This window comes from Cupressus sempervirens, chromosome 7 (assembly GCF_028749045.1).
Source record: "Cupressus sempervirens isolate cs-2001-9-10 chromosome 7, ASM2874904v1, whole genome shotgun sequence".
Lineage (NCBI taxonomy): Eukaryota > Viridiplantae > Streptophyta > Pinopsida > Cupressales > Cupressaceae > Cupressus > Cupressus sempervirens.
This window is the reverse complement of record NC_143124.1, coordinates 916,475,208-916,619,386: the sequence shown is the minus strand read 5'-3', so window position 1 is coordinate 916,619,386 and position 144,179 is coordinate 916,475,208. Positions and strand designations below refer to the sequence as shown.

The window sequence follows — 144,179 nt, the reverse complement described above, 5'->3', positions numbered from 1 at the left end:
TTCCTCACTGATAAGATAGGGAAGAAGTTTTATGATCTAATTGGCCAATATTTTGGATAATAGTTTATAAAGAGTATTAAATAGTGCAATTAGCTGATAGCCATTTAAGCTTTGCATAGACTAATGTTTAGGAATGAGTGCTAGAAAAGTGTGGTTAAATTCTTTGAGTAGACCACTAGAGTTTCAAAAACCCTCCAAGGCATTTGTAATTTCATCACCCAAAAAATACCAACACTTTTGAAAAAAAAAAGGTTGGTAAGCCTTCAGGCTATGGGGATTTATAAAGTGCATTTGAAAGAGAGGATTTCTGACCTCTTCCTTAGAAGTTTTGTCTAATAAGACTTGGTTATGCTCTTTTGTAACCAATTTTGAAATATTATTAAGGAAGAAATTTTGAAAAGCCAAAGAAGACCCTTCCAAATTGTTCAACATGTTTTCAAAGAAAGATACTACCTCAGAGGCAATTTTAGAGGGCTTATCTAATATGATATTTTACTTATTTTTTATCTTTGCAATTTTATTACTAGCTCTTTTCTGTTTGGTACTATTATGGAAAAATATGGTATTCCTATCCCCTTCCTTTAACCAGGTCTCCCTAGATTTCTACTTCCAAAAGATTTCCTCTTTGGCTAGGATATCTTCCAATTTCAATCTTAGGTCTTTTTCCTTGAGAGGCTTTCATCCATTCCTTTCTTGATGACGTCTGAGTTAACATTGGCTAAGTTAGACTTAATCTGAGCCTTGAGCTTGAATAGATTTCCAAATTTAGTTTTATTCTAGTAAATAAGATTTTGTTTGATAATTTTAAGTTTTTATACTACCTTATAAATTTTGGAGCCTAAAATTTTTGAGCTTACCCATCATTCTTCAAGTAATTTGAGAAATGACTCATCTTTGAACCACATTGATTCTAATTAATATGAGTTTCTAGCCAGGGTTCCTCCTAAGTCAATTGCTAGAAGAACTGGATAATGATCAGACCTAGTGAAGGGTGGAATTTTAGATACCAGATGAGTTACCTCATTGGGGATGTTTCCAGATATGAAAAATCTATCCAATTTCTCTTTTATTTGGCTAAAGCCTTGCCTTCTATTGTTCCACATAAAATAATTATCCTTAGATTTAATTTCTAAGAGAGAAGATCGAGAAATCCAATTATTACAATCCATTGACACTTGTGATTATTTTGCCAGACCTCATTTCTTTTCTGGAGAGGTTTATATTGAATTGAAATCCCCTCCCAATACATAGATGGTTTGGAGTGATTGCATATAATAATCTATTTCTAGCCATGGGCTTCTTTTATCTACTGTGGGATTGGGACCATAAATGTTAATCAGAGTATATTGTAGATTGGAGTTAAGACTCCTTATTTGAGCAGATATCCAACATCCCTTACTTCTTAGGGGGTGATACTGATCAAATGGGGGTTCCAAATGATTTCTAGACCCCCAAAAGCCTCTATTGTCAAGCTTCCAAAGATTTCTCTAAATCCTAATTTTTCCTAAATGCATTTAACTCTTCCTTATTCATTTTAGATTTTTGAACAATAATAATGTTTGGTTTATACTAAATTAGACATCACTTCAACAAGCATTTTATGTTAAGGGCATTAAGGCCCCTAACATTCCATGTAATGACCTTCATTTCTCCATGGGAAGGAACTTCCCCTTCCCTACATCAAAAAGACTAGTTAAATTGGCTTGGTCCTCTTCCTTTGCATCTTGAGTTCTAAGCTCATTTAAAGATTGTCTTCCCTTTTTAAGGAATCTAATTCAAGTTTGGAGAAGCCAGAGGTTCCTGAGATTGTTCCAATCCTCTTAGATTTTCAGAATCCTCCATTCTTATCAAATCATTTCTCAATTCCTCATGGATGTATCCTTCCAGCCCAAGAACCAATAATTTTAAAAATATTTGTTCTTTCTCAATAGCGAGGCCTTCTTTAACAAAATCCTTTGCGAATGTATTTATTAAATCTTCTGTGAGTTTCACACATAAGGCTTCTTTATCTTCCATACTCAACCTATGATTGGAGGATCTATTACTAGTTAGGGATAGAATTCCCCCTTATATGGGAGGTGATTGAGGGGGTATTTTATGGGGAGTAGGGGGTTCCACTATGGAGAGGATTTGAGAAGGAGAAGGGATATCATGAATATCCCTTTCATATCCTTCATTGTTATCTAGAACATCTTCTAAAATAGAATGCAAGATGTTCACTGCCATTGATGACCCTTGATCTACACAACTCGTAAATGGTGAGGTTGAGGGAGCCACTTCATCTAACCCCAGCTCCTCAACAATTTCCCCTTCCTCTAAAATGAGTTCTAGAGGGAAGCCCTCAATACCTCTTGTAGGAGGGGATACCCTATTTGAAATAATAAATCCCCACCCTCAAGATTAAAGGAAATATTGAGATTAGGGTTGGAAACGGATGCCCTCGAAGTGTCCAATTTTTAAAAATCTTTTGGTTTATTACATTTCTTACATGGGGGAGACTGTTATTTGATGTTATCAGAGATCTTACCATTAAAAATCTCTAGTTCCAGATAGTAATAAGAATTGTTTGTTAGTATCCTTGTTTGTTTAAAATTGACTTTTGAAAATTCCATTCGATCAATAGTTTAACATTGTTAGAGGAAACAAAATAACCCTCTAATCCTTTAGAAAATCCCAAAGAGTTTCCAATGTGACTAAGAATGTCAATTTGCAAAAGTTCTATGGGGATATCTTTAAACATAATCCATTTCATAACTTTAACATTGTTAAAAGAATTTAGATCAAAATTAGGTTCCATTTTATGAATTTTAGATGACAACCTTTAAAGAAAATCGAGTGTCCATACAATAATTTTTTCCTTAGTTCAATTGTAGAGCAATCTAGGAAATTAACAATATTTTTAAGAGCAGAGATTCTTAACTGATTCTTGAAGGTGGCTTCAAGTTGATCCCGAGATAGGGTTTTAGAGGGATCCACATCACACCATTTGGCGAAAAGGCCATTTTTTTGGCAGTAATCCCAAAGCCCATTAGTATAGATGTTATTAATGATTAAGGTTTGGGGTTCATTTGCAGGTAAATTTCTTGAAACCCTAGGGGGATTAACTAAAATACCTGCCTCTTCCACTGGGGCTTGAACCATTTTAACTAGGTCCTTTTGTGGAATAGGAAGAGCCAAGGGAGAGCCCTTCTATCACCTGGAAGGGCCTAAAGATACAACATTTTCCTCCGATGCTATACTAGAAGAAATTATGGGAAGAACCCAAATTTGATTTTTTTGAAAGACCATTAGGGTTTTTGGATTTACCATAATGGGCATCATCCCTTTCTGATGTAGAGGGTCTAGGGTTCAATCTAAATAGACACTCTTAATAAGATTTTAACCTTGAATCATCCAATGATTCTTGTTTCTTGTCTTACCACCAATCCAAGTCTCCAAGACTTCTCTTCCAACTTGCCTCCTAGGCATAGTTGGTCTCATGTAGACTTAAACTCCTTTCTAATGCACTAGTCATACTATTCCTTCTTTTCCCTTAGAACCCTAACCCTCTCTTAGGATCTTTTGTTTCCACTACCTTTGGTTCTACTGGTAATTTAGATACCCTCCATGACTTTCTTGACCACATTTAACACTTTTGGTCCCAACAAAACCCAAAGAAAACTCAACCTCTTCCCATAGGCTAATTAGAACTAATGACTTCTAGGCCTAGTAACCTTATTTTGATCCCATTCTCCAATTTCTTCCAAAAAACCTCAAAAAAAACTTACAAATCTGGTAGATATCTCCTAGCACACCAAGGTTCCAAATTTTCAGACCTCTAAGACACCCACAACCCTATTTAGTACTAAGGCCTAGTTTCTAGCCTTTATTTTAGGCCTCTAATCTAGTCAACAAACAAAAATATCTCAAGTTCTTCAAAATTCATGCAAAGCCTCCATTCTACTTGCACATTCAAATTGACATTCTAGGCTTTCTAGGAACTACATTAGTTAGATCTAGCATGATCATGGGTGTGCTCTGCAATATCCTTTGTGAAGCTGTCCAAGGTCACATACTCCTAGTAGTCAGCCTAGGGCATCACTTTTTGGCTTAAACCATCAAAAAATTACAAAAAAAAAACAAAATGCTATGTACAATTTCTAAACTATCTCCCCACTTGGTTTTATGCATTTTTTGTTGTGGGAGATTAGGTTAGAGTCATTTTTGTGCAAACAAACCTGTGAAGGTAAAGTTTAGGCCAGTCAACAAGAAAATGTTGAAACTTGGAAACCTTACAACTTCAACACAAACTTGAATATGGAAAAGAACCAAGAGATATTAAAATAAACAAAACATGAACTTGATCTCCTATACCAATCTATATACAACTGTACAACACCTTAAAATAATGGAAACCCCTAGAAATCGTCTGACAAAAACTCCACATGTGCATATAATTGATGGTAAACGTTCCAACCTTAAAAAAATGATCATCTATGCTCATATACACCAACATGGTTAGTTACAACCTCCACAATTTCCATTTTGTGTAAACTTGCAAAAATTACAAATGTTGTTTAAGCAACCTTTGAGCAATTTTTGCTCCTTAGGGCTTTTTAGCCAAATGGATTCACCTAGAACCTTCTAGGGACCCTAGATAAGATACCTAGGACCTATTTAGACACAAAAAGAGATTAGTTTCCCACTCCTACTATAACTTTACCTATTGAGAAATTTTGGCTCAATGAGTAACTTTTGAGTAATTAAGACCTAATGAGTATCTTAGCTCTTACAATCGGATTAGTTGCATTCCAAGGACACTTGGAACTTATTAAACACACTCACACACCTTAATAACCACTAATCACTCCAAAATTAAAAATTAGGGAGGTTCCTTGCACCATACTCCCTTGGGACAAAGAACTCAAGTCCCTTGAGTTAGGAGGTCTTGAATGGTGACCCCATGCTTTAGTATGTCTTCTTTAGTCATCCAAGTGGCCTCACCATCTTCTAGTCACTTCCATTTTACCAAGTAGTTCTTGTAGGTGCCCTTCCTAGTCTTCTTGATCACCTTAGAATCCAAAATTCAATCTAGTTGTAAAGGTTGGGGTGTTGGTAAGTCTTTTACCCAGTCAACCCCTTTCAAATCTATAAGAGTACGGTGATCAACATCAAGATTAGTTCCCTTGTAGGGAAATAAGTCACACACATTGAAAATAAGTGATATGCCTAAGGAGGAAGATCAACTTCATAGGAATTATTACCATATTTGTATATGATTTTTAGAGGTCCTATCTTCTTCATCAACAACTTGGTCGGATGTCCTTTTGGTAGCCTCTCCTTCCTGAGGTAGGCAAGTACTAGATCTCCCACCTTGAACTGCAAGTCTATCCCTATCTTATCTACCCTAGTCTTATAAGTTTCCACTTGGCTTTGTAATATCTTCCTAACTTGCTGATGGAGCTCTTTCATCTATTCAACAAATTACTCCCTTGTGCACTCCTTTTATCATGTAGGTTGAGATACCTCAAGTCCAAGGTTCCCCTAGGGTGAGTCCCATACACAAATTCAAATGGGCTCTTTCAAGTGCTCCTATGGATGGAGTCATTATAAGCAAACTTTTCCTGCCCTATAATATGATCCCATGATTGACCATACTATTTGGTCAAACACCTCAATAAGTTTCCCAAATATTTGTTTACCACCTCTATTTATCCATCAGACTGAGGATGGTAGGCTAAAGAAAAGGACAAATTGGTTCCCAACATCTTCCATAGGGTCCTCCAAAAGTGTCCTATAAATTTAATATCCCTATCACTCACAATGTTAAGTGGAAAACCATGGATCCTCACTATATCCTTGAAGAACATACCTACTATATATGAAGCATCATTTGTTTTTTTGCATTGAATGAAGTGTGTCATCTTGCTGAAACGGTCTACAATCACAAACACACTGTCATTGCCCTCTAGGTGTTTTAGGGAGTCCCAAAAAAAAGTCCATACTCAAGCACTCCCATGGCCTTTGTGGTAGGGTGAGAGGTTGGCATAATCCCACATTGCTACTATGTCCTTTATCCCTCTAACACACATGTCATTTCTCCACAAGCTTCTTAACATTAGTCTACAGTCTAGGCCAATAGTAGTACCTAGAAACTTGCTTAAGTGTTTTGTTTGTCCCAAAATGTCCTCCCAACCTGCCTTGATACTTTTCCTTGATGATGTTATCCCTCATGGAACTTTTGGGAATGCACAATAGATGTCCCTTAAAAAAAAAAACCCTCCTGCAACATATACTCAATATAATCAGTTTTAAAACCTTGGTGAAATTTCACGCATACCTCATAGGCTTCTTTAAAGTCTTTTTCCTCCTTGAAGAGGTCTCTTAGATCCTTCATTCCTACACATTGCAATTGAATCTCTTGGATGGATATGACTCTTCTACTAAGAGCATCATCAACCTTGTTTTTTACACCTTTCTTGTGTTTGATCACAAAGGTGAATACTTGCAAATATTGCACCCACTTGAGGTGTCTTTGATTTAGTTTCTCCTACCCATTCATAATACTAAGGGCATGGTTGTCTATATAAACCACAAATTATTTTGGAAAGAGATAATGCCTCCATTTCTTCAAGGCTTGCACCATTGCATACAACTCCAAATCTTAGGTTGAGTAATTTTGTTTGGCCTCATTTAACTTCTCTGAAAACAATGCCACAGGATGTTCTTCTTGGCTTAGTACTACTCCAATAGCTAGCTTACTAGCATCACACTCCACCAAAAATAACTAATTAAAATCAAGAAATCTAAGGGTAGGCAATTCTTCTATCCTCTTCTTCAACATTTCAAATCCCCTATCTTTTGTATCTATCCATTTGAACTGACATTTCACTCCTCCCTTGATGGTGTTCAGTATACGTGCACATATATTACTAAAACCTCTTAAAAATTTCCTATAATAGGATGCCAACCCATGAAAACTCCTAACATCCCCTATACATTTGGGAGTTGGCCATTCTAATATGGATTTGACCTTATCAGGACCCATCTTGATAGATCCATTGGCAACAACAAAACCAAGGTACACTAGTTCAGTTTTTAGGAACTCGCATTTTTCTTGATTAATCAACAACTTCTCCTAGTGTAGCCTCCTCAATAGCATCTCCAAGTACTTTGTATCGTCCTCTTTGGACCTACTAAAGATTAACATGTCATCTAAGTACACAATAAAAAACTTACCTATGAAATATGCTACCACCTCATTCATTAGTCTCATGAAGGTACTTGGAGAATTTGTTAAGCCAAAGGGCTTTACTAGCCATTCATACAACCCTTCATTTGTCTTGAAGGTTTTCTTCAATTCATCACTAGGCCTCACTCTAATATGATGATACCCTGACTTTAGATCCACCTTGGAGAAATAGCAAAAGCCTCCCAAATTATCTAGTAAATCTTGAATCCTTGGCATTGGGAATTTGTATCTGATGGTGATCTTATTGATTGCCCTAGAGTTCATACACATCATCCATTTTCCATCTTTCTTAGGTGCAAGGACTGTTGGGACTGCATAAGGATTCAAAATTTTCCTTATGAGCCCTTTCTCCAACAAATCTTGAATCTGCCTTGTTATCTCTACATTTTGGCTTGGTGTCATCTTGTAGGCTACCTTATTAGGTAGGTTTGCCCTTGGTATTAGGTCCATTTGATGACTTAGTTCCCTCATAGGAGGTAGTGCACTAGGCAACCCACACAATAACAAACTTACCTATGAAATATGCTACCACCTCATTCATTAGTCTCATGAAGGTACTTGGAGAATTTGTTAAGCCAAAGGGCTTTACTAGCCATTCATACAACCCTTCATTTGTCTTGAAGGTTTTCTTCAATTCATCGCTAGGCCTCACTCTAATATGATGATACCCTAACTTTAGATCCACCTTGGAGAAATAGCAAAAGCCTCCCAAATTATCTAGTAAATCTTGAATCCTTGGCATTGGGAATTTGTATCTGATGGTGATCTTATTGATTGCCCTAGAGTTCATACACATCATCCATTTTCCATCTTTCTTAGGTGCAAGGATTGTTGGGACTGCATAAGTATTCAAAATTTTCCCTATGAGCATTTCTCCAACAAATCTTGAATCTGACTTGTTATCTCTACATTTTGGCTTGGTGTCATCTTGTAGGCTACCTTATTAGGTAGGTTTGCCCTTGGTATTAGGTCCATTTGATGACTTAGTTCCCTCATAGGAGGTAGTACACTAGGCAACCCACTATCCACTATTTCATGGTATCTCTCCAATAATTGTTGCACTTCTTGTGGCATTTGAATCTTCTCTTTGGTCTCTTCTCTTGGCCTCACAACTACTGCATAACATACCCCTTTCTCCTTCTTCATGACCTTTAAGAATTATTTTCCACTCAATAGCATAACACTATTTCCTACTTGCTTCTCTCCACTAGGTTCTACCAAAGGGTCCATTTGATACTTCTTATCTTGTTTGATTATCACATAGTTTTTCTACTCTTCATCATGTATGGCTTTTACATCATATTTCCATGGATGTCTCAACAAGAGATGGCATTATTCCATAGGCATTATGTCACATAGGACCTTGTCCTTGTATTCCCCAATCTCAAACTCCACTAGAGCTTGTTCATCCACCAAGACCTGTTGATCCTTGCTCAACCATGCCGCCTTGTATGGTGTGGTGTGGGGTATTCTCCTAAGTTTCAACTTGTCTACCATTTCACTTGACACTATGTTTTCAGTGGAACTAGAATCCACTATCACCTTGCAAATCTTGCCATGTGACCTGCAAGTAGTCCTAAATAAACTTTTCCTCTGTGGTGGTTCAACCACATTAGGTACCTTCAACAAGGTCCTCCTTAGCATCAAAGTTTCACCATCTACTACTAGTCTCACCTTAGGAATGGGTGATGTGACACTTTGGGTGTCATCGTCTTGCACTAATTGGTTTCTCCTTTCTCCCATAGATGAAGAGGAAGCCTTCTTAGGATATATGCCCATGGTATGGCCCACTTGGTTACAATTGTAACATTTTCTAGTAAAAGCAATACTACCCCTGCCTTGTGACTAGAATCTACCTCTAGGTGGTCCCCTTCCTTTGAATCCTCCTCTTTGAGTTGACCCCCTATATTGATTGTTTCCACTACTCTCAACAAACTGAGATTCATCAGGTCTATTAGGACTATGTACTCTTCCAAAGTTGCCGCTACCTCTGAATCCTATATTATTGCCTCTTCCTCGTTGGTATGACTCATTCTTCCTTTTAGCTTTATCATCTGCTCTCAATGCCATTTGAAAGCATTTGTGCATACTATTAGGGGCCACCATAGTGATCTCATATGGATCTCTTGTCTTAGCCCATTAAGGTACCTGGCTACCTTCTCCATCTCTTCTTCCCACCTTTTAGCTTTGAGGCTCAACCTATTAAACTCTTTAGTATAAGCACTGACTGTCAGGTCTCTTTGTCTCAGGTTCTGCACCCTTTGATACAAATGGATCTCATAATCAGTGGGAAGGAAATGTACCTTAATTTTGATCTTCATCCTCTCCCATGACACTATCTTCTTCTTTCATGCTGCTACCCTATCATCTTGCATCATGTTCCACCACACTAGTTATGATACCTTGAGCCTAGCTTTAACATAGTTGACTCTCTTCTCCTCTTGTACCTCCTTGTAATCAAACTGTTATCAATGGCTTCCAACCAATCTAGCAATTCCTCCCCATTCAAAATACCATTGTAGTAAGGGATATGCTCCATGTTGTTTTTGTTAAGAGACTTGAAGGCATACAAATACACCTTCTTATCCTGATCCACCTTAGGATCCTTACTTTTAGATGTCTCCCTTGTGAGACTTTCATCTTCCTCATTACTCTCATCTCCCTACTCTGTGACCTTCTTCTTACTCTTAGTGTTTGCCTGATTGGCTTTGGCCAGTAGGTCCTTGACCAAATCCACTATATCACCCTTGCTCTTGCCTTGGGTGGTATAGAGTCAACTTCTTGGCTTCCTTTCTCATTTGACATAAACTAAATTGAAAGTAGGCTCTAATACCACTTTGATGCAGTGGGTCTAGGTTTCAATCCAAATACACACTCCTAATAAGGTTTAACCTTAAATCATCCAATGATTCATGTTTCTTGTATTACCACCAATCCAAGCCTCCAAGACTTCTCTTCCAACTTGCCTCCTAGGTGTAGTTGGTTTGGTGTAGACTTAAACTCCCTTCTAAGGCACTAGTCCTACTAGTCCTTCTTTCCCCTTAGAACCCTAACCCTCTCTTAGGATCTTGTGTTTACACTACCTTGGAGTCTACTAGTAATGTAGATACCCTCCATGACTTTCTTGACCACATTCAACACTTCTAGTCCCAAAGAAACCCAAAGAAAACTCAACCTCTTCACATAGCTAATTAGACCTAATGACTTCTAGGCCTAGTAACCTTGTTTTGGTCTCTGTTAGTGAACAAATTGTCCTCCGAAAAAAATGTGTGCAAATTTGACCCTGAATGCCCAAGTGAGAGGACAAACTAACACCAACAGTTGGATAGGTTACCATGGATTGATAACCTTCCTCTGAATTATTATTGGGTACAACTCCCTATACAAGATGTTCAATGAATTAAATGTGGGTGCTTTTACTAGAAAGCACAAAAGGATATCAAATATCTACCCATAAATACAGCGTAGATATGAAAACCTATACTACTGCATAGAAAGAAAGCATAGAACAACAAGTGACACAAAGTTCATTTGCTGAACACTGCATTGTGTAATGAAATAAAATATATCTCCCATTCTCTTGAGAGAAATAAAACTCAGAGCCTTTAAAGATGTTTGAACTGATGATGTAACAAGAAAACAATAGTATTGAAATGTAATTCAGAGAAAATTGAGGATGATGCAAAGTTCATGGTCGGTGGAAGGAAAATACACCATAGTCAAAGTTCTGATATAATTAACCTTCAGCCTCCCTTCCCTCACTGTAAAAGATCATGAAATATCTTCTACACATTACAATCAAAACACTATTTCAAGAAAGACAGAAACTCCTTTCACAATATTACATCAACTATCAAAATCCTATTTCTAACTCAGGCACATAGTTCTGAAAAAGAAAAGAAGGAAAAAGCCCATGCTCTACCTCTCACAACCTCTCAAGAAAAATAGAACAGTTTTGTAAGATCTCCTCCTTGCCTGAAGCTCAAAGTCTGCAGTCCGAAAGAAGCTAGAATGGAACCAGAAAAAGAATGGGACCTCCTGTAGCACAAAGTCTCAGAGAAATCCAATCTTCCCTCCTATCACTGTATTCATAGCCTCTGTTCTGCTGTAGCCCACAGTCTTCCAGCCAAAATTCCGAAAACTGGAACCCTTTCCTTCACTTTTTGTTGCTTATTTATTCTTTCTCTGTCAGTTGTGAAAGTTGTTTCGTTCCCCCTCTTCTGTTATGAAAACTCATTCTTTTATTTACCATTCTTTCCTCATAAATTCCTTAGGAAATAAGCAAATGTAACTGATAACACTCGCCACATGGCAATTCTTTACGACTTCTTGCAGATATACGTTGTCTTTATTTCCCCATATTACATGCATGACATATTACATTATGAGCCCAGGTATCCTTATGACATGCTGCAGACATGTGGCATCTAACTGTCATGTTTGCAAGGTTCTCATAACTGATATTGAGTATCAATATCCATTAATCTTATATATGTTTAAGATACTCAAATTTTGGCCTAAGAGAAAGCAATGGAGGTTCCACACTATAGCATGCCTCTATCTTTCTCGGATAATCAACATTGTTGATTACAGATGTCACAGTCAATAACTTGATGCGGTTTAAAGCAGAGTCTCCATTTCGTCATGTTCAAAACCGCCGATCATGATTCAATACATTTTTCGTGTGGAGGATCAAATATATCATTTGAAGCAATTCAGAAGATGAGGGACCGAAGGCCTGCACAAGGGTAGGAATATGTCAATGGATTGCCTATCTCACAGCCATTTGGTGCATGTTCGTATATAATAAAAATCAAATGAAGAAATCCATGCTTCTTTGAATCAAGTAGAAGAGTATAGCAGCAGGCAACATTGTGCTTTTGCCATAGATACTGTAGATGTTTGTCAAGAAACCTGTTGGGAATCATTTTCGGCATGGCCTTCTACACTAAACCTTTATACTTTTGTTATGAGAGAGGGAGTGTGGGTTTCATGATCAGAACACATTTGAGACCATGTCAGTATCTTTTAATCAGCCTTTTGGGTTATCTATCACGGGTTCAATACATATTTCCACGTTGATTTCCCTCATATGAATTGCTACGATAACTATCTTTAGTAGTTGAGCATAAACTTGGCTTATTCGAAATCAAATGTTATTTTCTTTTCTTTCCCTCCTTTTCTGATAATAGCTTCTATATAAAGCACCAATCCATTTAGTGGAACTTTGTTATAAAGCTTAGCCTTTGTTGAGCAGAAGTTAGTGCTCCTAAAATTGATTGCCAATCAATCCTTCTCTCAATGTTTGATGCAGTTCCAAACTCATCACCAAGCATTTTCATGACATGAGAAATCTGATCCCGTGGAGGAACCTGTAGCTTCCAACCTCACTGTCACTTTTCAATTTGGTGACAGTTACGGGATTTGCGGGTTTGCGATTTTCTTCACCTTCCTTTTGGGTGTTGGATTCTTTAAATCCACATTTGCATCTTAAAATGTGCATTTTCATTTAAGTTGCTGAATCTGACAGGTAATGTGGATTTGGCAGTGATCTATTGCCACGACATGTGCAGTTTTTCATATTCATCTTTTTGCTACAACTCACGCCACTCTTTCTATCATGGTCCTTCGGATATGTTCGATAAAGAAATATGTATATGAGACAGGGAAAATCCATTGGAATAGCGATAGAAGTATAGACTACCTCTGCCAGTGAAGTTGTATTCTCCCTATCTGTTTCTATCTCAGCAGCTTTACTAGAACCTTGAGGGACAGGTCTGTAGCAATAAACATGTTGAGCACGAATGCAAACAATTGGTGGTACAAATGAAGCTAATACTGATTCAAAAGATCGATCCAAGGCATAGATACTTGTTCTGGACTTCTGAACTTATCTAAGAAAGGGTTATCCCGCCCGCATTTGGAAGATATCTAGAAAGAATGTCACCCAACAACAATAGAATTATATTACAATTCTTTCTCTCGGTGACGTTGAACGTTATCAAACTCAAAATCTACATATAAGAATTGCGGGTCTATCTTCGTATTCATCCTCAAATACTTCACATGTGTTGAAACTGTATTCTTCTCATTCTGCGATAAATCTATCATTTGCATCCTTCCTCCATGACATGGCTTCTCCCACCTCCCTGGATGAGCAGCTATAGTCTTCTTCTTGGGCAAAGTCTTGTGATGCATCTCTTTCATCAAATCTTACCCTACCATCGATAGAAGATAACTGCCATAGGAGACCACAGTGGAGTCAGAATGCCTAACCACAACATGGATTTCCTTAATCTTATAGTTGACGTGAAAGAAGACACCGGGATACCATATGAAGTCCACATTGAATTTGCTGGAGGGGGGGGAAGCCCGCGGCTTTTAATACCTTTGTCGCTCTTCATATTTTGAATACACTATCTATCGAAACTATTCATGTCGTGTACTCAAGCCATTATCTTAATAATATTGATTGATGAACATCTTCACCTCCGCACTTTCTTGAAGTCATGGAACTAACAAAGGTTTATGGAACTAACAAAGTAAACCTGGTGAATGCATTGGGACAAAATTCTAAACTTTCTAACCAATCTACATTCTAAACTCATTTGAACTGCTTTGAAGCACTTTGAACTACTTCGAACTTCTGAACCTAATCTTCATCTTAATCTGCATTTCATATCTTCTGAAACTGTTGGGCTAACTAAAAATGAATCACAAACAAAGACTAAGTTCTGAACCTTTCTGAACTAACCAATTTGCATCTCGAACCACTTTGAACTGCTTTGAACTGAATTCGAAGTACTTCAGAGAGGTTAAAAACCTGAAACTGAAAGTTTTAAAACCATGTCCACATTGGGTATTAACAATCTCATTCTCCAATTTCTTCCAAACAACCCCTAAAAAAACCTTAGGAATCTGATAGCTATCTCCTAGCACACCAAGGTTCCAAATTTTCAAAGCTCTAAGACACCCACAACCCAATTTAGTACTAAGCCCTAGTGTCCAACCTTTATTTTAGGTCTCCAATCCAATCAACAATAAAAAATCCCTTGAGCTCTTCAAACTTCATGCAAAGCCTCCATTCCACTTGTACATTCAAACTGACATCCTAGGGCTTCTAAGAACTACATTAGTTAGACCCAACATGATCGTGGGTGTGCTCTACAACATCCTTTGTGAAATTGTCCATGCTCACATACTCCTAGTAGTCAGCTTGGGGAATCACTTTTTGACTTGGAAACCCACCACAAAATTGCAAAACAAAAACAAAATTCTATGTACACTATCTAACCTATTTGCCCACTTAGTTTCATGCATTTTCCATTGTGGGAAATTAGGTTAGAATCATTTTTGTAGAAACAAGTTCCTTGTGAAGGTAAAGTTCAGTCCAGTCAACAAGAAAATGTTGTAACTTGGAAACCTTACAACTTCAAACAAAATTGAATATTGAAAATAAACAAGAGAGATTAAACAAAACAAAACATGAACTTGATCTCCTGTACCAATCCATACACAATTGTATAATAGCTTAAAACAATAGAAAACCCTGCAAACTATCTGTACAAAAACTCCACACATGCATAGAATTGATGGTAAACATTTCAACCTTCAAAATATGATCATCCATGCTCATATACTTGAGCATGGGTAGTTACAACCTCGACAACTGCCCTGTTGTAGAAACTTGCAAAAATTGCAAAAGTTACTCAAGCAACTTTTGAGCAATTTTTCCTCCTTAGGGATTTTTGGCCAAATGGGTTCACATAGAACCTTCTTAGAACCCTAGATAAATACCTAGGACCCATTTAGACAAAAAAAGAGATTATTTTCCCACTCTTACTCAAATTTGACCTATTGAGGAATTTTGGCTCAATGAGCAACTTTTGAGCAACTAAGACCTAATGAGCATCTTAGCTCTTACAATTGGATTAGTTGCATTCCAAGGACACTTGGAACTTATTAAACACACTCACACACCTTAGTAACCTCTAATAACACCAAAAATAAAAATAAGGGAGGTGCCCTACACCATTTTTTACCCTTCTTTTAGCACCGAAATTCATTGGATCTATGATTAGAGTTTCATAAATATGGCGTAGGGCAGCGTTCCTTTTTGTTGAAGCTAGGCAATCATCCATCAATGCAAAGAAATAATTTCTCGCCATTATTTGAGCCAAAAGGTTTATTATACAAAGTACTTGACTAGAAAGATGTACTGTAACCGCTGAAGGAGCCAAAGAGGCACTGTAATGCTCATCGATATTGCAAGCGATAAAGAGCCATTCATGTTGAACAACATATACTTTAGAAAGAGAACATTGAATAAAAACTCTAAGAAAAGTATTGCCACAATTATGTTCATTAATTATATTATAGTAAAATTTTGTAATTTATTTATTTAAAAAAAATTGTTAATTAAAAAATGATTATTTCTTATTGTCATTTCTACTATACCTAAAGAGGCAAGTATTTGACCATTCTATGGCACTTGTTTATGATATTATATTATAAAATATAGAAAGTATGATTACATATTATTTTGAATATTTTCCTTTATTGGCATTTAATAGCTAAAAGCTAATATTAGATTTTCTTTGGAAATAAGAAAAATAACAATTTCTACATCTTAATTTTTATAAACAAAATTGCCAATTTGCTGTCGTCATAGACATTGGCCTCTACGCTTGTAGAAGACGAAAAGTAGTACTAGTCAGGCTTGGAATTTGATGGTTGCCCTACATGTCATATGAATTTTTAATGATGGTTAAAATAAAATTATACCTTTCACTTTACGTTTATGAACAAAAATGATTGTCAATTATTTAGTTTTAAAATAATATAACTAATTGTTTAAAATGTAAATATTTTAGAAATTAGAACATAATAAATATAGTAAATAATAAATATTAATTAGTAAAATATACAAAAAGCCTTTATGAATAACTTATAATTATAAATTGCTAGAAAATTACTAAAAATAAGTTTTTAAAACTCTTAATATTCTATTAAACCAAGATTCTAAATTATTATATGCAATCATAGAAAAAAAATATAATCATAATATAAAACAAGAGCTTAGTGGGAGCTAGAGTCCCTGCCTATTGCGATAAGAAGAAGAAAGAGATAAATTATTAGATTTAGTCAGTATAAATGATTTAGTTTTGTGTATTTATAGATATGTTTATAGATTCACATATGTGCTTCAGCTTCTTGGTTTCAGTAATTGCTAGAACAACAGAAAATAAAAGATTTCCAGTCAAATTGTAGCTGTGTATTTTGAGCCTTGCAATCCAAATTGATTGAAAATGTTCTTGTCTCATGAACAGCTTCTTTTGACTTCTTTTTTTTTTTTTTGTGTGTAATAAGGTACCAAGAGCAGTTCCAAGTTGCATGACAAAATCACTGTTTAGTGCATATACTATAGAATGTGATAAGTCATTAAGGTCAAATGGAGGTTTAATTTCTTGTTTTCCTGTGTTTACATTGTTATTTTGCCTCCTTTTCTCAATTTGAAGGTGTATTTCTTGTTTAGTTTCAGTTTCACTGCTTGTTTGTTTAAATGAACCATTTCATATCAAATTTGATGTCTACGCCTACTTCCAACTAAGTCCTATATTGAAGCAGGACGTAATTATATTTTCAATGCTTTATCTTGAAAGAACTATGAAATACAAGTCATTGAAGACCATAGCATTATGATTACATATGAAGAATTTTATAGGAAGTTGATAAACAAATGTCTTTGCTTATTCTCAGTTACTTGCAAGGAAATATTTTTTACATACCAAGATCTATGATTGATTTCAGCTTTGCAACAAGATTGACTGGCCTTAACATGGCCGAAAACCCTTATATATCTTATTATGTAGTTAATTTACATGAAATTTATTGCACTCTTTGATATTGGTAGGTAGACTGGTAGTATACTATGTAAAGAAAGGAAATCAAGAGTGAATATCTGAGCATGTTACAGTACAGCTACTGATAATATTACAACTAGAAGGTGGTGACTTTAATTGCTTCCAAATTAAGTTCCTTTTTGGGATAACTCAACCAAATGATAGAGTTACTATGTATAGGTCAAAATGTGTTTCAAGCCACTTAGGGCATGGATACACGTGACATTAAGTCAAGATACATTTGCATACAAGTTTCAAACAAGACACATGCTATGGGCTAGGTATGTGTAATGCTTGATCCATATGACAGAAACAGAGTATGTATTCAAGCAGGACACGAAAAATCAAAGAACCAGGGTTGTTCATTAAATGATACTACTAGAATGGTGGAAGGATTAAACTCAATATTATTATACATTTAACAAGTTTGAGATTTGATTTTATTTGTCAAACACATAAGACATTTAACTGAAGAACATGATTACTATGACAATTCTTCATATTTCCTCATTAACATACCTCATTAACATATGAAAAATACTAGATTAGTTTATGAGAATATTTTGATGAGAGTTTCCCCATGAAAAATCAACAACGAACACTAATATGAGAAAAATATCTACAAGTGTCAAAAACAACTTCGTTATTCATGACTTCAGCAAGTAAAGAAAAAACACTTATAAGATAATACTAAACAAGGACACAATACCCAATCAGATGAGTACATTAAAACTAAACATAAAATCTGGTTAGCCCTTTCTAAAATATTCAAATTAAAACTTCAGGCCCCAATACCTGATCAGATATGCTGTAGATGGACATTTCTAATGATCACTATTTTTGTCTTGATCAACCTTAAATATAGACACTTCAAGAATATGTAGTAGAATAAAATGGTAAAATCACTTACTGATGGGTAAATCCAAGAAATTTTAAAAGTAGAATGCTGCATAGCTATAAACTAAACTCGAGAATATAAGAATTATTTTACCAGTGATCTTATAATTTAAATTGTTGACAAACTGAAACTGAATAGCTAAGATATTCCAAACCACAAAAAAGTGATTAGAAGTCGTGTCCCAAATCTATTATGTAATCATAGGCATTGTTATGAAAGTAAACTATTTGATTGGCTGTAATCTATAAGGCCTCGTTTGGCTACAAGAAGAAGCGGGGCAGAATAGGGTTTCGAGGGCCAACATTTGGTTATGGAGGAAAAAAGGGGCATTTGGATCATCAAACACAGAACTTGGTTTCTGCTTTCTTCTACCAATTTTGCTCCAAAAATGGAAGAAACATCTTCCAACAAATAGGTGGAAGTTGAAATGAAAACCCAAATTTGGGTTTTTATGAATGGGTTTGAATAAATTGTCAGGTCCGTGGAATCTGCCTTAGGTTTTTGGAAGAGCAAAAGTGCATTGTTGTTTTGTTGCCATTGTTTTGTTGTTGTGCTGTGGAAGATGAGGTTTTTTGCGACTGTTGTGGTGTTTGCTGTGGCATTTGCTATGGTTGTGGCATTTTTTGGGTTGTGGTTTTTGTCATGGTTGTGGTTGGGTTTGGGGTTTCTCTGCTTTGGATGGTGACAACGATGGCTTTGAACATAGCTCATTTGTCGTGGCTATGGTTGTGGCGAGGGTTTTTTCTGCTTTGAACGACGACAACAACTTTGAACATAGCTCTCTTCTCGCATGCACGGTTCTCTTCTCCCACCCACATTTGCATTTTGGGTTTTTTTTTTGTTCATTCAAATGGTAACCGTTTGTTGTAGGTCTACTTAGAAAAATAGTTAATATATGCTCAGGAATGAGTTCTAGTATGTGCTCACGCCATTACCTCTAATTAATTGTAAATATCATAGTTAAAGCTCTGATTTTCTGTACCCATAGAAATGAAATTTATAAGTATATCAATAGCTTTTATCTATACATAGTTGACATGTACATAGTTTATCATGGTTCTCTTTCTATTTGCTATCTGCTTAGCAATTTAGTCAATATATGTTGTAACTGTTTGTTTCAAATCTATTTAGCAAAATAGTCAATATGTGCTTACTAATGAATTCCAGTATAATGCTGTGAGAGATCAATACCAGTGAAATGAACAACTAAACTTTGTAATAGTTTCTTGCCAATAATGAGTTCTAGTATAGTGCTGTGAGAGATGAATGCAATACCATTAAATAGAGCCAAGTCCTAAACTCTGTATGGATCAGCTATGTATAGATCAATGGCAATCAAGGCTTTTATCTATACATAGTTCATGCACACACAGTTTATGAGGTGATAAACTATGTATAGATCATTGCAATTCCATTAAACACAACCAAATCATAAACTATGTAAAGATCATTGCAAATCCATTAAACACAACCTAGTCATAAACTATGTATGGATGTACATAACTATAAGCGTTTATGCCTGTGACCCTATTCACATGTTTCAATTTTGCATTGGGAAAGGGTGGATACTAAATCCATCCTATATTTATGTAGTATACTATATACATGGTAGATCAATGACAATCATAGCTTTTATCGATACATAGTTGACCTATACATAGTTTCTGTTTGTATCTGCTATCTACTTAGCAAAACAATCAATATATGTTGTAACAGTTTGTTTCGAATCTTCTTAGGAAAACAGTAAATATGTGCTCAGTAATGAGATCAATGCAAATCATGCCAATGAAATGAGCAACTAAACTATGTATACATCAACTATACATAGTTTATGAGGTCATAAACTATGTATAGATCAATGCAGAAAGAAACCCTATTCCCATTGCCAACAATGCTCCTTTTCATCTTCTAAAAGATGAGCCTCAGTTTCAACGAACTCGACGGTTTATTAAAACACATTCATAAAAACCCAAATTCAGGTTACAATTTGTACATATGTATGTGTACATACATACATATGTGTATGTACCTTTATACATGTGTCTACTTGCATACATACATACATACATACATGTGTGTGTACGTACATACATACATGTGTGTGTACGTACATACATACATATATGTGTGTATATACATACATACATACATACATGCATACATGTGTGTGTACATACATACATGCATACATGTGTGTGTACATACATACATGCATACATGTGTGTGTGTACATACATGCATACATACATGTGTGTGCACATACATATACACATACATGTGTGTATACATATAGACAAATGGAATCAATATTATGCTTTCATTGGTACAGATAGATTACATGGAGTAGAATGACACATTATTGTAATTTGTTCATTATGGGCTTATGATCCTCAGTAGTTGGTACTCCTTGTTGTATTTGAATAAATAATAGACTTCTTAATGCAATGAGGCTAGCAAATAATCATGTTGTATCTCGATAGGTGATAGTTGATATCTCATAACTGATAGTGTTTAAATTGTCCATGTTTCAAGCCACTGATGGATCCTATGGAGACTATTGAGGTTCAAGGAATCATAGTTAGGAAGACCACATACACCCGCATTCTCACAATTCTTTTTTCTTTTATTGGCATAGCCAAAGTACTGGTAGTTTGAGAAGGCAATCAAATGGGTAAACAAATAAGAAAAGGAAATTCCTTTTGTAGAGACATTATTCATTCGAATGAGGTGGATTGTCATGATTAGATTTGGATAAGTAGGGAAGCCTTCTTTTCTCTAGCTTGTATTCTCAGGCTGAAAGGAAGCTTGAGAGATACGATCCACTTGAAGTTAGAGGAACAACTAGTGATGTTCCTCCACACCCTTGGGCACAATCTAAGGAACCGCAAGATTGCCCATAACCTTGAGCACTCAGGAGAGATAGTTAGTTGGTACTTCCACAAGGTTTTGACAACTATCTTAGCCCTTCACAGAGATTACTTCATACCACCTGGTCCAGGAACTCCTCCCGAAATTAGTAGGAGGGATCATTTTGAACCATTCTTCAAGGTAAATCACACATTGTTACAAGTTTATTGTCTAGATTGTTGTCCTTATCTTATTATTACTTGAGCATACACTTGATCAGTGTATCATATCCCATAGGATTGCATTGGAGCCATCGACGAAACCAATATTCCAGTGTGAGTCGATGTCGACATACAGGGTAAATATCGTGATAGAAAAGGGAACCTATCACAAAATGTTATGGGTGTCTGCTCCTTTGATTGTAAGTTTCAGTACTGCCTTGCTGGTTGGGAAGGCTTTGTTGTAGATAGTCGTGTTCTAGCCTTGGCTCTATCCAGATCAGATCCACTTGTAGTTCCCCCTAGTAAGCTAAATCACATTTTAATATACTCAATGTTATCCTAAATGGTTCAAGTATTGACAATATACTTTCTTTATCTAGGAAAATATTATCTAGTGGATGTTGGATATCCAAATGCACCTGGATTTCTCGCTCTTTATTGGTGTACATGCTGCCACTTGAAAGAGTGGTCAAGAGAGAACCCAATAAACTCTGCACATGAGTTGTTCAAACATTGACACTCCTCTCTTAAAATTGTAATAGAACGTACATTTGGTATTCTGAAGCAGCATTTTCCAATCTTAAGACATGCAATGTCTTATGATATCATGACACAATCTTATATTGTTTTAGCATGTTGCATACTTCACAATTTCATTATGATAGAGGATGGCCTTCCATTGGGAGTAGCTATTGAAGAGGAAGATGATTGTGATGGGATAGAGATACCACTGCTTGAGACATATGGGTTGTCTCAGGAGGATAGAAACAAGTGGGCCCAATTTCAAGAAGATATAGCAAGTAGGATGTGAGAAGATTATAGATCTTGAGAATAAATGATTTATTAGAAGGTAATGTGCTTTATATGATTAAATTGATGTATGCATATACAATGATGGTGTGTGATTTCATTATTCTGATATTAGTCCTAGCTACATTCTAATTAAATAAAAAGAGCATTAACTTTCAATTTCACACCTACTTTATGTACAAAAATTGTTGATCATATTTGCAATACACAATCCAATTTGAAATGTAGACTACATTGTTTTAAATGTAAGAAAGCACAATTATTATACATCTTTGCGTTGAGAAAGTACAATAAAATGCTTCATAATGGGGCTCACGACTATTTACCTGCCATTGATATCACCATTTTGTCTTGCTGGTAGTTTTGTTGATGCTGATGTGTTATCATCAATTATTGCTTAAATGTCTATCATCTGATAGGAGTAGCTTAAATGTCTCCCAACTATTCCTCCTATCAACTACCTCAAAACCACTCAAACTATTACATGTTGTAGTTGAATAATATTTATCATCTTCTGTTAAACGCTTTCAAGTTTATTAAATGTTAGCCTCATTGCATTAGGATGTATTAAAAAATGATATTTAAAGTTTATTGTCTTCAATTTTAAATGAAATACAACAAGGAGTACCAAATGATGAAGATCATAAGCCCACTAGTAACAAGAGAACAACGAATTCGCTGAAAATCCTATTTTTTTGATGTTACTCCTTGTTGCATTCCATTTAAATTTAAAGAGCAGTAACTTTCAATTTCAATCGTATGATTACTTTAAATCATAATACGTTTACCTATTCAATATGTTAGCCTCGTTCCATTATGATGTATTACAAGTTGATATTTAAAATTTATCACCTTCAAATTTAAATGAAATACAGGAAGGAGTACACAATGGCATATACTGAGCTCATGATGAGCATGGACGGATCTGATCGTGTGAACCAGATGTGTTCTCCCATTACTTTGAGTGATATAGATGGATCCCTCATTGCGAGCAACAAATCTTCTTCTTCAAAGAATAAAATGTGGACAAAATCGATGGAACACAAGTTTCTAGACTTGCTCCTCGAACAAGTTCATCTCAAACGAAAAGGTGAAGGTGGTTTTAAAAATGAAGTGTGGTCTATGATAGAGAGGACATTCAATGCAAGGATGAAGTTGAATCTATCACGAGATCATTTTAAGAATAAGCTAAAAAAAATGGAAAGTAGGATATAGAGTAATGAAGGACTTGAAAAATACAAGTGGGTTAGCTTGGAATGAAGAAACTCAAACTATGGATGCTGAGGATTCAGTGTGGGATGAGCTTTTGAAGGTAGGATGATCTTTTTACTCTTTTCATTGAAGAAATTTTCCCTTCTTATTCTAATAATGAAAAACTTACAATCTAATCCATCTATTAATGCTTACATGTAGAGGAGAGAATTCAAAAATGCAAAAATGTATAAGAGGTCACCTTTCCAATATTTCAATGAGTTGGCTGTAATTGTTGGCAATGACATTGCTGAAGGGTTCGTAGCTACAACACCCCTTGATGTTGAAGAAGGGCACCCTATGAATGATGCATTTCACGTGCTTGATGAGGACAATACCAATTGTGGTACACCTCTTGATAGCTAACCAGATTTTGATGAAGAGTTATATCATTCCAATCAGTTGAGTGCAAGTGCTAGAGGGACTCCTCCACCATCATCATCAAGGAGGGGAAAGAGGAAGAAGGCATCTTTATCTACATCATTGGATGTGATATGCGAAACTATGAAGGAACTGAAAGATGGCCTTGGTAAGCCTCATATTGTAAAAGTGGATAAATCTGAAGAGGATAATATTTTGAGTGCATCATATACTGCTCTCAAAGCTGTCCCTGAACTGAGTCGAGCAGTTTTCATGAAAGCACATGATACCTTCGTGCTTCAACGTGAAAGAGCCAAAGGGTTCTTGATGATGGATGAGGCAGAGAGAGTGGATTGGATTGCAATGACATTTGGTATGATTTAGCTATTTTAGCTACTGACTGGATTGCAATGACATATGTTGCATGATTACTCTGTTCAATGGTTTTGCATTAATCTCTAATAGCACTAAACTGAAACTATATTGATCTCACATCACTATATTGGAACTCATTATTGAGCACATTTTGACTATTTAATTGGCATTTGAAGTAATTCCCGTTTATGAGTTGCCTTTGTTTAATTATTTTGCATGGATCAGTTTATGAGTTGCCTTTGTTTAATGTTGGCATTGATTAATACATAGTTTAGTTGTTCATTTAATTAGCGTGATTGGCATTGATCACTACATAGTTTTGTTGTTCATTTCATTGCCATGATTCGCTTTGATTAATGGTATTGCATTAATCTCTCACAACACAATACTGGAACTCATTAGTGAGCACATATTGACTATTTTGCTAGATAGATTCCAAACAAACTGTTACAACATATATTGGACTATTTTGCTAAACAGATTTGAAACAAATAGTTACAACATATATTGACTGTTTTGCTAAGCAGATAGCATATAGAAATAGAACCACGATAAACTATGTATAGGTCAACTATGTATAGATAAAAGCCATGATTGCCATTGATCTGCCATGTATACTACATAAATATAGGACGGACATCCATACATAGTTTATGAGTTGGCTGCATTTAATGGTATTGCATTGATCTCTACATAGTTTATGACCTCATAAGTATGTTGAATGGTTTTGCATGGATCTATACATACTTGATATATCCATAGTTTAGTTGTTCATTTCATTGGCATGATTCAATTTGATTAATGGTATTGCATTGATCTCTCACAACACTATACTGAAACTCATTAGTGAGCATATATTGACTATTTTGTTAAACAGATTCTAAACAAACTATTACAACATATATTGGACTATTTTGCTAAACAAATTTGAACCATGATAAACTATGTATAGGTCAACTATGTATAGACAAAAGCCATAATTGCCATTGATCTTCCATGTATACTACATAAATATAGGACGAACATCCATACATAGTTTATGAGTTGGTTGCGTTTAATGGTATTGCATTGATCTCTATATTGGAATGTTTTGCTAAACAAATTTGAACCATGATAAACTAAGTATAGGTCAACTATGTATAGATAAAAGCCATGATTTCCATTGATCTTCCATGTATACTACATAAATATAAGATGGACATCCATACATAGTTTATGAGTTGGCTGCGTTTAATGGTATTGCATTGATCTCTATATTGGACTGTTTTGCTAAACAGATTTGAACCATGATAAACTATGTATAGGTCAACTATGTATAGATAAAAGCCATGATTGCCATTGATCTTCCATGTATACTACATAAATATAGGATAGATATCCATACATAGTTTATGAGTTGGTTGCATTTAATGGTATTGCATTGATCTCTACATAGTTTATGACCTCATAAGTATGTTGAATGATTTTGCATGGATCAATACATACTTGATATATCCATAGTTTAGTTGTTCATTTCATTGGCATGATTCACTTTGATTTATGGTATTGCATTGATCTTTCACAACACTATACTGGAACTCATTAGTCAGCACATATTGACTATTTTGATAAATAGATTCTAAACAAATTGTTAGAACATATATTGACTATTTTGCTAAATAGATTTGAAACAAATAGTTACAGCATATATAGACTGTTTTGCTAAGTAGATAGTAGATAGAAATAGAACCGTGATATGGCTATTATGATTGGCACTATGATATATATAAGTAATCACATGAGCACATATTGGAATTCATTATTGAGCACATATTGATTATGTATAGATAAAAGCCATGATTGCCATTGATCTATACATAGTTGATCCATACATAGTTTATGACTTGGCTCTATTTAATGGTATTGCATTCATCTCTCATAGCACTATACTAGAACTCATTACTGGCAAGAAACTAGTACAAAGTTTAGTTGTTCATTTCATTGGTATTGATCTCTCATAGCACTATATTGGAATTCATTAGTGAGCACATATTGACTATTTTGCTAAACAGATTTGAAACAAACAATATGTATGTATGAATGAATGTATGTATGTATGTGCGTATGTATGTACACACATGTATGCACGTACGTATGTATGTGCGTATGTATGTACACACATGTATGTACATATGTACATATGTATGTATGTATGTATGTATGTACACACATGTATGCACATATGTATATATACTTGATCTATGCATAGTTTAGTCATCCATTTCAATTGATGATTGGCATTGGTCAATACGCAGTTTAGTTGTTCATTTCATTGGCATTCACACGATTGGCATGTGAAGGAATTCCAGATGGTTAGTTGGCTTTGTTTAATGGTATTGCATTGATCTCTCACAACACTATACTGGAACTCATTACTGAGCATATTTTTACTATTTTGCTAAGCATACTTATGTGTACATACCTGATCTATACGTAGTTTATGATCTCATAAAAGTTTGGTATAGTTGTTCATTGGATTGTTAATTAGAGTTATATTTGAACCATACATACGTGGAATGCATGAGGAGTGGCAAATGATGAATGCTCAATTGTAGAATTTGAGAGCATATGCTAATAGAAATGTGATTTGGTAGATGATTGTACAATTCATGATTCTGTCCTATGTTATATCTATAGTCCTAATTTTCTTGCATATGTTTTTATTTCTTGTCTTTTGTCCCTATTTAATTTCCTATGTATGTTCTCGCTGACAAGATTATCAAAAGTATTTGGTTTTCTAGTAGATGATTGTACAATTCATGATTCTATCCCATGTTATATGTATATCTAATTTCCTTGGATATTTTTAAAATTTCTTGTCTTTTTTCCACAATTTGGTTTCCTATGTATGTGCTTCCTGACAAGATTGTCAACGGTATTGACAAAGTGTCTTTCTTTTGTATTTTTTTATTGCTCCTGATTTGTTGATATTGCAAGACCACACATGTTGATAAAAAATGAGCTATATGATGACTGTTTACTGTGCATGTTTGTAAATGGTCAATATTTTTGATGTCACTCCTTGGTGTATTCCTTTAAAAAAAAATCAAGTTTTAATTTTTCAAGCATTTTTAGTTCATAAATGCAGGATTGACCATCTAACAATACAGACAATAATGGGAAGATTGAGTAGCATGAGAGGGTTGCTTGCCGAATGTGGGGCATAAGGGCATACATCATGGATTTCCTAGTGTTTTCATATTTAACGTTGTGTTTTTACACCACCATTCAGATAATGGATATTGTTCTTTCTCATCAGTTCATGGATATTATTTTTCTATCTTCTATCTTATGCTACATATGTAACATTGAATTATTGATCACATACCTAATTTAAACATATTTGGATCACATTCATAATTTGAACATATTTTGATGACATTGTTATTTGAATGTTGGTATCTGTTTGATCTATACATAGTTATGCTAAAGGCATTTCCTATATGAAGTGTGAGTGTTGATTATGATGATCAATGATTTAGAATGTCTGGAAGGGCTTAGATGACCATTACTGAAAAGGATTATTTATTAATTATTTTCAAATTTATTAATCTTGTTTAAATGATGGGTAAAATTTTCTAATGGTTGTATAATGTGATCTAGTTAGCAAGTTTTCATATTGTAGCAATTATGTGAAATTCATTATCAGAATTTCATGATGTTAAAATATGATTTATATGATCATAGAGGGAAGTTTATTTTTCTTTTCATAATATTGTATGTCAATTTGTATAATAATAAAAATTTATTAGTACACGATCTTTGAAAGAACCTAAGTGTCTATTTATTCTCAAAGTTGCTTGAGGTCACTTGTACAGATGTGTGTAAATTTGGTCATGGATTTCATATGTATTTTAACACCTGAGACAAAAGTCTATGGACACTAACGGAGAGAGTGTTTCCATGGGGTTGGTGCAACAACCTATAGAAAGTGATTAATCAATTGAAAAATTAATGAATAAATTATGGATAACACTAATAAAGATAAAATGTGCCTCACCCTTGTCTTGCATGCTAATTTAGGCTCATAAAGGGAGTGAGAGAAGATGCTTTCAGTGTAATGCATAACTAAGCATCTTCGTCAACATGAGGATGTGGCTTGAATCCACATCGATTGTTCCTCCTTGGGGGTTTGTGCCCTAAGTGGCTAAACTTGGGTAATGTAATGATAGAACCACATGATGAGACTCTTCCCTTGTGAGTCCTAGTGTCAAACTCCTTATTGGTAATGATGTGATTTGAAATGCCAAATATGACCCTAAAATTGAAAGGCATGCATCACCAATAGTTTTAATTACATAAACTAACTCTTAGCAATGTGAACCAAGTAGAACTAGAAGCATACCCTATGTTTAGTATATCTAAATGCACACTATACTCTTTTACAAAGACAAAGGGGATGAGAAGTATTTCCTATATTATGGCTATACAATAAAGCACACCTTTGAGTCCAATTGTGAGGGATGATAGTGTTCTTATAGTTGGCTCACTCAAAAACTTCACAACCATTGTAAATTTTGTAATTGAGTTTTCACAAGCTATAATTTTGAGTTCTAGAGCCATGAAAAACCCTGTGCAACAATGAAACCACCTTTTCATCATATTTAATCAAGAAAGATTACATGAACAAAATATTTGTAGATAGATAATGTGTGTCTAAGCTTAATGGAATGATCATGTTTACCTAAACCAAACATGGCTATGTCAAGACCCAAATTAGATGAAATTATTTTAGATGGTTTGAAGATGGATATAGTGTGCATCATCATGGATTAACTCAAGTCAAACACATATCCTTGCCCTGATTCATAGAAACATGTCAAATAGTGTAAAAATACACAAGCCTAATCACTCTGGATTTATTATAAGTAAAATATTTAAAAACTTCCTATAATATTTTTCTAATGTCCCTAACTCTGAAAGCTACAAAATTTCTTTGAGAATTTTTATTAAACATAGTGCACTAGATAGGCTATAGTTAGAGGAAATTTAGTGTTTCAAATATTGTACAAAATAATGTATGTACGTGTAATTTGAGTCCATCTACTCTAAGCTTTTTTACTTCATTATCAATAGATTGTTGTTATATTTTTCTAGGAAGAAAGTATCTAGATAGAAATTGTTATATATATATATATATATATATATATATATATATATATATATATATATATAGAGAGAGAGAGAGAGAGAGAGAGAGAGAGAGAGAGAGAGAGAGAGAGAGAGAGAGAGGCTAAATATAAGTAGAGATAGAGTAAAAAAGAAAAGTGGATAAAAGTAGAGAAAAAATTAATGTTTAAAATTAAAATAGTAAAATTAAGTATAAATATAATTAAATTAAAATTTGAAAGCTAGAACTATTTTAGAGTTCCCTTTAACAATAAAACAACATTAAAAAAAATAGTCAATGAGATTTTGATATTTAAGTATTTAAGAAATAAAACTATGCCTTTTTTATGTGTAATTATTGTTATAGATGTAATGGTTGTACAAAACTAACCTAGTCAATTGGTTTTTATCTGGGTTGGAACTTGTTTCGATGGCAAATGATGTAAAGTCTATTTTCACATGCACCAAAGTGGATTGAACATTAGCCATGCTAAAGTGTGATTTGAGTGAACAGATATGGCTGAAGATTTGGGTAGACATTTATATAGACAATTTTCTTTTCTTTTTTTAAAATTGCATGTAAAATCTATGTAGCCAAAATTCCACATTTTTTAAGAACAATCATTGACAAAGCATCATTTTTCTTGTTAAAGTTATCATTAAATGTTTAATGTATGTGAATGTAAAATAGTATATTTTTTCTTATATAATATTTCATGCAAAATTTTAGTTGTATATTTTGTTGAATAATTAACTAACTTAATAAATTTATTGAAAGGGCGAGATACATAGAGGGGCAGAGAGTGTGAGATAGGAAGGGGGGAGAGAGGAAGGGAGGGAGGGAGGAAGAGAGCGAGAGAGAGAGAGAGAGGAGCTTGTGTGTTTCTGCATCTGCAGAAAGATGTCCTCGAGAGATATATACATAGAGGGGGGAGAGAAGAGTGGGCTAGGTTGAGAGAGGGACAAAGGGAGGACACAAACACACACATATACAAAGGAAGGGGGGGGGAGAGAGGGATAGAGGAAGTGAGAGAGACAAAAGGACATAGAAAGATGAAGATCTCAAACATGAAGCTATTTCTAATGGAGTGAGGAGCCTAATTATCTTCAAGTTATTTTGAGGTTTGGTTTGAGACATTTTTGGATCCTTTTAGGTGGATGCATAGTTGATTTTAGACTATCACATGCAACACAAATGTATACATAAATGCAAATTTTTTCTATAATTTATCTCCAAAATAAATTTGGCATACCCATCGCACACCAAGGTGAGATTGCTAGTTTATATATGCAGGATTGACCATCTAACAATACTGACAGTAATGGGAAGAATGAGCAACATGAGAGGGTTTCTCGTCGAATGTGGGGCATAATGGTATAGAGCGTGAATTTCCTGGTGTTCTCATATTTAATGGCTAAGTCACAAGGTTTGAGTTCGAGTTCAACAATTATGAAGTTCGAATGAATTCGACAATAAATTCAATTCAACGATAAATTTGTCTTATATAATTTTTCAAAAATATATAATATATATGATCACAATTTCCAACTATGGGACAAAAAATAACTTTGTACAAATGATTGCAAGTATGATTATCTTTTACTTTTCTTTGCTAATAAATAGAATTAAAATAAAAAATAATAATCATCTTATTTATTCTTTACTAACAAAATAAAACTGTGAATATTCAAGAATTAAAAATAATAATAATGTAGTCTAATTATAAATAAATTAGTACTCATAAATATTAAATTAAATATTAATACTTTACTCATTATAATACTTGTGTTTCACTAATAAAATAAGATTAAATTTTTTTACTTCAAATTCCAATTCCAATTCGAAAATGAACAACCAAACACAAGAAAAAGATATTCCCAATCATATTTCGTTCCAATTCCAATTTCTAAATTGGCAACCAAACACAGAATATGGATTTGTATATTCATCTTCCGTGTCAACCAAACGGTCCAACTATCTTCCTAAAATGCATAACTGGATTTTCAAAAATTTGGTTATGAGATAACCTGGTTATGATAGAAATTCATCTTCCCCAACCAAACAAGGCCTAAAATACCAATCCCATCATAGCATGAGACTTGCAGACTAATACAACAATAAATTAGAATAGATGGTATTTTATATTCAGATTTTGTAAATTCATCTGAGACAGAGTTTAGGTCTTTATTATGTGGGATGTTCGAAAATAGAAGCTTGTATGGTGAGCACCGAGAAAAGTCCAAAAAATGAAACTCCAATAACAGGTAATGTTCCACAAGTAATTATATTGACTTGTTTGATTTTTGAAAACAAAATATCAGAAGAGTTGAACTCTTCTGCACCCCCAAATTTATAGTTCATGAATAGGTACATAATGCTTTTGTTGAAAGTTGTCAACAACTTGGTCATTCTTTCTATTAGCTGAATCTCCTCATTCTATCATTATGCTTTGAAAATCATTTGGAATGGCTTTCCTAACTACATCTACTCCATTCAATAGTATAAAGTCAATATTTTCTAGATTTTCTAAACTGGTTTATCAACTACATTTACTACATCTGATAAAATAAACTGAATTCTTGATCATCAAGGCATGATGGAGCAATTGGCTTTACATAATTGAGATGCTTTTTAATGCATGCATAAGTTTTTTGCTTTTCAAAAGTCATTCCAAATGTGTGTATCGAAGAACTTAATCAATTTCCCCTATAACAATCAATTTCTTATCTTGCCTCCTGGCATAGTCCAACCTTTGCAAATTTCCACACCCACCTTCATAGATTTGATTAGTTCGAGATTCATAATTTCAGGTCTGGAAATATTTTCACCTCCTATATTTCTCAACTTGAAGATAATTCTATTATACATAGAAGATTCTTTTGAACCATTGTTAAGGAGGTCACTTTTGGTATGAAATGACTTACCTCATCCCAAGAGAAACCAATGCCCACTAAAAGTGTGTAGTTGTCTCAAATAATAACCCTGTTATGCAAATTTATTTCCATCAAACAGAAAATCTCGGTTCTAAGGTGGTTGGTACTGTTTGAGTAGGGGTGAAAAGTTAGAATTGGGCACTGCCCTATCCTGTTGGTATGACTCACTAATATTCATTAATTGCTGGAATGGAGTTATTGATATTCCTAGATTGGGCAGCCTAATTTGTTGTCAAGAGCTATGTCATCTTCTAGGAGAAGAATATTTTTTCTGAGGGAGGGAGGTGCCATCACAAATAATTTCACCCAATGATAAAAATTAAAAAAGAGGTACAGAGACCCTGCTTGATGCCACAACTCACTATTATTTGCTCTTTAGATTGACAAATGAGTAAGGACATAGTCAAAATACAACCAAGAATTTTTTTATCAAAAAATATAACTTGCACTCTAGATATATTCCATTTCTAATTCTAAAACCTTGGCATTGCATTTTCTATATAGATTTCAGTACCAAAAGCCTTGGACTTCTGGTCCAATATTTTGCATGGTACAACTTCAATCAATATTACTCATATATAATAAATTGCAATAGACTCCATACCTAAGCTGGCCAAGCGTCAGACACCTTCAAGCTCACGTTTGTCTCCAATTGCTTAAACTTTGGGTAAATGCATGCACTTGAACCATAGAAAAACTTGCAAAGCAATCTGGTCTTCTTAATGAGACAACTGAAAAATTTAAAATAAATTTGGAGGATTTTAACTTCAGTGATCAACATAAAATTGAGATGATTGTAGCCACAATTTCAGACCACTCAAAGATCAACATTAGTCAAAGATAATTGTACCCTCAAATTTACACAGAATCATGTACAAATTAGATTCTCTCTCAAATCCTAACACTTTCAGTCTAAAGCTATTTACCAATTTCATGTACAATGGTTATATTTCACTTACCTCATGAAAGAGTAACAACAATAGCAAAGAAAATAGAAAATAGAAAATAGAAAATGTAATTTTACATGAGTAGGAAAAAAGAACAAACAAAGCCAATTGGCTCAGCCAATTTGGCTGTTATAAAGGCTACTATGGATCTGCTCCAATGCAATTAATGCTAAGGCTTGATGTATGCAAGGGGTGAAGCTAGGTGTATGCATTAGGCAGATTTAGCCATAAGTAAGCATAGTTATCCATGTAGCCCCTTTGGAGATTGTTTTAAAACACGTGTCCCGTCAAATTCAAACAGGCATAAGAACCCAAATTGAAATAGAATGACTCCGAAAGAAAACCAAGGCCTTACCTTTCCACACCATTGATTCGAGCAACTTCAAGCATGTTGAAGTTGATCATGGTGTTGTTGTATATGATAACAGAGTGATTGGACTGAATAAATCCCATACTGCCCATATCAACAGCTAAGTTGAAAACATGATCAACACCCTTAGTAACAACCAAACAATTATCCATTACTCTAAGATCCATCGGATGGAATTCATTGCAAAACATATCCTCGCTCATGTGCTCATTCCTCTTCCAGTCAGAGGCTATAATGTAGTGCCCCTCAGTTTTCAGCCGCTGAGCAATATCGGAAGCAATGAAGCCTCCTGCTCCGGTGATAGAAATCCTCAAATTTTCATTAAGTCAGTACAGTTCTCTCTCCAGGTCTTCGTAGGTGTATGCCCCATAGGTCACTCCATCAGTTCTAGTGCTGCCCATGATGATGATCAAGGAGATAAAGAAGATTCAACACAATTCTGCAATCACAGATTGGAGAGCGATGGTAAGATATTAATCCATTAAAGTGGGCTTTGAGAGCTACAGTAAGACATTACTCCAATGAAGTGGATGCGTGTGAATTGCGAAACTGCCTCTTCGAAATGCATTCGACCATATTGCTTTCATCGTTTATCTATTTTTTTTAGTTTATAACAATAAAACCATTGGCAAAATTACCGTTGACCAATAGAAAAGCACGAAAAACTTTTCAAAATATAAATTAAACTCATTAAAATGGCAAAAGACCATAACATATGTTTATTTTCTTTATGGTCCGTCACATTTGAAAACAGGAATAGTAGTCTTTATTTCACACAAAAACAATAGTCTCTGCCTTTTAAAAGACAAGGACTAATAATTTATATTTATCATACATGTATATTATAAAGATTGTAATATCACATTTGTCTATATCATAATACTAAGTTTCTTATGATTTAGTAATAAATTTATTATCTAAAAATTTAGCTTATCACTTTATACGGTCTTACAATTTTTATATCTGTCATATACGAAACGGCCAATACGGCGATCGAATCCCACCTGGTACTAGTAAACTCCCTCTATTTATCAACATCTGTTCAGATCTGAGTTGGATCTGACTTAAAGCCAAATAAGTAAATATTTCACCGTTAATTACGATTACGCCGCTGAAGTTAGATGTAATTAACGTGAACAACAATCAAATAGTCGTCTAGATCTCTGCGGTGGTCGCGGGTTCGAAAGACGCCTAGTAAAGTTTCAGTGTGATACATTTAATGTGCAGATTTTGTACGGCAGAGTTCCGTGCTAGGAAATTCCTTATCATTTTTGTATTTGATCACGATTTCTTACTTATCTGTCTTCTCGTTTTTACCTTCAACGCATTTTTTCGTTCGAATTCAATAGTGAACGCCGAGATAACTGAAATACTGAGATTCCATTCGAAAGTTTGGGATCACAAATCGAGATCAAACTGATTGTGTTTCGTTTGAAAATCTGTAGTTTGAAAATTTTGAAATACTTGATCTGTGAGAACCCTTATTCTGGCTGGCTTTGGTTTTCTACGCAAAATGTTTTGTATGATTAACTAATTTGAATTTAAACTGGGAATCCATTTATGATGTGATCAGATTCTGTTGAAATCCATATCTGCCCAGCGGAAGCATGATATACGTGCATCAAAAATAAATGCATCAATCTAATCATTAATTTCTGCTCAAAGTCTCTCTGTACACTGAAATCCCGATTTTTACTCTGCTGTAGTGAAATTTATGAGTAACGGAGGCATGCTATTACTGTAGTCAATTTCCGTTCATATACTTGAATCCGCAGTTAAATTGCCTTACGTTACCCCGCAGTAGTCAAATTTACGCGGTATTTGATTTTGAAACCAAATAAAAGAGATATTCTTTTTAATTTAAGGTCTGTTTCCCTTTGTTGAGATTGCTTTGTGCTAACTCATTTATAATTCTTTCTGATATTTTTCCTGAAGCTATAAACTCAAAGATTTCGTCTACGCTGTAGTTTTCCCTTGAGATCCTTTCGAAATTGCTATAGTTATAAGCTTGCTGTTGCTGTATCCTGCTTGATATCTTTCAATGGAACCAAAATAAATTCTCGGCTCCTAAATAGAAATGGCAAAGTCTTTCTTAATGCAGATTAAAATGCTATCTTCTCCTAGCCTTAGCCGCAAGCTTTTAATGAGCCGGCAGTCATGGAATACTTATAGTTGGAGATATCTATTTGCTTTCTGTTGTGCCTGTTGTGCTCTGTTGGGTATCATTCTGTCAGTCTATATTACATGGGGGCCGGCTTTGGCATACCGATGTGATAAAGGGCGAGATACAACGAAAGCTTTCAATGCTTCTGCAAGCGGAAAGAGTGATGTTCAAAATAGGCCAAAGGTTTTAGGATTTGTGGGAATTCAAACTGGGTTCGATTCTGTGGACAGGCGTAGAGCTCTAAGGAAAAGTTGGTTACCTTCTGATCAGGATGGGTTGTTAAGGTAAACATTCAAATTTGTTTTTCCAAATTGTACGTATGATTTGTGCTGAAGTATACACAGATGCATGCCGTCTTAGACTTGTCATGTAATCTTATAGATGCAAAGATGGAATTGTTTTTTCTTTGTCAATTTTTGCAGTTATGGGTATTTGAGAAGCGTGGTAATGAGAAATCTCTTGGCTCTTACCACTAGAAAACAGCCTTCAGCCATAAATTTTAGACATTACAGTTTGTTAGACGTTTTGCTTGTGTAAGGGGATGAAGTGTAGTATTTGCTAGACTAGCCATCATATAAAATATAGAGATGAGTCTCAGACTAAAGGGGTGCATACAAGAATTCATGTAAGACCCAAGACTTCAAACAAAACCAATCCGAAAATGTTCAAAAACTACATATTCAAATTTATGAAATCAAACAAATGTATTGATGCAATCTGAAAATGTTTGTCAATTGAGAATACTTCCATTTGTGTTAATGACGCCATGATAAACTCATCAATGAGTTTTGTAGCCCTAAAACACCTACCATTCCAAGGCATAAGAAACAATTACTATAATATCGACGTGCATGTACTATTCCAAATAGAAAAAATGTCCGGTATTAAATTTTTGCAGTTGAATGCTGGTATTCTGATGGGTCGAGTCGTAGCAGTAATATTAGTGAATTAAATTATTCTCACTCATCCTCACTCAGTCAGTATCGTAGAAAATGACGGACCTAGCAGGGTAGATATTGCCATAATATAATTGCAAACTTCGACAAGAAAGTTAAATCAATACAAAAACAACTACCAATCTGAAAATATTCGAAAAATGATAAATCATAAAAGCCATGCCAAGAGAGACTCAAGTGTGCAAGTGCAAATGCAAAGCTAAGCACAATGTATGGAAGACAAACTAAGGAAATAGAGAGACGTGGAAGAGGATATAAATTATGGTTGTAACGGAGGAAATGTGACTGCACAAAAAGAAAATTGGGTTCTTAGATGTTGATGTTATAGCATCGGGAGCTATCTTTCTTTCCTAAATTTGAAACATATAAATAATCTATTTTTTATTAAAGGCAATTAAGGGTAATCGCTCCGAAGGGACAAGACATTGAAGGGTCAGGACAATGAAGGGTCAAGACAACTTTATATATTCTTCCAGGATACATATAGATTAATATCTCTTTTTTTTCAGAATATATCAATACAACAGTGCTATTATTATTGTCTGGACTGGACTCTGCACATCATGGGAGTGTTGTAAATCATCACTTCAGTTTTAGCCTTGTGTTCGGACAAATTGTATTTCAGACTTCTGCACGTTCGTTATATATATAAGTGATATATATATAAAGGAGAAAAACCCAGCCACAACTATATATATATATATATATTTGTGGCTGGGTTTTTCTCCTTCAAGTTGGAGGGTTTCCCAAGATGATTTCTTTGTGTCTCATGTTGTATCTGTTGTATTTTGATATTCATTTATTTTGTTTGTTGTTTATCTTCATTTCTGGTATAAAACTTCAACATGTTGTCAGAACCAAGTTTAAGCAAAAGCAGATTAAAAATGAAAAGGATTGGATTTGAATTCTGAGTTCTCCTGTGTTTAAATTTGTGATTCTGTTGATAACTTTGACGATTGAAATGCATCGACTCTTGGGAGCAGAGCAAATCATTTTCTTTGGGCAATACAATGAAATATTATGGCACAATTCCCTCATTCTCATTCTTGTCTCTTTTTCCCATCAAGCCTTCTGCATCCCCAGAGACTCCACAGTAACAAGCACCGTCTATGCAGCGTCATGGTCTTCCTACTCAGCAGAGTAAACACAAATCCTTTATCCAAAATAACAGTACCAAATGATGCATAAATTCTATGAAGAAGATATAAAATCAGATACAGAAAATTTTGTTTTCTCATTGAGCTTCACGAAAGATAATGATCCGTTAACTCAGAGATCTGATTACATATATACACAAACTTCACCAGCTGAAAAACAATCACAGCAGTTTATATAACTGACCTACAACAGCAAGAATGGAATACATTAATTTTTCTCTAAAAACATTCTTCTTTTCCTTTTTCTCAGGAAAACCCTGCACACTAAGGAAAAAATCACACACAAAACTGCTGTCACACACTTCCCCTCCCTAAAAACCTTGCTCTCTCTCCCTCCAATCAAAAAAGAAATTAACAGCTCCCCTCCATTTCTATGCAGTCCACTTCCCCCCAAAACTGGTACATACATCTCCCCTTCCAAAGCATCCAAAAACAATGTTATTAAACCACCTTTTCCACTCTCCCATACGTTACTGAACAACATCCCCAGTTACTAATTTTAGCCCCCGCCTTTTGTTTGTAACTCACAAGAGAAGGAATAGGAATCTTGTAATTCAATTTGTTTTGGGCCACGTGGATGCCTTGCATCACAACCATAGGAGAATCACAAACCTGCAACCCCCTTAAACCCCTTGTGAGTTTTTACAAAGCCTCAGTAAAAAGATATTGTCAAAGTAGCAGAAACAAGATCTTTCCGCAGCAACATGTGGAGTTCACCTCACAGAAAAGGAATTACCAGACACTTGTAAGTTGGATACAGATAACACATATATCTTCATGTGATAATGAAATCCTAACAACTCTAGCAGTACTGAAAAATAAAAAATCTTTGTCAAGAATTTACCGTTTTGGATTTGCGAAGAACGAGATTGTTCTTCTGTCAATTCGGCCCCATGGAGAACGTGATTTTGATAAAAAGGGGCATGGCGACCCAGAGAGAAATGTGGGGTATCTCTTAGTTATTTGGTCTCAAGGCCAATGATTGTGCTGCGAAAGCCATGGAATTTGATGGGGTGGAGTTTCATGGAAAGTGTTTGACTGTGAAGTTGAATAGCGGCAGAAGGCTGAGAAATGTGGCAGAGAGGAGAGGCGGACGGGTTATGGTGGGGTATGGAAGGCAGAGAATTTTGCTTTGAAGATAGAGAAGCTGCTTCCCAAGAATTTGGAAGGATTCTCGAAACACATCCGGAAAATTGGCAGAATTTCTTCAATGCATTCCCCAAAATTTAAACTTTGGGGACGGGGTTGGATGATTTATTGCTGGGAGGCTTGGGCTCTCATGGGTGCATGAAGAGAACTCTGTCCGGACTACGGGCTGAAAGGGAAGAGGAGTGGCAGGTGAAGGCACTCAACAAGCTATGGGAGATGGTGTTGATAGGCACAGAGGAGTCATTTAGTATCCTTGTGGTTGATGCATTTGTGTGTGTGTTGGTGGGCTGGTCAGTCACAAGACTATCACAAACATAATGTTACTTGCTGAAAGGGCTCTGTCTCACCTTTGTATCTAATGGGAAAATAACGAGGTTAGGAAGGCGCTGCTGCAAACTGTGTGGTGTTACTATGGGCAACAAGCCAAGTGTTTGATTGAAGCCGCTTGAGTTGAAATGACTGCTGTGAGGTATAATGGAGAATGCTGCGCTTGCTGAGAGGCAATCTCAACATTAGTTGCTCTTACTATGTACTAAAATGCATATTCTCTGAGATGAAGGAATGTAGGTTGAAAACTTTTGAGAGATATTGCTCTTATTATGTGCTAAAATCTAAGTAGATTTGCTCTTGGAAGGTGGAATTTGAGATTCGGTTCATTGCAAAGTCGGATTCGAATCAAATTCGCTTAAAATTTTGCCATAGTTCACTCAAAATTCTCTCAAAAGAACCTTGTAAGAATTTTGGATGAATTTGGAAGACTTTTGATTTGGACAAAGGAACCCAAAACGAATTTGGGGCAAATTTGACTTAAAACATCATTTTTATTGACTTTTTTGTAAAGATTTTTTGCCAACATATGCCTCTTCGACACTCCAACCCTAAAAGTGACCACTAAAAAGAACAAAAGGGTTATTTTATATGTCATTTGTGCATTTGTGAAGGGAAAGAAAATCTTCTTACCTCCATTTGTGTGAACTTTCTTGCTGCTGCATATATATAGACACATATTTTAGAAAAAATCTTGTACAACAAACCCAAAATGAATTCGAACCCAACCTGAAAAGTTTTTTGGACGAATTTCAAACAAAAGTCTTGAACCCACATTCGTACCATAATTTGACTAGGTAACTTAGGCTAAAATGCATATTTCTTTGGGACGAAGAAATATGAGGTGAAAGCCTTAAGAGATGTTTTTATTATTTGCTAAAATGCATGTTTCTTTAAGACGAAGAATATGAGGTGAAAGCCCTTGAGAAATGTTGCTCTTACAATGTGCTAAAATGTTTATTTCTCTGAGACAGAGAAATATGAGGTGAAAACCCTTGAGAGTTGTTTCTCTTTACACTCATGGGAGTAGCCATGATGAATGCCATGTTGAGAGACTTCATGCCACCATCATGTTGAGTGACTCTGTGATGGGCAGTTGTGCATAGAGTTCTTTTGACACATGGGAGTAGCCATGGTGAATGTCATGTTGAGTGACTCCATGACATCATCATGTTGAGAGATTCCATGATAAATTCTTTTCCACAAATGGGTGTAGCCATTTTGGGTGTCATGCTAAGTGATTCCATGACAATGTTACATTGGGAGATCCTATGATAAACTCTTCTCCACAAATGGGCGTAGCCATTGTGGATGTCATGTTGAGAGACTCCATTGTAGAGATATTTGGAAATATACCTTTCTAGCTAAGTGGGAGTGTTGATATTATAGCGACGGGAGCTATCTTTTCAACTTTGAAACATATAAATAACCTATTTCTTATTAAAGACAATGACAATTCAAGACAACACATTGAAGGATCAAGAAAATGAGGGGTCAAGACAACGAAGGGTCTTCACTTTGTACTGACAAGACAACGATAATTTAAGGCAATTTTATATATTCTTCCAAGAGGAATTAATATATATACGTATAGATTGATATACTATTTTTCTGAAAATATTTGTACAAAAGTAATATTTATTATTGTCTACAGATCAGAGGAGTTTCGTAAATCATCATTCAGTTTGAGCCTTGTGTTTGGGAAAATTGTATTTCAAACTTTTACATGCTTATAATATATGATATACATTTGTGGCTGGGATTTTCTCCCTAAAGTTGGAGGGGTTTCTTAGGATAATTTCTGTGTCTCATTTTGTATCTGTTGTGTTTTGTTCATTTATTTTGTTTTTTGTTTATTTTCATTTCTGGCATAACACTTCAACATTACAGAGCCAATTTCACTACATACATTCAAATATCTCCAAGAAGTTAAACTATTGGAAATATCTAATTATAGATAAGTAAAATGAAGTTACTGAATATGGACATGGAAGTTTAGTTGACATAGTGTCTTCAACCAAAACTTTTGTGTCTCAACCATGACGCATGGACATTCATGTGACATGCTGTAGTCTCATACAACTTGCTACAAAAAATACTTGAAAAATAGCAAAGACCCAACTCTATGTGTTAGCTAGCTTGCAAAGTTGGAAATACAACAACAAATACCAGATACAAGAGAAGAAAAAATGAAATAAATAGACTCAAGAAACCTTCAAGCATTCAAGGGCTTTCAAAAATTTGAACGTAGAAGAAGAAAAATATTTGGGGGCTCTTTGGAGACTTGTCTCAATCAAGTTCTTGTTTTGGTTTTTCCACCTCCACAACAACCAAATATATAGATAGATCAAACGACAAATAGACATAATGATAAATGATTTATAGGCAAGCTTTGAGATATCTACCAGAATGCTCAAAGACATAAGACAAGTTGGAAGATATTACTAGATAGGATTGAAAAAGCCAAGAGAGCTATGCATATTGCTACGAGAGACTGTTGTAGAAAATTATTGAGAGTTGTGAGAGTGAAGAGATTGCAAGAGATATTTAGAGAACATCCAAGAGAGATATGGAGTGAAAAAATGAATTTAATGTGACAAGCGGAGCATAGGAAAGGGGGCCTTGAGTCGTTTGGGAACATTCCAAGCCATTTCTACTAACCTAGGCATGTGACAAGTGTGAAACATTTAGAAACAACCTTTGAATGCTAAAATTTACCTGAATGCTAGTGTGCCGCACAAACATTGGCCTTGAGTCATTTGGGAACATTCCAAGCCATTTCTACTAACCTAGGCATGTGACAAGTGTATAACATTTAGAAACAACCTTTGAATGCTAAAATTTACTTGAATGCTAGCGTGCCGCACAAACATTGGCCTTGAGTCGTTTGGGAACATTCCAAGCCATTTCTACTAACCTAGGCATGTGACAAGTGTAAAACATTTAGAAACAACCTTTGAATGCTAAAATTTACTTGAATGCTAGTGTGCCGCGCAAACATCTACGCTACAGGCTAATATCTAGACAAATCGTGGTAAAAATTGATAGGAGATGAGAGAAACATTTGGTTTACACAAGAGTGATGCAAAAAGGTATCCTAAGCATCTTGAGAGGGACAAGGTTAATGCAAGGGCTAAAATGAGCCTACACAAATGCTAGGGGATTAGATATTAAAGTGGATAAAAATGTGGAGGTGAAATTGTGAAAGGTATGCAATTTTTTACTCTACATATTGGCCCATTTTAGTGTGCTTTATGCACATGGAAGGAAAGCTACTCGAAACAAATAAAATTTTGATGCAAAAAGGATGTTGCAAAGGAAGTAGATAACTCTTCAAGCCAATGAAGCATACTCTTAAGTTGAAGACCTACAAATAAATGCATTAGAAGAAAAAAATTGCACAAGACAACAAAGTTAGAACATGAAAACCACAAATCCATAGGGGTGAGAATGTGATGAACATATAGATACATAGGCAAGGACATGGATAACACCCACAATGTAGGATAAAAATAAATAGTGAACAAACTATAACTTTTATGTTAGCAAAGTGAAATAGATCTTGATGCAAGAGGTTGCTTTAGTACTATGCGTCATCCCTTAAATACAACACAACATAGGAGAATTCTAAAATGAAGAGATGAATTTGATGATTGATTGCTTCAAAGAAGAATGCACGCAAAAGATAGGGAAGTGACCAATGTTGAAGAAATGATATGACTGAGATGCTAGCTTGGTTTGTTGCAAGGGGTCATGTAGATGTGTTGGGTGGATACTTTGCAAGCGATAGTTTTGGGATCAATTGTAAAACGATGCTTCCAACTATAGTGTGTGAGACACTGTGTTTCCTAATTATAAGGGAAGACTCCCCCTATCTATTGTTACTAAAAGCAACCTACACTAACCTAACACCTAAGATTATGTACACTAGGCTAATTTATAGGGCATTGTATTCGTCATACTCTCTTCTTGCAGAGTGGGCATTCTTTTGTTGTAGAATATACTACTCTATTTTTACAACAATCTCCTTGTAACAACCAGTTTCCTCGGGGTCTTAAATTATCAACTAGCATATCCAAAGAAATACAATTATTACTTCATTTTCATAGGAACATAGTTAAATTAGTTTCATTCATATGAAAGAGATTGACGGTTAAAATCAGTTAAACAAAATTTCTTAACTAAGAACTTAAAACACCATCAATGAATTTACTATAGAAATTAAAATCCACATGCCATGGAATTTGAACCAAGAAATCATTGTAGGGATGCTTCTGCAACCACCCAGGTTAGTCCATAAATACCACTATAACAATATCAAATAACAACTACCATCCAATACCGCTATATCAAAATCAAATGATGATTACCATTAAACACCACTATGTCAGTTAGGGCATCACATACCACTGTATCAATTAGGGCATCGATAATCATTGGATCATTTTGGGCATCAGATACCACTGTATCATTCCTTTTCTTCCGATTGCTTAACTGTGGCAATAACATAAGATTAGGAGATATGCTCATATTCGATATTCATGTAAATGAGAGACAATCCATCAATCTATCTCTCGCATCTAAGTGTAAAATAATTGTAACGATGAAATAACTCAATTAATCTTACCTTCTTGCTTATACATCATAAAAGTGATAATACCTGTTTCTGACAAACAATTGAATGTATAGCTTATCTTTGTCTGTTGTATGTCCGACAACTTGGGGAGAGGTGAAACATTGTTAGGGGCTTAACCGCCCAACCTTGGACCTTAACTTATTCCCCACACAATCTCTAACGAGAACGGCTCTTCCTACCCAGGATTGGACTTGGAACATCTGTCATCTACTAAGCGTCCTTGTATTTAAACACACCATTTGACTTGACAACAGGAAGATGAAATTAACAGGATCATGCATGAACTATTAAATAATTCATATTAAAAATGATAAATATTGTTAGGTCACATCTGATTCTGTTTTCTTGTTAATTGCAGATCTCTTTCTCTCACCTCTTCAACTTTTTCCTTGGCTATACAGCTGGGTGAATCCCAGGTGTTTGAAGCTTAGAGCAACTCGCTTTTTCTATTGTTCCTTAACTAGTAAAATAATATTAAATGTTTCTAGCTTATCACAAACTGTAACTTAAAAGAATATGTTCTTTAAAACAGGCATAAATATCATTAATTCTGATTTCCATATTGTATATTTAAATCATGATTCTATTGCATCTTAAATAACTCTTTCTCAAGAGGTTTTGTCCGATGATTGCATCCATAGTTTAGCTGTTATGGAGAATGGAACCCAGTAGCAATTGATAAGAAATATACAACAATGCTTGGAGCAGGATTGATTATGTACTTTCAGCATTTCACAATTTGTGATTGAGAGAATTTATTCTTTAGAACTTGCAGAATTAAATATCATTCGATTCCAAAGTCTATTTGCAAAGATAACTTATCATTCCATGTTATGGACACTTCACTATGCTTATTGGTAAGCAACTCCCTAGAGTTATATAGTTATAAATGAAGATTATCTACAGCTGTAGATATAGAAATTGATTGTAATACAAATATTGGAGTAACATTAATTGGAGATGATTAACACATAACTTGATATAATTTTGGGTCTCTACTGATGTATTTGCAAAAATGACTTGATAATCCAGCTCTCCTTCAGTTGCTAAGAATGTATCTAAAGAATACTGAGATACTCCGTCTTTTGTGATGATCGATTCATACACAACAATGTTCTAAGACGCTGCTTGTGAATAGGAACTACAGATTAGAATAACAGTGAACATTGATTAAAAATGGTAATACTGATTGAATTAATAGTAAATCCGGCTCTTGCATCAACTAGAAAACGGGTGTATGATGGGCGAAGAGGAGACTGGAACGCAGCTGAAGGTAGTGGGGTGTATAAAGGCAAAGATATCCTGAAAACGTAGCAGCAGAATGAAATCGAAAATATGGATTATGGTCCCTGACTCCTCTCACGGCTTCCATATACAGGGACATGCCGTGACGTCTTGGCTTCCACCGGTTAAAGTTTATAAGACAATTCGAATTACCAATTATTAAATTGATTTTTCATGCCAAGTGTTAATCGGTTATTAAAATGGAAAGAATAGAGTTGGAAGATAAAGTTGGAAGGATTATAATTTGAACATTATTATAATTCGAATGTTATTATATCTGAATATTATTATAATTTTATATTATATATGTACATGTAAATATATTAATAGGGTGACATCACTTTATTAAATTATTATAATAAAATGGTGCCATTTCATTTTTATATTTATATGCACGTATATAAATATTTATTAAAATAATATGATGAAAGATCAATTAAAATCCTTTGAGGTACGATTTATATTTTAACTCAATTATTTATGTTTCTCAAATTATTTATTTAAATAGCTCATGCGGGTCCCATAGACGTATCTTGTTTCAAGTCGCTAGGTCCTCAACCCATCTGCCCACTAATGGTGATGCTCCTATGCCTAATTCTTTTCTAACAATGCTTCCAGCCCTTTGATGTGTTTCCTGCAAGGAAATTCTTCGTAATCAAATCATATTATCATAACAAGATATAAACAATCATAATGGCTAACCGCACATTCAATTTCATGAATTCGTGATAAATAATTATAACGACTAACCATCTTATCATTTCACAGAATTATAACCAATTTAACTATCAAGTGACTTCATTTGAACTTCAACAACTATATTTTAAATTAGGTCAAAAATTGGGATGTAACACTCTTAAGTACAATTTATCTATCTTTACAACAATCGAGCTAAGTTCAATGTAGCAAAGTTAAAAACAAGGAGCTCATGAAAGCTCAATGACTTTCCCCTACTCCGTATGTGAATTCAAGAATAAAGATGAATCATACATGCAACTCAAATTCTCCAACACATACTTCACCTTACATGTATGACCATAGAAAATAAAAGCAACACAATTTCTTCAAGTTATCTCCTTGCTTGAGCATTCTACACTAGCTTCAAATGTGATAAGCAATGCAAAGTATGCAAGACCAAGTCTGCAAACAAATTATAATTGTGAACCCATTAAGTAGCTCAAAGTTTGCAACATTGAATGTAAATCCCTTTTGAACAACAACACAACACTCACAAATAATTTCTAGAAAATGTCATCAGATGACAAGTTGAATCAACACAAAGTTTGAAAGCAGCTTGCCTCTTTAATCTAATGCAATTTGATTTACATCTAAGCTCAATGTCTTAGAGTGCTCAGTAAATTGGTAGAGTTTTATTGATAGAGAGGACCGGAGTTGTCGTCTGTGTACCATGGCTGAGACGGAGATTAAGACCCACTTTATTTTCTGATGCCCCATTTATATGAGATTAGGGGGAGATTTTACTGTCTGTTCATAGACTGCGGGTCTTTCTCAACATTCCTTAGATATACGGACCAACGATGCCTTGCGCTTTACCTGCAAGGAAGCAAGCAGTTCTGTGACCACACCTCTTATTCCCCTAGTGCCAAGCCTCAGATTAGTGTATCACCGCCTTCTTCTCGCCCTTGTCTCCGGCCTAGCGTGTGAAGCAACTGACCAGTGCTCCTACCACTTGCCACTCTAGATCCGTGAGACCCCAAAATGGGTACACATGATAATGCCATTCCTCCAACTGTTCTTAGAGACGGTTTGGGGCTCTTGGTCGCCTTGGTCCTTATCCTTCGGTGTTGGACTCCTTCACCTTGAGGAAGGATCCCTAGTCCTTGCCTTGGCAATCTTCTTCTGTTTCTTTATTGCTTGCTCTTTCTAGGACACCGTTTGGTGCTCCTATTGTTGGCTGTCTTCTTGGTTGTAAGCTTTTAGTCCCTTAGACCCTTTTGGTGGTCTCTTGTTGGACATTAATAAATTTGTCTTATCTTATCTATCTTATCCATCTATTGCATTGCCAAAAGATAAAAAATTACATGGAGAACTCTCCAATACTTATGTGAGGGGCTTAGAGCAAAATGTGGGAGAGGTCGAACTAAGATTTATTCCACAACTAATTGAGTTGACTTATTCAATTATTGCAAGTCCTATTGTATTTTGACTTGCAATGTGATCGCATGTAATTACTATTATAATGTTTCATTATTTATAAATGAGTGGTTGCAAATGGAGTTGTAGTCTATTTAGGTAGAGAACAACTGAGAACAAAATACAAACTTTCTAGAAGGCTAACATGAAAGTTTATATGTTATCTACAAACTACCCAAAAATCTAATTAATAAACTAAATATACTTAAATGATTATTTACATAACATTAAATACTTTATTACCCTCCCTTAATGGTCATTTCGCTAACTACCCTTCAAAAGACACAATGTCTTTTGGTCACAAATACAAAGAAGGATACCCTCTCCTCATTAGGACATTTTGTAGTTGTTAAAGACCCATCTTGGATTTGCATATTATTAATAGCTAAGAATCCCTCCAACCTGATGGTGGGTAACAAAGTTGTCCCTTTGAGATCAGTTGTTGAAATTTGAAACCATGATTATATGGAAAAATTGACAAACCTTTTGAATACAAAAAACCTGCAAAATACACATTTGCAGATGTTTGTCCCAACAAGTCTATGTGTGACCCAGAATAGATTGCAAGAAACCACAATTTGTCTTGTGTAAAAATCACCATACCCTGAAATTGAAGTTTACAAAATATCATTTTTTGGAAAAAAAGGTAAAAACTCACCAAACAAGAATCCATATTTTTGAGGACAATCATACAAAACCCATAAAACAGTTTTTGAGGATAGAATAAAAATACCAAACATGATGTTTGAGTACAAAAATTAATCATTTGGAACCTAAAACACAAAATGCGAGACACAAATCATGGTACAAAACTTTGTTTTTGAGGAAAACGTTAAAATGGTAAAACCCTTTGACACAATGATTTTTGAGGCAAAGCATCGTGCAAAACCTACAATAATAGTAATAGGGAGAAAAACTATAAAACCCTTCAACAAATTTTTAAGGATTTTTTTTATTAAAATCCATCCATTTATTTTTTAAGGAGAAAATGATTAAAAACCCACTAAGAAACCTAGAATAATTTATAAGGCACAAAATTATAAACCCAACAAGTAATTTTCAGGCAAAATTATCAAATAATTTTGAGGCAAAATTATTAAAACCCAAATGTAGCTCCAAGAAATTGATTGCAACTTGCAGAGACTTATGGTCATTAGGCCACCATCATTGAGAATCAAAATCAGTTCCATGTCTAAAAACACGTCCAAACCATTCACATGAACCATTTTGCTATCTTGTCTCTCACTCTTGAATTGCGCACAATACAAAGAGATCTCACCAACGATTGGAAACGACTCTTGAAAAATGACGTGCGTGTTGGTAAAAAAAAAGATAAATACTTAGCTTCAAATGTAGGAAACTCTTGGCTAAGATACAGAGAAAAAACGAGCAAAAAGATACATAGACAAATAAGAGATCACACAAAAATTACAAGCAAAGAAGTGTGCCAAAAAGAAGAGGTTTGCTCCCAATATGAACGCAGATTTGTAGGGGAAGACTAAAGTGTTTTCTAAGAAAAAAACCCTGTTTTAAAGTTGCATAATTCACGAAAAATTCTTGAAATCTTGTGTTTTCACATAAACCTTCACAAAAAGCTTTGATTTTGCTAGAAAATCAATCTTAAAACCCTTTGATATTGAAAACCACATTTTATTCATTAGAAAATGATTCAAGAAAAAAATTCTGGAAAATATTTCTAGGTAGAGGATGACAAATTTTAAAAATTCTTCAAACTGTTACAACTTTGCAAGTTATGTCATTATAAGCAATTACAATTATCCATTTTACATGTATTACGAGTTTTAAACAAGCTTTGATCTTGTATTTCGGGTCATAAAGCTAGACTTACAAGTAAGAGTTTTGTTAAACTTGCATTTCACTTTTCCACAAAAACCCAAAGCTTGCACTTGCAAAGTCAGCTATAAAAGACAAAATTACAAGTAACTCAAAGACTAGACCAAACCGATTTTGTGTATTAAAAGTCTAAATACAAGTGCAAGAAAAAAGAAAAGAGTGAATCCTAAAGAGAAACATACACCCCCTAAAAAAAGTTTTCCTTGACCCATCGTGTACGTGAGGACAATCGTAGAGACTATTGTGCTGCTACCATAGTTAAAGTTTTATCACACACAACATTCTACAATTATAAATCACAACGAGCAAAGAAGCTACAAATGCCACATAGTGAGGAGTGACATAATTGAAGAAAGGAGGTGTGAGAATCCCATGAAAGAAAGCTTAGCATGTAGAAAGAATAGGATAGAGGTGAACCATGATATCCCTCATCATGTGAAGAAGAAATAGGTTTATCAATGAATGAAAGATTGTTGACACCAAAGTCAAGAAGTTGTATACTATCCTTCAAGGCCTTACATTCACTAGTGCAATGGCCAAGCTCTTAATGATAAGCACAAAAAGAAAGTTGTGTTTATCATGTTTATGAAACTTCTTGTGTCTAGGAGGAAGAGTAATCGAGCAAGCTATAAGAAGACTCAACAAAATATTCTCTAGTTTAAATAAGGTTGAGGAGTAGGAAGAAACCCTTTCTTTTGTGAGAAAAGTTTGAATACTCACTAGAAGAAGACATAGAGACATTAGTCGGGGGGAGGATGTAGACAAAGGAGAAGACTTGTAACCTAAACTTGATATAAAGAGTGTGGAGTCAATTGCAAGGGGACCTTAAGTCCTTGTTCCATGTGCCCAAAGACTATTCATTTGTTTCCATATCTAGAAAGAACATTGACTCGTGGATCATAAGGTGATTGCGACTCCTCAAAAGGGGGAGGATCAACCTTAATGGCATAACCAATAGTGTTCACATAATCTTGTGTCATAGAGTAATAGTCATGTTCGACAGCAAGTGTGAATGATGTTTTGGAATGTTAAGGTAGATAGAGCGAACTTTATATTCTTAATTGAAGGGATCAGTAAAATCTAAGGAAACCCCAATCATCAGAAAGAAATTCATTTGTTTGAGAAGAAGGATTTGAAGAATCACCTTGAAAAGAAGCATTAAGCTTAGTAGGAATAAGATCGGCAAGATCATCCTCGAAAGAAGTATTGAACGCCGATGTTAATTAATTGGGAGATATAAAAGGAATTTTTTTTTAGAGTATGGGGAATTGAGGAGTGACCAGTTGCAACCATTTTATACAAATGCATGGCATCAAGGTTTAGCCTTAATTTAAACTATTTTATTATTATGAACAAATTTAATAGCCTGATGAAAGTTTGACAGGACCATACCCACATTGTGCACCCATGGTCTACCAAGAAGAAGAAAATATTGTAAAGGTCCTTGCATTACTTAGACCACGGTGGAAGTCCAAGTTTCCAAGGTACTATTATTATACCTGGACCTTGGTGACGAGCATTATAAACCCACGAATGACTAAAGATTAAGCTGCAAGTGAACTAGGATCTATCTTAATTTTAGGTAATAGATCAATGCTACAAACATTGAGTATTGAATTGGTATCAATGAGCATCTATCTAATACGAATGTTGTAGTTATATACTACGATAATGAGTGGATCAACTTTGTTTTGCATTTCACAAGGAGGAATGCTGATAGAATGTAATGTCTGAAGTATCTAAGCACACATTATCCTTTATGACATTCACATCAGCCCATCTAGCAAATGATGGCATAAGGTTTTGCTGTGAGGTTTTCACACCATCAACCCTTTGCAAATGGGGACCCCATCTTTCTGCTTTAGCAACAATAGTAGTAGTGGTCTTAGGTGGTTTTAGTTGGCAGTATTTTCAAGTCTCCATGTCTAAGAGTGAGTTTGAGCTATTTTGACCTGCTGTGACGTAATGTTGGTCTGGGGTGCGAGTGAGGGTTGAGTTAAATCTGTCAAGAATATGGAGTTGGGACAAAGAAATTTGGGAGGAAATAAGTTAAAACCTTCAGAAAATCCTTGTTGTGGGATGTTAGAAATTAGAATGCTGAAGGCATGCTGAATCTTGAAATATGGCTTAGTTTGATTTTTTATGAAAACTCTCATAATCTAGAATCTTTATTAGAACTCCTGTGAAGCTGAAACCTTTCTCAAACATCGTGACAATATTTATACAAATATAACCTAAAGTATAAGTTAAATTTATTTCCTTTCTTATACCTTACATTTATTAAATGCTACATTTATATAAGAAAGCAAATATATGTAACTTAAATGTTATATTTGTATAAATCCTCCTACCTCCTGAGTTGAAAAAAGACTAGGTTTTGAAATGACTGAGTTTTGACAGAAATGCTCAAGATGGGTCAGAATCTGATCCTCTTTGGGCATTAATGCCCAACATCACCCTAATTCCACCCCTTGCAATCAAGCCCCCAATGTGTACCATGTTGAAAATTTGCAAATTTTCAATGAAGGAGGGTGGGCAGATCTGATAGCTTTTGGCACTTAGAACTTTTTTGATGGGATGACTGAATTGCCCAACTTGGGTTGGAATCCGACCCTCTTTGGGCAGTATTTCCCAACATTGTCAAATTTCCAGCCACCCCCAACATGGCCTTTGAACATATCATGATGGCATTTTGAAGTTTTGAGTGAAGTATAATGAAAACAGGGGCAATTTCAATGGTTTACGGACTTTTTTTTTTTGAGACTGGCTGAGAATGCCCAAGATGGGTCAGAATCCGCCTTGGTTTGGGCATTAATACCCCAAAACATCAGATTTTTGACCCCTCATTTTAGCCAAAAAATCAGGATCTTTTGAAATCTACCTTAACTGTGGCAAAATTTGGTGAAAACAACTTAGAAAATGAAGACTTTTGGTGGTTTGATAACTTATAAATTTCTAGTGGGCTGCAAATTATGGCTCAACATAGGTCGGAGTCCGACCTGTTTTGGGCATTAATGCCCAAAACCCCAAGATTTTTGACATCTATATTTGAATCTAAGTGGAGGCATTGATACAACTGGGTGAAGTTTAAAGTGAAAGTTCGATCAAGGAGTTCTGTTGTAGGGCAGATTGAAGACAGTTGATGGGATTTGCTAAGGAGTGTTGGAATACAACCCTTCATGGGCATTTTTGCCAAAAATGTTGCATTTTCCAACCCTCGAGATCAGGCTAAATTCGCATTGGACTGCTATCTTTTATGCCAAATAGATACTCAGATGAGCTGGAAATAATTTATTTAATTTATTTTGAATAGCGAAAGACCAGGTTGGCCAGCGTAGGGGGATGTGTCATTTCCCTTAACCAGTGCCTATTTAAGAGGGGTAATCTTAAGTCATTTTCCCACCAAATCAAAAAACAATTGAGCTCTGCAATTAAATATCGAATTTCCCTTTAATGAGCATCAATTTTGGACAGTCAATCACCTTTTGATAAGGCAGCTAATTTTCCCAATAAGACATCGAGCTGTTCCATATAGTGACAAATCACCTCAAGGCAACAATTCTATCAAATCTGAGATCAGAACAAGGCATTAACCTTGGGCAAGGCAGGCAGTTTTCTCTTAGTAGATCTGATTGGAAGGTAAAGTTACTGAATTCTGAAAATATCTTAGCATGAATTTTATCACTCACTTTCAGATTTCTTATCTATTTTCGAGTTTGAGGATGGATCCATTTACGAGTTACTGAATTTCTTCTTTTACTCAAGGAATATATTCAAACTCCATAAGAAGGAAGAGGCAGAATTGAGCATCAAGTCACATGAAATAATCGAGATTAGAGTCCTCATGGGAATCCAACTAGTTCAGGTCTAATAGGGGAAGTGAAATCTTGAAGAAACTCTCTTTCATGACAATTCTAAGTTTTTAAATTTTTTGCTTCTCATCATTTCATGATCATGATACCTCTTCCTCTCTTGGTTTTTGCAAGGTGAAGTCGAGATAAAGTTGTTAGAAGCTATGTTCGCCTGAGACCCACCCAAAAAGACCAAGTTTCGGAAACAGGGTGGGTAGGGGACGTCTCCCTTCCGTCCCCTTTTTCTGAAAATTCCCAGGAAACGTCCCTAAAACTTGTGGACTTTGGGAATTTTTTTTGGGGATGTCTATACGTCCCAAGGACAATTGGGGATGCCTTGGAAGTCCTTGGGACGGCTGGGTGCCCCCGATTTATAGACATCAACATTTATAAAATATTTGTTTTTTAAATTTTAAAGTGGGCTCCTCCTTCCAAGTTAACTCTAAGATGCTTATTACTGTTTGGTAGTTAATTCCTGCTATTTGGGGCCCTCTGATTAGTATTTGACAACATTATGTTAAGAATCATGGAATTAATATTGCTGTTATAGTCACGCTACATGCTCAAAATTATATAGCAGACTATTTGCAAGGTGCTGGGAAAGTCTGAAAAGTGCATTTTAGACCTAGAACATGCATCCTTATGTCATTTTCTAGCAATACATTAGTGCTAGATTGGTCTTGGGTTGATCTGGATCCTTTGTGGAAGATATGGTGAATATTGGAAGTTGCATCAAGATACCGTCTTATTGTAACAAACCTATATCATGATCAGAATTGTATAGAGGGCTTTTTTGTATTAATATTAGTCCACTCACTATGAATTGGAAGTGCAGTTTCAGAATTAAATGATAGTAGTGTGTTTCAATTTGGAACGTGGGTTATTGTTCTTGTTGCTATTGAAAATGAATTCTAAATTATGTTCTTGGGTATATTTCAAATTTTTACATTATTATTTTAATATTACATACACATTGGCAATAATTCCAAATTATGAATGCATTATAGCGTATTGAACATTGAGTTTGATTATTGAAATGTTATATATTAAGGTTCTATGATGTTTAAATAACCGGTTTATCCATGTCTTCATTTGAATGTAATGTATATGTGCAAATTTCCCTATATATTTTATATTTTTGGATTTTCCCTATATATATATAGCCATCTCCAAAATTGGCAAAATTTTTTGCCATCCCAGAAACCTATCTTGCCATCCCCTACCGTCTTCATCTTGGAAACTCGGGGGAACATAGGTTAGAAGGAAAGACCGGGACTTCAAGACTTCAAGTGTATGCTACAAGTGGGCCTAAGCTCAAAGGCTCCAAAGGAGAAGCAAGATTCACATCAAATTATTAGTATGTAGATTCAAATCAAAACCAAGATATATTCCAACTACATGAAAAAGAAATCAAAGAAAGGATCAATTTTCAAGTTCAAAAATGAGAATTGGAGGACTCAAGCATGCCAACTCGAATCGTACCTTGAGAAAAACTCAAAGGGATGCTGAAGATTCAAAAGATCAAGCAATTTGAGAAGATGGACCTTCACAATCATCCTCCAAGAGCCAAGTGTCATAAGAGTTAATCAAAGTTCGATACGTTGAGAATTACTTTCTAACAATCGAGCAGGAAATATTTTTAGTTCGAACAGACACCTTCTACAAGTCAAGACCCCAAGAACATGGTTCAATAGATCAACAAGATAAAGGTGAGAGGTGGCATTGAGCTTTCGTCTCCAATCAGAAATTCTAGATCCAAGCATCATTCAATCACATAATGCCAAGTGTCCTACTTTCTCATTGGCTATCTAAATCATTGTTATTTTCTTAGTGGCCTACAATGTGGTGCTCACCCTCATGTAATTGGTAGTAAATTTGGCAGCCTTAATTAGGGTTTGTGGGGATGAATCTCAACTCTTGATCTCCAATTGATCTTGTCCCTTCATTGTAATTGTACATCTATAATAAGTCAAGGCCTTCTCATTTTCAAAGTTAGTAGTGGTGGAGTTAGAAGCTAGAGAGCTATTGGAATAGAGTAGATTAGGCTAGCTAAGGGAGAGCCTTGATCAAATTGTTGCTATGATGCTTTTTTAGTAATGAATAATTCATTGTTGGTTTTTCATGTTGGATCACTTAAATTGCTTTGAAGTTTTGCATGTTATTTTAAATCTTTCACTTGGAGTAGTTTTCATTTCATGTTGAAGTAGTTTAGCTGGATGAAAGTTATTATGGTGTTTTCTTGCTTGACTCGAACAAATTCACGCCGCTAGCCTCTTGTTGTTGGTAAGAGTGCCTTGTACGGTAAGCAGATGATTTAAAGCACTTAGCTTTAGTTGATTTTAAATCATTAGTTTGCATCCATTTGATGAGATTGAAGATGTGATGCCAATGTGAAAACCATTTGAGTGTTTCTTAGATGCTTGCACTAGGTGGTTGAAGTTGTTGGTCAAGCTACATCTAGTAGAGTCCAAGTGCATCCATGATTCCTTGCATTCATATTAAGAGTAGAAATAGATGTAAGTTTAAGTTGAAATGGAAATTTGAAGATCAAAGCTATATTTTCATTGAACATTGTGAAGCTAAATCTTTAGGAGTGCAAGCAATTGATATCCATTGAATGAACAAGCGTATGTCCCCTAAGTGATTACCAACAGATCACATTATTTCACTGAGCGAGTATCCATAACTGAAGAAACCTTGAAGCCATTTCATGATCTTGCATTGCAACTTTAGCATGAGGGATGACCTTATATCAAGAGAGGATCAAGTAGTTGCTGTTTCATCTTGAAACATTGAGTATTTGATTCTGCATTTTGTAGCAGAGCAATGCTCACATCAAAAAGATCTTTTGCAGGATGCAAGGAGAAGCTTGGAGAAGATCCTGGAGAGAGATCTTAGCATGAGTAAAACATAAAATCGGCAGTGAGACACGAGGACACTTATCGCCTGAGCCCCTCATCTTTGCCATTGCCACCAAGATGACTAGGACTCCTTGACGTTTAGGAGTCTGTCGAGCTTCTTAGGAACTTGTGAAAGTCTCCTGTCCTTGGATTTAAAAAGTATTTTTTAATTTTTTATTTTTAAGTATTTGGTAGAGAATGAGCTGACAAACCTAATATGGGCAATTTATCAGGGTTTGTAGCTGATATTGCATCCATTAGTGCTGATTATGCTGGCTACCCTAAATAAAAACCAGAACTGGTGTTTCTATGTTGGCGTTTCCATGTTTGCAATGCAGGTGGTGCTAGTGTCATGTTAATCCAACAATTCATTATCCAATTCCATTTTCATATATGGTTAATTTCAATGTATAAGGGTTTCATATAGCTAGTGATGAATGATAGCGTCGCTGTCCATAATTATTAATAATCAACTTTCAGAGTCGTCATATTTGATACGTACAATTTGTATCTAAGTATTTAGTGTTCACAATTTTGCTATTTTACTAATTTGCCGAAGTTCCATTTGAAATGTAATTCTTATACATCTTTTTATAACTAGTTTCACTGGTATATATGTCCATCATCACTGCCCCTGCCATGCCCTCTCGCTGTCCCCCTGCCATCCTGAAAATTAGGACCATTATCTCCCCGTCACCCCATCCCCAATGGGTGGTGGAACATTGGAAATTGCTGAATAAGATCATACTCTCTAAGATTAAGAGAAATGATTAGGAGAAAACGAAAGAGTAGGTTAGAGAGGTGAAAGATATGTTGGATTGTTAATTTTTTATCTATTTTTGTGGGGTTTTTAGTTGTCAGCTACTGTTTTATAATAAGGAGCCTCATGCATTTTAGAAGTGATAGATTGAGCAACTTCAAAAAAATTGCATTTTAGTTGTAAAGAAGGCACCAAGTATAAATAAACTTTCTTTGGGGACAGACTAAATGGAGTAACATAAGTAACTGGTCTCCTAAACCTTTGACAGGCAGTGTAGACAACAATTACATTAACACATTCGTTTAAACATGTAGAAGAATTTGTAGGAATATGCTCAACATCATCCCATGGAGGATCAAATTTGAGATGAGATTCTTCATTCACCAATGAAGAGAGGGTAGATAAGATAACATAACTTTATAATTTCCAACATGTGACAACAAAATGGGTCAATGGGACTGCCAAAAGTATAACAAGAGACCAGCCCACAACAAGGACACCAAACAGTTTCCTAGGAAACAAGAAACAAGGCAGAGAAAGAGAGAGAAGAAGAGGAATGAGAGCCACACGAATGGGATGGAGGTTTCGAGCCCCACAAGAGGGGGGCCGCCCCACATCTAGGAACCCAAAGCCCCTTGGAAGAAGAAGAATAACATTAAGATAAGTATTAATGATTTAATCCTCTTGTAATAAAACATCCTTTTGAACTAAGAGGAATTTCTTGAAAGAGATCAAAGGTATATAATGACCTAGGAATAGCTAATTCATCATCACATGCTTGAAATGGAACATTAGTACTTTGAACAAAATTAGAAATTGACTTAATAAAAGACTACATTGATGCATTTTGAAAAATAACGACATAGGAAGAGCTAAGTCACCATCACATGCTTGAAATGGAATGTCATTAGTACTTTGAACAAAACTAGGAGTTGAATGAATTAAAGAATACAATCAATGAATAAACAAGTTGGTGAAGGCTGATGCATTATTTCTTATGACAGCATGAAATGGGTTTAAGGCAGTTCCCCCTTTTTTTGAGAAGGGGAAACCTTTGATTTGCTCTCCACCCCTTCCCTCCGCACCCCCCTTGCCCTTTTTTACTATTAAGACTGCTTTCAAACAAATAGTCAAAGAGTGACAGCGTAGTCAAACAATGTAGAAGCAGGGTTCCCCAAATGTAATGGAGAAAATGTGACTGTACAAAAGAATCTTTCTCACAGTTCATACATTTAGATATTTCCAACCAATTAAACTAGTAAAAATATCTAATTATAGATCATCAAAATGAAGTTGTTGAGTACAGAAATGGGAATTGCAAATGATAGATAATCTTCGGCCAAAATCTAAGCATCTCCGACAAGGATGATAGTGTGGTGAATGGATGTCCATGGTGCACTATAGCCTCATATGGACCATGACAAGAAATATCAGAAAGTAGTAACGACCCAACTCTATTCTTCAGCTAGATTACGAAACCCAGAAGTCAGAAATACGATTACAAATACAAAATAAAAGAGATAAACAAAAATGAAATAAATAGACACAAGAAAACCTCTGTGCAGTCAAGCGCTTCCAATAATCTTGTGCATGCACAAAAGAGGGAAAATGTTTGGTAACTGTTTACAGACTTGTCTCGATGAAGTCCTTGGTTTGGTTTTCCACCTCCACAGTAGCAGGATAGATATATAGATCAAAAGGCAAATAGATAAAATGATTTGTAGGCAAGGGATGTGATAAATCCAAGAATGCTCAAAGACATAAGCCAAATAGGAATATATTACCATATAGGCTTGAGAAAGCCAAAAGGGCGATGAAATTATTGTGAGAGATTTCTGTAGCAAACTGTATAGAGAGAGAGAGAGAGAGAGAGAGAATGCAAGAGTTTTATAGAGAACATCATAGATAGATTGTGGGGTGTGAAAGAATGGATTTATAAATGAGAAGAGGAGAGAAAGAAAGGGGCATCAAGTTGTTTCAGAACATTCTGAGCTGTGTTCACTGACTTCGGTTGGTGACAAGCGACAAGACAATAAAAAACAACCTTTATATATTAAATTATCAACGGGATGATAGCGTGGCACACAAAAGTCCATGTTATGCGCTTATCTCTAGATGAGTCATGCTAAAAGTCAATGAGAGACTAGAGAAACATATGGTTAACACAAAATTGAGAGGGAATTGGCTGGTGTAAGGGCTAAGGTAAGCCTACACAAATGGTAGGAGAATGGACACTAAAACTGATATAGAAGTGAGGTGAAATTGCAAAGTCTATGTAATTTTTACTTTACAATGGAGTTGAAACTAGAAAATACGCTTCAAAATCTCACTTTTAACCTTCAAAGCTATCTTTATGGGATTTCAACCACAAATTTGTCAAGCATGGCTTGAGTGAATAAAAGAATTCCTTAGGGTAATGTGAAATTGAGAGCATAATAAATTCTTTCTGTAGTAAATCATAAATGTTTGATAGTTGAATGGCTTCCTACTCTTTAAAATAAAGAATAATATTAAAACTGAGGCCAATGTTAATCGGTATAAGTTCAAGGACAAAATGGACAAAACTTCTCTCTAGAGAATCATAATATGCAATCCTTAAGGTAGAATGTTACAGTTAACACAAATTGGTGAATTGAAGGATTCTAATGGAACAATTCAAATTCTGATGGCTAAATTTCTTGATCTTATTATATCAGATTTGACATTTAAAGTGAATTCATTATGAGAAGCTTGATGCACATCATGCCTCAACTACTTTAATTAACTCCAACTTAAGCAAATCTGGAAGTTTTGATTGAGATTAGCGATGTATGGCATGTAGTAACTTCCAAAACATTTTACTTCACATATGAACTATTCTACCTATCAAATAATTTTTTGAAAATGCTCTAAAATGAAATTCAGGTCATGATAACTTTATGGAGTCAAAATAACTTCAGTATTCTTGACTTGTGGAATCAATCCAATAAATTCACAAATGATGCATTGTTGGCAATAATTTCAGTTGCGTTTGTGCCGTTGACATTTTCAAAATCATATATAGGCGTGGATATTCATTAGTAGTAGTTTTTTTGCCCACTTGAAGTGCTTTTTTAGCTGCAATTTTATTCAGCTGTAACTTTTGAGTTCATAATTTCTACATTTCATTCCTATTTGCTTTTGGTAAAATATCTATTATTCTTTTTGCAGTGGTGCTTTCCAGGAACTTTCTTACTGGGAGTATCTCAAAAAAGTTGTATAAGCAGTCCTATTTACTGGGCTGGGTCATTTGAACATGCCCATATAATTTCTTTCTTTGGTTTCTCAATTGTGTAAATTGAAACCATGTAATAGTCCCTGCTGGGTCTAATCAGAAAATTCAAACTTGTACTAGTGGGATTTTGTCAAACAGTTGGCGTGTAACCCAGATGTTAAGTCTGATACCACTGAAATAATGAAGCTTTCCAGAATACAGTACTACATTTAAAATCGAACTTTAACATCAAACATACAATCAAATTCTCTGACTTCTCCTCTACTGCTCATTACATTTAGATTTTCATTAATGAACAAATCATATAGCATACATCTGTTTGGATGCAATATAGCTCACTCATATTTAATATTTAAATACAAAATGCAGTAACAGGTCAAGAACCTGGTATGCCGCAGGCTAATCTGAGTTGCTGTCTCGTGGAGCCAGGCTGTTGTAGAAGCTCATGCACACAGGAGTTCGAAGTAGAGACATCAACTTAAGCATCTGGACTGTCACGTCTCACATGGGGAAACCGTCTACTGCTGATGAATATGTTATACCAGTGTTGATGTGATCAATACTCCTGCCCACAACTTTCAGATATTCTCCCATGTCTCTTAGTGAATCACCCGCACGCCATACTCGTCCCAAATAACAAGCCAACCAATACTGGATTGTGGAGCCGGCACCTCTTCTCCCTGTTACTCGAATGACCCCTGGAGGTAGGTGACTCGTCGAAGCTTTGTACTATGGCTATGGTGTTCTTCTCCACTTCGGTAGTCTAGCTACTATGGGCTGCACTTCGTTCTTCCTTCTAAACACGTCTAATGGTGAAGTCAGACTTCTCAGAAAGCTGGTAAAACTTGGATATGACTATCCATTATTATCTCAATCTGCAAGGTCAATTCTAAGAGCAGCTGGGCGCTACGTCCCATTACTCTAATGCCTTAGGGGTTTCGTCCTTAGGCAATCAGTCACATTTAAGCAACCATTCAGAATTTGAATAATAACATATATACGTGATGTCAATCCCAATGTAGCTCTACGCTTGTATAACCTCGATATGAGGGAAGACACAAACAACTAGGCAATGTGGGATTAAAAGTCAGTTTCGTCTTTCAGTCACTTAAGTTACTTTATTAATTTTATAATAACAATAAAATATTTAAATAAATCACTTAAGTCACTTGAACTTTAATAACTCTTGAAATACTTGTGTGATTGCTATATCGTCTGAAATAGGAATCTCTCCTCATAATTCCCCATGTGACCAAATACACTTTCTAAAAATAGAAAGGCTCTATCTCTATTACTCTTGACTTACTATACATAGTAAGTATGGCAAATGGAGTCCAAATGATATCGAATGAAGGCCAAATCCATAAATCATTGAATGTTGGGCATGAATCAATCCTCAGAAGATCCTGTAACCATCGTCATTAGCCTATGAGTATCCAATATTAGGCTAATCCCTAAAATTTTGATGCTGACAACAAATGGGGACATTACAGTCCTCCCTTCCTAAGATTGCTTGCCCTTAAGCAATCCAGCAATCACAGTGAACTCCAACCTCCCCCTGGATCCCAAATGAAGTGGTATGTGATACCTTTGTTAACATTGAACCAACTGCATACCACTAACATCATCAGGACCAACAACATAACTTGCAGTATAGCACTCAAAACTTGTGCTAATGATGTAGGAGTTAGAATTGTTGTCAGTAAATTCTATATTGTAGCTGACAGGTAGAATAGTATCCGAACGGGTGCGTGACGGTTTAGTCACCCCTTTGGGAAGGTATATGTACACCATCCGGAATGGACTTTGGATCATCATTGTAATCAATCATATCAAATATTGTAGTATCTTGTATACATGCGAATAATAAAAGGAATACTTTTGTGTTACATGTTCTTGTCTATTGTTTGAATGCATTAATAAACTGTTTATCTTGTACGATAAACATTTGGTGCCGTTGTTTATAAGGACCGGGTGCTATGAATGCCGAACACATTGAATAAAGATAGAAATAAGAATCCAAAAGATGACGGCATAAGTGTGGCACGAGAAATATTAAACTGCACATAGCAAAGCGACCGGAGGCACAAACTCCAACAACTCGCCGAGGGTACATTAGTGGTGGCACAAGAGGTGACTAGGGTACCACAGGAGCACTGACGAATGGAGTGCAGTCGCCAAATCGATCAAGGGAGAGGTTGATAGAAGAAGCCCGAGAAAGGCGAAGGGTGATCAAGGGAACAAAGGAAGAATTGACAAACTGGTATATGCCAAGGGGGAATCCAAACAGAAGGGAAAGGACCAGCGCGGCTCAGAGTGTCGAAGGAACACAAGTATGGGGTGAACTTTTCATCCTTGATACACTTGACGAGAAAATACAGTTTGGTCGAAACAACCAAGTCCTTGAGGAAGCCTTCATGCCACTTGAGAACGTAGGTGTCTGTAACGCGGGTGTTTAGAGCAGTATGGGAGTACAGAACAACGCAGGTACAGACAACAATGCACAACGAAAGAAAGAAAGGGTACTGATGGCTGATCTAAAGGAAAAGTTACCAAAGTTCGATGGGGATGGCACGGCTAACCCGATCAAACACTGCAAAACTTGCGAGACGATTTGGACAGCGAATGGAGAAAATGACTAGGACAAATGGGCAAGGCTATTTCCAGCCACCTTATGAGGTGTAGCAATTGATTGGTTTTTTGACACCGATTCGGCAAAGCTAATGACATGGGAAAACATAAAGAAGGAATTTATTATAGAGTTTCAATTGCTACGAGACAACAATGAGATAGTAGCAGAAATCTACACCACAAAACAAGGAAAAAATGAAACAGTCCTTGTATATGCTAGAAAACTAAAAGAATTAGTAAATAAAATGGAAAGTAAGCCAGCAAAAGGGCTGAAAAAGAGATGGTTCATAGGACTATGCTTGGAGTTAAAAAGGAAAATGAAGATTGTACCGCCATCATCGTACACTGAAGCATACAATCAAGTGATGGACTTAGAGAGTGAAAAGAAAACAAAAAAGAAGAAGAAAAGCAGATCATCCGACTTGGATGAATCCTCTTCTGAAGATAGTAGTGGTGATGAAAAAGGCAGTAAGAAGGCCTGAGCCCTCTAGAAGGATATGATTAGAATGATGAAAGAATTTAAGAATATGCAGAAAGGGAATAGCTAGACCAAAGAAAACAAGCTATGGTGCACAAAATGCAAGATAGAAGGTCACGCTAAGGGATCCTGTCTGAAGAATCAGTTCTGTGATATCTGCCAAATTGTGGGACATTCCACAAAGGAATGCCCATTCAATATGAAAACAAGAGGGCATCAACAAGTGCTCATGACACAAGAAGCTTCCACGTCAGGAGGGAACGAAAACGCAAACAATAACGGTGCCACCTTGGGTGGGTACAGAAACAACAGAAGGGGACAAAGCAACACCGACAACAATAATAACAATAATAATGGGGGCCGCAGTTGGATTCATAATGATGCAAACGATCGATCGATGGTTCAATGTCAGGCATGCAACTTGTGGGGCCAGTTTGCACGAAACTGTACAACGACAAACACATCGAAGTTGTTATGCTGATGGTGTGGTCCTGGAGACCATGAAGATGCCAAGTGCCCGAAATCAAAATTAGGAGTGAATTTGATCAGCATCGAATCAGGATTGGACGAAGAAGTCTTAGCAATTACACGTAAACAGGCAAAGCTGTACCCAGAACCGATGGAAGAAAAGAAGAGACTGGAAGAAACATGGGCAAAAATTGAGAAAGGGATGCAGATAGAGAAATCAAAAATGGAGAAGGCGGACACTGTGGGTACCTCAATGAGGAACTGCGTAGAACAAAATATCACAAGGCATATATTACAAACTGAAGTACCTGTAAAATTAAATGGTTTGATCCTCACAATGCCTCAACTACGAACGACACTCACAAACATGGCTCCGATCGCAAATCTACGAGAAGAACTTAGGAAGGAGAAGGAACGTGGAACAAGTGCAGCAGACCCAATGTTGCTAGCTCTCACATCAGAAAGGCATTCGACGGTCGTAGAAATGGGTATATTGGGAATTATCATCTCAGACACAATTGTTGACGAAGGTTCAGGGGTAAATGTCCTACCAGAAGATACCTGGAAGAAGTTGGGACAGCCGATGTTGTGGCCACCCACATTCCAATTGCTAACTGCGAACCAACATGGCATTAAGCCTCTAGGGATCCTGATGGCACAACCAGTGACTGTTAGAACATAGCCGTTCCTGCTCGACTTTGTAGTCATCCCGCTAAAAAGAAGGGGATATGATGCCATTCTGGGACGAGGATGGCTCATACAAGCAAAGGCTAAACATGATTGAAAGAAGAATACACTATCAATGGGAGCTGAGGACGGAGATTTATTATTGATTTACACACAAATGGTAGGAGAAGAAGTTGGATTGTCTGATTTAGAAGGAGAGGATGAAGGTAAGAAGCAAATGGAACTAGATGAGGAAGGAGTCCTACGGTTAGAAGGTGGATCAAAGGACGGCTATCTGGATTTGGTAAACGGTCTATTTCACTGGTAGATGGAGGATTATGAGCTCTTTCCAAGCTGTAATATGTTAAGGGTTGATGAAGGTGAGAAACGAGAGGAAAATGAATGTCCGAAGGAATATAGAGAAGCAAAAGAAGGAAAGGCGGTTATGGCTGAAGCTAAAGGGAAAAACATACCATATGAATCCAGCAAAAAGAAAGATCCCATCGTATGGCACACGGTGAACGGATTGCGCAAAAAGGAAAGGTTACACTGCACCGTGGATATTGTAGAAAGGTGCCGACAGCAAGGAAAACACATCGTACGATTTACACAGGAAACAAAGAAGGGCTTAATAAAAATTGTAGTTGTACAGAGTGAAGGTTCTAGAATCAAGAATACAGTTATTGACGGCAAGGAGTGGCAGTTGACGGAATTCATGGTATGGGCCACGAAGGTTACACAAAACAGGCATAAGGCATGGCATGACAAGCACTTGAAGTTGAACAGATTTCAATCGGGATAGCTAGTGTTGAAGTATAATGGGTGCAACGAGATCAGATCAGGCAAATTTAAAATAAAGTGGGTCAGGCCATATAAAATTGGCAAAGTGGGCAATAATAGAGCAATAAAATTATGGATGCTCGACGGGAAGGAAGTAGCCGATGCAGTGAATGGGTCGAAGTTGAAAGTCTATCATGAAAGAAAGAATGCACCTCTGTGGACGAACAACTAAGAATAAATAATGAATATTAATGTATATATGTAAATTAGGTGTAAAATAAAATCTTTTTATTTTTAAATTGTTAGACATAATAATATATAAACAAGAGAACAGTAGTCAAAAGATGTACGGCCTTTAGGGGAATGAAATGTTAAAAGAGAAACCATTATACAAACCGTGAAGAGTAAAGTGGGGACCGTGCGACTGTACGGATAGGAGAACCTTGTAACGACACTACTGTACGGCCTTTGTAAAAATCACCAAACATGAAATAAGATTGATAAGTACGGTCTATAAGGAAGCATTAGAAAGGAGCATTGATTATGTTCAGTTGCGAGGAGGAAAGCACCGTACAGTCACATAGCAGAAGAACCCGTATGGACATTTGAAAAACCTTGATCGTACAGCCATGAAGGAACCCATATGAACATAAAGGGGGCATCATACATAGGAGATAAACACCGTAGGACATAAAAGCAGGGCAGGAGGAGAAGCAGGTAAGTCATATAGCTAGCAAAGGAAAAGGTATAGCCATCAATTGAAGGATTGAAGTCACTGTACGGACATATGAATGTGAGGAAGCAATAAAGTGGGCCGTACGGCCTTGAGGAAGGCACAAATCTGACAGCCACACCGTATGGTATGGTCGAGCAAGAAGTGGGAAGCAATAGGTTGTACGGCTGTACCAAAGAAGGAAGATGAAACATCATATGGTGTACGGCTCGTACGAAAGAGAAAAGGAGGAAGGCACTTAAATGGCAAGGTGGGAGCACTAACGTACGACCTGTGAACATAGAAAGAGGAATGTTGTAGAGGAAATCGTACAAAAAACATACGGCTAGAAATTTGTAGGAAGAGACTTGGAGGTGCACCATATGGCTGGGGAGTTACATGAACTAGAGGTGTACCGTACGATTGTACGGTTAGATTGAAGAAGAGACCATACAGAAAACTTATACGACATTGGTGTCGGATAACTAAGTTGTACGGTTCGTACAGAATTAGTAACTAGAGTAGGAAGCCCGTACGATATCAAGAGGGCATACGATAGCAAGGAGATATATACATTGGCAAATTACGAAAGAACTCAGAGCCATTTCGTATGATAGGAACTGGAGAATGAAGAACCGTATGACACAGGCATAGTTAGCTATAAAACATAGAAGTCTTAGATCATCGTACAAACTCTCTCGAAGGGAAGGAGATTGCAGTACATCGATAGACACAGAAGAAGAGTGATATGAGGTTCTAAAAAAAAAAAGACGACAAACCAAAATAGTTGACAATGGAAAACATATGGTATCAGAGGGACAGACATAAAGAGGTAATGAAGAAAACATTAGTTGGCAGATAGAGTATGGTATCAGAAGAAAATCACAAAAATGGTGTGTTCTATGGACTTTTATGTGGGTTATCAGTCGTGGGAAGTGTGACCAGTTGATGAGACCTGGAGTTGCTGTAGGCATATAGTGTCTATGTGCTAGAGGTGGAGAGAGCACTGGAGCAAGCCTTTCAAGAGGGGTGCTACGCTTTGAGGCACTCAGAGTAGGTGTTGGATGGGAAGTTGTCTTGGTGGATGCATAGAGAGCTTGGGAGGAGCTGATCATCCAGTTGGAGACAATAGAGCGACACTTGGCTTAGTGTACCCAGGGCGACACAGGTGGCTATCAAGGTCAACTTAGCTAAAGAGACAATATTGTGTTAGCAGAGGCTACGGATGCAACATGTTTTGGAGACCAGTTTGGTGCAGGCATGGAAAAAATGTGAATGTGATGTGACGGAAAAAAATCTATCTTGTTATAGCTAGTCACAGTTAGTGTATTCTATTTTATTAATCTGTCTCGGGTATTTTGTAATTGTTATCCGGAGACGACTTTTCTTTTTGGGGGGATGATGTTGTCAATAAATTCTATATTATAGCCGATGGGTAGAATGGTATCCGAACAGGCACGTGACGATTGAGTCACCCCTTCGGGAAGGTATATGTACACCATCCGGAATGGACTTTGGATCATCATTGTAATCAATCATATCGAATATTGTAGTATCTTCTGTATACATGCGAATAATAGAAGGAATACTTCTGTGTTACATGTTCTTGTCTATTGTCTGAATGCATTAATAAACCGTTTACCCTGTACAGTAAACAAGAATATCACTAGAAGAATCCCTCATAAGGAATATCTTCATCCTGGTTCTCACCCATATAATATAAATTGGATTGGAATCTTGATCACTACATCGCTCACCTCATCAACAATAACGAGTGTACTATCATCAGAGCACACATATACAACTGCTTGCATATTGCTGAACTCCTGATTGGATGGTTCAACTGACACAGAAGTGGCTGCTGATATGATAGTATCCTCGCATGCTCTTACTCCCACTATCATTGCATTGCCATCAAATACATCTTCCGGGGAACTCATGCCAACAACTACATTATTTGACTTAACCAGACATAAATCCTCATCAGATTCCACCTCAATTGTAATCAACTCATGCAATGTCTCATAAGAAATGTCCCACAAATCTAAAGCCGCGATTGTATCATCACCTTCCGCTCTTAGAAGAAGTGATATCATTCTCTGCTCAAATCTCAGCTTTGAAATTAGTTGGGTCATTCATTTGTGATTTTGATTCATCTCATTCACTAGTACATCCAACTGTTTCACAATACCTTGTATCTCAGAATCTCCTTCCATTAGCGGTGAAGTACGCCCTTTGCGGGTGTAATGAGTACCAAACCTTTTATCACCATCCATAACACTAAAAGCCAAGTCCTCTACCTGAGGGTCAAAAGAAAAGTGATGAGCACTCATAGTGTAATGCCGATAAAAATTCCCAATCTCTATTAAGGGCTCATGGTCATCAAACTGGAAATCAGAAGATGGCTTCAATCTCTGACTCTGAACTATTGGTCGGCTAGGATCTTGGGCAACCCTCTCAACGAGCTCAACCACAAAATCCCTATTGGGAAGCATTGTAGCCAAGGTCTCTACAATCTTCCTCACCAATCGTTGAATAACACAAGAGCCCCGAATGAGAGCACCCTTAGATATACTGTATGAATTCCTCCTGCAAATCTGAGCTCTCAAGCAAATACTCCATGAATGACACAGTACGGTAGAAATTATGTGGAAGCATCAATCTTCTCCCCTACAATCCACAATTGATCTCTTTGAAAATGTGACAGCTACCAGCTATATGAAAAGAAGAAATAGATTCACTTCTAGTAGAAGGAAGCAAATCACCATGAGAGCTCGTCTCCACTGATGCTTTCACCTCCTTTGTACATACTACACTCATATCCTGGATGAATGTGTTCACCACATAATCACATCCCTCATCCTCAACTATAGAAGCAAACTCAACACCAACCACAATATGTAACTGAACAGGATCTGGGGCTGGTGTTGACTGTACCCATTGTAATTCCACGGTAACCTCTCCCAACTGTTACTGTGACTCCTGAAGAGTTAGCTAAGTATACTAAAGAGAGTCCACCCTCACTTCAAGCTCCCGGGTGAGCTCAACCACCTCCTCTTTCCCTAATGTCTCATAGCAGGTGCCACCCCACTCTAGAAGGTAATCTCTGACATCAACTAACTGAGAGTAACTATGCTTCAAGATCCTAACAACCTCTTGAAGTGCATGCACCTCTGCTATGGAAAGACTATTATCATCGTGCTCATCTGACACAAGGGCACCCCAACCATATATAGCTAGCATATGCCAAATAGCATCATAATGATCAAGAGATGAAGGAATGTCACTATCACTCATTTTCAATTGATAAGTCACAGGATGCCTTTGTAACCTCTGACTCCTATGAAAGCTCTGTGTCTCACCAACTACATTGCGATAGGAAATTGAATTAGAACTGTCCACCACAAGATCACTCATACATGTGCTATCGTCCTTGCACAATTCTGCATCCGAGATACAACTATTATGTACCTCAAACAACTCCGAAGAAATAGAAGCCCACACAATCTCAATCTCCCCACATGTCTTAGCTTACACCTCAATTTCAATAGTAAGATCCTGTAAACATCGATCCTGGGACTCATCCAAAACCTCATCAGATTCATCATCCAATATCTGACAAGGGGTATCATACCCGGTGCAACTCATAGCATCATCCAACAAATTGCCAGAGGTGTCCATACTATCTGCATCCCCATCACTTAATAGAGCCTTAGCTGTCGTCACCTGACTCTGCACACATGACTCTATGCCAGGCTGTGAATCAAAAATGCTAGAGCATGAATCCACATCTACTAACTTTGCTGTAACACCCAAATCACTAGAATGATAGCTGAGTGACTCCATACATGCATCGGTCCCACCTGAGGAAGCAATTGCCTCCTGTACTAGAGCAACACTATGACAACTCCAATACAAATCTCCAATAATCATTCCCTCCTCAAGAGCCTGAGGTATCAATAGTAACAAATGCATCAATTGTCTCTGCACTAACTGCAACAACTCTAGGGGCCTCAACATGTTGAAGCTTAGTGCCGCTATCCACTAAGGGTACAAACACATCTACTGATATCTATGAAATGGGCCCCTCATTAGCACTGCAGATAAGACTAGCAGGTATCATACTAAATACAGGTACCTTTGCATCATAGACGCTTGTCGGGAAAAACTCAAGCGTCCTTTCTTGCAATCTCGATGTCAGCCTTCTAAAGGCAAAAACCATATACCTTGTTGTCCTCTCAACTGTCTCTAGAGCTGACAAGCTCTCCCTTTTTTGATTTAAGTATTGAGCAAAGGACAAATTTTGCTTAATCGGATTAGGGAATAAATCCCATTTATCGTACATTGCCATAACGTTATTTGGTAGTAAGTTTGGTGCCATGGGTGGTGCTACCTCTTCCTCTGCATTAAAAACGAGCATCAAAGGCTTGTCAGTGTTCTGTGTGGGGGCCCTAGCAGCTTGAGGTGACCACCTCCACTGTGATGACTTGGGGCTGCCCTGTGAGGCGGAGCTATCTGCTGCGTAGCACATGTAACTTGTTGAAGTGCAGTGGCTATATTGATCTACCCATCTCTAATAGCCCTCAAAGTTTCCCTCACTTCCCGTTCTTGTTCATTCTCATTACAAGCCATTTGAGTGGCCTGTATGTGTTTCACTTCTTCTTTCCTATACTTGCTACTAAACAATGCTCCATTTCATAACACTATTGGCTCCTGGCTTTTATTACCTCTATGATGATAGCAAAAATCACAATAACACTATCTCCCAAAACTATGATTTTGCACTACTGCATTCACAAACAGACTTCTACTTGCATAAGCACTCCTCGCCCTGCTGGACCTGTTTAGACCGTTTACGACACATGCATCTCCTTCATGACAGAAGATACTTCAGTTTCTATGATATTTCAAGCTTCTCACAGCAGATATAAGAACACGACATCAGTAGTCTGCCCGATACTTAAGGATGATTGTAATCGAACAAGAAGAGATATATGATATTGCTTAAGTGAAATAGCTTTAGAAAATTAATAAATCTTCAGCTCCTTACAAATTCACTCAACACTCTCCATCTCTCAACTTAAATTGTTTTTGATAAATCCGTATAAAAATTTGCCTCTGTTATAAATCCATAGGCTGGCAAGAAGACCAGCTCTAATACCACTATATTAATCCCGGCTGGGTCTAATCAGAAAATTCAAACTTGGACTATTGGGATTTTGTCAAATAGTTGGCATGTAACCCAGATGTTAAGTTTGATACCACTGAAATAACTAAGCTTTCCAGAATACAGTACTAAATTTAAAATCGAACTTTAACATCAAACATACAATCAAATTCTCAGACTTCTCCTCTACTGTTCATTACATTTAGATTTTCATTAATGAACAAATCATATAGCATACATCAGTTTGGATGCAATATAGCTCACTCATTTAATATTTAAATACAAAATGTAGTAACAGTTCAAGAACTTGGTATGCCCCAGGCTACTTTGAGTTGCTGTCTCGTGGAACAAGGCTGTTGTAGAAGCTCACGCACACAGGAGTTCGAAGTAGAGATGTCAACTTAAGCATCTAGACTGTCACGTCTCACATGGGGAAATTGTCTATTGCTGATGAATAAGTTATACCAGTGTTGATGTGATCAATACTCCTGCCCACAACGTTTAGATATTCTCCCGTGTCTCTTAGTGAATCACCCGCACACCATACTCGTCCCAAATAACAAGCCAACCATTACTGGACTGCGGAGCCGACACCTCTTCTCCCTGTTACTCGAATGACCCCTAGAGGTATGTGACTTGTGGAAGCTTTGTACTTATGGCTATGGTGTTCTTCTCCACTTCGGTAGCCTAGCTACTACGGCTGCACTTCATTCTTCCTTCTAAACACGTCTGATGGTGAAGCCAGACTTCTCAGCAAGCTGGTAAAACTTGGATATGACTATCCAGTATAATCTCAATCTGCAAGGTCAATTCCAAGAGCAGCTGGGGGCTACGTCCCACTACTCTAATGCCTTAGGGGTTTCATCCTTAGGCAATCAGTCACATTTAAGCAACCATTCAGAATTTGAATAATAACATATATTCGTGGTGTCAATCCCAATGTAGCTCCACGCTTTTATAACCTTGATATGAGGGAAGACACAAACAACTAGGCAATGTGGGATTAAAAGCCAATTTTGTCTTTTAGTCACTCAAGTTACTTTAAAACTTTATAATAACATTAAACTATTTAAATAAATCACTTAAGTCACTTGAACTTAATCTCTTGAAATACTTGTCTGATTGTCATGCTGTCTGAAATAGGAATTTCTCCTCATAATTCCGCATATGACCAAATACACTTTCTAAAAATAGAAAGGGTCCATTTTTATTACTCTTGACTTATTATACATAGTAAGTATGACAAATGGAGTCCAAATGATATCCAACGAAGGCCAAATCCATAAATCACTGAATGTGGAGATGAATCAATCCTCAAAAGACCCTCTAACCATCCTCATTAGCCTACGAGGATCCAATATTAGGCTAACCCCTGAAATTCTGATGCTGGCAACAAATGGGGGCATTACAAACCGGGATGTGGAAAGGCAGTTCTTTTGTTACTCCTGGTGCCATATGGTGAAGATACAAGTATGTTGACTACTGACTTACAATTTTGGCCTATCTATTAGAAAATAGAAAACACCAAACTGGTCCATTACTACGATATAAGATCCAAACACATGGTCTAGTAGGGCCCTTCCTTCAAGATCAAGGCATGTTAAGCATTTTAATATCTTGGGTTTCTATATGCTTTTAGGTCTCTCATTCTGGTCCGATCATTGTATCCCAATATGGTGAACAAACACATTTGATCTTAATTTGCATTGCGTCAACTATGTTGCCTATGAATCCATTTCCCCCCTTTGAAAGTTAAACATAGCATATTTTTTCCTACAGGTCCACTCATTTTGTTCTGTCATTCTTTCTTCACCTACAAGGTTTGACTTTTAAGATTTTTACTTGTGACGAGCAGGTTTTGACTTGAATTCCATTTTCCTTAACATTCTTCTATCCACCACCAATTGCTTTCCTGCAAAAGCATCTTGCCTCGAAGTGTTTTCAGTTTAAAGACATGGTGCAAAAGAATGCATTCACTGAATCTACATTCATAGATTTTACCTTCCTAATTTCTTTTTATGGTATGTCTTCAAAGAGGAAAATGATATCTTGTGATATCTATTGCTTTTTGTAGTTGAGGTAGCTGTAGCTGTTCAAGAATATCAGAACTGCAATGCTTAGTGCAATTTTGCACAATTTCTCATGTGACATGGATGTCATCTGTTAAGTATGTCCAGTTTCAACATGCTCAGATTATTCAGTTATGCATATGTGTAGAAGTTAAATGCTTAGAGGAATTGATGTAATATGTCCGCTTGTATTAAAGGTCCTTTTTCCTTTCAAACTTTTTGTGAACAATATTTGTATGTTGGCTTTTTGTTTTTGGTAGCTATTCCTCATTTTCCAAACGTTGTAGTGGAAGTTTGTCATTATTGACTATTGAGATTAACTATATGCCTGCTATTGCAGGTTGGAAGAAATTACGGGTTTGACTTTCAGATTTGTTATAGGACAAATGAATGATGCCAATAAAACAAAAGAACTTGATAAGGAAATCAAGAAATACAATGATTTTTTACGTGTAGATACTGAGGAGGACTACCATAAATTGCAATATAAAACGTGAGACTTCTTTCCTATGGTGGAAGTTGATGGGAAGGCTTATTTTGACTTAATATGGTCTTCATTTCAATGTAAAAACAATTGTTTTTATTAACCTTGTTTTAATAGGTTGGCTTTTTTTAAAGCTGCATTTCGGCTCTTTGATGCTGAATTTTATGTTAAAGCAGATGATGACATTTATTTGCGACCAGGTTACCTTACTAAAGCCCTTTCTGAATTAATATTCTAAAATTGGAATTTTGCTTTATTAATTATTTTACGCTCTGTAGTTGGTACGAGAGTTGATATACCCATGCCAGTGTTTTATAAAATACCTTGTTGTTTAGATCGTCTTTCAACTCTCTTGGCAAAGAAGCGCTTTTCTCCTCGGACGTATCTAGGCTGCATGAAGAAGGGTCCAGTTTTCAAAGACCCTAATTTAAAATGGTAAAACCTGCTGTCTTGCTTTGAATCTAAGCAGATGACATGATCCTATTTCTCATTTGCTTTTACATTTTAAGTTCCTTCTTGTGTATTGTATCAGTTGAAGTTTTTGTTCTATATATATTCAGAGTTGTGTTTACCCTCTTAAGCTTTTTCCTTCAACTGCAGGTATGAACCTCTGGGAGATATGCTTGGGAATGAATATTTTATTCATGCTTATGGGCCTATATATGCTCTCTCAGCAGAAATAGTAGCAGGGCTAGCAGTCCTAAGAAATGACAGGTGGTTTTTTAATATTTACATTGCATGGTGTTTGGTATTCCTCAACAATGTCTTTTACATGTTTTTACTTTTTAGTCCAGAGTTCATCAATTTGGTATCAATTGTAATTTTTGTTTCCTATTGCCATTGTAATTACAAAGTATAATGACATTATACTTTTTAACCTAAGTTGCCAGTTCAGATTTTGGTTCAGATGCGGGTTTGACATTCGGGTTCGAAATTCAATCAAAATTTTTGGGGCTGGGTTCGGGTTCGTTTTGGGTTAGTCCATACAAGAATTATTTATTTATTTTTATATTTGTGTAAAATTATGCTGCAGCAAATAAATTCATACACCACTATATGAAGTATGATTATGTTTTGGTTGCACGCCCAAATTCACTCCAAATTCCTCCTGGGCTCTTCCATCAACTGCAAAATTTGTTCGACATTCACCCTAATTTGTCCAGGGTCCGAAAAAGGGAATCCGCAGGGAATTCATTAGACAAATGACAAATTTGACAAGAACCAGAACCGACTTCGAATTAGCTACGAATCGAATGTCGAATTTGCATGCTGAGGAGCGAATATGGTAACTTAGTTTTTAACATTGAATGTGACCCTTAAATCCTTAAAAAGAAAAGAAAATATTTTGATAGATTTCTGTTGTGCTTGAATGAAGTTAATGCGGTTTCAGGTGGTTTGCTTTTCTGTTACAAAGGCCAAAAATCTTGGCTTATGATATGTTGTGACGAATTTAAACATATCTCTTGAATCCAAAAAAGCGCATTTAAAAACCTAACACATTCTCCTAGTGTATCTCCATCTGTATTTTCCTTGCAAAAACATACTAACTCTGTAGATTCTTCTGTAGTAACCTTGATTGGAACAACCTTACCATTTACTGTGAGATGTAAGTTTTGTCCCATACAAACTGGCAGGATTCCTAAACAATTTTGACTTTTATTTTTCACTTCTTATTCTCTAGTTAACTAAGATTTTCTTCCATAGGCATCCATCACATACTTTTGTAACTCTGACTTGGCAAAAGCTCAGCAGTAAAAATTGTGGCAAAAACTCAATGCAATATATATATATGTGTGTGTGTGTGTGTGTACATATATATATGTTAATTGGTGGGACTCAACAGCCCCTTGGCCTCTTCAGAGCATAGCAAGGGCTCCAATCCGTGACCAATACAACATTCAAGCCTGTGAGCAAAGTGGGAGCTCCAATCCTTGATAATGATGATCTTCATTCACACAAGCACAGTGGTTCTGTACGAGCACAAATCCCATGACCAAGCTGGTCCAGTAGGGACTGAAGCTGAGTGGTCACTGGTCACTGAAACAGAACCACCCAAATACCGTTGTCTCTTTGCTGCTTTGCCTTACTGGATGGTCTTTGTCTTTTTGCCTCTGCAGAGCATAATGAGGGCTCCATTCCTTGACCAATACAACATTCAATCCTGTCAGGAAAGTGGGAGCTCCAATCCTTGATGATGATGATGTTCACACAAGCACAGTGGCTCAGTAGGGGCACAAATACCAAGGCCAAGCTACCCATCAGGGACTGAATCTGAGTGGTTACTGAAATAGCACTGGCCAAATACCATTGCACTGTGCTATGAGTGACCAGGCAAAATTATGTTAAACAACATCAAAAATAAACCTAGAGAACACAGGTTTTCATGTGCATCCTCAGTAAGGAAAATATTTCAGAGTTTTGTCAAGTTACTGAGTTAATTTTCAGCAAGTGACTTTATTATCTGCACCTTGTTTATCATCTGAAAACCATTTCTAAACACAACACAATATAAAAACAAAGGCAAAACAGGGCAGTATATTACAGCTACCTGTATACAAATAATATCTCTCTAACAGAGAAAATGAGAAAAGCCATGTGGGAAAAAACTCGTCTCTAAAATTTAAAAACATGAAGAACATCACTGAAGCATGAAGAAGTTGCAAAGAACTGTCAAAAGATGACCGATATAGTGCTATATTTGAAGAACCTCCTACAACAATAGGATGCTGATCAAGATAAAAAAGACAACAATCTGTATGAGTGCCCCAAATGACACTACCCGAACAATGATCAGATGGGAAACACAAGCAATAACATCTGATAGTCAAAGATACAGAAAGCACATGCATTTGCATGAGTGATCTCAATGACACTACTCAGTGAATGCAAGTTGAAAATATAAGTGCCAATAGTCTAAAGAGCACTGATCAACTAAGTATTGAAGAAGGCTGCCTTCACAAAACAGGAATGCGAGAGTGCATAACTCACTCCAAAAAGAAACTAAAGAAGCATTAGCATGGACAATATAATAACACCCTGTATTGGTGATAAGGGAGATGCATGATTGGTCCACTGAAACTTTGTGTCACTAAGTATTGCATGAAGGAGAAGATACAATATCTGAAAATGCACAAAAGATTATTCACAACTAAAAGAGGGTGTTCAAAAACAAGATATGCATGCATGATGCAAGAATCTGAGGTCTACTGTTGTCGTGGAGGGATGGCCACTTGACAAAGTTGTGATTGACAAATAACAAAGGCACTAGGCAACCTTTCCATGGTACTTTGTATTATAATGCGTGTAACATTCCCATTTTTCATTAGCATCAAAATTTATTTTGATTAGCCTATCATTGGCCCTTGTAGGCTTAGTCAAATGGTTGGGGGGTTCCTAGTTGGTAAAAAATAAGGCTCTTTCTCTTTCGGAGAACATAAGTGTTCAGGATTGCTCTTCGTTTGGTTCAGTTTGGTACACCCTCTATTTATAGTAAGTCGTTTATCTAACATTTCTATATCTTGCAGGGTACTTGGATCGGTCTCAGCTCTAGTGATGGCCTTTGGGTTGGTAGGGATGGACCCTTGATATTTTTAGTAAAACACCCTGTTTAGCAGTGCAAGTAGTGGTCTACATTCTGCTGAAGTAAGAAATGATTTGTGATGATTAATGATGTAGTTATCATATTATAATTATTGTTAAAGTTATACTCTTTAACAAAAATTGGTTAACAAGTGCATATCATTAATTGAATTAAGGAGTGACTATAATAGAGTTATAATATAAAGTCATTTTAAGTTATTAAAGCTCTCCACCTTGTTCGAGAAGCTACTTTATAAGGATTGATACAAGTAACAAAAGTAAAGAATGTTTTGTCCCACACGGCTAAAAGTATAAGCATTCATCCACTAAAAAGATATAAAAACAAGGCTATTGTAGCATACCATTTTTACTAAGCTGAAAGTAGAGAACATATTCTAAGATTATAACTGAATATCATAACAGAATGACATGAAGTAATTGAAAAACCATTACTTCATACAAAAATGAAACTATTAACTGAATTTATTATACAAGATATAAAATCAGAATTTAAGTAATGTCTATATCCATCTCATATGAAAGACAACTAATTTAACTTCCTTAACTAACTTCTACGAGTACATTTTGAAAGAAACTAATCAATTTAACTTTATTTACAATTATACATTTCAATGTAACATAAAATTATGTACAAGTAAAAGATTTAGAATTCATACATGTATTGAAATAATTGTTGATGTGTTGTGCAAGCCTCGACATCTGGTGAAGAGGAGAAGCATTGACATAGGTTTAACCTCCCAACCGCAGACCTTAACATATTCCCACACAATCTCTTATGAGAAAGGCCCTCTCTACCCCGGGTTAGGATAGGGGCACCATAGTCCTGCCATCCGAGCATTCCGGTGTTAAGAGTATCGGCTTAGCAATAGACAAGGTTGAGGAATTCCTCCATCAACTTTCCCTTTGTTAGCTAACACTCATGACCTCTAGTGATCAATTGTGGCAAGCATGCCTCTAACCTACCTTGCCAAGGATTTAGATGGGCAAATGAATAGCCTGATCACCACCGCTCAACTTGACAACTAAATAAACTTTGGACTTTCTTGAGCTGACTTGGACGAAACAATTTTTCTTTTTTAAATGTTCATGCACTTTAGACACTGATTAATAGTTTATTCTTCTTTGCTGAAATACCTCTCCTCTTCACCCATTTACAGTTGACTTTGCTGGTCTTGGGTGCATCCTAGGAGATTGCTGGTAGTTATGAGATCCTTATCAATCAGATTTTGTGTATACCATTTTGATTCTTATCACAGCTGGTCTATAGCAAATACCAATGTATAAGTCAGATAAATACTTTATGCCAAATGATGGAACAATCCTTATACAAACATACAATATTATGCATTAAACAATCATTAAGCATTTAGTCTTAAGGAAACTATATTGGATCAATCTCTACAGGTATGCACCCGATATGCATAGATAAGAAATTAGTTGTAAATAAAGGATGAACAGGGCTGGTGCTTATTAGAGATTCTTACTACTTTTGAGCCTTGGTTATGGCCTAGATACGTAACCAAGCTTGTGATTATGAGATTAAAAAAAACATCTGCATTGAAAAAAATGTATGGCATGAAATAAGAAAAGACTTGTGAAAATGGTTTCATGACCTGAGAAAACAATTCAATTTGTTGACGTGATCCTTGAGACAACAACTCCATGCGATAATACTTTCACCAATGTGGCCCAACACCGTAGTTCAAGTATGGTAATATGTTCCAGAATGTGGACATAAAGAAGAGAAAGATACTTTGGTTCAGAGTAATCGCATGACAAGAAGAAAGTGAATGAAGGAATGATCCTTCAGTGTCATGTCCCCAATTTTTTGGTGACAGTTCGATTTAATTAATTTAATTAATACTGGTTGTCCAAGGACGACTAATTAATTATTTTAATTAAATAAATAAATATTAAAAGATAACCTTGTATTTAATAAAGTGACTTGGAAAATATTTAATAAAGTCACTTATGAGATAAGATCAAAATTGTTCTAGAAGTCTCTGGAGAAGGTGGAGAGAAAAGAATAAATAGGCACCCCGGGGCTCCATTCGAATCAGGCAGTGGATTATCTCTCTTTGATTTTCAGATTGTGATTCAATCACAGGTGCATTATGGAACCTAGGGTTTTCACAATTGTCACAGTTGGCCATTGAGAACGATAACTCTCAATTGGTGCGCAATTTTGAGGGTGTGAAATATCATCTGAATTATTGCAGATTGGAGGTGACATTCAGTCATTTCATCAGGGTGATTAATTGCGGCTTAAGGCCAATTTGTAGTTTTGTTCATTGAAGGATTTGATTCAGATCCATCGGTTTTGAATGTTCAAATAAACAGATTGAAGACCAAGATGGAAGCTAGGCGATGATGGAGTTAACCCACAATATCCTGCAGGTTGCAAGTAATATTGATTTGTATTAATGGTGAAGCACTTAAGGTCATTCGCTTCATAGTTATAGCAGGGGTCGGGTGTATTATTCTGGTTTAAAGATAGTAATCGACCACTCATGGTCCACGGCAGACATTCATTGTTGGCATCATGTGTCGTTATTCTGTGGTAGAACAGTATTTTGTATGTGTATCGAGCAGTGTACATCCGATATAAATCGAGCAGTATATCTCTTTAACAGTAGGCTGCGCGAGGATCTCCTGACAGAGGTGTGATGATTAACAGCAAGTTTGTCAATAATATAAGACACCGAGCGAGCAGACAGGAACAGATCGCACAAGGTATTGAATATGGGCATATGCAGCGACAGTTTCTATATCTGAGGTAGAAAGTATGGATTCCTTGCGATCCCTCCTCCCACTTGTTCTAATGAACTCGATGCAGAAGAGCCATATCATAAGCCGCATGTGTATTACTTGTTGCAAAGAGGAGGTCGGTTTTTTTCCCATGTAAGTAAAAAAACACAATGCGTGCACAAAATTTTTGGCAAAATCCCAACATGCAGAGTAACTGCAACTTGGCACTGGGATCGTGGTCGACAGTAAAGTAAAAACCGATATATGTGGCTAAAAAAAACCTCGAATATGGAATGCCAGGCATTAAATAGAGACAGATGTACGTGGGAGAGCCGCGGCCTTTGGAATAAATGAGTTCAAAAGTTTTAAACATCAAAGACCACATTCAAAAGGTGAGGGAAACATCGAAGGCCGATCTCTTTCAAAGAAAAGGAAGCACCGCAAATGTTTGACAGAATGTCAAGTTCGGCACATGTATAGGGCAACTCCATTGGAAAGCTTCTTGTACGGTCATTTGTCATAGCTTCTGCACATGAATTCATAGCTATGACCGGATGCATTTTGTGGGTGTAGTTAAAATGCGGTGATCTATAGGGTACAAAGCGTTGAAGGTGGACGTGGAGAAGACGCATGTAAAATTGTTTGATGAAATGGCATTGTTTGGTAGGATGTTGCCGATATAAAAGACAGATTAAATATGCCCACGAACGGTTGCTCAGTTCTAACGGTCACGCTCTTTCTTGAATCGGTTAATGTAAGATTCAAACAATGGCATTTATAAGGACAACAGGGCCAATTTTTCTGATCTTTTAACTGCATGTAGGTGGCATAACTTTTTCAGTAAGGACAGAGCTTGTTGACTAATTGTTTGACGAAATGTCAAACCTTTTGAAGTTTTAGTATTTTTGGTGCTGGAGTAAGCAATAATCCTGTCGGGGATATTTCAGTGGTATCAGAGCGGTTTTCTTGCCATCCTGTGGGGTGAAAACCGAATTACATGGGTGATCAACGCTTTACTTCAAACAAGATGGACAGGTACAGCACAAAGTCTCCAAGGACACAATCTCGGACAAGTAATAGACAAAGTATTTAGAGTCGGAATTGTGGAAAGGAGGACTATTCAGACATTCAGGATGAGCTCAGAAAGATCAAACATAACATGTCTGAACTGTTGGTTAAACACCACCGTATGCTTGACAGGCTGTCCGTCCCAGCTAAGGTGAATAAATCAACTGGATTTCGTTTTGGCAAATCTTCTCACGAAGCGTTGACAGATACAATGAGAGATGCTACTAGGAACCTTAATGAGGAGTTCGAGAAACAAGTGTGCAACCGGTTAGAGGTTTCAGTTCAGCCTCAGGAAGAAGCGGTGAAGGATATTACGCTGATGGATAGTAACTGTCAACTTGACACTCAAGTTGAGACAGTTGAATACGAGTTTCCCAAGGGTGATGTCTCAGATACTAAAGGTGGTTTGGTTCCGACAGTCAATGATTACAGTGAAGTGAGTTTAGATGATGATGAAGATGTCATTGTGCATGATGATGATAAGGATGTTGATGGTAAGGTACCAGGTAGAGATGAGCAAACACTGAGTATTCATGATTTTGCTGAGAGAGAGTACCAGGCTCAGTTAGATGAGAATGGCAGTACTTCACATGATTTGTCCAGCCAGCTGAAGGTAAGCAAAGATAGTATTGTGGCTTCTTTATCTCATCATGACCGGATGCGGGAGATGTTGGAAGAGCACATCCAGATGATTCAGTTACAAGGAAGACATAAGGGAGTTCAGGCAAAATCTTCTTGTTGTGACTTGCATGCAATTGGTGAAGGAATGGGAACGATAAAGTTGAGCTATTTGCATCTTCTATCAGACCGTGATCATCTTCTAAGCCTTACCAAAGATTATTCAGATGCCTTGAGGAGGAAGGAGGAGGAAGTTGTCAAGCTTTCTTGCGAGCTTGAGGACACTCGAGCAACTTTGGCATTACAGGACTGGGAGAGACATGAGAATGAGCATGGCATGGAGTTAAGTTTAATTTCATCTGGTACGTCTAACACTCAGCTTTCTACATTTGACGGATCATATATGGTAGCTGATAATGTTACGAGTTCATCTTGCATTCACATCCAGGATACAAGGACAATGGCAGACAGACGACCATTCTTGCTGAAGGGTGTTGAAGATTTTTTGGAAGCATGTACAGATGAGTCCCAGGATCGTTTTGACCTTGATGACATCCGGGAGAATGAAGTGAACAGTTTTGAAGATTCAACTTCCTTGACAGTTTCTTTAGGTACAGAAGAGCTTGACAGCAGAACTACAGATTTTGACACTCTGGATGTTGATATGAGTTTTGAAGTTGATTCGCAAAATATGGATGGTAATAATCCAGAGACCAGTATCTTTGAAGGTACTCCTCTAGACAATGCGTTAGAGGGAGTTTATAGAAGACAGTCTAGCCAGAGCCATCATGTGATTAGCCAATTGAAAGTTAGTGAGCGAGACATTGCTATCGCTTGTGAGCATTTTGATACTGCTCGTCAATTGTTGGCTGTTACTGGTTGGGGTTCTTCTATGACAGATGAGTCCAGCGGTGGTTACTTTTCTTTGGCAGAGATTCATGCCTTGCGTGAAGCTGTTCGGATTTTGAAGCAGGATTATTTACGATTGGTAGCCGACCGTGATCACTTGGTTGAGTGGGGAAGTACAGCCTATGAGGCACTCTTGGATCGTGAAGAGGAGGTGAGTGAGCTTTCCCAGGAGCTCATAGCGACTACTGAGGCTTTAGAGGACACACAGCGAGATCTACAGAAGTCGCAGTTTCAGTTGAAGGAGGTGACCGTGGAGTTGGAGCATTTGCGGTCAAAACCAACCCCAGACCTAATTCATTTGACTACTGAGGTGGATGGTGGTGAGTACACTTCCGCAGTTACTACTAAGGAGCATATTGTTAAGGCCGACACATATATTCAGGATTTGGTAGTAGCTGGTTCTAATGAGTTCGGGATACCGGTAGAGTCAAGTCCCCAGACTGATTCTACTCAGATAGTTGATAGTGTGGTACACTTGAGTACGCCACCCTTACAGGAGGACCCGTTGTGGTGTAAAGGGGAGTATGTTAATGTTTCCTCATATAATTTTTACTGCACTGAACCGTTCATGGAGTATTTGATGGATAGTGCATGTGTTCATTTGGACCCGTATAAAGTGACAGAGGGTGTTCTCATCCATGATACTAGTGTTATTTGCAGATTGGTTGAAAAGATTATAGGGGTCCTTTCTACTATGCTACCTCACAGGGATCTCGAGGAGGGGTTTGTTGAGCAGAATGCACGGGATCCTATCCAGCCTACAGTCACTCGGAGTCAGAGATTGGAGCCATATGTTGATTACCAGTTCAGCGATGGAGAGCCAGTAGCAGAATTTGGAGGATCTTACCGGCATTATACGGTAGGGTACGCTCATCATTTCTCTTTTGACACAGAGATAGAAGATTTTATTTCACGCAGATGTAGATTGGCTCCAGTTTCTTATCATCCATTAGGGGATAGATTGGCACCATCTTTTGAAAATAAAATTGGTAGTAGCAAGTTACTCAGCCTGCAGCATCGACACACCTGGAGTAGTTTTTCAGAGATTGGATTTGATGGCAATGATTCAGGTACCTATGGCTGTTGTCATATCTACAATGCAGTTGGGTGCAGGTGTCATTTTGACAGGAGCTTGAGTTTTGATAGAGTTGATGTTTCAGTTGGCTTGAGTTCGGCAGAATGGTTTCTTCTACTGACATCTACAGTTGGTTTTCAAATGATTTCATCAGAATTGTCAGTTGTTTGGATGTTGAGTACAGTTTCTCAGATACTGGTATTGATGATTTCTCCACGGGAGTATGATGAGGATTGGGATGATACACAGATTTACATTTGGGATCCAGGAAGACTGATTGGTTCATGGTTCAGCCATTGCTTGGGGACAAGCAATTTCAGGAAGGGCGGACAAGTTAGTAACCGTTGCACCAAAAGCCCGGACTGTTAGTAAACGGCACCTCCCCGCGTTAAGGGGGCAACCCCAGGATAGCCTCGCTGGCGAGGACCCCGGACACGTGGTAGCGACAAACCGCACGGACAGACCTACGTCACCTTCCGTTAGGGGCCCACTCTGGGGACATCACAGCCCACCACGCTCCGCGGGTCTCGACCTCGAGACCTCTGGCTCTGATACCAAGTTAGTAACCGTTGTACCAAAAGCCCGAACTGTTAGTAAACGGCACCTCCCTGCGTTAAGGGGGCAACCCCAGGATAGCCTCGCTGGCGAGGACCCCGGACACGTGGTAGCGACAAACCGCACGGACAGACCTACGTCACCTTCCGTTAGGGGCCCACTCTGGGGACATCACAGCCCACCACGCTCCGCGGGTCTCGACCTCGAGACCTCCAGCTCTGATACCAAGTTAGTAACCGTTGCACCAAAAGCCCGGACTGTTAGTAAACGGCACCTCCCCGCGTTAAGGGGGCAACCCCAGGATAGCCTCGCTGGCGAGGACCCCGGACACATGGTAGCGACAAACCACACGGACAGACCTACGTCACCTTCCGTTAGGGGCCCACTCTGGGGACATCACAGCCCACCACGCTCCGCGGGTCTCGACCTCGAGACCTCCGGCTCTGATACCAAGTTAGTAACCGTTGTACCAAAAGCCCGAACTGTTAGTAAACGGCACCTCCCTGCGTTAAGGGGGCAACCCCAGGATAGCCTCGCTGGCGAGGACCCCGGATACTTTGCTTCAGAGTAATCGCATGACAAGAAGAAAGTGAATGAAGGAATGATCCTTCAGCCACAGGGAAAGAAGATAAAGCCTCCCGTGCTTCCAGTTACAAGAAAGAGCTCGATATCGGTTACAAGAACTTCATAATTTCAAATTTAAAAGATTGATGCTGATAAGAAGGTGGCAAATGCTCATCAATATGGAGTCATAATAAAAACATAAAGATTATACTTTCTTGTGGTTTAAAACAAAGATATATATATATATATATATATATATATATATATATATTGTCATCATGCTATTGAGTTCTACCTATAGTTGTACGTACAAACACACACACACACATGCGTGTGTAATTTTAAGAGCAAGTATAAGTCTTATATTACTTGTGCACTCACGCATATACATATATATACATGTAGGTGCAACTTATAGATTTTAGCAAATAACACAGTGTCATTATATATATATGTATATGTATGTGTATGTGTATGTGTATGTGTATGTGTATGTGTATGTATATATATATATATATATATATATATATTCACAATTTTTGACCATACCACAGTCCTAAAATAAAAAAGAGGTAATAGTTCTTTTCATGATATTAAACAGTTTAATGTTTTCTCTTGTTTTAAGAACCAACCAAGTAGCTCATGGCTGTCCAAGGTGTACTCTGTTGCCTAGCTGTTAAATCCTTCACAAGGTAGTTGGAACCCATACTTGAAGGTCTGATGATGGACTAAATTGGCACCTCATTCCTTGAATCACATTTAGCAATGCTTGCCCCCTTCGTTTGCTCTTGCAACCAAAAATGCATATTTCCACAATTATAACATGTTCCTTCATTTAAATTGAAATATCAAGAAAACACAATAACTGATAATTGTCACAACGGCTAACCATCCACTGACATTTATCTTAAAATATAAGCATTCATCTTTAGTCGAAATAACAATAATCAACTAATAAGTCATTTACACATGAATCAATTCAGTTAATCATAACTTCCATTTCACAAGATCATGGTATTCGAGAATTTTTAACTAACCCTTACAACGGCTATAATATTAGTTTACTGTAATGTCCCTTTTTTTAGCATTCATAGCATGATGTTGTCGTTAGCCTATTTCCCCATGGTCCCGTAGGCTAACCAGGACATTAAAGGGACTTAGAGGCCATTTGGCCTAGATAGTTTCAGTTGTAGGTCTTTCTAAGGGGTTTTGAGGCAACTTTGGGCATACTTACTATTTATAGTAAGTCATCTTGGATATGGTCGAACATCCAGTGGCAGCGGTATGTCGATGGTAATTGTTTAAAATTGACAAGAAGACTTGTTTATCATTGATAATATTTGTTATGCATTGATAAAGCTATTTTATAAAGTTAAATTTAAATATTTAACTTTATTAATGCATAGACTATAGTTTGGGGGAAATATTTAAATTAAAAGAGTCCCTTTTATTTTATAACACATTGGAGACATAAGTTACATAAAGGGAGTTATCTTTTATCCCACATTGAGAAAACGAAAGATGGAGCTCTTGTGAGAACACTATAAAAGAAATGGAAGAGTTTCTTTTTAGCATGCTTGGAAATATCAAAGAAATTGAGAAATTTGCTGGAGATTATGTCTCAATAGTTTGGAGGATGAAATCCCTTCAAGCTGGAAATCTTGACGCCATTGAAAGATATGGTCTTGAGATTCAACACAGTAGCAGTCCGAAAAAGCGGAACCGAAAAAGCAGGCTGAAAAAGCGGATACGAAAAAGTTGTCTGAAAAAAGCAGAATTGAAAAAGCATGCTGAAAAAGCGGGTACGAAAAAGCAGGCCGAAAAAGCAGTTCGAAAAAAGCAAAGTAGAAGGGGCAGCATAGAAGAAAATTATTACAGCCATCTACAACAAGGTTCTTTGTTAGTATTGTTTTTTAGGATGTTATAAGCTTTCAGCTGTAAGTGTGCATTATACCAACATTATCATTTTGTAATCCATGTAAATGCCAAAGTCTTGGCCATATTTCATGAGCATTGTAATTTTCATTGCAATTAAGAAGATAATAGTTGCTGGTGCCATTTAAGCAATTTAATATCATTATTTATCAGCTAGTTAGTTTGCATACCAACTGTTTGTAAAAATGCCAGTTGGCTGTAGGTGTTCATTTCTCATGCTTAGATCATATATATGCACTGAATATTGTCAAAATTAGTAGCACACTCATGTTAGGTCATTGTGTAGTCCATTGTAGTCTTCTAGCACAAGATTCTCATTGATGCAAATTGAAGAAAAAGTCATTTGAAGCTAGCTGAAATACTATATCAGTCATACGTCCCTTGCATGTGAATTGTTTGATGAAATTCCTTGAGCTTTCATCAGCATTTTTGAGGGCAGATTTGAGGAGGGTCATTACATTTACGAGATCAAAAATTTGGGATGTAACATCTATCCTTTCACTTGGGACATGTTTTGAGGATTGGATATTGATACTATTTCTCTGTTGTTGCTAGAAATTAATGATTTGATATTCTAAGGACAAAATACATTTGGAATAGTCAATGTTGGGCAGAAACCTCTACCTTCTAAGATCTGTGGATTCAAATCAGAACTCATAGATGTTTAAGGCGAACTTCTGAATTTGCATGCAAGCAATTCAAAGTTTTTTGTTCAAGGAGATCCCTATTTGAGCCAAGATAAGATAAGATAAGATAATAATATTAATGTTGAACAAAAAACCACCAAAAGGTCTATGGGACTAGAGGATTACAACAAGAGAGTTGACAACAGCAGGAGCACCAAACGGTGTCCGAGACAAGCGAACAACAAAAACAAGAAGAAGAAAAGATACAGAGAGAGGCGTAGACAAGAACTAGGAGTCCTTTCTAGGCAAAAAGAAATTAGTCACAAAAGGAGATGACTGTGGATGGATAGAAGCTCTGATTTGTCTCTATGATCTCGTAGAAGAGTGTCGCTAGTACAAGAAGCTGGCCGGGTTTTGACAGATCTAGATGAACAAAAGCATTGGTAGAGCTAGAAGATCTTTTCACACCATGCAAAGGAGATAAGGGTGTGAAAAAGGTAGTAATGAGTTGAGTAGATGAATGTTGTAAAGTACTATCACAGAGCAAGGTGGCCTCTTGAAGATAGAGTGCAAGACACCATTGGTCACAGTAATTGAAGAAATCTGAAAGAGAAAAACAATCTCGAAACAGAGAGTAAAATCTCCCTTTGATCTCATAATAGATAGGGCAACGGAAAATAAAGTGAGTCTTTGTCTCGACATCATCTAAAGTACACAACTTATAAGTCCGCTCTTTACTATCAATATGATGGTCGGTTTGAATCCGAAGACGGTGAGAACCAACTTTGAAGGACCCTAGGGAGATACGCAAGGCATGAGACCATCACTGAGATAGGTAACTAGGATGAACAATAATCCCATCACAGAATTCCAAAAAGTGCTCCTCATAGAAGGTCATCCTCGGACGCAAGCCACCAGGTAGTGATAATGTGCTGTCTATAAATATCCAGTCTGACATGCTCATTGAACTCCTACCATGAGGGGAGGAGATGAGCAGGAGCATTCAATGAGAACTTGTAAGGAGGGAGGCAATCAATATCAATCCCAATCGATCTGAGCAGAGAAGAAGCCTGTGCATACCAACAACGAGCTTAAGAACATATATCAGAGCTCACAATAATAACAGAAGAGCTATACGCTAAGTAGGAGTATCGATCATGTTTACCAACCGAATCTTACAAAACCACACAGACGACGAACCAAACCAGATCAAATATGGTCGCAAGACTGAAGGGATGAGTGCCGAACTTAGCAAGAATGATACTATAAGGAGTGAACCTGTGACATTTGATGATGCGCCGTAAGAGCAAAGTTTGAACCCTTTTGATCAAATGCCCAATCAGAACCAAGGAGAGATGGGCCCAAAACCACCGAGCCATAAAGAATCGTTGACTAAACAAGGGAGTCCAAGTGGGATAACTTGGACGAGGTATCCTGAAAGTGGTGTCTAAAACATTGTTTCTCAAACATAGCAAGAGAACCCATACCCTTATTAATTCTGGACTGAATCGTTGATCTCATACTGAACCGAGGTCCAAAAAACTTCACTCTCAGATACATGTAAGAGGAAGTGATCTCAATGTCTTGACCCTGAAAAAAGAAGTGAAGATGAGAAGTCTTTAAGCTAAACAAGGGAGTCCAAGTGGGATAACTTGGACGAGGTATCCTGAAAGTGGTGTCTAAAACACTGTTTCTCAAGCATAGCAAGAGAACCCATACCCTTATTAATTCTGGACTAAATCGCCGATCTCATACTGAACCGAGGTCCAGAAAACTTCACTCTCAGATACATGTAAGAGGAAGTGATCTCAATGTCCTAACCCTAAAAAAAGAAGTGAAGATGAGAAGTCTTTAAGCAATTAAAGATCATAACTCGAGTCTTACCCAAGTTAACCACAATCTGCTGCTGATCAGAAAAGGAAGCCAAACCATCAAGCAACCTCAGTAAACTCTCTAGAGAAGAAGCAAGAAGAACCACATCATCCGCGAAAAGAAGAATGGAGATCAAAACCTAGTGTAAGTAACAACCGTCACCTGGGAGCGATGACTTTGAAAGGGAGTCATCAAGCTCATCAATATATAAACCGAACAAAGTAGGGGAGAGAGGACAACCTTGTTTGACCCCAATGGTGCTATGGATCGGACCTGAGAAACCCTCAAGAGTCTTGAATCTACCCACCATAGTCTCATATATCTCATAATAGTAGTAAGTAGCATCTCAGAAATCCCAATTTCCTGAAGCTTCTCAAAAAGAGCCATCTTAGGAACAGAATCAAAAGCCTTGTGAAAATCCACAAAAAAGCAGTAAACCTTTGTCGATTTGTGTCTAGCCTCCTCAATAATAGCTCGTAAAGTGAAAATATGGTCCATTGTCTAGTAGTCGGCCCGGAAACCAGCCTGCCCTCTAGCTCTACAACCTTTCCTGTCAAGCTCACTAGATATCATAGCATTAAGAGCTATCGCATAAAGTTTGGCAAATGCCAATCATTATGGTTCTATAGTTCCCAGGATTAGAGATAGGACCGATCTTGTGAATAGAGTAAGTTAGATGCCTAGACCAAGAAGTTGGGAACCCAATTCAAATCACTCTATTGAATAGTATAGAGAGATAGGGGCCTAGAACCGAGGCACCAACTGAGGCACCAAACTTGAAGAGTTCAGCTTGGAACCCCTCCTCATCCGCAACTCTGCTACATCTCATGGATCTGATGGCCTTGTAAATGTAAGAGGGGGTGAAATAGTTGGTGAATAGAAGGCTGCCCAGGGATATCATAAACAACTGTGGTGTGAGAGGTAAGGGAGCGAAAGTCAAGGGTGGAGGATGGAGGGGAACAACGGAGAAAAAGTGTGCGCCAAAAATGTTGGGGGTTGCGGATCAGCGTGGAGCAAAGGGGTTTGCACTAGGAAGCGGTAAAGGATCGTTTCTTACGACGAAGAAAACAAAGGTAAGACAAGTGAAGGTGAGAAAATTCAGGGGAGTGGGCCTCGAAAATAGAACACATTGAGCGATGAAAATCTTTGCAATTAACATCGAACCATTGGTTCATAGGACATGTATTACGACGTTTAATGTGGAGGGGAAGTGAAGGGTGGTAAGGTATGGACAGGATGACAGACTTCCAAATAGCCGTCGCAAGCAAGTTAAACATGGAGGTCTCATAAGAGTTAGTAAAACATGTAGGATTGAGGAGTCTTGAACGATGAGAGGAAAAGAGCTCACTATCACTGTCGAGGAAGCAAAAGCGAATGGGGGAACGAGTAGTGGCAGGAGAGAGATGAGGTGACTAAAGGGGAGGCGAAGCAAGAGGAGAGATGCGAGTACAAATACTAAGGAGAGCATGGTCCGCAAGAGGAAAGCATAAGATGGTGAAGTTGTGGATGAAGGGGATGAAGGAGGGAGAGGTGAGGGCATAATCAACAACACTAGCACCAGCACAATGATGCCAGCAAGTGAAGAGCTTAGATCCAAGAAAGCAAGAAAGATTGTTTAAGATCACAAGTTTAGAGGACTCATATAGCTGCAAAAGATGGCGACCATAACAGGAAATCGGTCCAAGAGCATCATTAGAAATAGGTTGAAGCCACAAAGTAGTCAGATCAATCTCAGTGGAGCAGATGGAATCAGAGCTACAGTCATAGAGCAGAGTCTAGAGTTGCTTGGTCCTTGCATTGAAATCACCGAGAATAATGATGTCTCCTAAAGCAACAATCTGAGAGATGCTCTCGCTAAGGTTGACAAAAGGATCACCATCCTCAATACCATGAATAGCATAATGGGAGGAAGCTAGTGGGAAATAACAACCATCAATAAAGAAATCTCTTTGACGGTGACTCTTACGATCAATGCGGACCCACAAAAATCTGGCAAATGTATCAGAGTGGAAATAGAAGTATGGCTGAAAATATCATCTCTAATCAAGCAGGCCACGCCACCAAATCCACGAACCCCGCCAGAAGCACAAACCTCCTCTCTACAATTAGATAACCACTGATAACTTGTAAACCCCGGAAGACGACGCACAAGACTCTTGTGGGTCTCGGTAATGACAAGTGTATCCGTGTACCCCACAACATCTCACAAAAGATCGGGTAATGACCATAAAGAGCCATTACCATTTCAACAGTTAACAAGGAGGGCGCAAGTGGGGGTCTCCCTCTTGTTCGACTGTTGGCGGGACCGTCATTTGGTCTTGGGGGCCTATCTCGCTTCCCATCCACTGGGGGGGAATCTCGAATAATTGTCCATTTAGCTGCCCGTCGAGCCTCTGCCGTAATACCACGAGCCTGTTTTAGCTCTGCAACCTGAGCCTTTGTGAGATCTTCATCTAGGAAAATCTTAGAAGGAAGAGAGAACAACTTCCTCTTAGCTCTGAGAGCACAGAGCCTATCAGCAAGTGTGAGAAATCAGATAAACAAGATGTCACCATGACCAACCCAACACTTATCCAACGTGATGTCAGAGAGACCAAGCTGATCACAGAGGAAAGAGTGTCCAACTGAGAGAGGATAAGATGTAGGAGGGAGTTGATGAATTTGTAGATAAAGCTCATGAACCCGCCTCACACGCTTATCTTCAATCTTCCCTTGAACTATCTTGTCAAAAGTAGCTAGAGGCGTAGTATCTATGTTATTGCAAAGGGAGGCCCACGACTTAACTTTCTGTTCGGTTTCAGAGAGAAGAAAAGAACGCTTTGCTGCTATAATTGATTGTTCCTCTTTGATGGTATCAAGCCCCTCAAGTTGTGCGATAATAGAATATATCTTGGTTTGCAGACTTGCAGTCTCGGAGGTGAAAGTATCAGAAAAGCCTTGGATCAAAGGCGAGTTGGAGCTTGTGGTAGTCTTGAGTTCTGAGATAGTATCAATCAAGGAGGTAATTTGTTGTTTTAACTGAAGGTTATCCATCTCCAGCTTGGAAATCCTATCACAAAACTGCTGATATGTCAGAGTTTGCTGACCTTGTGATGAGCAAGAGGCCCCAATGTTAGACATAGTCAAAACCCAACAGAGAACACCAACAAGCAGCAACCAGTATGGAGCAGAGCTCACGTGTCAAACACAGAAACAAAGAAAACACCAACTCAAACACCCGCCAACACCTTGTTGTACGAAGAAGTAATCATGACAGGAATCATAGTTTGAAGAAGCAATCATGGCAGGAAACACAGTAACCACCAGTAATCACCGGAAGCGTTGTTGGAAGGAGGAGGAGCAATCACAACAGTAACAACCTCGACTAGCCAATCAGACACTGTCATATGAAGAAGCAATCATGACAGGAACTCCAGTAACCACTAGTAATCATAAGTAATCACAATCACAGCAGTAACGAGTTCGACCAGTAGCCAAGCCGCACCCCATAGCAATCACAATAACAAAAACCCTGAGGTCATCACACCCAACCTCAACCTGGAGCAATCCACCACTAGTAACAACCACAATAGTAATCATCGCGGGAATGAGAGATAGGATGCGAGAATGCAAGACAAAAGCCAGAAACCCTTGGTTCCGGACTGAGGAAAGGTAAGGTAAAACATGGAAATGGTAACCCACAACCCGCAACCAGTGAGAAGAGCTGCAAGCAAGCAAACAACGATGATAGCCAACGTATAGACACCCGAATCACAATGCATGAAAGCCATGGAAGATAGGAAAGGTGATGAATAGGTGCAGAGGGAAGGAAGTTGGAGAGGTCATCGTGAAGAGATTGCAGATTATAGACTTTAGGTGGCCATCCTAAATTGCAAATCTGGAAGTGAAGCATGTCTGAGAGCTCACACATCCAGCTTTAAAGCCTCTTTGAGTCCATTTAGTAGTATATAAGAAGGTGATAGGTTTGGACATTGATTGAGCATGGATGGGGTCTGCATTCTCAAATTGATGGTCTGATATATTCAGGTGCAGCAGCAAATTGTCTTTCATTTCACCTTGCAGCTTCTTAAATGTGGGAATCTTCATTGGATGGTCTGCTATATGTTTGTTGTAATGTCTCATTTGGGACATCGATTTGCCACTAGTTTTCATTCAGATCGATTTATTAAAATACTGCTGTGTTGAGTCATGTTGTTCTAGTGAACTCAAGCTTGCATACCAACCATTTGTTTTAAGTGTTGAAATGTAAAGCTTTATTATTTAGTGGAGTTGAACTTGAATGCTAAGCGTCAGGCCTCATGCTATATGACAAGTAAAATACCAGAGTTCTTATGCTATGCAAGTGTTTGACATAATTTCTATGCATAGTACTTGTACTTTGTATGTTGTTTTCTGACACAAATTAGAAATTTTGGGACTGATCTTGCTTTGACAACTATAACATTAAATGCTCAAGAGTCAAAATTGAAAATTTAAGATCATGATAGGTAGGGGATCTTATAGTATTATCAGAGCATTGCATGCAAGCCAATTGTTTGAGTAAATGTGTTGTTGGAAGTTATAACCTATTGGGGTTATTACAGTGGTATCAGAACAGTTTCTTACCATCCTATTGGGACTGGAAATTGAAAATTTTTTCAGCTCACACAGTTAATATTTGAGTGACCAACACTCTTGTTTTTGTTTAGCTATGGGAAAGTCCATTGCTTGGAAAAAATCATTAAGGACCTTGTTCAAGCTCAACAAAGGTTAGGCTACGATGTGCAGCGTTATGAAAATTATCTTTTGAGGAAATCTAGATACTCATCCACATCTGCAAGTAAAGATTCAACAAAACAGTACAATAAGGAAAATGTTGTGGAAGGATCCAAACATTGTTACATAAGTTGGAAGTGTCAAAGACAAGAAATGTGCAGAGAATACAAGCTCTAATAGTTCTGATATTTGTAGCAGCTAGCAGAATTATTTGCACTATCATGAGGTAATTACCATTTCATGTGTGAAAGATTAATGTATGGAGTTCCCTAGTGTTGACACTCAAGATTTGTTTGTAAGAAATGAATTTTATGATTCAAATTCATGCCATAACAAGTCTGATTTTGTAAATCAAACTTTGGTAAATAAATAAAAAAATTCACTAGATTGTGAAAATCTACTGCTTTAATTGACACCCTTTATGAGAGGGAATTACTATTAATTTTTTTTGTGCTCTCTTTCATCCTGATGACGGATCACCGAGTGAGATCCAAAATGTTGATGTAAAAACTACATACACAATCAAATCCATAAGCTTTGCAAATAATCTCATGGGTTGTGGGAATCTATTGGCTTTAATCAATAGTCTTCATGGGTGGGAACTATGGTTAAATTTTGTTTGTGCTCTCTTTTAGCTGGATGATGGATCACAAAGTGTGATCTGAAATGCTGATGCAAAAGCTACGTACACAATCTAGTCCAAAAGCACTTCAAATAATTTCATGGATTGTGTGAGTCTACTGGCTTTAATTTATACCCTTCATGGAAGGGAATTATGGTTAAATTTTGTTTGTGTTCCCTTTCATTTTGATGATGGAACATGGAGTATGATCCGAAATGTTGACGCAAAAACTACACACGCAATCTAATCCAGAAGCTCTGCAAATAATTTGTTGGAATTTGGAAATCTACTACCTTCAATCAATAGCCTTCATGGGAGGGAATTATGGTTAAATTTGTTTGTGCTCTCTTTCATTCTAGTGATAGATTACCATAGTTACACCGCCCTGCGGGACGGGGGAGACAAGTTTCCGAGACAGGGGGACAGAGGGGCCTTGATTTGGGGACGACGGGGGACAGGGGTTGGCAGGGGGAGCAGGGGTGTATATACTATACATATGGTACTTAAAATGCTAGTTATGAAAACTTGTACTACAATATAAGATATAAAGATGTTAAAAACTTAAACATTGAAGATTGCATTAAAGTTTTGAACTGGAACATCATAATTCATGATCAAACAATGAACATTGAACGTCAGAAAATGAAAGAGTGTCAAATTATATAATATATATTAGATCAATAGTATGAGTATCTACTATCTAATCAATGATCATGCAAGTCATGACATAAAGATGATTACAATAAGGATCATGTGCCATGAATCATGATATCAAAATAAGTATATAATGCAAACAAAAACTACAATTCTCCAAGAATCTAAATCAAAATGCCAAATGAATGATCAATGATCATCCCCTGGAAGTCTAGGCGTCCCCTCGCACCCAAAGCGAACGTGGTTGCAACCCCCCACAGCCATAGGGGACGCGGGGACGTCTCATCGTCTTCGGCAGAGGTGTTGCTTCGAGTGGCACCGCCCGAGACTCCGAGACGACGTCCCCCTATCTCGAGTGCGTCCCCGTCTTGGGTGCGGCTCGGCTTTGGCAGGGGGACGCATCCCCATGTTTCACTGTAGATTACGGACTGTGGTCTTTGATGTTGATGCGAAAACTATGTACATAATCTAATCCATAAGCACTGCAAATAATTTCATGGACTGTGGAAATCTACTGGCTTTAATCGATACCTTTCATGGTAGGGAAATATGGTTAAATTTTGTTAGTGCTCCTTTCCATCCTGATGATGGATTAGAAAGTGTGATCTAAAATGTTGATGCAAAAACTACATGTGCAATCTAATCCAGAAGCACTGCAAATAATTTTATGAGATTGTGGAAATCGACTAGCTTTAATTGATACCCTTCATGTTAGGGAATTATGATTAAGTTTTGTTTGTGCTTTCCTTCATCCTAATGATGGTTCACGAAGTGTGATCCTAAACATTGACGCAAAAACTACATATGTAATCTAATCCAAAAGCACTGCAAATAATTTCATGGACTGTTGAAATCTATTGGCTTTAATCGATACCCTTCATGGGAGGGAACTATGGTTAAATTTTTTTTGTGCTCTCTTTTATCTCAATGATGAATCACAAAGTGTGATCCAAAATGTTGATGTAGTACTACATATGCAATCTAATCAAGAATCATTGGAAAACAATTTATGGATCTTAGAAATCTAGTGGCTTTAATTGATCTCCTTCATAGGAGGAAATTCTGATTATACTATGTTTGTGCTCTCTTTCATCGTGATGATGGATCCCATAGTGTAATTTGAAATGTTGATGCAAAAGCTACACACGCAATCTAATCTAGAGCACTGCAAATAATTTCATGGTTTATAGAAATCTGCTGGCTTTAATCGATACTCTTCATGCGAGGGAGTTATGTTTAAAATTTGATTATGCTCTCTTTTATCCTAAAAATGTATCACAGTGTATTCTAAAATGTTGGTGCAAAGACTACATACACAATCTAATCCATAAGAACTCCAAATAATTTCTTGGATTGTGGAAATCTACTAGCTAAATCGATACCCTTCATGGGAGGGAATTATGGTTAAACTTTCATAGTACTCTTTTTCATCTTGATGATGGATCACAAAGTGTGATACGAAACAATGATGCATAAACTGCATACACAATCTAATCTAGAAGCAGTGCAATTAATTTCGTTGATTGTGGATATCTACTAGCTTTAGTTGGTTAAACTTAGTTTGTGCTCTCTTTCATCCTAATGATGGATCATGGAGTGTGATCCAAAATGTTGATTTGTAACTTACATACATAATCTAATCCAAAAGCACTGCATATAATTTCATGGATTGTGAAATTTTATTGTCTTTAATTGATACCCTTCATGGGAGGGAATAGTAGTTAAATTTTTTTTGTGCTCTCTTGCATCCTGATGATGGATCAGAGAGTGTGATCTAAAATGTCGATGCAAAAAATACATACACAATCTAATCTAGAAGCATTGCAAATAATTTCATGGATTGTGGAAATCTATTGGCTTTAATTGACACCCTTCATAGGAGGGAATTATGGTTAAATTTTGTTTGTTCTATATTCCATCCTGATGATGGATCCCAAAGTATGGTCCGAGACATTATTGCAAAAGCTACATACACAATCTAATCCAACAACACTTAAAATAATTTCATGGATTGTGAAATCTGCTAGTTTTAATCGATACCCTTCATTAGAGGGTATTATGTTTAAACTTTCTTAGTTCTCTCTTTCATCTTGATGATGGATCACAGAGTGTGATCCGAAAAATCGATGCAAAAACTTCATACACTATCTAATCCAGAAGCAGTGTAATTAATTTCATTGATTGTGGAAATGTACTTGCTTTTATTGATAACCTTTGTGGAAGTGAATAATGGTTAAATTTGTTTGTGCTCTCTTTCACCTTGATGATGGATTATAGAGTGTGATCCAAAATGTTGATGCGAAAACTACATACGTAATCTAATCTAGAAGCACTGCGGATAAGCTCGTGGATCATGGAAATCTACTGGCTTTAATTGTTATCCTTCATGGGAGGGAATTATGCTTAATTTTTTTTGTGCTCTCTTTCAACATGGTGACACATTACAGAGTATGTTCTGAAACATTGATGGCAAAACTACACACAATCTAATCCAAAAACATTGCAAATAATATCTTCGATTGTAGAAATCTATTGACTTTAATCAATATCCTTCATAGGAGGGAATAATGGTTAAACTTTATTTGTGCTTGCTTTCATCATGATGATGGATCACAAAATGTGATGCGAAACGTTGATGCAAATACTACATATATAATCTAATCAAGAATCAGTGCAAATAATTTCATGCACTGTGGAAATCTATTGGCTTTAATTGATTACCCTTTATGGGAGGGAATTAAGGTTAAATTTTGTTTGTGCTTTGTTTCACTACGATGGATCACAAAGTGGGATCTGAAATGTTGATGCAATAACTACACATGCAATCTAATTCATAAGCACTGCAAATACCTTCATGGATTGTTGAAATTTATTGGCTTTAATTGATATTCTTCATGGGAGAGAGTTGTGGTTAAATTTTGTTCATGTTCTCTTCCATCCTGATGATGGATCATAGAGTGTGATCCAAGACGTTGATGCAAAACCTACATACACAATCTTATCTAGAAGCACTACAAATATTTTCATTAATTGTGGAAATCTACTAGCTTTAATTGATACTCTTTGCATGGATTTTGGAAATCTATTGGCTTTAATCGTTACCCTTCATGGGAGGGAATTATGTTTAAATTTTGTTCGTTCTCTATTTCATCTTGATGATGGATCATAGAGTGTGTTCCAAAACATTAATGCAAAAACTACATTAGCAATCTAATCCAAAATCACTACAAATAATTTCATGGATTGTGGAAATCTACCAACTTTAATTGATACCCTTCATGGGAGGGAATTATGGTTAAATTTTGTTTGTGCTATCTCGATGATGGATCATGAGGTATGATTTGGAATGTTGATACAAAAGCTACATAAGCAATCTAATCCAAAAGCACTGCATATAATTTCATGGATTGTGGAAATCTACTAGCTTGAATTGTACCCTTTGTGGAAGGGAATTATGATTAAATTTTGTTCGTGCCCCCTCTTTCATCCTAATGATGGATTACAGGGAGTGATCCAAAATGTTGATGCAAAAAATACATACACAATTTGATATAGAAGCACTACGAATAATTTCATGGATTGTGGAAATCTATTGGCTTTAACTGATATCCTTCATAGGTGTGCTCTCTTTCATCTTGATGACGATCACATAGTGTGATCTGAAAAGTTGATGCAAAAACTACACTTGCAATCTAATCCGGTAAGGTAACATTGCAAATAATTTAATGTAGTAGATACCCTTCATGGGAGGGAATTATGGTTAAATTTTGTTTGCTCTCTCTTTCATCTTGATGATGGATCACAGAGTGATCCAAAATGTTGATGCAAAATCTACATATGAAATCTAATCCAAAAGCATTGCAAATAGTTTTATTGATTGTGGAAATCTATTGGCTTTAATCAATACCCTTCATGGGAGGGAATTATGGTTAAACATTGTTTGTACTCTCTTTTATCCATGATCACAAAGTGCCATCCAAAAAGTTGATGCAAAAACTACCTACACAATCTAATCTAGAAGCACTGCAAATATGTAGTCTTAGGATCATGCTTTGGTTGGACATGCAACTTCCTTGGAAGAAGTGTGTGAAGACATTGTTAAATTAGTAGTTTTTAGAGTTTCTTTTGAGCCATCATATGAGGCACATAGCAACAGTGTCGTAGTTGTCAATGTGTGCGTTGGTGATAGCACACATGATGCCTCTTACCATGAGGTGAGTGATGTAGATACAATGTCATATCACAATACATATTTTGGGTCAGAATGCTTGAATGAAATTCACTAGTTTCAAAGTCATCATCATTTGCTTGGTCAACTGAAGGTTAATGACAACATGGTTGCTGTAGACGTAGGGCATTTTGCTGTTGCTTGTCAGATGTTGGCTACCTTTGGTTTAAGTACCCCTTTGACAGATGAGCACAATGATATTGGTCTTTCTCTAGTGGGTTTCCATGAACTTCGAGAAGCTTTTTAGATAATGAAACGCAACTACTTATAGTTACTAGTTGACAATGATTATCTTCTCAAGTGGGATTGTAGTTGCTATGATGCACTAAGGGGAAGGAAGAGGAGGTAGACGAGATCACCTATGAGCTTGAGGTGACTATGGACTCCTTTGAGAGTGCGTTGTTGGAGTTGAGTTAGACACAGTCTTCACCAGTTGCAGGTACATTATAGTCTTGTACAATGATGATTATGGTCATATATTTGTGGGTTGTAGCGAGGATGTGCTTATATCTATCTTTGATACAAGTGTAGTAGTCTCACATGTGATAAGTATTTTCGTTGAGATCAGTAAAGGACCATTTTTTGCATTAGGTTCTCCTGAGGTTAATACTATAACAAGTTTTGCAGGTTAGATTGTTGATAGGTCTTGTGTGGCAGTGGTGGATCCTCTGGAGAGTTGTGTTAGTATAGGACACTACTCCATCTTCACAGGGGACTCACATAATGTCATCTAGTTGGGATTACAATTCTCTTGTAGATTTGTTTCCCTCCTTAGAATGAAAATTCGTTACTTCATCCCATGCTGCTAATTTTGGATGCCATCTTGTTGTGTCGCAGAGTTAGAGTGATCAATCGAGGGTTGCAGAAGAATATGTTGATTATGTCTCATATTGTTTTTTCTGCTCAAATTTGTTTATTGAGTACTTGATTGAGAGTTCAAAATTTCAAGAGGGATCATTTGGAGTCACTGAGGCTACTCTCATTTGAGGTTCATGCAACATTCAACATTTGGTATAGATACTCTAAATATATGCTTCCTCGTAGAGATTGTGGTTGGGTTTGTAGAGAGGGCTAACAGATTCCTTGCCCAATCAACTGTTCGGGACTAGAGATTGGAGCCATCTCCCGATTCTGAGTAGTCAATGATGAGCCATTGACAGAGATTGGATCTTTCTACCATAACTACATATTGAGGATTGCTCATCATGTTTATTTTGACCCACATGTAGAGGGTTTGATGATGCTTTGATGTGGATTGGCTTTGAGATTGTACATTCTCTGTGGGATGGAAATTCACCATCTTTAGTAGATGGAATCAATAGCTACAAGTTGGTGGGGGACCACTTGTAGAGTCAGCACATCCATGGCAATTTAGTGGAGAATGGATATTGTTGTTGGATATAAATATCTATGAGAGTTTTTATCTCCATGGTTTAGTTGGATTTTAGACCCATGGGGGTTTGATAGAGTGTAGAGGGATATTTGGTATAGTAGATGCTTCCAAATATTTTGACCTCCTTATGATGGATGAATTTGACTTTCGTTTATGCTAGGATCCAGGTGGTGACATAGTTAGCATTGTAGGTTGGATGGGTCCCATTAGATTGATTCATCATTTGCAACATGGTGATGTTGTGATCAGATTAGTGCAACTAAAGTCTAAGGTTGTTCTTGGCAGATTTCTATTCAAGTTTTGGGATCCAAGATTATTTTGTTGGACACTTTTTATTGTGTTTTGGGATCTTTCACATGCATTGGGGTTCCAGTCTTGGCCCACCGGGAGGTATTGCAGTGTGTACATGGTGTGGATTACTTGCAATTTCACTTTCGATCCTCATGTATATGATTTGTCTCAAATGCACAGATTTAGCATGTAGAGATTGGACAAATGGGTTGTTCATTTAGCAGTTGTGGTTATGCTAGTGCTACGACTATTGTGTTTCAATGTGGGGCGTTTCAATCTTCCTTTGGACTTCATTGTAGTGGAGCTTCTTTACATTCATGATTGCTTGGGGACAAGCAATTTTAGGGAGGACACACTATAATGTCCCCTTTTTTCATGAGCATTAGAGATTGTTTGGATTAGCTTATCATTGGTCCTTTTAGACTAAGTCAGAAGGTTAGAGGGGTCCTAGCAGGCATAATAAGAGGCTCCTTCCCTTTCAAATAACATTAGCATTTAAGGTTGCTCTTTTTTTGGTTCACTTTGGTACACTTACTATTTAGAGTAAGTTATTTATCCAACATTTCTATATTTGGTAGGGCACCTAGACCGACCTCATTTGCAGTGATGACCTTTGACATCTTTATGTTGATCAAGTTGTTAGGGATTTACTAATTTTAATTAATCAAGGGTTAATAGAGATGGACCCTTAATATTTTTAGTAAGGCACCCTCATTAGCAGTGAATGCAATGGGCTACCTCCTAGTGAAGTCAGGATTGATTTGTGATGATTAATGATGGACTCATAATATTATAATTATAATTAAATTTATATGTTAATACTGATTAATTGTCAAGTGCATATCAATAATTGAATTAAGGAGTGACTATAATAAATTTATAATATAAACTCAATCTAAGTTATTAAAGCTTTCCAACTTGTTCAAGAAGCTACTACATAAGGAGGGATTAAAAAATAAAAAATATTTAGTCCCACATTGCTAAAAGCACAAGCATTCACCAACAAAAAGATATTTAAGCAAGGCTATGCTTTCACTTGAGGCATGCTATGAGAATTGGATATTGAATTATTTATGTAAATTAAGGATTGGATGTTCTAAAGACAAAAACCCTTGAAATTTGTGTAGGCTGGACAAAAACCCATACCTTCCAAGATTGGTGGGTTCAAATCAGATTTCACATTGGTGTTTAATGGTGAGGTTTGTATGCACGCAATTTGAAGTCATTTGTTCAAGGAGATCTCCATTCAAGCCAAGAAGAGATCATAGGTTACAGACTTCAGGCGACATCCTAAATGAAAACTCTAGAAGTGAAGCACATGTCTAAGAGTTCACACGTCCAACTTTAAGGCCCCTCTGAGATAATTTCCAACAGAGTATGATACGGTGATAGGCTTGGACATTGGTTGAGTATGGATTGGGTCTACATTTTCAAATTGATGGTTTGGTATATTTAGGTAAAGCAACAACTTCTCTTTCATTTTACCTTTCAGCTTCATAAATGTAGAAATCTTCGTTGGATGGTTTGCTATATGTTTATTGTAATTGTTGAGATTTAGAGGATTGCTACAAGTGTATTAGCATTGCTTACAGGGTATGTGTTTTCCAAAGGCAGCGGCCTCTTATATTTATATTGGGAAATGAGCCAAGAACAGACATGTCCCTTCATGGGACATGTCTATTCATTATTACGTAATTAATATAACGACCAACTATAATTATAGTTTTTGATTAAGAAAATAGGTTTTGAAGGGGCCCTGAAACCCTGTACAAAAGATCTAGAGATTAAGCATTAAAGCCTAGTAGACAACAATACACAAAAGACAGAGCCAACACAAGAAAACCAGCACCAAAAGACAACACAAAACACCCTGGAAACCAAAAAGAAACAAAAAAGACTAGGGGGGGAGGGCAACAATCGAGTAGTAACCCATTCTCATCATCTCAGCTGCTTGTTCCTCCAACTCGTCCATCTTCTCAGCAGCATCTTTGATTTGTTTCAACAAACATTTTCTTTGTAGTGGCCCTAGTCCTTCCCATACTTGTTTATTCATAGTTATATAAATATTTTCCATGATATTAATTTCTCTCACATAATAATACTTAGATACATCTCATATATATATATATATATATATATATATATATATATATATATATATATATATATATATACAATAGTATTGACTCATAGGTTTATCCGATTGAAGCTACCAAACACCAACACTCCCTCTTAGCAAGGGAGGATAAACACAAGATATAATATAACCTCAATGTAAAATCAGGAATAACAAATTTTAAAGATATCTTCTAGGTTACCATTTTGAGTTTGAGTTCAAGTTGAGGTTCGAAGAACCGATTTGCTAGTACGGAAATTTTTTGAAATGGGGTTTGGGTTCGTTAACAAAAAATATGTATATGCATACATATACATATACATATACATATCTATGCAAGCAAGAAGAATGAATTAAGATTATAATGCCACATAGTATCATAAAAACAACAAAAACACTATAAACTTGTAATCATAAGATCATATCTATTATCAACACCAAAATATTAAATAATATCGAGTCCAAGTATCATTATTTTGACTTTCAACTATTAGAACTTAAGTTTTAACCATCTAATGGATTAACTAAATCTTCATCTTCTTTTCATCATCAAAGCCATTAGTTGATTCACAAATAGTGGCAATGTCAATGGGATTAGTTGCACTAATGACATTCCTACTGTCTAAGTTGTCAAATACTCATTATTTTTTATTGTACAGAGAGTTTGTTTCTTTGTAATTAACATCCTACTTGAAATGTTATATAAGTAGCTTGCAACTCGCTTCACCTATTGAAGATGTTTAATGTTTAAAATATGATTTTTCACAATACAAAGCTTCAAATTAATCAGACAGGGCTCATGATCAGCAATTGGATATAGAAATTTCACTAGAAAATATCTTAGTGCTAGTTTAATTTGATGTAACATATATCTAAACTTTGGCAAATTTTGTTTTGTAATGTTAAAGCTCTTTATTCAAATTCTGTAATAATAATTTTCTGCACTAAATTTTAAAATGTTACTCAGTGGAACTGTACGCGATTTGCACTTGATTCGCTTGGGTCTACCTTGGTTCGACCACGGTTCAACCTAGAGGAACCAACCTACCTGGGTTTGAACCCAAGTGGAACCCAAAAGGGAACCGAGACAAGAACCAAAGACTGGTTCGAAATTCACTTGGTTCGAAGGTTGGGGGGAGAACTAGGTAACTAAGGATATCTTTGACCAAAAGATATTCACCATTTAGATATCATCTCATGATGTCAAGAGTAGTGGCATTTTGAAGGTCAAGTCACATGACATTCACCAAGTACTCAAAAATATTCTTAAAGTATGTGCACACGTATCCTTAATGATACTTATCATAGGAACATTCATAGTTTGTTTAAGGAATTTAATCCACCATGCAAGTTGTCATCTATCAAGATTTGCTTAGACACCATAAGATGTCCATTTGAATAGAAGACCATTGTCTATTAAAGGAACTTAATCCGCCATGCTAGTTATCATCTATCATGATCTACCTAGACACCATAAGATATTCATCACAATAGAAGGCCATGGTTTGTTTAAGGAACTTAATCCGCCATGCAAGTTATTATCTATCATGGTCTACTTAGACACCATAAGATGTCCATTACAGTAGAAGGCCATAGTCTGTTTAAGGAACTTAATCCAACATGCAAGTTATCATCTATCATGATCTGCTTAGACATCATAAGATGTCCATAATAGAAGATTAAATTATTTAAAGATCGTCACCTTCCAATAACTTTTACAAATACAAGTGATGATCATTTGAAAGTCGTCACTTCCCCATGATGTACACAGGGGGCAAGCCCATTAAAATCGTGCAGTCACACAGATTTTCAGACTCCCTATGAATATCAATCCTCTCAGATCCTCATCCAATGTTGTCTCTGATGAAGTGTTAAACCCCCTCTGAATCTAAGATCAATCTTCTTTTTCCTACAAGAGCATCCTCGGAGAGAAAGAAAAAGATCAAGGCAAATAGTTCTTATAGTAGGTATAGAAATACAAATAAGAGTTAACTACAAGAAGTAAAAGGTAGTTCTCAAGATATAATAATCAGAAAATATGTATCTCACTTAATATCTTTGATTGTCCTCATCGTCGCTGATGTGTTCATCTTATGACTATATATGTAAAGTCCCTTGCAAGGAACATGATTATGTTGCTCAATAATTCTTGATTAAAAAACACTTGAACTGCACTTTCTCCATACTTGATATTGTCCCCAACATATAAAGGTTTTTCGTGGTATATGTGAATGGTGTCTCTATGCAGAAATAATCAAATCTGCAATATTTTAGCGATTGGGTTTTTGCCTTTGTTCTTTGTCGCTGGTCTCATGACTCCTTAATCCTTATTGCACAAGTTCAAGTGGCAACGACATATATTAATCCCTTTTTAAAATGTAGTCCTTACATTTTATAGAAGGCGGTAATTGTCATTCCAAACGTATTGTAGTTAATGTTTAGTAGTCCCTACCTCCACGTGGGGAATTTTATAAGTGAAATTAGAGGTGTTTTAAACTGTCCTTTGCGCTCACGTAATAATGGACTTGACCCAAATGATCAGTCACCCTTTTTTCCCAAAAAATAATCTTCATATTTATTTCTCGGTAACCTGCAATCCTATCTTCCACTTTCCTGATATCATTGACTCCTATACCCGACCGTCAGTCCCGTTCTGTATCCTTCCTATATTGACTGATACGCAAGTTTTTTGTTTGTAGTTGGTCCCACCTCAATGTTACCTTTCTCCTTTTAATATGGTAAGCATTAAATCCCTTGTATTGAATCTTGCAGATTTATACATGTTTTACCTTCACGTGATCTGTGGTTTATATTTATCTCTGTGATATCCTTTGACGCTGGTCTTTTATCGTTCCTTCAACAGTGGTATGCTGCCTTTAATATATATTATTCTTGTTATTTGTGTATCCATACCTGGGTATGAAGATTTGGCATTACTTCTACTCTCTGTTTTCTTATTCCTTGATACAATTGCAGCCTGCTCTGATATCGTGTTGAGATTTAGAGGATCGCTGCAAATGTATCAGCACTGCCTGTATGATATGTGTTTTCTTAAAGGCAAAGATCTCTTATATTTTATATTGGGAAATGAGCCAAGAAGAGACATGTCCCTTCATGGGACATTATTCATTATTATGTAATTAATATAATGATCAATTTTAATATTATATATATATATATATATATCTCTTCCATGAATTATTATTATATTAATTTCTCACATAATAATACTTAGATATATCTCATACACACACGCACAATAGTATTAACTCATAGGTTGAATTATTATTATATTAATTTCTCACATAAGAATACTTAGATATATCTCATTTACACACACACACAATAGTATTAACTCATAGGTTGAATTATTATTATATTAATTTCTCACATAATAATACTTAGATATATCTCATATACACACACACACACAATAGTATTAACTCATAGGTTTATTCGATGGAAGCTACCAAACATCAACAGTAATTTCTCATCTAGGGACAGTGATTTGTTACCATTTTTTATTCAAATCTATATTTTAAAATGCTATTGTGTAAATTCATGTTGTTATAGTGAACTCCAGCTTGCATACCAACTTTTTGTTTAAATGTTGAAATGTAAAGCTTTATAATTTTGTGGAGTTGAACTTGAATGCTATGTGTTGGGGTTTGTGCCTTTTAATCACAAGTAACATACCAGATTTCTGATGCCATATGAGTGTTTGACAGAATTTCTATGCATAGTACCTGTTGTGTGGTGTTTTGTGACACAAGAACTCAGAAATTTCGAGGTTGATCTTGCTTGACTAGTGTTTGTTGAAATGCTTAATAGTCAAAATTGAAAATTTAAGATCAGAATAGGTAGGGGATATTATAGTGGTATCAAGCATTGCATGTAGACCAACTGTTTGTGTAAATATTTTGAGTGAAAGTACAAGTTGGAAGTTATAACCGGTGAGGGTTATTACAATGTGAGTTCAATAATATGGTACAACTTTTGTGCAGAGTTCCGCAAAATACAAGTACAAGTGTAACACATTATTTTTTAAGCGTTTACAAATGGAAAACACTTACAAAAGAATGTTCAAGTAGTCCGTAAAGGACAAAATGCTGAATACTCATGAGGCAACTTGAATGAAGCCATCCATGTTCTAGGTACATAAACATCCAAGTATTTAATCAGTGTTAAACAAATAAATCTATAATAATTATATCCAAGTAAAAATCTGGAAAAAGTGCATGGATAGAATGAAAGATCTTTGGAAAACCTTGTTAATGTCACAAGAACTACAACAAAGGAGTATCTGTTTAAAACATAAAAGCTTAGAAGACAAAATGTACTTCTAACGTCAATAGGCTATAAATTACAACAGAAACAATCAAAGGAAGATACTTGCACCAATTAACAGTGATCAAAATCAGCTTTTTGACGATATCTTGTTTGCCAAAAAGCATTATTGTATGTGAAAATTATGGCAATTTTCCCAATTATGCCATGTTGATACTTTCTTTGAGTCCCCATTCGCTTGAGTAGATGTGACTATAGGGCTGGGAGGCAAGCGTCGGAGGCTAGTGTTGGTTGGGTGAAGTGATGGTTGCAAGTGGGTGGCTTCCATTGGAGGTGTGGTTTGAAGGGTGGTAGAGGGTTTAGTTCTTAGCACTTGGTTGGTGAGGCGACAATGCAATTGCAAATGCCTTAAGTGCGAAAAACAAGGACCACAACCAACCATATTAAAGGCACCAACCAAAAAACTTGAATATGGTGACCAATTTGCTGCATGGGTTTGCAAACAAATGACATACAAAAGTTCTATTCATTTAAAAAAAATTATAATCTCTTTTTTCCTTCAACTTTTGTAAACAATAAAACTACAAGATAAAATAATGCTGCCCATAGTTCAAAATATCATTGTCGACAAATTATTGCCAAGGGCCAAAAAACATATTGGGAAATTATAAGAGATAAATGAGTAACTTATCAATATCTGTTTCATCCAAATCAAGTGCACTAGTTGGTGTTTCCTTTGCCTTTCTTATGTGTAACATGTTTCCCTTGCCTCTCTTATGCGTAACCAAAGATCGTTTCACACAAAAACAAGGTCATTGACGCATTTCCATGCTAACTTGTTCCTCTTCTTCATGTGGATGGCTTTGAACAAGTTCCAATCCCGTTCAGAATTGGATAACCTACAAGGTTGACGCAAAATTCAGAGGGAAAGTCTTTGCAGATTTGGGGCATTTCCACCCCAATTTCGGCTCCAAGCATTTGCAAAATAAAATATTAAAGAGTTAGAAAGCATGGTGTAAACATATTTTAGTGACCTAGTTGTTATCTGCTTATCATGCATGCGAAGGACTCCAAAAATCAAAATATTGTACCTACGGTTTGAGTGTTTCTTCCTCTCTTTGCCAAGTCTGAAGAGAGTAGCTTGCCCCTTGCATTTTGATGCACTTCCAATTCCACCACAATGAGGTCTCTCACCTCAACCTTGGGTACCATCCTTTGCATATATTCAGTGAGGCCATCCATGACTTCTCCATTGGGATCCAAGTAGGAGAGAAGCGAAAGTGAGGGTTGAGGATGTACCTTGCCACATGAATGGGTTGGTGGAGCTGATTTTTTCACCTCCTATCAATAATTTCCCATATAGGTTCAAATTTGAGTTTGTCCCACCTTATAGCAATATCTGGTAGCCTCTTTGGCCCTGTTAATGGCCTCATAAAGATACCCCATTGGTGTTTGGTTTCCATCTACCAAGCAGAGAACTCTAACCAAGGTGTCCAACACATACAATTGAAAAGTAGAAAAAGATTTTCATTAATCATCAGAGACTAAAGTTACAAACCTGTTATCAATAACTTTCCATATGGGGTCAAATTTGAGTCTGTCCCCCCTTATAATAATTTTTGGCAGCCTCTTGGGTCCTATTCATGGCATCATAAAGATACCCCATTGGTGTTTGATCTCCATCTACCAAGTAGAGAACTCTAACCAAGGAGTCTGACACCTGCAATTGAAAAGTAGAAAAAGATTATCATTAATCATTAGAGACTAGAGTTACAAATTAATAATGAAAGACTTGATCTTGAATACAAAAAATCAAATAAAAAAACTTTTGAAGCTTCGAAGTTACTTTCACAAATTTTCTAGCAATTTGTACAAATTGGTTGTCGAAGACAACGTGCACAACGCTTTCTCCATCAGACTTCTTTGAATAACTTGAGTATAGGCATGCTTGACTTACAAAGAAGTAATAATACTTTACAATGTTAAGAAAATCATTGCAAACCTTATGACTCCGGCTCTACCAACTCCTTCCTTTGGGTGTGCTCTCTCATCAAAAGCAAAACCCAAGATTGATTGTACATGTATTTTGTTATCTTTCTTGCATCCTCTACAATTGGTATTGACCAATCTAGTTTTCCTATGTCCTCCAAGAAGGTCAAGGACATGCACTGCACAAGGAGACCAAAAAAGTGTACTATATTTATCTTGGAGGATCCTACTTGCTGACACATATGCCATTGTGTTGTTAGTTGTGATTTGCACCACATTATCAATCCCCACCTCCATTGTAATTTTCTCTAATATTAGAGCCAAAGTTTTAGTTGTCTTTATTGTGTTGGAGGCATTCAAGGATTTTAGAACTTCATCCTTGCAAGAAACCAAAAGATTGATGATGGTGTGATTTTTTCCATGAGTCCATCTATCTAAAATAATGGTGCAGCCAAATTGTTTCCATTTTAATTTTGATATTCTACCACATCTTTGGCCCTAGAACTGCATCCTTGAGCAACCTACAATTACAAAGTAAAATTAATGTCAAGCACACAATTTTGATTGAAATTTTAAAAAATTAAATTACATTCAACAAAATTAAGTAAAACAGTGAAACATAAAAAATGAAACAAGTGAACTAACCTCCCACTGAAGTTTGCAGGAGAAGGCGTCGTAGCCCTTTTTTGCTACAATAATTTTGGTAGCTAAATTCAGCTAATATGGATTTGCTGCAACATAGAAGGGGATGTTGTTGAAGTACCAAAACTTGACACATTGTATGTCTACTTGCTGATGCACATTGCTGTTCCACCTCCAACGATAGCAGTACTCCAGGTGTCTTTTTGTGCACAAAATATCTATCTATAGAAGATGACTATGGCACTGGTGGTGGTGAAGGGGATGTTGATGTACCAAAACTTGGTACATTGATTGCCTACTCGTCGATGCACATTGTTGTTCCGCCTCCAATGATGGTTGTACTCCAAGTGTGTTTGTATGCACAAAAAATCAATTTATAGTGGATGACTATGGCATTGGTGGTGGTGGTCTACTAGAAGCAGTAGGAATGGTGGCCAAGGGGATTGCTGATACGTGGGCCATACAGAGAGCCCATTTTTACTTGTCACTTCTTTTTCAAGGTTGATTGGGGCACGTGGTCACAACCCACATTATTCATTATGATCCTTTATATTTTGAGTTGAATCTAATTTTTTATAGCAAAATCCATACTAATAATAGTGATTAGAAAATAATAAATGATTCTTAAAAGGAGGCATAGTGGGATACCTCGAGATTTAGAAATGGCTTATCTTGTGGCTCATTTTGCCCTCACAAATAAAAGTAGATTCAAATCCACTTCAAATCCACAATAATTTGCTCTAAAATGCTGCAAATCACACTTTTCTCTTTAAAATCCTTTTTCCCTCTCCCAAACCCCACTTAGCAAATTAAAAATTGTGAAATGAATGTCATTTGGGCCGACAATTCTTATTAGCGCACTGCGACCGATATTTTGGTAACTTAACGCTGACTTATTAGTGATAACAAGACAACTCGTCGACAATAAGTTTGGCGATAAAGTTACGTGTTTTATGACCTAGTATAACGTATTGAGATAAGTTGATATATCAGCGATATTTTTGCACTGGTTTAGTCTATGATGGTGCCCACCAAATAAAAAGAGGTCGCAAAATTTCATTTATCTCTTTTGATGAAAAATTAATTTCATAAGGCCCCCCACACTCAAGGGTGTTATACTACTAGCGTAAAATCAATTTTGTCGAAAATGGACAAATTTATAGTCAAAATTTGTCTGTTTCTTGCCTTGAACACAATAGCAAGGTCCATTTTGGCCAAAAATGCCCTCGGAAAAAGGTATTCAACAAATCTAACTTCAAACCTGTCGATGTGAGTTTTGTTCTACCACAACATACTAAATCGAATACTTAGTATTTTGAGATGAAACACTAAATCTCTAACTCTTTCTTGAATAAGGATGCTGATACATTAAACCACATAGATAACTTGTGTGATCAAATGAGACAACCTCAAGGTTCCTTCTTATTGTGGACTTTAGTCAGTCTTTATGGTGTGATATGCTGGTTATCACAAAGGGACTTGCACTATTCATTGAATGGATACCCAATTGACTTTAACTCCTAACTATTTTTGACCAACAAACTGCAAGAAAGAAAATCTAATCTAAGGATGCAAGATAATATTGATGATGGGGTGAGCCTATGACCAATCCTTGCTTTGCCAAATCAGTCAAGCGTAAGAGGGAGCTATCTTCTGGGGATGTAAGAATGATTTTCACATTGTCAATGCTCATCCAAATACCCTATGAAGGTGCAATCTTAATGAGCATCCCTAATAGAAGTTAAACACTTTAAATTTAGGCCTAGATCTAACCTTGCACTGTTACATACAACCAGCAAGTACCAAAAGGTAAGGACACTAGCTTCATCATTAATCACCTTTCAACAATATGTTCCATTCATCTACTTCTACTCAATATGTTGCATTCATCTACTTCTACTTAACATGAAACAAAATCCTAAATGAGGAATTGAAGAAACCATGCAATACTCACACAATCTTATGCAGAAGCACAGCAGTAATATTATACATCAACAGCATTTGGTTCAAGAGTTCTCCAATGCATTCTACACTATGTCTACAAAAATTGGTGTCCACAAATACAAGAACAACAAAGTTGAGTACTGCATTAGCTTATGACTAGACATTTAGTCTGAGATGTTTTATCTGCAGATTACATCTTTGCGAGTTGCTACCTTTGTTGTTAAACCTGAGGAAATGCTCAAGCAGAAGTTAACAAAATATAGTTCTCAATGAAATAAGTGACAATCTGGAAAAGATAAATTAGCTTCCAAGTCTACTAGTAGGCACCTTGTCAAAAGGTTCTCCATACCAAACTAAAATATCTATGGCAGCTCCAAAGGTAGCTTATTCTGTTGAAATTGAAAAGCAACAAACTAAGCCTGCAGTGTGTGACAATGTCTGCATGCCTGTAAGCAACCCATCCTAGGATAGCCGTAAATAATAGTGGAAGGAGAGCACATCATTACAGATGCAGCCTCTCAGGTAACCTGGTAACACCTTCAGATCCAGACTCTGCAGAAGCAAGAACTGCTTCCCATTCAAAGGTATGGCAAGAAGGACAAATTTTACATTGTGTAGTAGGTATTTGTAGCCAGAAAACCTGATTTCTCGGTATGGTTTCAAGAGGCTTAAATTTTCATATTGGCTTCACCTTCAGCCTATGCAATGCTGTTTGAGTAGAGGATACATGTAACCAATTTCTTTTCTCACATCATGTTTCTATTTTCTGGTTATTTATTGTCTGTTTGGCATTTTGTTGAATTATATATATATTTTTTCTTTTCCAATTTTGGCTGCATATGCCATTACATTGGATTTGTCCAATTGTGTTTCCTTACCAATGCTTAAGCAATCTTGTTGAATCCCTGGCTCTCCAAATACATCATACGTTTCCCACCATATCCTAAGCTCTTCTCTTAAAGATCTATCATGTAGTGTTTTACTATTTTCATTATCTTCATTTTCCTTATGACAGAAATGCTGATATCTTCATTTTAGTTCTGTTTTCAACTCTTAATTTAGACATTTTAGTCACAAGTCTAGGTATTATATTCTCAAACTTTTCCCAACACCATATTAATATAATATTCAGGTGTTTACAAATTCAGTGGCCAAATATACATGTTCTTGTTTTCCTTAATACATGTTGCAATATTGAAAACTTGTAGAATTCAAATTCTGGATTAATCCAAATTAATGTGAATAACATAACGAATATTAGACGATTATTGCATATTTTGAAAAATATTGGAAGAATGCTAATGGATGTATACATTAACAGTTTTAGGATGTTTAGCAATGAAGATGTGACCATTGGGGCATGGATGTTGGCTATGAATGTTGACCATGAAGATAATCGGGAACTCTGTTCTCCTCAGTGTACATCAACTTCTGTAGCTGTATGGGATATCCCAAGGTGTTCTGGTAAGTGTTTCATGTTCATTATTTCTTCTCCCTCTTTCCTGAAGTCAAACACCTAAAAAGAGCCTAGAAATCAAGCAAGCTCACAAGATGCATGGCACCCAGGACAAGTGACAGTTCATTATGTGAACATCTAGAGCAATGCCTTCAATTAGACACTATTTTATAGTTTCCATTCCATGGCGAAGCTGTTCATTTTGTGGTAGATTTGAATTTTAAATGTATAAGGATATTTGTGTTCAATTGTATCTCAGAATTGTTTAGGCTATGAGAGGATCTCCATACAAAGAGGAGCTTTTACTGGATATTCAACTAATCCAGGAAGCATGATACGAGAGACACGATAAAGAACCTAGAACACACCAAGAAGATTTATGACATCAGATGGATTCATTATGCTCTCATTATGATGCAAATTGCACTTAGAATGAAATGTTTGTCCTCCCGGTGATACATGGTTAATTTTTCTTATTTGGCTTGTCGGAACTTGAATTTGACTAGAACCCTATAACTCTGGTTGAGCATGTGGTGTCCAGTTTAAAGAAAAGGTTAAAAAAACTGATTTTTATTGAATATTTTTGCACCAATGAGCTCCCATACTCCGGATGTTAATTGTTATGATTTTACCTTTCCTAAAATTCAATAGGTTGCCTTCTTCATGGAGACAAGCACTGAAAGGTAGAAGCTTTTGAGTGTTTTAAAAGATTTGTCCCTTTTGCTATCAAGTAAAACTAAGCACCCAAATCTGCTGGAAAGGTTGAGGAGAATTGCAACATGTCCAGAAAAACCATTTTGAAAATTCGATAATATATCTTTCTAATGTGGCCTTAGTGATTCCATGAAGAATTTGAGTAAATTGTAGAATCTTCCGCTGAAAGTTTTATTTTTTTTAATGATTGGCAGGTCTTTGCAACCCGGTTGATAGGTTACTGGAGCTCCACAAAAAAGCATCATGTAAGGGGAACACAACATTACCACCTAACAAGCAGCGATGACAATTCTTACTAATATGGATTTTCAAGTGCTACCAGGACTTGCTTTTCATGGTCACAGTCTTTGACTGAATGCAGCATCATCGATCTTGATCATTAGGAGAGGAACATTGTCCACCTGTATTATATGATTCATTATTCTAAGCTTGTGAAGAAAATTCCCTGTTTCTTTGGTTTCTTTAGTAACTGTAAGTAAGCAGCCTCATGTTCAGGATGCTTCCTGTTGCTTTAAGGGGCTCATATGAGCAGCGTTTTATAAAATTTTGCCTTTTTTAGTGTGGTAACACATTTTTGGTTTGTTATTCATTTGAAAGCAGTATTTTATTGTCATATTATATTTCTATTTATACTTGACTGTAAGAAAGAATTGGTAACAAAAAAATGAAGTAATATATATGGATCCAACTATTGGCAAGAAGTTCATGAAATTGAAACATAAAGCACACAATTGATTTACATTTGCTACGAAATGGCTTTATAAACCCTTTATAAACTCAACAATCCAAACCACCTAACAACTCAAAATTAACATATCTCACAGCAATATTTACGAACACTTTTATCATTTAACTAATTACAAAAGTTAGCACTATTTATTTGCTTATTAGACTGATATGATATTCCATCATTTCTTGGTGTTCACCACTCAGCGTGGTGGTGGTGGTGGTGGTGTTGTCCCCACTAAGGTTCAAACCTCCTTTGTGCCGTTGTGACCGCAGTCTTGTGCCTTCGTTGAATTAATGTGCTGGTGAGTTTAGGCCTGAACTTTTCTTAATGGCGTAATATGCGAATTGTGTAAGTCACCGAGAGCAAAAATTAGACGACAAAGTACTTGAGGGCAAATACTCGACAACAATGTACCCAAGAGCAGGTACTAGACCTAAATGCACTTGAGGGCAAATACTTGACAGCAACGTAGACAAGGGAAGGTATCAAATGACAATGTACTTGAGGTATCTATACATTAGTGTCAGCTCCCTTTAACACCCTTCGACTCCCAGTGACAATGTTCCACACATGTGACCAAGTATTTGTACAATAATAGGCTTCATTGTATGCTAAGTATGTGTCACCCATACAAGGCACATGTGCAGTGATTGAGACTTGCCCATATGGAATATGTTTTGTTCACATCGAAAAGTAGACCCACCCACTCCAAACACTTTGCATGACAATGTAGGTTATTACTTCAATTGAAACACAATGAATGATTAATAGATAATTCCTTCGCCAATAATATTATTGATGCATGAATGAATCATTAATGAAGAATATGCACCATAACCAACACTGAATGACCAAGAACTAGATATTTGTATTTCTAGCTTATAGAACATCAAATTTACCCATAGTTGAAGGCTTCACAAGTTAGACAATGGTCAAAATTGGTGAGGAGTGATTCCCATGGAAACCTCAAATACCAAGAGAGGAAGGAACTTGCACCTTTGAAAAAGTGAACAAAATTAAATTCCAACGGGAACTACAAATACATAAGAAACATGAAACTTCACCATGACTTCCTACAATGCTATACATGACTTTTTAAAGGGCTCTAGGAAGCTTCTTGAAGAGTTACAAGTAGTACACCATGCAAATTTATTACTTTCTATTTTATAATTAACTTATCTAATTTAAGGGTCGGTAGGATTATTAAATTTGAGATCACCTAATGAATTAATTTAATTATCATTTGAATATTTCAGGATTATTATAGTCCTCCTAATCCTAGAATTGCTTGCCCTCAAGCAGTTGCACACTCTAATACTCCAAGAACCAACCAACCAACCAACCTTTATTTAAGAACATTGGAACTTGAATGATGGATTGGTTGTTTTTGGTAATTAATAAAATATACTGGTTTTCCTTGCCAACTTTGGTACATCTGATATTGGTAATGCTTTATTGTTTTTCATATATTTGAATACATGCTTTATTGTTCTTGTTAGTAACCATTCTACATTATAGTGCCGTTATTGGGGAATGAACTCAGGTCATCAACATGATAGGTGAGTATGCTCACCACTATACTAAAAGCTTTATTGTTTTGATTAGTAACCATTCTACATTGTATATGTATATGAATATTTATATTTCCCTCCCCCATGTGACATTCTTAACCGATAGATCCTTCTAGTGGAGTAGGTACTCCTTGATGGTTCGTGACCTTAGCTTCCATGTGACATCAATGATCTCTACAGGCTCTAACACAAGTTTGTTCACAAGTAGGCCTTTGTTGGTTTTGAAATTGAAAATATCTCACTATCTTACACTCTCTTTTGTGTTTATTTACAAATTTGGTTAATTTAGGAAAATTCATTGTAGTTGCATAATTAAAATATGTATTCATTCAAAAATAGAAAAAATATTTCAAAAGATTGGAATTTTGTTATCTTCTTGTTATTTTACAAATTTTGTCTTATAGATTTTCAATTTTAAAACTAGTAAAGGCCTCCTTGTGAACAGACACATTTATATTCAATTGAGCTATCCAAGTGGTTGACAAATCGTCTAAAAGAACCTTGGGGTTGATTTCCATTGACCTTTTAAGAAAGAAATGTGCATCAAATTCTTGTCATTGTCGTTGCCTAGAAATGACAATAGTTTTCGAATAAACACTCTTTATTTGTTATTATTTCTTATTCCAATTCAAAAATATTCATTTTGCTTTCTAATATTTACTTTTACTATATTTCATGTAAGGTCTTTTTGCACCCTCATATTAAGTTTGTTAGATCTAAGACTTATTTACTTCCTTGGATCCTAGCTAGATATTTTAATGTTATTCTTATCTCTACCAAAAAAATGAGTGGATTTTATCAATTTGATCTATATTTTAATTTATTGCGAGAGGATTTGTCTTTTTTGTTTTTTGTTTTGATGAAGGGTTTAGCCTTGCAAGGCAGCCCAACGAGGCACGAAGCTTGCGAGCTACCAACCAGCGAAGGCCACTACTAGACATTTTAGGAACTTGATATGGGCCCACTTGTGCTTGAAACCTCTTTGGCTTAGAGCCAAGGATTGAGGGGCATCCACATAGTTAGAATCACTCGGGGCACTTTCTAGCATGTTGAATGTTAAACCAAGAGACAAAGTTTTTACTTGGACAACAAAAGATGTCTACAATTAATTTAAGTGTCTCAATAGGTTCCCAATGTTAAACCACTAAATTGATGATGCTTTGGCCTTATGTTAAATTTTGTTGTTCTCCATTATCTATCCAAAAAATTTCCTTGGTACTTCTATGTACTCTTTTTCAAGAAAGTCTATTTTATTCAAGTCAATCTAAGGATATGAAATAAAAACACATAAATAGTTTTAAGGAGAAGCCACAGGCTAAAGAAAAAGTTGGTGTCATTACTTCTCAAATTAGGAAATAGGGATTGACTAAGGAGATCTTATTAAAGAGGAATCATCTTGTTCTAGAGAACTAAATAAATTCTAAATAAATTGGAAATCAAGGAAGATGTTTTTTGAAATTGAAATAAATGATTAATGGCCTTTATGTAGTGCATATGAATTATTCCATTTTTGAAAATTCTATCAAAGGAGTAGTGGCTTTTTTCTTTAATTTGTTACTTTATCTCAAGGTTATCTTCTTTCTTCTTTGAATAGATTCTTTTTTTTTTTTTTTTTTACTTTTTTTCTTTTTTGATCGATAAGAGATTAAAGTCAAGATTAATTATTATATGTTGCGATTTATTATTATTATTTATTGAGCTTGAGTAGATTCGAACTCAAGACCTCTCAAATAAGAGGCTCACAATTCACCATTGTGTTATAAGCACTTGCCTCTTCTTTTCAATAGATTTATTTGCAGGCAATCAGTTACTTCTTCACTTTATTCTTAGAGACTGATTTTCATGCTTTGGAAGTTGAAACAAATATCTACAACCATGTTCCTTTTATAGTTGCTAAGGATATAAATGACCATTTAATGAATCTAATCTCTACCAAGGAAATGAAGGTGGTGTTTATAATGAATAAAGGTAAAGCTCTTGGTCCTAATAGCTTTATAATTGATTTGTTTGAATAAATATATAGGATATTTTTAAAAGATGATCAATTTGAGGTGGTTAAAGAATCCGATCAAATTTTCAAATGTTAAAGGTTGCCCATTCTCTTCCTTTTTTCACATTCCTAAGAATGATGACATCTTGTTTGAATCATTGTAACCCATTTCTTTGTGTATGTTACATAGAAGATCACCATCAAGCTCATTGTTGAGTGATTTAAACAAGTTTTGGACTATCATTTCTTAAGAGCAAGGATTTTTCATTAAGGGTTGCCAAATTCTTTAGAGGAAATTCAATTCACAATTTGTTCTAAATTAAAAGAAAATTTTATTGCATTGAATATGTTTGAAATATACAACAAAATTTGATGGTCTTTATCAATTAGTGTTTTGACAAACTTAGGAGATATTTTCCTCTTATCACCTTTGTGAGCATCATCTAGATGCAGTGAGTACTCAGTGTTTCATTTATTCCCACGAGGAATGTGTTCTTGCAAACCATAGCATAATTTTACTTGTAGAAAATATCCCTATTTTTCAATTGATGATATTAACGGGATTTCTAATGAATGATTCATATGGATCAACACTTCCTGGAGGTTTTGAAAATTGGGTTACAAGTAAAGTGGGCTTAAATTTGGAGGAAAGTTTGTGGTTAAGCGCACTTGAGATGGAGTAGTACTAGGATGGGTGACCTCTCGAGAAGCCTCGTTGCTTCATCTCTATGAGTATTACTTAGATGCAATGAGTGCTAAGTGTTTCATTCATTCTCTAGTCCTCATGAAACATGAGCCAATGAGTTTGTCTCAAAAATTACAAAGTCGAATCCTAATGGCAATATCATACTTTGAATTACTATAGAAAAATTTCTAATACTTAACATTTGATGAGATTGTGAATTTCTAATGCATAGTCCATAAGGGACAAAACTTTTTGACGTTTTATAAATGAGGCTTCAAGAAAATTGAGCTTAACCTTGGAGGAAACTTCATGGTTAAGCACACTTGAGCAATAGTATCGAGATGGGTACAACCTCTCGATAGTACTAGGATGGGTACAACCTCTCATGGAGTTTTGATGATTCTTCTCTATGAGAATCACCTAGATGTAATGCGTGCTAATTATTCTATTAATTATCATGAGAGATGGGTTATTGTGAACCACTAATTATCAAACACAAGTCAATGAGTTTGACTTAAAAAACTACATTGTTGAATCCTAATATAAATATCATGAGTGTGTTATTAAGTTTGGGTTTTTCTTTGTGCAAGGATTGGTTGGATGATTAACATTATGACTTTGTTCCCCTTCTTGGTTCTTATCAATGGTATCAACTCCCCAAGTTTTTCAATAACATGAGGGCTCAAGTAAGGATACTTTTCAATACTTATTTTTTAAATTTATCCTCATGGTAGAAGGGCTTGGTAGATTTCTTAATCACCAAAGAGATAATGGTTGCATTCAAGGTTGATCTTGGTCCACAAACTTGGAACATTGATCCAGTCTTTAATTTATGGGTGATACAACTTTAAATGTGAGCTATTGTGATTGGGGATGCATTAAGTATTAGGAAATTGTTGCACATATATTTAGCTACTCTAGGTCAACAAATTGATGAAGATGCATCCAATATTTTCTTTTTTAAATACTTCAATTGAATCACCAAAGAATTACCAATTTTATTCATTTATAATTAAATGCTCCATTTTGATTATATTGTCATCCCTTTAACTTTTGGTACAAACTTAAAAGAGAGTAGTGGAAGAAGATTGTAGAAAAACTCAAAATGAAGGTTAGCCATTGGACCTTTATATGGTTTTCCTTTGCATGGAGGATGATTATAAAGGAGGTATTCTTGAACTCCACAATACTCTTGCTTCCAATTTTGTTTATGAGGACTTATTGTTCGTTAGATGGGAGTGGTCCCACAATAGTGGGTTACACATTTTTGGCAATTTTGACATTGATATGAATATTCTGAAGAAAAAACTTTGCATTTAAACACCTACTATCACTACACTATTAAGAATTTGAAGATGATGTAAACTAATGATTTTTAAAATTTTTCCTTTAGATTGTAGAAATTTATATTTAGAGAATGCCATAACATTTAAAGAGTGACATTCACTTACTACTGCATAATGTTTCTTTTTTTGAAAAGGATAAAAAATGGTTCTTTTGAATTTAAATTTGTAACACCAATATCTAGTGATTGTAATTAGTTTAATTAGATTATGTTGAATATTTTATATTAAGTTTTGAAGTGGCATTAACTATAATTTTGACAAGTTCAGTTACCATATGTATCAAAATTCAATGATTTCCTTTTTTATTAGAAATAGTACATTGATGCATAGTGCCTAAGTAGTGTTCAATTTAGTCTTTACTTAGTTTACTATTTTAACACAAACATTTAACATTTAAGTTGATATATGATATCAAATCTATGTGCAGTAAAACAAAATAGAAAGTCATTAAAAACCCAATATATATTAAAATCATAATCATTGGAAATATTTGTTTGAGCAGTACCATCTTGCATCTGGCTTTTCATATGAATTCACTTGGTCTCACAAAAGATAATTTTAAAATGATTTTTTGTTAACATTTTGATAGGTGCAAATGATACTCAATTATAGGCATGACTAGGGAGTAGAGAGTTTATATCAATGAGAGTTTGATCTAAGAGGATATTATCCAACCATTTTCAATTATTTCCTTCAAATGAGACTTCTTAAGCCTTAAATCATCACATTTTCTTAAAAATATGTGATTTTAGCCAAAAATATGATGCTTGTAAAAGTGTAACCCACTGTTGTAGGGTCATGTATGTACAAGATACACTAGCTTGGGGACATGACTTAAAATGCAAATATTCAATTTCTCCTTACTATGAATTTTTAGAGTGAGATAAGGGCAATAGAAGAGTTGACTTAAGAAAATTTGGAGCAAGTGTTGTTGGCCTGAATTCAATAAATTTCTTTGGCTAGTGGATCAAAACAAGCTCCTTACATGAGATAATATTAAGAAGAGGAATTTTCAAGGAACATCTGTGTGTTTTATGTAATAACTATGCCCAAAATGTGACTCACCTCTTTTTTGAATGCCCCTTTTCATTAGTGACTTGGAGATAATAATGGTGTAATTGGAACATCCTACAATACATGCTACCTCTATTCTAGAATTTTGGGCTAGTTTGGGTATGTTGCTAACATTTGCTTCTTTCTTCAAACATTATTGGGAGATTAATCCTATCTTTATTTCATGGAAAATATGAGTGAAACAATTAGAAATTTCAAGGGTAAGATAAAGTAGTTGCTTAAGAATGAAAAAAACCAAAGATGTGGTCAATGAAGCTATTGCTACAAAGTGTCATTTTAAGGGTCCATTTTCTTCTTTTAATCTTTTATTTGTTAATTTTTTGGAGTTCTCTTTCCTTACTTTGTTTCCTAGTAACTTCAACAATAGAGGTTAAGCTTTTAAGAAGGTGAAAAATATTGATAGATTGCTCCAACCCCCTCTTGGTGTTTTTGAAAATTAACATTGCTGATCTAGCAAGAGACAATCCAAGGCTCGGGGTTGGAGGAATGAGACAATAATAGTAATAATAAATATAATAGTTCTACTATCTTTTTGACCTTTCACATGAGGATATTTATTATCAATCAAGTAGACGCAAATCTCTTGTTGCACTTGAAAAAACTCATAACTTAGAATGGAAAAAAGTAATAAAATGAGATGGACCATATAATATTGATATTCTTTTTGGAAAAAGAATATCAATATTATATAAGTGATTCTACATAATGTATATCAAGTTATGAACTAAAATCACACAATAAAAACATGGAAAAGAGAATATCAATATTATATAATTGATTCTACATAATATATATCAAGTTATGAACTAAAATCACACAATAAAAACATGCACATAAAATAACATAAAACACTAATAATAAGAAAAATAATTTCTGCTCCACAAGTTCACAGGTTACAACTACACTTGTTGTAAAATTCGATAAATCCATGATTATGATTGTTTATATAGGTCAACAACATGTCATGACCAAATTCATGCCATCCGCTTGTTGCCAACCCCACATCCACCCGCTAGGTTTGACTTAAAAAGGCTCGAGACATTATTTAACTCTTAGTAGACGACGTAAAGGAAAAGCCATGGCTATTTCTTCTTCGACGGTGGAGTTTTTTGTTTGACTTTATCATTTAATAATAATAATAACACCTTTTTCCTTTTAAGTTCGTCATATTCACGGTTTATCCTTAGAAAAAAGCTTGTATTTTTAGTTTTATATTTTTATAATATTAATTTTTCTCTTGAAGGTTGGAGAGCTCACAAAGTTTACCTATGAAAACAAATCTAGTTTGAATAGCAAAGAGCGATATTTTGTTAAGACATTTTTTAAATTTGGTAATATAACTATTATTGCTATGGCCGGTTTGGTTTGAATTGATATAATAGTGTCTACTAGAATTTAGTTTTTTCAAAAAAGTCTGAGTCAATTTTTTTAAGTAGTAGTTGATATGAATCCATCTTTATATAAGAATGAATAATTTATTTAACATTCATTAAATTTATGTGATATTTATAAAGATGAAGTAAGGGAAGGGTATTGGATTTAAATTATTGTTCATTTATTGTCATGATGACTGCTATAAGAATAGTCATGAAAAATTTATGAATAAGTTTCACATATATCGATAGTTGATCATTTTTAAAAATCTTTTTTAGTTCATGATTGGTCTATTTGTGCACTACTATTGGGACATTTGTGCACCACTACTAGACATTTGTCCAAAAGTATTAGAAATTTTGGGTGGATGATTATTAGAGCATCTTCAAGTAAGTATTGATGACACTTTGAAATAACCACTTTTTAACCCTTTCACTCGTATCAAATCCCACAATGTATGTATTGGCGATACCCATAAGTTGAAACACTAGCTTTAAGCATTTAAGTTTCATTTTGAGACAACAAAAAAATGGTCAAAATTTGATATACCATTGGGATTTGCGGGTGCACGAAGTTAGCTATAGCCACTATTGGCGCCCTTCCTCTACAAAGACAAAAGTTATTTTTTTTGGGTTCAAATATTATGTTTGTTATAAGTGGATTTAAAATAATAGCATAATGCCAAATGGTTGTAGCTCAATGATTAAGCACAATTGACGAGGATGATGATATGGGATATAAAACTCATCCATTAAGGTTCAAACCCTCGAAGGTATTTACGGTCAAGTTCAACTTGTGAGTGAACTTGATGGCTTGGATCTCCATGCACATGGCTATAACTTAGTCAAAGATGACTTGTGGTTTAGATGTATGCTTACTCGAATAGGTATCTTCTACTATATAAAGGTAGAACTATCAACATCTATATATTCCAACTTGTTTCCAAAAACTAATAATAATATAATACTAAAAATCACACACCTTTATTTTTGTTTATCTTTTTGTTTTTGTTAGTGTACTAGTGGTATAAAAACTAGTAACTAATTAAATTAAATTTGATTTCATTTATATATATTTTCTTAAAGAGTTGATTTTTATTTTTTATTTTTCAATTCCTTTGACTGGTTCAGATTTCACTTGTGTATTGTGATGTGGAGCCTAATTAGACTTGGAGGTTAATTTTCCCCCACTTCATTTAGCATGATTTCCCCCCATATTTTACTACGGGGGTTTGGGGGCAGCACCCCCAAGCTTTAAGGGTTAAGGGGCAATCCCCCTTGTGGGTTTTTAGGAAAACACCCTAGATAGGGTCAAGGGGCAATGCTCCTTGTGGGATCCTAGGGTCAATGACTACGCGCTCCCTATTGCAATACATGGTAGGGTCTAGGGGCAACACCCCCAAAGTCAAAAATGAATTCAATATTGTAAAAGGCGTCAGAAGTTATGTATTTTTTTATTGGTCGGCTTATTCTAGCCCTAATTTTGTAAGTGACAGAATCTTGTATAAAAAGGGTTAGGGTTAGAGATTTTATCATGTATGATGAGATTGCAACTTCTTGCGGTAGTAGTGAGCTGTAAGGGATTATAGATTGTAGTCAGGTTGTAAACATTAAATAATAAGAATACTGAACTTGTTGTTTGGTGGATGTAGCCCAGGGATTGGGGGGACCATGTTAAATCCTTGTGTCTTGTATTCTCTTATATTCAATTTATTATTTTTTGATATTGGTTATATTTGCATGCAATTATTATTTTTGTCTCATTAATCCTCACATTATGGAGGTGAATTTAGCTTAACTTTATAAATTGAAAAATGAGTTGTAAAACCTTCAAATTTAATATAGGCTATTATAAATTGCCTCCAACTAGCTTATATTGAGCCAACTAAAGTGAAAGAAATGATTAACTTGTGTTTTAGGTTGTTATGTTTAAGAATAAGCCTATGTTATGATGTTCTATCTTTGAAAGTGATTTAAAAGCCTCATAATATTCAAAGATTCATTAATTATCACTATAGTGTCATGCTCGCATTAACACTTAGGCTTCATTGCATATTGTTTGTGGGTGTTGGAAACATAACAAACTAGGACATTAGAACACCTTAAGATTATGCAATGCATTTTTTTAATATAATAATTCAAACAACACTAATGAAAGAACATGAAATGGTACACATTGTAGAAATAAACATGGCACAAGAATTGTCTAAGGAATCTTTATACAAAATAAACTAATAGCTGAAGGAGGGTAGTGATTATACTCATAGGAAACAGGTCCTACACATTTAATACCTCTTATAGAGACATACTATTAGTGTACAACATTTCCACAAATCCATCCAATCTACAATAATAAGGTTTCAAGTATCATAAATGTATTCAATATATACTAGCAATCAAATATAGTTGATTCATAAAATTCCAAGCATCTAACAAACACATGGAATACCAAAAATTGTACAACTAAATCATGACTTCACCATACAGTGTTGATATAGCGCACAATATGCTAAACATGTCTTCTGCCTATGGATACTTACCACATTAATTAATCACTACCACACACACATAGTCATAGGTTGTTGAACATCTCCACCTAAACTATGTATATTTTTATCTACACTCCAATTAGACACTAACTGTGGATTGTGGTGGTAGAGACAAAATATTAGTTGCTAGTGACTGTATGCATCTGAGATTTCCTCAAAAAACAACCATTTTCTTAATCATCACTACAAACCTCATAACAACATTTTATATACACTAGCACTATCATAAACATTCTAATAACTAGTTATGTTCTTCATTAAATGATTTATGAGTGGAAACTTTTCAACATTGGATGTAGGAGCATACTTGGTTTGTTCAAAATCTTGCATCACAAATATAATGCTTCCTATCAGTTTGTCTTTTTATATTGTTTATTTGGATAATTTTTGTATTATTTTAGCTTGTGATTAATCTAGTTGGCTCATTTTCTTATTTTTCTTTGTGGCACGGTCTAGGCATCATGGAGATCTTATGTCGATCTTCACATGATGCTTTGAGGTCTCTAGATGTAGTTATCTTAAGGTTGTATGGTCTTATATTTTCTTTCATATTCTAATGGCTAGGGTGTCGAGTTTTGTCTTGTGATGAAGATTCAAGATATGTGATGTGTAAGGGTACAGTATTCCATGTCTTAATATGCTTCATCAATCCTCTTCTATTTTTACATGATATGATGTATTCATTTGGGGTTGTTCTTATGATTTGTGTCCAAACCTATCTATTGGAATACTTTTCTTTGTCTTGGAAATTAATGACCAAATAAGTTGACTTGTGGTTGGTGATCTTGTATATATGTAGGGTAAAGGTTCTACTTTAAGTAGTAAAATGTAGTGTAAGAAGTGGCAAGTATGCTACAAATTTAGGAGGTACAATAGATCTGGAAAATAACTGAGATTAATCTGGTCTGTTTCATTATTTTTGAGGAATGATCATCTGCGAACTTGTAGAAGTTGTATTTTGACAATGGTGGTGTAAAATATTCATTTACATGACAAATTGATAATAATCTAGTGAGCTTCCTTTTAATTGTATTTATTGCTTATTAGTTTTTTTGGGATTTTTTTGTTGTTACTAATTCTTGCTACAATGATGGACACCTCCTTTCGAGATCCTCTATCCTTAGTTGTGTCAAGTTGTATTAGACTTGGTTTTGATTGTTTGTTGATTGTTGGTTGCTACAAGAACTTGTAATCTCATGTCTTGATTTGCACATCTTATTGTTGTAGAGTGGAAGAAGTTGAGGTTTTGATCTACATCAACTAGAGGTGAGTCCAAGGTTGCAAGAGAAGGATTAGCTAGTGGAAGATTGGAGTTCACATTTGTGAACTTGACTATGGGGTGGTAGATTATTAGATCTGACCTCCAATGATGGTGGTTATACAAGAAAAGATTTGTTGGTATAGTTGATAGTTTCCTAGTTACCAAACATACTTAGTTGCTTGAGGATTTTTTTTTTCTTTTGTTATTGGTACATCAACACTTGTGATAAAATTATCAAACTTGGGAATTAAATATTGACATCTTGATAAACATACCACCCAGAAGATGAAAAAATAATGGAGGATTTCAAAAATGATATAAGGATTAAGATATGAAATAATTAGCTAGGGCTAGGAGGAACACTAGTACAAAAGATGAACTCTACAAAGCTATTTAAGCTCTTGAGATAATTGAAGTTGACATTTCTATTGAAGAAGAAAGATTGTTAAGAGCTATGACACAAATCGATAAGAGTGATAGACTTGATGTTACATACTTTTCTAGTTCTTTACATCTTGAAAATTTAATATATTAGATTAATGAACTTGAATATTAGTTTGAGATTCAAGAATTTAAATGTTCCCATAGATTTAGGTTATCACAAACTAATTTGAAGAGTCATGATACCATATGGTGGAAAGTATTACAAAAATATAGAGAAGATAATGCTTAACCTAAAATAACTAGATAGAGGGTGCCAACTTCATACCAGAAGATTATAAAATTGAACTTATTAATGGATTATAAAATCTAAAGAAGAAAGATCTAATAGTTAAAGAGTACATATAGGAGTTTGAAAAATGATAGTTAGGCTCGAGCATCAAGATTCATCCAAGAAGAAGGTGGCTAGATATGTCAATGGTTTGAGGCTTAATATTTAAGATGAATTAAGTATCCCGAGGATTAATATAGTTGAAGATTATTATCAGTATGCCCTAAAGGCAGAAGATAAGTTGAAGAGAAATTAAGTTACCCCTAGGGTTATGGATAAGCTATCTGTTTATAAAAAAAAAAAGATAAACTTTTGATTGAAAATGAATCTAATTCGAGGTTTCAAGGAAAGAAGAGAAGCAATGAATAATTCAAAGGTACTTGTTTTAATTATTGAAATATTAGTCATAGATATTTCTAATATTCAGTTGGTTCTAGTATAGGAAAAAGAAACCTAGTGGCACATGAGGAACACGAAGAAAAAGATGAACTTGTTGAAAAGGAAGTTGCGTATGAGATGGGACAATATATGATGTTCATAAGAGCTATGTCGAGTAAGAAATAACTAAAACCCATGAAGAGAAGACAATTGTTCCAAACTCTTTGCAAGTTTGGTGGAAAATATTGTAAAGTAATCATAGATGGTGGAAGTACAAATAATATTGTTTATGGGTAAATGGTGCTGAAGTTGGGACTGAGAAGACTCAAGCATCCTTGTCCTTATGGGATAAGTTGGTTTCAGGATGATCATATCATGGAATTGAAATGATCAATATTGGGTTGATTTAAACAATGGGCCTTATTGAGATGAGATACTTCATGATGTGGTTACCATGAGTTCTTTCCATATTTTTTGGGTAGAGCTTTACAATATGATGTAAGTTCTAGTCATGATAGTCAAAAGAATTTTGTTTCTATCATCAAAGATGGTAGGAGATTTATTTTACATCATTTCAAGGATGAAGGAATGAAAACTAAGAACCCAAGTCTGAGAACATAAGCCTTGGGCGATTAGAATTATTTGGATCAAAATGTAATGTATCTACAATAGGTGTTTGAGAAGTTTTTGAGGTTGTATAGTTGCTAAAGGATTTGATGGATAAACATGATCCCGTATTAAGAGAGGGGGGGGTGTTAAATCATTAATCTATCAAATTTAAAATTGTATAATCTTAAAATGGAAGATATTTCATCTTGGTAGGTTTAGCACCCTCCTTTAGTATATTTATCCTGATCTATTAGCATTTAGGATGCATTCTACACTTGATTCCTTCATTCTAGGTGAAATTAGGGTTAGGATCTCAAAGATTCTCCTTAATATCCCTACTTTATGGCTCTAATTTCTGGGCAGGACATAGGAATAGGTCCTCCTAGCCTTCATCATAGTCATTATAGGATTTTATGCCTATTCTTGGCATTCAATCCTATTCTGATATCATTTATAGGTTTCTAGGTATCCTTGAGACTTTTTGCTTTTTGCTCTAGTTGGGTTTTGATCCCTAGGTCGACCTTAACCTAGGGCAAGGTCGACCAGGTCAACCCCAACCTAGGGCAAGGATGAGGTCATCCCTAACCTAGGTTAGAGTCAAGGTTAACCGTGACCATCTTTGGGATTTAATCGCCCTTTTTAGATTTTGGTCCTAGAGGGCCCCAAAATCAATGTCGGGTTTTTGGATTCAAATGCAGAAGGGGTTTAACTTGAGATTCATTTAATTATTTTCCCTCCTTAGTTGGTTATTGTGATTGGACCATAATTTGAGGTTAAATTTGAATTATGGGTCCCCACATTACTCTGGGAGCCTCACCTTGAAGCCTCTATATAAAGACTCTCATTTGTATCTATTTACAACTAGAATCAAGAGATAACAAGAGAACGAGATGATGCTATGAAGATGCAAGATTGCAAGAGAATGATATAGAAGATCAACCTATTGTGGATATCAAGTATTTTTATGACCACACTATTCTGAACATCTATTTGGAACAAGAGAGAGCCTATCTTCCTTGATCGACCATTATCAATATTCAAGCATTCAAAGATACAATCATGGAGTAGCAATTGTGGATTATGAGTTTGGTAGGAGTACTTTAGCCTTGGGGGATTGGTATGGTTTCTTATATTATTCAAGTTTATGCATTGCTTTCTCATACATATTCATGCTAGGGTTTCAATCTAGTAGATTAGATCTTGGAATTACACATTCAATACTACACAAACATTCTATTATATTTGTTTATTTGTGGAGGTAGAAATAACCAAAATGACGGTTTGATTAAGGCAAAAACCTATATAGCCACCCCAAAAACCCACTTTTAGATATATGTAGGTGTTGTTTTGAAGATCAGAGTACAAATCATTTGGATACCCTTTTCGAAAAACTTCCAAGATCTGCCAACAAAATTGTACAAGTCAAGATCGACTTTTCAGGGCACAATTTGTGCCTCAGGGTAAGATTGTGTCCCACCAACTGGGTCAAGGTAGACTTTCCCTCAAAAAGATAAAAGTTTTCTAGGTTTTCTCCATCTCGACATTTCCATTCTAGAATGTTCTAGAATGACTTGCAGATTTTCTAGAACTTGTGCTTAGGTATTAGAAAATATGTATTTCTAGATTGGTACTATTTCGAGGTATGTATCTTATCTTGTTTAGTTTCAAGAATTTCCATTACTTATTCCATATGAACTCTAAAACAGTATATATGAATAGTGGTGAATATCTTACACATTGTTAGAGATCCATTTTTACTCTATTCATTTTGGTGAACCCATGATAGACAACTTAGATTTGCATCTTGTGTTATATCTTGCATGTTAATTAGATTTCTTTCATTTATATGTTTCAAAAATCCAAAAAAATTGCAAAATTTCTTTAAAATTCAAAAACATTTACATTTTCATGCTTTTCGTATTTCAATATGTATGATTCTTGTTTGGAATACTTTGATGAGGTTTTTATTGTAAAAGATGATAGATTACCTAATGAGGTACGTGGAAGTGAGATTGCAAATGGTCCATATAAGATCTTCATTGGTCCTATTCCTATTTTACTCTCCTCCACAACCTCTCCAATTGACCTTTACCATAGGGTGTGTGCATGGTTACCTTCATGTTCCACTATATGTAACATTGATAAAACTAAGATCGTATATCCTACACCTTTGATGACGGTAAAAGGATGTCCTCAACTAACAATTAAGGGTAAACCTAGAAAACCTTTGAATTTTTTTCATAAAAATGATTCCATTTCACATTCTTATCGCACATAGAATAACCCTCAACCTATTATTCTAGCTTCTTTACCACCATCTCAACCTATTCTTCCTCAAGCTCTTAAGTTTTCTTCTACCTTTAAGAAGTATGATGTAGTTGATCAATTACGTGCTAATCTTGCTAAGATACCTTTATGAGAGTTAGTTCAAACTTCTCTGCCACATTATGAGGTATTTTAAAAAGCTTTATCTACTCTTCCTTCTTCTCCTCCAAATCAAGACAACATTCATTCTATTTTGGATTCCATGCATGCTATGCATTATGTACCTCCTATTGTGTTTTCTGATAAAGATTTACCTGTTGGAAATTTGATTGAAAAGATCATTGTAAGAGGAAGATTGATTGAAAGAGGGAGATTGCTGGAAATCTGATAAAAAAGAATACTATCAAAGAGGAAGATTGTTGATAAAGAATGTTTTCAATCATTGCTTTGTCATTGATGTCAAACTTGCTATTTGATGGAATGACAATTGCTTATAAGATCCAAGTACTATCACTTAGTTGATTGATAAAGAGGATTTAACCAACAAGATGTAACAAGAGCACCTAAGGGAAAGGTTATGATTTTGTAATGAAGTGCAAGGATCAGTTAAGAAAATGGTTAAATGATGTATTGATAATATACTTGAAGATACAGAGGTTGGTCACACTTAGAAACATTGGAGGAATAAGTTGCAACAAGGTTGATTGCAAAGCTTAACTAAGTTCATTAGTAAGTGCCAAGCAAGCTAGTTAGAGCCAAGCAAATTTTTAGTTAGTGCCGAGCAAATGAAAAATCTAGTGTGTGCTGAAGGAGCCAAGCATGTTTAGGTGTCGAGCAAAGTAATAGGTTCTGAGCATTAGTAAAAACTTAGTGGATGCTGAGTAAATCCACAGTGGGTGTCAGACATTAGTAAAATGTAGTTGATGCCAAGTAACATAGTATGTGTCGAGCACTAGAATTTCAATAGTGCCGAGCTGCTGCATTATTGGAAAAGCCAAAGATTTGCCAAATCTGAGCCAACAAGTTTGTTACCTTGAATTTTGTGAACTAGTTGGAGGATAAGGATGATGAGCTGGTGGCACATAATTCTATGTAAACCATTTTTGAGAGAATTCAAGAGGATTCTTCATGATGTTTCTAGAAGGAACAAGATATGGGTTAGATTTAATGAATCCTACCTCATCCGTTTGAACTGAAATTAAAGGAGAGAAGAATTGAGCAGAAAAGCAATTCTAGACTTCTATTTAAGGAGTCATAGGCCAAGAAGTAAGAGCAGCTAGAGTGCCAAATTACAAAGTGGTTGAAAGGTGTCAAGGAGAAGACATCAAGAGGAGAAGGAAGAACATAGCACAAAGACTCTACTTCAATAAGTGGTTAGAAGGAAGATTGCATTGGTACATCGAGCATGAAGACTCAAGGAGACAAAGCTTGAAAGGAGGGCAAGTTGTCAAGAGTTGTAGAGACTGAAAGCCAGGCAAAATTGTGAAGAGCTGAATTGTGATTTGAAATATGCAAGATAAGTTGTGAATTGTAATAAGGTCAAAACCCCTTATTGTTACTCTCTAGCAATTGTATCAGTTAGGGTAAAATCCTATGGACTTAGGTTGGTTTAAAAACTATTTGTAAATCCTTTAATAGGGTGGCATTCCAAGTGAATGTTCTAAAGTCCTCTAACCAGGACCACTTCTAACAGGGTGGTTAAATCCTTTAACCAGGTCAAATTTAACAGTGTGTTGTAGCCTTTAATAGGGAAAGCCTTTCACAAGGCATCACTTCAGAAGAGTGAGAATTGAGAGCATGTTATTGGTGGTTTTTCCCAAATTAGGTTTCCACGTAAATCACTGTGTTATGTGTTGATCTTTTCATGTGTTATGCTTGCATGTTGATTTATAGTAACTTGCTAAGTAGGAAAGTCTAAGCTTGGATGAATGAATAATTTTGAAGGCTCACTTTACTTGGTGAAAAAGTTTTAATTGGACATTTGGACCTTGAATAACTAATTCACCCAACCTCTCAGTTATTCTCAAGCATTTCTAACATTACCATCTATTGAGGTGTAGAGTAAATATGATGCTCTTATGGCTATTTTTTCTATTAATCAGAGTATCATTCGATAAACATCAATTGATAATGAATCTAGGCTTAATGTTTGTAGCACAGAGGTTCTTAAAGCAATTAAGGCTAATCTTACTACTATTCAACCTATTAATGTCCCTATACATGGATTTGATAATATTGCAAAAAGAAATTTGGGCATTATTACTCTACCTATTAAAGTAGGTCTGGTGATCCTGAATATGCCCAGACCTCTCAATTATAACCTTCTTTTAGGAAGACCTTGGTTACATACCATGCATTTAATTCCTTCTACTCTTCATCACAAGGTTTGGTTTATTTATAACAACTTAATGTATACATTACATGTAGATGATGTGCCAAATCCTTGCTTAAATGCAAAATATATTAAGATCTTTGAGCCTCTTTAACCAAGTAAAGGGATTGAAAAACAACTAGAGATTCAACATACGAAAGCTTCATCTTATTCTTTGTCTGAGGATGATTGGGGACATTAAATTTTAATCCTACTTTCATTGAAGAATATAAGGTCTCTGATTTGGAATTCATGAAGCAACAAAGTGAATTTGAGATTTTTTTAAAAAATTCCTTCTCCGCTTTCTTAGGAACTAAAATGTAATTTTGTTGCTGCTTTAGTACAAGAAGTGATTGAAAAAATTAAACATGATTGTTCTGATATTGTGATGTATGCCACTCCTTGGACTCCATTTGAAATGATTGATTGGTATGGTTCTGGTTATTGTTTTCTTAAGAAATCATGATTTAATGGGAAAGGATGTGGTAAATATGAGCAAGGTATACAAGTACCTTTGGATAGTAAAATTTATGATCATATGTATGGATTAGGGTTTAATCCATATAAACAATCATCAACTTTTCCTCTTAATATTAATCATATATGTGGTGGTCACTTGAAATTGGTTAACCCACTACTTATTAACATGAATCAAGCACCTACTTGGGAAATTTTTCCTGAGGATAAAACTTTAATGGAATTTTTAAGGGTTTATGAAGATTTATATAAGTTCCATCACAAATGAAGGAAGGCTTTTTGTTTAAATATAGATTCTTATTTTGGAGAACATGATAATCAAGACATTCTTCCTTTATCGTTGGATTCTCCGATACGAAGTGATTTGTTAATAACTGAGATTTTTGATTTTGAAATGGATGAGAATAATCTTGAAAAGATAATAAATATTGGGAAACATTTGAATTAGGATGAACGTGATAAAATAAGTTCCCTTTTATGTGAATTCAAGGATATTTTTGCTTGGACATATTTAGATATGCCAACTATAGACTCTAATATTATTACTCATAATATTGTTTTAAAACCATATATGAAACCTACGAAGCATAAAATTTGAGAGATGAATCCGCAAATTGCTTTATTAGTCAAAAGTGAAATCGAAAAATTATTGGATTATGGATTTATTCATTCTATCGATTACTGCAATTGGATTTCAAACATTATGCCTATTTCAAAAGGAGAAAATAAGATAAGGATGTGTACTAATCTTGGAGATTTAAATTTGGCATCCTTAAAAGATGATTCCTTGTTACCCACTATTGATATGATCATGGATTCAATGATAGTTCATGCTTTGTTATCTTTTATGGATGGTTTTTTTGGATATAATGAAAATTTTATTCCTTCTCAAGATCAATTTAAAACTGCATTTATAACACCTTGGGGAACATTTTTTTGGGTCATGATGCCTTTCCATTTAAAGAATGGAGTAGCAACTTATCAATGTGCTATGATTTTGATTTTTCAAGATTACATCCATAAGATTCTTGAAGATTATGTGGATGATATCTTAGAAAAGTCTATACAAAGAGAAGATCATGTTACTATTTTATGACAAATATTTGAAATGATTAAAAGTTACAACATGAGATTGAATCCTAAAAAGTGTGTTTTTAGAGTAGACTCTAGTAAATTATTAGGATTTATAATCTCTAAGCAAGGCATAGAAGTTGATATTGAAAAGATTGATGCTATTGTTAATATGCCTCCTCCTAAGGATATTTTTGAACTACACAATTTACAAGGAAATATACAAGCTATTCATTGCTTTGTTTCTAAGTTGGTTGATCGAATAATTCCTTTTACTTCTTTGCTTAGAAAGGATACTACTTTCTCTTGGAATGATGAATGTAAGAAAACTTTTGAGAAATTTAAGGAGGACCCTGCAAATCCTCCTATCTTAGAACTGGCTAAATTCGATAAGCCATTTCATTTGTATACTTCAGTGACTTTGAAGGCCGTGAGTGCCTTGTTAGCTCAAAATGATGATGATGGTAAGGAAAGACTCGTGTATTACATTAGTCAGACTTTAATTGGTTATGAAACAAGATACACATATTTGGAAAGACAATGTCTAGCTGTAGTTTATGCATGTCAAAAACTCATGCATTATCTTATAAATGCTGAAGTCGATGTGATTGCCAAGTTTCATCCTTTGAAATATCTTTTCTCACAAATTGATCTCTCTAGCCCTTTGGCAAGGTGGGTGATGTTACTTACAAAATTTGATCTTAATTTTATTTCTCAGAAGTCTATTAAGGGAAAAGATTTAACATATTATTTAGATGAAGCTCCTTGTCCTTATTTAGAAACATGTTCTAGTTCAATGAAATTTTCCGATGATACTATTCTAACCATTCACCAACATGATATTTGGGAATTGTATTTTGATGGATCTAAATGTACGATAGGTTTTGGTGTTGGTATTATCTCAATTCCTCCTATGAAAAAGTGAATTCCTTTATCATACAAATTAACTTTTCCTTGTACTAATAACATTGCAAAGAATGAAGCTCTTATAGTTGGTTTATGAGCAACTTCATCCTTAACATCAAACACTTGTAAATATATGGGGATTCACAATTGATTGTTGAAAAAATTAAAGGAGGTTATCAAACTATGAATGATAAAATGTCACAATATAGAGATTTGGCTCTTGATGTGCTCTCACAATTCTCTTCTTATACAATTCAAATCTTACCTAGAAAAGATAATCAACATGAAGGTGCCATGGCAAGTGCAACTTCTTTGGTGTGTCTTGAAAATAATGCTGCAAACTTTCAATTTACTATACAAACTCTTAAAAACCTTGCAATTTCTAAAAAGATTACCTTTGATTTTTTTAATTTGCATTTGGATGAATGGTATTTCCACATTTTTCATTTTTTGAAAGATGATACTTTTCCTGAATCAACAACAAGAAACACGTGTAATCGTATTAGGAAATATGCAACACATTACATCATTTTAGGAGATATGCTTTACAAATGCTCTTATGAAGGATTGTTATTAAGATGTCTTAATAGAACTAAAATTTTGTTAGCTTTGGGAGAAGCTCATTCTGGTTCTTGTGGAGGGCATTTTGGTGGAAAATCTCTAGCTAATAAACTACTTAGAATGGGATATTATTGGCAAACGATGGAACAAGATTCTTTTATGTTTGTTAAGAAATGTCCTCAATGTCAAAAACATAGTAATTTGATTCATGCTCTTGCTCCTAAGCTTCATAATCAAGTTTCTCCATGCACTAGTAAAATTTGACCCATTTTTTGATGAAACTTGGTCTAAATTTTGACCCATGTTGTTGAATTTTTGACCAATCAGTTCGTCGCAATTTTTTTAGTTGAGATTTCAACAAAATCTCCAATTGTTCAAAATTTTTACCAATTACTTGGTCGAAATGGTCTACATTTGGTATGACCATTATTGGTGGCCATTGGTCAAAACTTTGACTAATTTTTGTTGAAATTCCAGCCAAGATTGGTTGAAATTAACAAGGATGCCATACTCATGACCAAAGAATTTGTCAAAATTTTGACCAATCTTGGTCAAAATGCCAGCCAAGATTGGTTAAAATTATGACCAATTCTTTGGTTGAAATGGACACCACAACAACTAGGATGCCATACTCAAAACCAAAGGATTGGTCTAAATTTTGACCACTCTTGGTCAAAATGCTAGCTAAGATTGGTCAGAATTGTGACCAATTCTTTGGTTGAAATAGACACCACAATGATTAGGATGCCATACTCATGACCAAAGAATTGGTCAAAATTTCAACCAATCTTGGTCAAAATGCCAACCAAGATTGGTCGAAAATTCAACCAATCTAATTTCTTTTTTAAAAAAATACAACAAATAATGCATGATGATGCATGTAGATTGATGGAAATTAATTGGTCCACCTTTATTTAGAATAGTAGGGGCTTTAGCCTTACCATTTTATAGGCAGACACACCACCCACTTATATAATGGTAGCCTCCCCCACCCTATCATAGATTTGTTCTCTACATTCATGCACCATTGCACCAAAATGAATATCCACCCACATGAACTACATGAGGGCAATAGGAAGGGTTGTACCCCCTATAGAGTTATGGCTAGAACCCTAGTGAATCATAGGGCCCACCCAAGCCCCTACTATTCTAAAGGGGGTGGGATCTGGTGGACCCTCTAATTGATGGTTCAAAATGAGAAACAACTTCTTATTTCTAAGATTGTAGAACTTAAAGAAGAAGAAGAGAGGAATCAAGGAATGTTGGATGAAGAAATTGTTCAACTAGGTAGCAAGGAGTTAGAGCCTACAAAATCTACTCTAGGTATTGTACAAATTGAATATAGCAAAGACACCCCAGATTGAGCAAAGAGAAACATAAATATTGTGAAGGGAAAGTGCCTTCCATAGAGCCATAAACACATTGTATGTTCAGAGGTTGAATGCCCCTAACAAGTAACGAATTTTGTAATGCTGCATTTTTGTTACTAAAGCTAAGATCTCAATACTTCAAGAAACCAAGATTAATAAGGATGAGATAGCGAACCTTAGAAAAAAGTTGGCTATTTGGGATTTGGTGGGTGTCCCAACTAAGTAATCTTCAATTCACATTGAATAATATATATGAGCCAACACAAAATGAAGATAAGATAACACTTTGGAAGGATGATAGAATAGTTGTTAGAGGACATTCCAAATCAAATCCATATTGTTGGAGGTGATTCAACACTATTCTTGACCTTAGAGAGATAGGGAGGTATTACTAGAAAGCCCCCACCCATAATTGACTTCAAAGAATGGGTTAATAAAAACAAGATCATAGAGATTAATATAGAAAAAGGTATATACTTGGAACAATAGATGGCAAGGTTTCAACAACATAGTAGAAAAACTTGACAAATTCTTTCTTAGAGGTGATTGGGTTGTGTTCCCTTACACTCTCTTAGATAAGATCCTTCCACACTCGAGCCCATACCATTTCCCAGTGCAATTAAAAATTTGTGAGGATTCCCACTTAAAGTGTTGTCCTTTTGAGTTTAAAAAATGTGGCTAAATGACGAAAGGCTAATGGGGTTACTAGTACAATGTTGGAAGGAAATTTTAGTATCAGAATCTTTTTTTTTTTTGTTTAGTAGCTAAGATAAATATAACTATAATCAAACTTCTTGTTTGGAATAAAAGCCACTTTGGTAATATCTTCTAATCAAAAGAACTACTAGAGGAGTAATCAAAAATTGTTTACAAAGAAATAATTGATAAAGGAATTGATGAAGAGATCAATCTCAAAATGAAGTAGCTACTAGCTAATTATGAAGATATCCTACCCAAAAAAGAGAGCTTTTGGCATCAAAATTCTAGGGAAACTTGACCAAATTTAGGAGACAAAAACACAAAAAAATAATGATCTTTGAGTATTCTCATAAAATAGCAACTGAAATAGTCAAATAATTTACTAGACTTTTGATGCTAGTATGCAATTTACCTTCGACTGGAGCTACTAAAAACTAACTATATGGTAGTGGGAATTGCAAATGCAACTATCTTAGTAGGTGGAAGCTCCTCTAGAGAGAATTATAGGGAGGGCATGTCAGTGGACTACGAGGGTAAGCATATTTTGAAGAATAATTAGTTTATGATGGCCTTATATAGCTTATTTCTAGTTTTATTATCTATTATTTTTTGTAAGACTAAATGTCTCTATGTATAGCATGAAGGCTTCCTTTTTGTGATTGTAGTGACAAATGACATCATGTGATATACTATACTACTCCATTTTTTCTTTCCCTACAATATGTAAATATAATATGTGATGAAAATTTTTATTAGCTAAATGATGGTTGTTGTTGCTGGACTTAACTAATTTCATGACATTTCCATATTAATATGGATTTTTTTTGTGCCTAATGGCTTTGTCTCTATGTCTTTTTCTAAAAGGTGACAAAGGTACATTTGGCTTGTTTGTTTTGAAATGAATTGACAATTTTTAGTACTATGAAAATTTATTGCCACTATGACAAAAAGGTCAACCTTGTAATGTAGACATAACTTTTTAAGGGCATAATTCATTAAAAATTTATAAGATAATAAATTTCAATTAATAATAATGGTATGTAGTTTGTTTCAAGATTGAGGTAACTATTGGCTTAGATATTAGTAGCATTCAGGTTTTGTAATGAGTATGGAAGTAATGTTTGAATTTTATAATGTAGATGATTCACTGCCCTTGTCTATTCTTGTTAGTTCTGCAAACAAGTTATCAAATTTATTATTGAATGTAGATCTGTAGAAGAAAAGTGGCTATGTTGACTAAATAAAAGCACTTATAACTATATCTACTACATTCTATAGCAAGCTAATATCTGAGGGAGTTTTTATTGTCTCACATGGGATAGGACAGACATATGTACACTCTATCCTAGATTCAGAGATTATTGTTCTTCAACTTTGTGTTAGCTTTATCATCTATTATTTACTTCATCCCTATAGTTATAATGTTGGTTGGCAAAAGTTGATTTTGTATGTTGGGCTCATGAATGGGAAGGAATGCTGACTTCCTGTCCCTTTTTGTGGACTGGACATGGGGAATGATTCTCTGATCAACACTTTTATATGGTGATGATGGAAAGCATACCATTTTGGCTCTCGTATATAATAGGAACTTTGGATCCTAAATGATTGAGTCATCACTACTCGATAAAACTAAATATGCTCTTTCAAGAAAATACAATGGATGGATGTTATGATTTTTTTGATGTTATGGCTAGTAATATATGGTCCAAAATCTGCTAGGTAGTCTTTAGCCTTATGCAGGAATTGAGAAACCAATTTAGACTCAGACTGGTGCACAAGAAGATCCTGGAAGGATGGGTGGCATGACATGTTTCCACCTTGTCACATTGCTAGAACACTTGAATAGAAAGATGTGGAATGCACTATGTTTTGTAACCAATAAACAAATTATGATACTAGATAAATCAAATTGCACAAAATTTAGGAATCATTCAGGAAAAATGAAGATTGATTTGTTGATGGGACATTGTTAATCAACGTATCTTAATTTAATTATTGTAGCTGGATTGCATCATAAAAAATCTTGAATTGTACTAGATGCTTTATGTTGTCATCGTATGTAAATGAAGACATTGAAATCCTCAACAATACCACACATATGTAAAATGAGAAGTTTGTAAGATGATGTAATTACATGAATTTTTCTCTTTTTTTGGGTCAAGACTATAGGATTTTTGCACCATGCTCTTTTCTACCAATGGCCCTAGTGAGTTGAGTTGTAAAATAGGCTTAATATTAATAAAATAATTTGGCCATGTCGTATAGGCTATTACTTATCTAGAAAAAAGAGAAATTCTTCTTAAATAAAAATTGATACAACTAAAACCATTTTATTGACTCAAGATTGTTGTAAGCATACCTACAAATAGGGACATTGAAAAAAAAAATGAGATAGAGACAAAATGAAAAAAATCATAATCTCCTTAAATAGACACTTCTAGAATAATCATACCAAATCATGCCAAATGATTAAGGGTGGACTAAAAACTAACTACAATAATTAGCTATATTCAATAGAAGAGAAAAGAAAAGGTGCAGAAAGAGGTAAAATAACTTGTGGAAAAGAAAAATAAATAAATAAATAGTTATTAAAATTCAAATAAGGGAGCCAGATGCTTGTTGTAGTGGTCCTAGTCCCAGTATGCTAAAGTTTTAGAAGATAATTAGCCATTATATTCTATTTGTTGAGAAAATTAGGGCATTGTGCTTCATGAGGGAAAATAAATGATGCAAACATGCCTTAATAATTTTTTTAGCCCTCTCTCTTGTTAAATATGTATTGGCCTAATTGCTCAAAAAAGTGAAAATGCCAAACTTCTATTGACCTATGAAAAATACAAGGTAGACTTTTCATCAAAAAAATAAAAAGAAAAACCCTAGGAATTTGCTCCCAAATGGAAATCAATGGCATAATACATCTACTGATACAGGCCGAAGATGGTTCCACAGGGCTGTCCAAGATCTGCATAATGCTAGATTTGTAGTAGAAACTGCAAATAGATTTTCTATTTTGGAATAACCTGAAGGTGATCTCCATAGTCGGTGATAGAAAGAAGGGATTCAAATGCATCAGAATAGAAACAATTGCCAGGAAGCCATACCCAAAATTCCTCCTGCATGCACATACTTGCCAGGTACCCACATTCATCAATCTTTCTTCACGATTGAAAATTTAGACAACCAATTTAGGATCTTTAATTTAACCAAGTGTGTGCATCCTAATCTGCTCAAGCCTTCCCCCATATCAAATTGTCATACTCCTGCTACAACACCCTAGGTAGGAAATTCAAAGAGTCAGTCTCCATCTAATTTGAAATCCTCGACTTCTTACATCCCTTCGCATTAGCAACAAGCACCTTCAAATGTTTCCCCCCCATCAAACCCTAAAATACCATCTGGTTTGATCTCCTTGGTTAAACCCTCAGATAAACCCATTAAGATTACCATTAAAGTAGTCGAAGACACTTGGATTGAGTGCCAAAATGGAGGAATCTTCGTGATTTGGAATGGCCCCCTGAGAGATTTCTCTCTTTTATCTGATTGGCTGGAAGAAAACTGTGAGGAACAAGTAAGTATTTTTCACTACTCTGATAGGATTCTTTACTTACAATGTGAGGAAGAATCTATTAAGAAAGAATTTATTTCAGTCTCTGAGTGTTTTTCTAGTGGTCATAGCATCAAATTCATAGAATGGTCTCATGATTTTTGCATAGAAAAGTTAGAATGTGAGATTCCTACATGGTTTAATATGCCTTCTCTTCCTCTGGAGCTGCTTCAAATAGATATTCTTAAGTCTATAGGATCAGCTTTGGGGGAAATCATAGGTATTGATTCCTCTTATCATTTCTGCAATAGTGTTAAATTTCTTATCAAAACCAAATTCAATCATCCAACAAAGTTTCAAAAGAAAGTAATTACCAAAAAAGCCTCATATGATCTTAATTTTCACATCTATGAAGGCATAATATTTGAAATTTTAAAATTAGATGATATCAACAAAATTAGACTCAAAACCCTCCCACTCACTTCTGATTTTAGAAGTAAGTTTCCTTGGATGAGAATAATGATGAAAAAAAGGAACTAGAAATACATAGAGCAGAATCTTCCAGCAAACTCTTAGGAGGAATATGTATTCCAAATAGAGCCGCTTCACACAAAAGAGACAAGCATCAGAAGGATAGAGGATCCTCTAGCAGACAAAGGAAGGCTTAAATCAATAATAGTGACTGATTACAAAGGAAAAGCAAATCCAATAATTGATGGCCTGTCCCACAAAAAATAGAAGGAAAAAAGGAAAAATAAAACATCTAAAAGCAATAAGGAGCCTCTACCTTCTCAGTAGCAAAAAATAAATAAAGAAAGAGAAAATAGAACCTTGGAGAGAGAAAAGTTGAAAAAGACAGAGAATGCACCTAAGGAAAAACATCCTATACCTATCTCAAATCTTGCAAATAAAGGTGTTGAGCAAGAAAAGATCTCAAGCAACAAACAAACAAAAACCAAAAGGGATAATAAAGGGAGTATTATAGAGGATATTGAGAATCATTTACTATTCAACTTTAAAGAGAAAATTGTAGAGGATTCTGTAATACAGAAGGAAACAAGTGAATTGGAGCATATTTAGGTTCAAGACATGGCAGACAAAACTCCATCTCTGGCATCTAGAAAGCTACGCAGGTTTTGGCAAACACCAACAACTTCAAAGAGCTCTCCATTCACTCCTAGTAGCAACCATTAGAGCAGGGACATGAACACAAGAATAATAGATATAGTACCATTAAAATAACTTCAAGATTTTTTGAATAAGGACAGGAGCTTGGATTCAACAATGGGGGAATTGAGCATATCTAAATCAGAAGAAGACAGGTTGAACCATCTTACTGACCAGCTAGTTTAGGTTTTTTGTGTTGAAAATATTGATGAAAGTATAGATGCACAAAAAGAGGAATTAATTTAGGAAATCCTCAAATTAGGAGGGAGTAACTACACACATGAAGACCTAAGGAAAGACTTATTAAATATTGAAAAGGAGGATAATAATTTGAGCCAATCTCATATGAAAGAGCAAGGTTCTGTCCAGGAGCAAAAGGAAAAAGATATCAGCAAAAATAACATAGTGGGATCAGATGTAGACTTAGAGAATCATTCTGGCCTTGTGTATCAACTACTTAAAGAACTAGTACAAGAAGAAAAGGAAAGGAGCCTCGAAGGAAAAATTTGTACAGCTAAGACGACAGAAGCTAATCTAGATCAGCTGGGAATTCACATGAACCAAGAAGGGCTTAAATCTCCTATTTGTGGTAAAATGAAAGGCAAAAGAGGTAGAAGATCACTAAAAGAACTCAGAGAAGTAGACGGGCACAATAGAGAACAACAAAAGATTGACCAGATTTTTAATTTGGGGAAGGGGAAGTGCCTTCTTGAGGAGGCATGAAGATCATGACATGGAACCCTACCAGAAAGAGGTTATTAAAACATAACCTCAAATCCTTTGATTCTGACATTATTCTCATTCAGGAAACTAAACTAAATAAGTTAGAAATTCCTAAATTAGATAAAATGTTAGGTTTATGGAATTTAGTATTTCAAGAATCAATAGGGGCTTCAAGGGGTTTAGGGATCCTCTAAAACCCTAGGAATGTAGATATAAATATCATTAATTTAAGTAACAATTTGATGAGTGGCTAGGTTTAGAGCCTAAAATTTGATCTCAAATTCATCCTCATTAATATCTATGGGCCTATTACCAATCTCGATAAAAAATTAGTCTAGGAAGAAATAGAAATTGGCTCTTTTATGAATAATTTTAAAGATAATTTGTTCTTATTAGGAGGAGATTTTAACACAATTTTAGATATTAATGAAAGAATAGGTGGTAATAAGCAATTATCACAAGCTTCTAAGGACTTCAAGGTATGGTGCAATTCTCATATCTTGATAGATATACCAATTAGTAATGGTATTTATACATGGGATAGTAGGAGACAAGATTTTGCATACATAGCAGAAAAACTAGACAGGTTCATGATAAAAGGGGACCTTGATGCTAATAATATGATTTTTCACTCTTCCATGCTACCTGTCACTGGGTCTGATCACTTTTTGGTCAGATTCAAGTTTTTAGAACCACACAAACTTGCTAAGAATCCATTTAAATGTGAAAAAATGTGGTTCTCAGATTTTGGCTTTATTAATAACATCAAACAATGGTGGGCTGAAGACAATTTTGAAGGATCTAAGATGTTCATATTTGTTGCCAAAATGAGGATGCTCAAGGAACGAATCCTTAGATGGAATAAGGAACACTTCAATAATATTTTTAAAGA

At 35.8% G+C, this 144,179-nt stretch overlaps 1 protein-coding gene across 1 annotated transcript; it reads left to right on the top strand.

Annotated features, from left to right (window-relative positions):
* Nucleotides 1-34,282: 34,282 nt before the first annotated feature.
* Nucleotides 34,283-114,468, top strand: LOC149550516 (putative beta-1,3-galactosyltransferase 12). Its single transcript, XM_089793513.1, has 7 exons — nucleotides 34,283-35,742; nucleotides 73,051-73,203; nucleotides 73,312-73,394; nucleotides 73,530-73,629; nucleotides 73,795-73,908; nucleotides 113,007-113,149; nucleotides 114,050-114,468. The coding sequence occupies exons 1-7, from the start codon at nucleotides 35,372-35,374 to the stop codon at nucleotides 114,139-114,141; spliced, it is 1,056 nt and encodes a 351-aa protein (XP_089649639.1). The 5' UTR covers nucleotides 34,283-35,371; the 3' UTR covers nucleotides 114,142-114,468.
* Nucleotides 114,469-144,179: the final 29,711 nt, after the last annotated feature.

Coding starts and splice junctions, on each gene's coding strand:
- LOC149550516 (XM_089793513.1), top strand. CDS start 35,372: ATGGCAAAGTCTTTCTTAATGCAGATTAAAATGCTATCTTCTCCTAGC. Junction 35,743..73,050: donor GATCAGGATGGGTTGTTAAG/GTAAACATTCAA, acceptor CTGCTATTGCAG/GTTGGAAGAAATTACGGGTT. Junction 73,630..73,794: donor AAAGACCCTAATTTAAAATG/GTAAAACCTGCT, acceptor CTTCAACTGCAG/GTATGAACCTCTGGGAGATA.